The sequence below is a fragment of the Drosophila bipectinata genome, chromosome 4 (genome assembly GCF_030179905.1).
Source record: "Drosophila bipectinata strain 14024-0381.07 chromosome 4, DbipHiC1v2, whole genome shotgun sequence".
Taxonomy (NCBI): domain Eukaryota; kingdom Metazoa; phylum Arthropoda; class Insecta; order Diptera; family Drosophilidae; genus Drosophila; species Drosophila bipectinata.
The window spans coordinates 7432483-7576661 of record NC_091740.1 but is presented as its reverse complement, the minus strand read 5'-3'; the positions used below and the strand labels follow the sequence as shown (position 1 = coordinate 7576661).

Below are 144179 nucleotides of genomic sequence, written 5' to 3'. Positions count from 1 at the left end.
ATACCTTGCAATCTAATAAGTGCCAAAGTAGTCTCGGGCTTAGCATCAGACCACTCGCCTGTTCTATTTACGCTTATTCAAATTCCACAAATATCTGAATGTACAATGAAATTATAAATGTGAGAAATATACTGGACTATGTTTCCCATGGAAGTCCTGCATACTGGCCAACGGACCCACGTAAGCTTCCAGACTGTATTGGCGATAACAAAAAACATACCTTGCAATCTAATAAGTGCCAAAGTAGTCTCGGGCTTAGCATCAGACCACTCGCCTGTTCTATTTACGCTTATTCAATTTCCACAAATATCTGAATACCCTTTCAACTTGACGTTGCCAAGAGCTAACTGGCTTCAATACAAAAAGTACGTAAGTGCACACATTGAACTCGCCCCGGAACTTAATATGCAGTTGGACATCGACTACACTTCGAGCGCCCTTGAAGGAGAATTCGTTACGCTAGCTGAAACCTCTACTCCTCAAGGGAAGGAAGTAGACCCAAACAAGTACTATAAATCCAATCAGCAAAATCAAAAAGCTGGTCAAAAAAAAAGGGCACGCGTCGTGATTGGGAAACCTGCAGATCAACACCTTGAAAGCAACGCCTTAAAGAAGCAACCCGATCACTTGACTTGGCTCTTCACCATCAAGAAGAAAATGCACAGCTGAGGTACAACCAGAATTTTTTGTCAAAAAGTACAAAGTATCCCTTGTGGAGGGCCCACCTAAATTGTAGTGCCCCAACCGAAATGACCACCCTGGTAAGAAACTCCTTAGGATGCTGGGCCCGCAGCGACAAAGAGAAAATTAATATATTCGCCACCCATCTCCAAAGTGTCATCCAGCCAAATCCTGCCTTGAATTCATTTCTTCTACCACTAATTCAGCCAGAAGTAACCCCACTGCCAACTACACGTTCATTCCGGCCGAACGAAATCAAAAAAGTAATAAGAGGTCTAAAATCAAAAAAGGCTCCCGGTGGTGACGTACTGACCCCAAAGATGTTAGTCGAACCTCTGAAATTAGCTATTGAGGTCATCTGTCATATACAATGGGATCATTACTCTTGTCTGTTTCCAAAAGAAAGTTGGAGGAAATCCATTATCCTAATGATACCGAAGCCTGGAAAAGACCACACAATTCCGACTTCATACAGACCAATGAAAAATGCTTGTTAACTCGCATAATCCCATATCTGGAAGCTTGCCCGGCACACCAATTTGCCTTCCGAAGAAACCGTGGAACTATCGAACAAGTGAACAGATTAACATCCGAAATACGCTCAGCCTTCGAACAGCGAGAATACTGCAGCGCTATTTTCCTCGACGTATCTCAAGCTTTCGACCGAGTTGGACTCATCGGACTCATGCACAAAATTAAACGTATTTGCCAACATACACCCACAAGCTACTGGAATCATACCTCTACAATAGGGTATTCTCAGTGAGATGCAACGCAGCTACTTCGGGCGACTACACCATCGAAGCTGGAGTTCCACAAGGAAGCGCACTCGGCCCGTGTCTATATGTTTTGTATACTGCGGATATACCTACGAGCGCACAACTAACAACCTCAACGTTCGCCGACGATACCGCTACCCTTAGTCGCTCCAGATTCCCAACGCAGGCAACAACCCAACTGACTAATCATCTCACAATAGTGGAAAGGTGGCTGTCCGACTGGCGCATTAAAATAAACGAACAAAAGTGTAAACATATAACGTTTACTCTTAATAGACAAACATGGCCTCCGCTTTTACTAAACGATATGCAGATTCCTCAAGCTAACGACGTAACGTACCTTGGCGTTCACCTTGATAGACGACTTACCTGGCGCAAGCACATCGAATGAAAAAAGATGCACCTAAAACTGAAAGCCAGCAGCCTCCACTGGATCATAAACTCACGATCGCCACTGTGCCTTGACTAAAAGTTATTACTGTACAATTCAGTCCTAAAGCCAATCTGGACGTATGGCTCCCAGCTGTGGGGGAACGCGAGCAGCAGCAACATAGACATCATACAGCGCGCACAATCAAAAATATTGAGAACTATCACAGGGGCACCTTGGTATGTTCGCAACGAAAACATCCACCGGGATCTGGGCATCCTCGCAGTGAAAGACGAAATCCAGAAGCAAAAAAAGTCATACAAAGAAAAACTTTCTTCGCACCCAAATTTTCTCGCTCGGGGATTGACTCGGGTTTCTAGCGTATCCCGCCTTAGACGCAACGACCTCCCAACCCAGCAATCGATTTTAAGGGCCGTCTAACTCCGTATCAGTCAATATGACAGTTAGTTAAGTTAAAAATATAAGATTTGAAACACTATTCTTTAACTCCTTGTACACCATCCATCCTATAGTTTCCCGTATGGTTGCCTCCGCATTTTCCACATTTCTTCACGGTACTGTCCTTGTTTGTAGTGCAGTCAGCGTCCCCGCAGACTACACAGACAGCCCGAATTGTGCAGTATGACCTAGTGGGCCCATACTCTTGGCAACTATTGCATTGCACTGGACCGTTGCGTTTATGTGGCTCTTTAACAGTGATGCTCTGATGCAAAAGATATTGCAGCTTATAAATTGGGTGAACTTCATTCCATTTCAGCGACCTACTTTCTGGCTTAAGCACGACCTTGAAGAGGGGTTGTGGGTTTTAGCGTTGTTTAAAATGTTAATAATATTCTTGGCGGCCAAGTCCTTTTCTTTAAGGGCAATTTTTATTCCTCGGCGGTAACATCGGGTTCAATTCCCTTTACTACCACTTGTTGGCGCTTACTGCTTTTCAGCTGCTTTCTTTTTGCTAACTAGTACTTTTTACTACTACTACTACACTAAAACTTCTTTTAAGTAGTTTTCTTTGCATTGTCGAGATTTTTGGCCACGATTCGGAAGTTCTATTTAGTCTTTTGCATCTATAATTTATGTTCCTTTTGATAAGCGGGACAACATAAAAGTTGTAACCGTTCCCCATCAACGCCACAATTCGGTTGACCAGAGCATTTGATGTTTTCTAAAGAAAGAATGATACAGAATGGTGTCTTGCGCTGGTCGGTTTTCAAAAGTAGGGCAAATCTGTTACTACTGGATCTGACTGGTTCTTCGTCGATCTTCTGGACGCGGTTAATTTTTGTTTTATTTCCTGCCAAATAAGTCTGCGGGCTAAGCTTGCGCTTTATTTGAATGAAGCGATATATTCCAGTCTGTGTAGCCGGTCCGCTTTGGCACTTTCCGAAGTTGTTGTTTTTGTACTCGATGTAGCCGTTGACGTCGCGTTATTTTGAATTGCCGTGGTTGACGCCGTGATTGCAGAAATTGTAGCACTGCTTTGTGTTGGTCCAAAATTTTTTTCCGCAATTGGAGGGGGTGTGTTACACTGCGAACTCTATGACGCGGGAGTTAGAGTGAGAAGAGTGGTGTGCAAGACCGTGTCCTTTGGCTTTCAGCGGTCAGTAATGCCAAGTTGCTCTTAATCGCCGATTTTACCAATTCGGTATCGCGGGTTGAAAAGTAGCAGTCGAAGGTGTTTTTTTGGTTCACTGAGCTTCTACGCTTGTTCTTTTAACCGTTGCGCAATGAGCTCATTGCGTGGAATTTATTTATTTAAGACAACTATGCCCTAGTTTTTGTTTTAACATATCACTACTGTTATATAAACCTTGTCTATTTATCTTAATAAATTATGGCTCAGTCCTTTCGTTTGTATTGGCTTACTCCAGGTTTTTAGTTTGGTTAACTGCGATTATTTTGCAGTTTTCCCGGAGCACGTCCGCTCAGTTCGGTTGTTCGATTGAACTTTATTTAAATTTATTTTTGTTTCGATTGAAATATTTTTTTAATTTAAATTAATAATTAAACATTTATTAAAATTAAATATTTAAAACAAAACAAGAAAGCAAAGCTAACTTCGGGCGGAGCCGAAGTTGATATACCCTTGCAGCTAAAACCGGATATATATCGCAAACATCGGATATAGTTGGCCGATCCTTATGGGAATATGAATATATAATCCAATTTATTACTGTCGGGTCAAGCAGCAAGCAACTAATTTAAACACAACAATTAATTAGTAACTGATGTTTTGCTGGTCGCAAGCCGACTCTCTTTCGGCCGCTCTGCTTTGCTACTTCGGCGTTTATAGTTAGCGAGCATCCGCTCAGCATATTCTGCAAGGTTGGCGCCACTCTCGTTCGTCTTCTTACTGCGCTCGCATCCTAAATTGGATTTCAAATATTGTTCATAAATCCTAATTTCATATGCGGCCTGAATAAAGTTTATAACGTTGAAATTAATTAAATTCTGATTTTTTATTTACGGCATCGAAAACTCTCGATGACCAAACATTGGTGAACCCCGACGTGATCGTTAATATATTTCTATATACATAAACAAATTACTAAAACAAAAACAAAACAATTTTGTAAACAGTGTTATGTAAAATTATTATCATCAAATTATCATACGTGTCTAATAAGTTTATTTACAATAATAAACAAATTATAATATATTATTATATTATACATACATACAGGCATAAACATAAACGTTAGTTCACAAGCACACATACATATTTACGATCCACAACGCAAGTGCATTCGCTCGCACATAGCTTCATATATATTTACATTCCACAATTCCGCTACGGTTCTGAGCGCACAGTGGGACAGATCGTGTTCGCCGCGAGCAAATAAAATTTATTTCAGTTGTTCGGAACTCAATATAATAAATCATGAACTCCAGCGGCGCCGTCACAGGAGCACCCACTCCAACCCGGAGTGCAATTTTAAAGTGCAAGGCCCTGGGTATTCTCCAGGACTTACAGAGGATCCAAGGAGCTCTTCAGCCTATTTCCAAGGTGGATGATGCCATGCTACACGTGCGACACGATCAGATAGCCACCATGTTCAGCGACTTCAAGGCCATCCACGGGGAGCTTGAGGATTTGGACATTTTGCAGATCAGCAGTCACCTTCGATGAAGGCGGAAATTGAGCACGAGACGACCCTTCGCTCATCTCGAATTGCTGCCCACTCCACCCTTGCCAACGGAATGTCCACCATGCAGGCTGACCCAGGGTTAGGTCAAAGTTTTCAAGTGCTGCCTCCTTTGCCGCTCCCTACGTTCAGCGGTGAATACTCTGAATGGGCTGAATTTTACTCGATCTTCTCTACCATCGTCGGCAGCAATCCTCGTATTAGTAAGGTGGAAAAGTTGCAAAGGTTGCGATCTTGCCTTCGGGAGTCCGCTTTCGAAGCAGTTCGTTCCTTGGAAGTCTCCGACGAGAACTATGATGTTGCGCTGAATTTATTGGAGAAACGACTTAATAACCGTCGCTTAATATTTCAGGCACACGTGAACGAGATTCTGGGCCTCAGTCTGTTGGAAAGTGGCTCAATAGCAGCTCTTCGAAGTCTTTTGGACAAATTTAATGCCCATATGCGAGCCTTAAAGAATTTGGGTACTTCAGTTCAAATCGCCAGCTGCATCATCGTCCAAGTTCTGCTTCAAAGGTTGGACCCAGCTACCCAGGCCAAGTGGGAGGAGAGTCAAAACTCCTCAAGTTCAGACGCCATCCCTACTTGGGAGTCGATGGCCGAATTTTTGGAGCAGCGGTGTAGGACGCTGGAGGCTATGGACGTGGCCATGGCTGCATACGCCCCGGGCGCTCATGTGGGAAGGCGTCGAGGTGCAAATAACAGTAGATCATCCTTTATTGTTACTAATTCGCTTCCCTCTACCTGTGCTCTATGCGGTGGATGGTCCCATATAATGTCTGCATGCCCCCGATTTCTATCAATGCCCCCTGAGATTCGCCTTGGTGAGGCCAGGCGACTCGGTCTTTGTCGGAAATGAGGTCGCCGAGCCTGCAGCCTCTTCGCCGTCCACTGCTAATGCACTAGTTGCTCAAGGTCACAGCGGCGATATATCGTTGCTTGCTACAGCGAACATTTTTGTTCGTAGTCGCGCTGGATCCCTTGTTCCATGCCGAGCTTTGTTGGATTCTGGATCTCAGGTGCACGTGATCACTTCCCGGCTGGCAAATCAGCTGCAGCTCCGGAGGTACAAGTCATTCATGGCGGTGTCTGGTATTGGAGATACCGGCTTTGCGACAGATGGATTCTCTGTTGATGTTCTCCTACGTTCCCACTGTTCCGAGTACTCGGCCCTGGTTAACGCCGTCATCGCCGCCAATATCACGGACCTGCAGCCCAGCTTCAGTTTGGATGTCTCCAGCAGGAATATTCCTGGCCATCTTTCTTTGGCTGATCCTGAATTTTTCCGCCCACAGCGCATCGACCTTCTTATCGTAGCCAGTCTGTTTTATGAGCTGTTGTGTGTTGGGCAAATTAAGCTCTCAGCCGGCCTGCCATTGCTGCAGAAAACTCAACTTAGATGGGTCGTGTGTGGAGGCGGTTCACATGTCCAGAGAAGATCACTCGTTTCCACTGCCCACAAGGATGTTCCGGAGAGCGCAACAATGCTGGATGATCAGCTGGATTCTTTGCTCCGCCGGTTTTGGGAAATCGAAGACTGCTCCGAGCCTATTGTGAAGCGGACGAAGGAAGAGCTAGATTGCGATGCGCATTTCGTGCAACATGTTGCTCGGCTTGATTCCGGCGCTTACGCTGTGCGGCTTCCGTTAAAATGCGGCTCTAAGCTGCTGGGAGAGTCGTACCCCCAAGCCGTTCGACGATTTCTTTCCCTCGAAAGAAAGCTCTGTCGCCGTCCTCAATTAAAGGAGCAATATGCTGCCTTCATAAAGGAGTATCTGGAGTTGGGTCACATGTCTCTAGTCCCTTCTGATGCGAGCGTCACTGGTCAATACTTCCTTCCACACCATTGTGTTTTAAAGGAGGACAGTTCAACAACCAAGCTCAGGGTTGTCTTTGATGGATCTGCTGTCACAACTTCTGGATATTCATTGAATGACGTGTTGATGTCTGGCCCAGTTATTCAGCCAAAGTTACTGCATATTCTGTTAAGGTTCCGATGCCATCGGGTGGCCATTACTGGAGATATTTGTAAAATGTATCGTTGCGTCAGGGTTTTTCCTGAGGACAGCTATCTTCAGTGTATTCTTTGGCGGGATTCCACCCAGGATGAGTTACAGGTTTTTAAGCTGGACACGGTCACCTACGGAACGAAGCCTGCCTCATTTTTAGCAGTTCGGACAATGCATCAGTTGGCAGATGATGAGCAAATAATGTTTCCAAAGGGGGCCGAAATTCTGCGTCGCGACTTTTATGTGGATGATCTGCTTTCCGGAGGCGACTCTATAGATGAAGCTATTAGCATAATGCAGCAAACATCCGCGATCCTTGCCAAAGGCCATTTTCGGTTAAGGAAGTGGTGCACCAATGTTGCTGACGTTCTGGATAAGGTGCCTGAAGAAGATCGGGAGTCTTTCCTTAAGTTTGATGATGGTAGCAACTTCACAAAGACACTGGGTCTTGCTTGGGATCCTGCAACTGACCGCTTGCTACTTTCTTTTGAAGGGATTTAGTCAATCTCAAAGCCCACTAGGCGCATTGTGATTTCTTCAGTCGCTCGGCTTTATGACCCCTTAGGCCTTGTTGGTCCTGTAATTTCAAAGGCAAAGATCTTTCTCCAGAAGCTGTGCCGTGAGAAGTTGTCCTGGGATGAAAGTCTTCCTCAAGCTCTTCACTGCGACTGGAATATGATTTGTAGCAGCTTTGGTAGTACGCAGCGCGCCGAATTCCCTAGATGGGTGCTAACATCGAAATCCGAGGTGGAGGTCCATGGATTCTGTGATGCCAGCATTGAGGCGTATGGGGCATGCGTTTATGTCGTGTCCAAGGGCGCAGGATCTGCAAGCTATTTACTCTGTTCGAAGTCCCGAGTTGCGCCGTTAAAGACTGTTACGGTGCCTAAGCTGGAGCTATCGGGAGCCGAGTTGTTGGCTCGACTTATGTCGGAAGTAGAGCAGTTGAAGGTCTACGTTGGAAAGTATTTTTGCTGGTGCGATTCTGCTGTGGCTCTGTCTTGGATTCGAGAAGAACCCTCTCGGTTTAATGTTTTCGTCGCCAATCGAGTTTCGACCATTCAAAAGCTAACTAGAGAAATGGAGTGGCGGTATGTTCCCACTTCTTTGAACCCATCAGATATCCTGTCGCGTGGTGCTCTTCCCAATGAATTGGTTGAGAATAAGCTGTGGTCTCATGGTCCTCCGTTTCTCGTTGGATCCCAAGAGAAGTGGCCAACCGCGGTCCCATCTGAGAGATCAACCCTGGAGTTACGTGCAAGGGTCCTGCTCATTCAGTCTCCGTACGTGGATATAATAGCGGTTTCTAAGTACGCTAATTCGTTTCCAGCACTGCAGAGGGTATTCGCTTACGTATACAAGTTTTCTCAACGAATTCACCACAACGGTGTTACGGCTAGCGATATAAAATCTGGAACACAGCTGTTATTGCGGCTAGTGCAACGTGTGCATTTTTGAGAGGAAATAAAGGCTCTTCAAAATGGAAAAGACATAGCGGTATCCAGTGCCCTTGCCTCATCCTCTCCCTTCTTGGACAAATTTGGACTGTTGCGCGTAGACGGTCGGCTAAAAAATTCGTCGTTGGATTTTGATAGTCAGCATCCAATTATACTTCCAAGAAGCCATCCAGTTACGCGGGCTATAATTGTTGACTTCCATGAGCGAAATTTACATACGGGACCTCGCGCACTGTTGGCAATTATTCGGTCCCAATATTGGCCAATTGGGGGGAGAAAAACCGTGACGAAGGCATTACACAAATGCATCCGATGCTTCCGGACTAAGCTTCGGCTGTTGCAGCACATTATGGCTGATCTCCCGGAGGAAAGAGTTAGAGGCTCCCAGGTCTTCGGAGTCACTGGTGTGGATTTTTGTGGACCGTTCTATTATAAGCCGGAAGTGCGTAATAAGGTTTCAGTAAAATGTTACATTAGCATTTTCATTTGTTTTGCTACCAAAGCCGTCCACCTGGAGCTTGTAAGGGATCTGTCCACAATGTCTTTTTTGCAGGCTTTGAAGCGGTTTATATGCACCCGCCGAAGGCCTCAACATATTTGGTCTGACAACGCAACCAACTTTGTTGGAGCCAAAAACGAGCTAAAGGAGCTGCGCCGATTATTTCTAAGCGAAGAGCATCAACGGGCGCTGCTGGAGTTTTGCTCTATGGAGTCCATCGAATGGCATTTTATTCCTCCTCGATCTCCGCATTTCGGTGGTCTGTGGGAAGCGGCTGTTAAAACCGACAAGCACCATTTTTACCGAGCTGTCGGATCTGCAGTTCTGGGATTCGAGGAGCTGCGAACGCTGCTGTGCCATATTGGGGCTGTTATAAATTCACGACCCTTATTGTCTGTTTCAGAAAATCCTGCAGACCTTGATGTTCTGACCCCGGCTCATTTTTTAACTGGTGGTCCGTCAGTCAGCTTTATCGAGCCTGATGTCACAAAGCTGAACTTCAACCGGTTGGACAGCTGGCAGCGCGTGTCTTTCCTGCAGCAGTCTTTCTGGTCCCGATGGAAGGAGGAGTACCTAAGTCTTCTCCAGCAGCGCTCCAAATGGCGCGCCTCCGGTCCTGCCTTGGCCCCGAACGATGTGGTGCTAGTAAAGGACGAGAATCTACCTCCGATGAAATGGCCGCTTGCGAGAATAATGGAGTTAATCCCTGGTCGGGATGGTATCTTTCGAGTGGCGGCGATAAAAACCTCATCTGGAATTACCAAGCGAGCAGTGACTAAGCTGTGCCTTTTGCCCCTTAAGGATGAAGTTGGAGTAGAAGCCCCAACTGGGGGGAGAATGTCGGGTTAAGCAGCAAGCAACTAATTTAAACACAACAATTAATTAGTAACTGATGTTTTGCTGGTCGCAAGTCGGCCGCTCGGCTTTGCTACTTCGGCGTTTATAGTTAGCGAGCATCCGCTCAGCCTATTCTGCAAGGTTGGCGCCACTCTCGTTCGTCTTCTTACTGCGCTCGCATCCTAAATTGGATTTCAAATATTGTTCATAAATCCTAATTTCATACGCGGCCTGAATAAAGTTTATAACGTTGAAATTAATTAAATTCTGATTTTTATTTACGGCATCGAAAACTCTCGATGACCAAACAATTACAATACAAAATCTAAAAAAAGGCTCAAGCTTCTATCTTAAAAAATACCAAAGTTGGTATTTCTACCAAAAACCATTTCCGATTGTACAGTTATATGTCAGCTATAAGATATAGTCAACCGATCGTTATGAAATTTGGTAGATCGGATTAACTGACCAAAAATAGAATGTGTACCAAGTGCCAGCTTTCTATCATAAAAACACGAAAGTTGGTTCATTTCCGATCGTTCAGTTATATGGCAGCTATAGGATATAGTCGGCCGATCCTTATGAAATTTGGCATGTCGTAATATTTTGCCAAAAATAGCTCTCATGTCAAATTTGATATCTCTCTAACTCGAAAAACACCAAAGTTATACCATTTCCGATCAATCAGTTATATGGCAGCTATAGGATATAGTCGGCCGATCCAGGCCGTTCCGACTTAAATACTGCGTGCAAAAAAAGAAGGGTGTGTGGAAAGTTTCAAGATGATAGCTTTAAAACTGAGAGACTAGTTCGCGTAGAAACAGACAGACAGACAGACGTACAGACGGACAGAAGGACATGCTCATATCAACTCAGGAGGTGATCCTGATCAAGAATATATATACTTTATAGGGTCGGAGATGTCTCCTTATAATACCCTCTGCAAGGGTATAAAAATCCATTTTAGCGTTTACTAAATTCACGTTCATTCAAAGCCTACAAAAATAATGTTGACCTTAGGAGTCTGATTTAATTTGATTTTTAAAATTGGTGCAAAAATAATACTTATATACGAGCCAATATTATAAATATTTCAATAACGTAGAATTATTTAGTGGAAAAAAAAATTTCAAGCTGATATCTGTATTGAAAGTATTTTTGGCCTCATTCTACCTACAAGAAAAGATAAGAAAAGTCACGATAAAAAGAAAAGATAAATAACGCCTTGAATTATTACAAGACACTGAAACTGAATTATTACAAGACACTTTCGACTTTCTTAAATATTTTCCGTCAACCATTCGCGGTCTCGGTCAAAAAAGGACTCACTTCATAATTCTAAATCTTATCCAATGAACCTTATCCAAAGAACCTCGGCCACGAGTCTTGTTTAGATTAAAGGCTGAAAAAAGGATGGATGAAACTGTCGCATCTCATTGTGAAATTCGATTAAGCTGATCGATGCAATTTGGTGGGTACTTGAAACGCAAAAGGCGCAATTGATTGGTCTTCGGAGGAAAGTTGATGTTTACTTTTATTTTTGATTTTTTTATGGGGAACCGAGATCGGACCTCAGAGCCAAAGACAAAGCTTAAGGCAAATGCAGAGTTTGAAAGTACTGTTTATAAAATCCATAAGTGGAAAGCCATAAGTGGCCTGTATTTACGGGTTGGATAACTCTCACCCTTCTAAAATGGATCGTCCCGATTCAATATGAAATTCGTTGAAATGATCTCTTAATTCTGTTTAAAAATTTTCTTGATTAATAGATTTTTCTAGTTTAAGCCGATGTTTTTTGGTTACAAATAATATGGCACTTTTTTATTTTATATTAAGTGAAAAAATCAAATATATAATGATTAAAATGAATAATATAAAGTTTAATGATATTTTTGTATTCTTAATTTGTTATTAAAAACGAATCGTTTAGATGGAAGTTGTTAACAACATTGTTCCCTTTTATAAGAATGGCACCATCTTGTATGATGTCTATTTTTATACCCTTACAGAGGGTATTATAATTTTGGTCAAAAGTGGAAGAAGGAGACATCATCGACCCTCTAAAGTATATATCTTCTTGATCACGATCACCTCCTGAATTGATATCACGATCGGCTGCCATACAACCGAACGATCGGAAATGGTTTTTGGTAGAAATACCAACTTTGGTGCTTTTTGAGACTTTTTTTTAAATATTTAAAAAAAAAGGTTTTATTATTAATTGGTAATTAATTGGTTTTATTATGATATTCTCATAAAGATCGGCCAACTATATCCTATGTTTGCGATTTATATCCGGTTTTAACTGAAAGGGTATATCAACTTCGGCTCCGCCCGAAGTTAGCTTTTCTTCTTGTTTTTTATATTTTTCTCTTATTTTTTTACAAGTTGATTTCTCACCATTCAATAAAATTCAATAATTATTTAAAAGTTCGTTCTTAAAATTAGACATTTCATAAAACATATTTTCCCATTTTGCGACTTGATTGCTCAATACTAGTTTTCCATCGATTTGGGAAACCGCTCTAGCGTGATATATTTCACATCTGCTTTACATTATTTATTGAACAATTTTGCCAACGGATAAATCCTTACACGGCTACATAATAACAACTTACAAACTAATAAATAATACTACAATATTAATAAAAACTTAATAAGTGACTGATTAACATGCGTTTAAACACAACCTTATCAGAGCCCCACTCAATACGGAGGCTAGGCGGCAAAGAATTAAAACAAGAAAGAGCCCGCTCAATCGGCTCATTTAAAAGATAATTGGCCCTATGACACTTGATCCGAAAAGGGGCAAAGGTACGAAGATCCCTTAGAGGAACACTAAAATTAATTAGCCCCAATAAAAAAGGACAATCAATGTTATCAACGACTACATTATTTAAAAAAGTTAAAGCTGCCAGTTTACGCCGATCCTCCAACGTGCAAGCATTGAGAAGAAGGCAGCGGCTCTGGTATGAAGGTAGAGGATCCTGAAACCTTAGAGGCAGAAGAGCAAATTATAAATATTTTTTTTTTGGAGTCGCTCAATTCTGTTGGATCGAACTTTACAATCCGGATTCCAAATGATTGAGGCATATTCCAGCCTCGACCAAAAAAATGCAGCGTAGACGCTGAGGCTCGAGTATGGACTTTTAAATTGGTTCACGTGCCTCTTACCAAAGCATACGCTTTATGCAGAATATAGTCTAAGTGACCAGAAAATTTAAATTTGCTGTCGAATAAGACACCAAGGTCTAACACCACCTCTTTAGCTGCCAAATTATAATTACTGATGGAATAACCCGTGCAGATTTCAAGAGACTGCTTAATGTAACGGGTAAACATACACTTAGATAAGTTTAATGGAAGAAGAATACGGGAGCACCATGAGTAAACTCTGGATATATCCTCCTGTAACAAGTAACTGTCACTAATGCAGCAAATTCCTTTATAGATTTTAAGGTCATCCACATACATTAAGAAAAAGGAATGATGAAAGCATGACGAGATGTCATTAATGAAAATAATAAATAGAAGGGGTCCAAGAAAGCTGCCTTGAGGAAGACCAGAGGAGGTAACCAATGGAATGGAGATAGCGTCGCCAATAGAAAAGTGGCAAGGTCGGTCAGCCAGATAAGACTCGAACCAACTTAGTAGGCAGGAATGAATACCTAATTTATATAATTTGGCCAGAAGGGCAACATGACACACTTTTTCGAAGGCTTTGGAGAAGTCAGTGTAAATCGCATCAACCTGAAATCGATTTTCAAAAGCTTCAAAGCAGTGCTTAGAAAAGACCGCTAAATTAGTTGTAGTGGACCTACCAGGCAAAAAACCATGCTGGTTGTGGAATATATAAATAACAAGCCAGAAAAGTCAATTTTTTAGTTACTATCCGCTCCAGTATCTTAGCGACGTTGCAAATTTTGGCTATAGGTCGATAGTTGGTAACATCAGACCTATTGCCACCATTGTGGGAATCTACCAGATGAGAGCGACAGGGAGAACAGCAGTTGAAGGGGAGTAGAAAGGGAAGCGATATTCCTCTTAAGAAAAAATGGGGAGATACCATCCACGTCAGGTGTGAGCGACTCGGTAAAATGTCCTGTGGCTTCAACTAGGTCACAGTCCAATTCGTCCATGTTACTCACATTGAGAAAAGGCTCAATGCTAAGAAGAGTTCATTATCAATCCAAGAAACCTTCGGCTCCAAGATAGAGGAAAAGTATTTTGCAAAAAGATCAGAAACGCCCTGATCCGAATCGGCTGCTAAGTTACCATAACATATGGATGAAGGTCCGATTTTGGCTTTTTGCTGTTAAAAAACCGCCAAAAAGCTTTAGGATTGAATCGAAGGCTAGCTTCGACATCGGATATATACTGATTATAAAGGAACTGCTAGAGACTCACCTGTCATTATAAATCGTAATGCTTATCCCTTCTATTCTTTAAGTTTTTTAAACCTTTTGAATACCAGGGAAGCCTATAGGATCTTCGTACCCTCACAGGGGCAAAGGTATTAATAATTTTAAAAAGGGCAACCAAAAATTTAGTATAACAATCATCGATTGAGCCATCCGAAAAAAGGGAAACCCAATCAAAGGCTGATATATAGGCATTAATAAGTGACAAGTTAGTATAATTCAGATGATAATATGGAATGGGTGAAGCAGTAGGCAAAAAACTATAAAACTCAATATGAATTACTAACGCCTGGTGGTTCATATCACATGGACTTAATGGTACATTGCATAATTCTACTTTACTATTAACCACATTACTTAAAAATATAAGATCAAGAATTTTGGATAAATCATTAAAAATATTATTTACTTGGGAGAGGCTCAGACTAAAAATATCATCTAAAACTACAATTTTATGACTTTAGTGGACGTTGCTAGGGAGATGCAGGGAGATTCCGGGTCCCAAGACCAGACAATGGAGCTTAAGTTAAAATTGCCAGCTACCATCAAAGCGGTAGTGATGTTTTCCATATGCGCATGATATAAACTAAATGCGCTATTCGGAGGGATGTATGATGCAATGATGACGAACGGGCCATGGACGCCCTGGATTGAAACCGCAAGCTGATCCAGTAGAGGGTCAGCCACCGAAAGGCGCAGTGGTGTAGCCCGAAGAGATCGACGGATAGCGATGATCACACCACCACCTCGCCCACACTAAGTACTGAATGCATCTGGGTCTTTTAAAAATATATGGTACAAATTAGGGTCGAAGAACTCAGAGGAGCTGAATTTGTCATTGAGCCACGATTCCACAAGGATGATTACATCAAAATCGCAGGCAGAAGAATTGAGAAATACCATCCGGGTCTTGGTTCTCATTCCCGATATATTTTGGAATAGAACTTTTAGGCTTTTATTGGGGTCCGAGGACGACGAGTAGCTACAGTCCAAACTGGGAATTGGACGGTAAGGCGGTGATGATGAAAGTGCACTCCTGGTACTGGTGCATGTGGAGGCATATCCAATACGCATAGCTTGCAAAATAGCCGACAAGGACACATAGAAATTTCCATTAGACTCATCAGTAGACCTGCGAGAGTCCAGTTGCACGGCAGATCCAGTGCCAGGTGAAAACATTGAGCGTTCATAGTCAGGCACATCCAAACGCAGCAAAGATCCACCCACACGTCCAAAACGTAAATAAACATCTTCTATCGGCGAAAAGAAAGCACCAGCGAGTGGCCCAGCGATGCGCTGCCAACGTCTCGATTACCATCGTCTTGTTGTTGCTGGGCATCCACAAGTGAAGATAAGAAATAAACAACTCGCCTTGAAAAAAGTTGTTGTTGTTGAAGAATATCGATCAGCAAACGAAGCCAATTATTGGAGGAATTGAAGACAGCGTCAACCGTTACCATGAACGCCCACGCCGATTGTTGTTCGTAACGCAGCAGAGAGCAAACGGGGTGACGAACTGCAGCTTGAGAAGAATAAGAGGTAACGGCGCCAGCGGCGCCGCCTACTGGGGGTTTTTTGAAGATTGCGAATGCGGTAAAGGTAGAATCGCCGGGAGGTCAATAACCTTAGCAGGCTCTCTATGAACAAACCGGCTGACTTTTACCGACATAGGCTAAAAATCATCATTGAAGACTGTAGGGAAATTTTGCTCCGGAACTCCCAATTTATTGACGAATTGGTATTATTGACGAAAATTGACGAACTTGAGGGCGTTGATATCAGCATCCTTTTTGATCAGCCTAGCACAGGCTAAATCACTGGGCTCCACGTTCAGCTTATCTGCGACAAACTTGCACAGTGCATGTGGTTCGGTAGACGTCGCGAATTTACCAACATGAAGGTATTTCAAGGTGGGAAGCACTTGAAGTTGAGCGCAACTGGGTGCTTGTCCCACAATGCGCCTATTAGGGTTGATCCGCTTCTTCTTCGGGACAACCGTTGGGGCCTGCACCAGAGTAGCCTTTATGCTCCCAGTGCTGGTGGGCATAGCAGGGGGAGCAACAACATGCACCTCAGCCGAAGAGGCGCGTCCAGCGGGCACAGCCGCTCCATTTACCAGGGCAAGGTCAACTTTGGCATTAAGACTTTCGAAGCGGGACTCCAGATCTAGAACTTTATGATTTAGCTCATCAATTTTGGAATGCAAATCATTTCCAATGACGCAGCTATCACATTGCCACATTAAGTTCGGAATGTCAATAAGTAGTTTTATAGCCTCCGAGGGCAAATCAACAAAAGCGGTGTGATAGGCACGCCGGCAGATCGACGCGCACCGAACGGCCTCACATCCACGAAGTTGGGTAGCAGTAACTTCTGCACTGCACTCGGTGCAAACGAGAGGCGACATGAGCGAAAAAGTAGACGTCCGACCTCAAAGAAAGCTAGATGAAGACTAACGACCTACCAAGTTCATCCAACCTACCAAATTTCATAAGGATCGGCCAACTATATATATATCCGGCAGAAGAAACCTTAGAGGCAGAAGAGCAAATTATAAATATTTTTTTTTTGGAGTCGCTCAATTCTGTTGGATCGAACTTTACAATCCGGATTCCAAATGATTGAGGCATATTCCAGCCTCGACCGAAAAAATGCAGCGTAGACGCTGAGGCTCGAGTATGGACTTTTAAATTGGTTCACGTGCCTCTTACCAAAGCATACGCTTTATGCAGAATATAGTCTAAGTGACCAGAAAATTTAAATTTGCTGTCGAATAAGACACCAAGGTCTAACACCACCTCTTTAGCTGCCAAATTATAATTACTGATGGAATAACCCGTGCAGATTTCAAGAGACTGCTTAATGTAACGGGTAAAGATACACTTAGATAAGTTTAATGGAAGAAGATTACGGGAGCACCATGAGTAAACTCTGGATATATCCTCCTGTAACAAGTAACTGTCACTAATGCAGCAAATTCCTTTATAGATTTTAAGGTCATCCACATACATTAAGAAAAAGGAATGATGAAAGCATGACGAGATGTCATTAATGAAAATAATAAATAGAAGGGGTCCAAGAAAGCTGCCTTGAGGAAGACCAGAGGAGGTAACCAATGGAATGGAGATAGCGTCGCCAATAGAAAAGTGGCAAGGTCGGTCAGCCAGATAAGACTCGAACCAACTTAATAGGCAGGAATGAATACCTAATTTATATAATTTGGCCAGAAGGGCAACATGACACACTTTTTCGAAGGCTTTAGAGAAGTCAGTGTAAATCGCATCAACCTGAAATCGATTTTCAAAAGCTTCAAAGCAGTGCTTAGAAAAGACCGCTAAATTAGTTGTAGTGGACCTACCAGGCAAAAAACCATGCTGGTTGTGGAATATATAAATAACAAGCCAGAAAAGTCAATTTTTTAGTTACTATCCGCTCCAGTATCTTAGCGACGTTGCAAATTTTGGCTATAGGTCGATAGTTGGTAACATCAGACCTATTGCCACCATTGTGGGAATCTACCAGATGAGAGCGACAGGGAGAACAGCAGTTGAAGGGGAGTAGAAAGGGAAGCGATATTCCTCTTAAGAAAGAATGGGGAGATACCATCCACGTCAGGTGTGAGCGACTCGGTAAAATGTCCTGTGGCTTCAACTAGGTCACAGTCCAATTCGTCCATGTTACTCACATTGAGAAAAGGCTCAATGCTAAGAAGAGTTCATTATCAATCCAAGAAACCTTCGGCTCCAAGATAGAGGAAAAGTATTTTGGAAAAAGATCAGAAACGCCCTGATCCGAATCGGCTGCTAAATTACCATAACATATGGATGAAGGTCCGATTTTGGCTTTTTGCTGTTAAAAAACCGCCAAAAAGCTTTAGGATTGAATCGAAGGCTAGCTTCGACATCGGATATATACTGATTATAAAGGAACTGCTAGAGACTCACCTGTCATTATAAATCGTAATGCTTATCCCTTCTATTCTTTAAGTTTTTTAAACCTTTTGTATACCAGGGAAGCCTATAGGATCTTCGTACCCTCACAGGGGCATAAGTATCAATAATATTAAAAAGGGCAACCAAAAATGTAGTGTAACAATCATCGATTGAGCCATCCGAAAAAAGGGAAACCCAATCAAAGGCTGATATATAGTTAGTATCATTCAGATGATAATATGGAATGGGTGAAGCAGTAGGCAAAAAACTATAAAACTCAATATGAATTACTAACGCCTGGTGGTTCATATCACATGGACTTAATGGTACATTGCATAATTCTACTTTACTATTAACCACATTACTTAAAAATATAAGATCAAGAATTTTGGATAAATCATTAAAAATATTATTTACTTGGGAGAGGCTCAGACTAAAAATATCATCTAAAACTATAATTTTATGACTTTGGTGAACGTTGCTAGGGAGATGCAGGGAGATTCCGGGTCCCAAGATCAGACAATGGAGCTTAAGTTAAAATTGCCAGCTACCATAAAAGCGGTAGTGATGTTTTCCATATGCGCATGATATATACTAAATGCGCTATTCGGAGGGATGTATGATGCAATGATGACGAACGGGCCATGGACGCCCTGGATTGAAACCGCAAGCTGATCCAGTAGAGGGTCGGCCACCGAAAGGCGCAGTGGTGTAGCCCGAAGAGATCGACGGATAGCGATGATCACACCACCACCTCGCCCACACTAAGTACTGAATGCATCTGGGTCTTTTAAAAATATATGGTACAAATTAGGGTCGAAGAACTCAGAGGAGCTGAATTTGTCATTGAGCCACGTTTCCACAAGGATGATTACATCAAAATCGCAGGCAGAAGAATTGAGAAATACCATCCGGGTCTTGGTTCTCATTCCCGATATATTTTGGAATAGAACTTTTAGGCTTTTATTGGGGTCCGAGGACGACGAGTAGCTACAGTCCAAACTGGGAATTGGACGGTAAGGCGGTGATGATGAAAGTGCTCTCCTGGTACTGGTGCATGTGGAGGCCTATCCAATACGCATAGCTTGCAAAATATCCGACAAGGACACATAGAAATTTCCATTAGACTCATCAGTAGACCTGCGAGAGTCCAGTTGCACGGCAGATCCAGTGCCAGGTGAAAACATTGAGCGTTCATAGTCAGGCACATCCAAACGCAGCAAAGATCCACCCACACGTCCAAAACGTAAATAAACATCTTCCATCGGCGAAAAGAAAGCACCAGCGAGTGGCCCAGCGATGCGCTGCCAACGTCTCGATTACCATCGTCTTGTTGTTGCTGGGCATCCACAAGTGAAGATAAGAAATAAACAACTCGCCTTGAAAAAAGTTGTTGTTGTTGAAGAATATCGATCAGCAAACGAAGCCAATTATTGGAGGAATTGAAGACAGCGTCAACCGTTACCATGAACGCCCACGCCGATTGTTGTTCGTAACGCAGCAGAGAGCAAACGGGGTGACGAACTGCAGCTTGAGAAGAATAAGAGGTAACGGCGCCAGCGGCGCCGCCTACTGGGGGTTTTTTGAAGATTGCGAATGCGGTAAAGGTAGAATCGCCGGGAGGTCAATAACCTTAGCAGGCTCTCTATGAACAAACCGGCTGACTTTTACCGACATAGGCTAAAAATCATCATTGAAGACTGTAGGGAAATTTTGCTCCGGAACTCCCAATTTATTGACGAATTGGTATTATTGACGAAAATTGACGAACTTGAGGGCGTTGATATCAGCATCCTTTTTGATCAGCCTAGCACAGGCTAAATCACTGGGCTCCACGTTCAGCTTATCTGCGACAAACTTGCACAGTGCATGTGGTTCGGTAGACGTCGCGAATTTACCAACATGAAGGTATTTCAAGGTGGGAAGCACTTGAAGTTGAGCGCAACTGGGTGCTTGTCCCACAATGCGCCTATTAGGGTTGATCCGCTTCTTCTTCGGGACAACCGTTGGGGCCTGCACCAGAGTAGCCTTTATGCTCCCAGTGCTGGTGGGCATAGCAGGGGGAGCAACAACATGCACCTCAGCCGAAGAGGCGCGTCCAGCGGGCACAGGCGCTCCATTTACCAGGGCAAGGTCAACTTTGGCATTAAGGCTTTCGAAGCGGGACTCCAGATCTAGAACTTTATGATTTAGCTCATCAATTTTGGAATGCGAATCATTTCCAATGACGCAGCTATCACATTGCCACATTAAGTTCGGAATGTCAATAAGTAGTTTTATAGCCTCCGAGGGCAAATCAACAAAAGCGGTGTGATAGGCACGCCGGCAGATCGACGCGCACCGAACGGCCTCACATCCACGAAGTTGGGTAGCAGTAACTTCTGCACTGCACTCGGTGCGAACGAGAGGCGACATGAGCGAAAAAGTAGACGTCCGAACTCAAAGAAAGCTAGATGAAGACTAACGACCTACCAAGTTCATCCAACCTACCAAATTTCATAAGGATCGGCCAACTATATATATATCCGGCAGAAGAAACCTTAGAGGCAGAAGAGCAAATTATAAATATTTTTTTTTTGGAGTCGCTCAATTCTGTTGGATCGAACTTTACAATCCGGATTCCAAATGATTGAGGCATATTCCAGCCTCGACCGAAAAAATGCAGCGTAGACGCTGAGGCTCGAGTATGGACTTTTAAATTGGTTCACGTGCCTCTTACCAAAGCATACGCTTTATGCAGAATATAGTCTAAGTGACCAGAAAATTTAAATTTGCTGTCGAATAAGACACCAAGGTCTAACACCACCTCTTTAGCTGCCAAATTATAATTACTGATGGAATAACCCGTGCAGATTTCAAGAGACTGCTTAATGTAACGGGTAAAGATACACTTAGATAAGTTTAATGGAAGAAGATTACGGGAGCACCATGAGTAAACTCTGGATGTATCCTCCTGTAACAAGTAACTGTCACTAATGCAGCAAATTCCTTTATAGATTTTAAGGTCATCCACATACATTAAGAAAAAGGAATGATGAAAGCATGACGAGATGTCATTAATGAAAATAATAAATAGAAGGGGTCCAAGAAAGCTGCCTTGAGGAAGACCAGAGGAGGTAACCAATGGAATGGAGATAGCGTCGCCAATAGAAAAGTGGCAAGGTCGGTCAGCCAGATAAGACTCGAACCAACTTAATAGGCAGGAATGAATACCTAATTTATATAATTTGGCCAGAAGGGCAACATGACACACTTTTTCGAAGGCTTTGGAGAAGTCAGTGTAAATCGCATCAACCTGAAATCGATTTTCAAAAGCTTCAAAGCAGTGCTTAGAAAAGACCGCTAAATTAGTTGTAGTGGACCTACCAGGCAAAAAACCATGCTGGTTGGGGAATATATAAATAACAAGCCAGAAAAGTCAATTTTTTAGTTACTATCCGCTCCAGTATCTTAGCGACGTTGCAAATTTTGGCTATAGGTCGATAGTTGGTAACATCAGACCTATTGCCACCATTGTGGAAATCTACCAGATGAGAGCGACAGGGAGAACAGCAGTTGAAGGGGAGTAGAAAGGGAAGCGATATTCCTCTTAAGAAAGAATGGGGAGATACCATCCACGTCAGGTGTGAGCGACTCGGTAAAATGTCCTGTGGCTTCAACTAGGTCACAGTCCAATTCGTCCATGTTACTCACATTGAGAAAAGGCTCAATGCTAAGAAGAGTTCATTATCAATCCAAGAAACCTTCGGCTCCAAGATAGAGGAAAAGTATTTTGCAAAAAGATCAGAAACGCCCTGATCCGAATCGGCTGCTAAATTACCATAACCATTTTGGCTTTTTGCTGTTAAAAAACCGCCAAAAAGCTTTAGGATTGAATCGAAGGCTAGCTTCGACATCGGATATATACTGATTATAAAGGAACTGCTAGAGACTCACCTGTCATTATAAATCGTAATGCTTATCCCTTCTATTCTTTAAGTTTTGTAAACCTTTTGTATACCAGGGAAGCCTATAGGATCTTCGTACCCTCACAGGGGCATAAGTATTAATAATTGTAAAAAGGGCAACCAAAAATTTAGTATAACAATCATCGATTGAGCCATCCGAAAAAAGGGAAACCCAATCAAAGGCTGATATATAGGCATTAATAAGTGACAAGTTAGTATAATTCAGATGATAATATGGAATGGGTGAAGCAGTAGGCAAAAACTATAAAACTCAATATGAATTACTAACGCCTGGTAGTTCATATCACATGCATAATTCTACTTTACTATTAACCACATTACTTAAAAATATTAAATAAATAAATTCTACTTTACTATTAACCACATTACTTAAAAATATAAGATCAAGAATTTTGGATAAATCATTAAAAATATGATTTACTTGGGAGAGGCCCAGACTAAAAATATCATCTAAAACTACAATTTTATGACTTTGGTGAACAAAGTTCACCTCCCTTTGCTAGGGAGATGCAGGGAGATTCCGGGTCCCAAGATCAGACAATGGAGCTTAAGTTAAAATTGCCAGCTACCATCAAAGCGGTAGTGATGTTTTCCATATGCGCATGATATATACTAAATGCGCTATTCGGAGGGATGTATGATGCAATGATGACGAACGGGCCATGGACGCCCTGGATTGAAACCGCAAGCTGATCCAGTAGAGGGTCGGCCACCGAAAGGCGCAGTGGTGTAGCCCAAAGAGATCGACGGATAGCGATGATCACACCACCACCTCGCCCACACTAAGTACTGAATGCATCTGGGTCTTTTAAAAATATATGGTACAAATTAGGCTCGAAGAACTCAGAGGAGCTGAATTTGACATTGAGCCACGTTTCCACAAGGATGATTACATCAAAATCGCAGGCAGAAGAATTGAGGAATACCATCCGGGTCTTGGTTCACATTCCCGATATATTTTGGAATAGAACTTTTAGGCTTTTATTGGGGTCCGAGGACGACGAGTAGCTACAGTCCAAACTGGGAATTGGACGGTAAGGCGGTGATGATGAAAGTGCACTCCTGGTACTGGTGCATGTGGAGGCATATCCAATACGCATAGCTTGCAAAATAGCTGACAAGGACACATAGAAATTTCCATTAGACTCATCAGTAGACCTGCGAGAGTCCAGTTGCACGGCAGATCCAGTGCCAGGTGAAAACATTGAGCGTTCATAGTCAGGCACATCCAAACGCAGCAAAGATCCACCCACACGTCCAAAACGTAAATAAACATCTTCCATCGGCGAAAAGAAAGCACCAGCGAGTGGCCCAGCGATGCGCTGCCAACGTCTCGATTACCATCGTCTTGTTGTTGCTGGGCATCCACAAGTGAAGATAAGAAATAAACAACTAACAACGCCAGCGGCGCCGCTTACTGGGGGTTTTTTGAAGATTGCGAATGCGGTAAAGGTAGAATCGCCGGGAGGTCAATAACCTTAGCAGGCTCTCTATGAACAAACCGGCTGACTTTTACCGACATAGGCTAAAAATCATCATTGAAGACTGTAGGGAAATTTTGCTCCGGAACTCCCAATTTATTGACGAATTGGTATTATTGACGAAAATTGACGAACTTGAGGGCGTTGATGTCAGCATCCTTTTTGATCAGCCTAGCACAGGCTAAATCACTGGGCTCCACGTTCAGCTTATCTGCGACAAACTTGCACAGTGCACAATGCAACTTTGGCATTAAGGCTTTCGAAGCGGGACTCCAGATCTAGAACTTTATGATTTAGCTCATCAATTTTGGAATGCGAATCATTTCCAATGACGCAGCTATCACATTGCCACATTAAGTTCGGAATGTCAATAAGTAGTTTTATAGCCTCCGAGGGCAAATCAACAAAAGCGGTGTGATAGGCACGCCGGCAGATCGACGCGCACCGAACGGCCTCACATCCACGAAGTTGGGTAGCAGTAACTTCTGCACTGCACTCGGTGCAAACGAGAGGCGACATGAGCGAAAAAGTAGACGTCCGAACTCAAAGAAAGCTAGATGAAGACTAACGACCTACCAAGTTCATCCAACCTACCAAATTTCATAAGGATCGGCCAACTATATATATATCCGGCAGAAGAAACCTTAGAGGCAGAAGAGCAAATTATAAATATTTTTTTTTTGGAGTCGCTCAATTCTGTTGGATCGAACTTTACAATCCGGATTCCAAATGATTGAGGCATATTCCAGCCTCGACCGAAAAAATGCAGCGTAGACGCTGAGGCTCGAGTATGGACTTTTAAATTGGTTCACGTGCCTCTTACCAAAGCATACGCTTTATGCAGAATATAGTCTAAGTGACCAGAAAATTTAAATTTGCTGTCGAATAAGACACCAAGGTCTAACACCACCTCTTTAGCTGCCAAATTATAATTACTGATGGAATAACCCGTGCAGATTTCAAGAGACTGCTTAATGTAACGGGTAAAGATACACTTAGATAAGTTTAATGGAAGAAGATTACGGGAGCACCATGAGTAAACTCTGGATGTATCCTCCTGTAACAAGTAACTGTCACTAATGCAGCAAATTCCTTTATAGATTTTAAGGTCATCCACATACATTAAGAAAAAGGAATGATGAAAGCATGACGAGATGTCATTAATGAAAATAATAAATAGAAGGGGTCCAAGAAAGCTGCCTTGAGGAAGACCAGAGGAGGTAACCAATGGAATGGAGATCCATTGTCGCCAATAGAAAAGTGGCAAGGTCGGTCAGCCAGATAAGACTCGAACCAACTTAATAGGCAGGAATGAATACCTAATTTATATAATTTGGCCAGAAGGGCAACATGACACACTTTTTCGAAGGCTTTGGAGAAGTCAGTGTAAATCGCATCAACCTGAAATCGATTTTCAAAAGCTTCAAAGCAGTGCTTAGAAAAGACCGCTAAATTAGTTGTAGTGGACCTACCAGGCAAAAAACCATGCTGGTTGGGGAACATATAATTACAAAACAAAAAAATCAATTTTTTAGTTACTATCCGCTCCAGTATCTTAGCGACGTTGCAAATTTTGGCTATAGGTCGATAGTTGGTAACATCAGACCTATTGCCACCATTGTGGGAATCTACCAGATGAGAGCGACAGGGAGAACAGCAGTTGAAGGGGAGTAGAAAGGGAAGCGATATTCCTCTTAAGAAAGAATGGGGAGATACCATCCACGTCAGGTTTGAGCGACTCGGTAAAATGTCCTGTGGCTTCAACTAGGTCACAGTCCAATTCGTCCATGTTACTCACATTGAGAAAAGGCTCAATGCTAAGAAGAGTTCATTATCAATCCAAGAAACCTTCGGCTCCAAGATAGAGGAAAAGTATTTTGCAAAAAGATCAGAAACGCCCTGATCCGAATCGGCTGCTAAATTACCATAACATATGGATGAAGGTCCGATTTTGGCTTTTTGCTGTTAAAAAACCGCCAAAAAGCTTTAGGATTGAATCGAAGGCTAGCTTCGACATCGGATATATACTGATTATAAAGGAACTGCTAGAGACTCACCTGTCATTATAAATCGTAATGCTTATCCCTTCTATTCTTTAAGTTTTGTAAACCTTTTGTATACCGGGAGCCTATAGGATCTTCGTACCCTCACAGGGGCATAAGTATTAATAATTGTAAAAAGGGCAACCAAAAATGTAGTATAACAATCATCGATTGAGCCATCCGAAAAAAGGGAAACCCAATCAAAGGCTGATATATAGTTAGTATCATTCAGATGATAATATGGAATGGGTGAAGCAGTAGGCAAAAAACTATAAAACTCAATATGAATTACTAACGCCTGGTGGTTCATATCACATGGACTTAATGGTACATTGCATAATTCTACTTTACTATTAACCACATTACTTAAAAATATAAGATCAAGAATTTTGGATAAATCATTAAAAATATTATTTACTTGGGAGAGGCCCAGACTAAAAATATCATCTAAAACTACAATTTTATGACTTTGGTGAACGTTGCTAGGGAGATGCAGGGAGATTCCGGGTCCCAAGATCAGACAATGGAGCTTAAGTTAAAATTGCCAGCTACCATCAAAGCGGTAGTGATGTTTTCCATATGCGCATGATATATACTAAATGCGCTATTCGGAGGGATGTATGATGCAATGATGACGAAAGGGCCATGGACGCCCTGGATTGAAACCGCAAGCGGATCCAGTAGAGGGTCGGCCACCGAAAGGCGCAGTGGTGTAGCCCAAAGAGATCGACGGATAGCGATGATCACACCACCACCTCGCCCACACTAAGTACTGAATGCATCTGGGTCTTTTAAAAATATATGGTACAAATTAGGGTCGAAGAACTCAGAGGAGCTGAATTTGTCATTGAGCCACGTTTCCACAAGGATGATTACATCAAAATCGCAGGCAGAAGAATTGAGGAATACCATCCGGGTCTTGGTTCTCATTCCCGATATATTTTGGAATAGAACTTTTAGGCTTTTATTGGGGTCCGAGGACGACGAGTAGCTACAGTCCAAACTGGGAATTGGACGGTAAGGCGGTGATGATGAAAGTGCACTCCTGGTACTGGTGCATGTGGAGGCATATCCAATACGCATAGCTTGCAAAATAGCCGACAAGGACACATAGAAATTTCCATTAGACTCATCAGTAGACCTGCGAGAGTCCAGTTGCACGGCAGATCCAGTGCCAGGTGAAAACATTGAGCGTTCATAGTCAGGCACATCCAAACGCAGCAAAGATCCACCCACACGTCCAAAACGTAAATAAACATCTTCCATCGGCGAAAAGAAAGCACCAGCGAGTGGCCCAGCGATGCGCTGCCAACGTCTCGATTACCATCGTCTTGTTGTTGCTGGGCATCCACAAGTGAAGATAAGAAATAAACAACTCCCCTTGAAAAAAGTTGTTGTTCTTGAAGAATATCGATCAGCAAACGAAGCCAATTATTGGAGGAATTGAAGACAGCGTCAACCGTTACCATGAACGCCCACGCCGATTGTTGTTCGTAACGCAGCAGAGAGCAAACGGGGTGACGAACTGCAGCTTGAGAAGAATAAGAGGTAACGGCGCCAGCGGCGCCGCTTACTGGGGGTTTTTTGAAGATTGCGAATGCGGTAAAGGTAGAATCGCCGGGAGGTCAATAACCTTAGCAGGCTCTCTATGAACAAACCGGCTGACTTTTACCGACATAGGCTAAAAATCATCATTGAAGACTGTAGGGAAATTTTGCTCCGGAACTCCCAATTTATTGATGAATTGGTATTATTGACGAAAATTGACGAACTTGAGGGCGTTGATGTCAGCATCCTTTTTGATCAGCCTAGCACAGGCTAAATCACTGGGCTCCACGTTCAGCTTATCTGCGACAAACTTGCACAGTGCATGTGGCTCGGTAGACGTCGCGAATTTACCAACATGAAGGTATTTCAAGGTGGGAAGCACTTGAAGCATAGCAGGGGGAGCAACAACATGCACCTCAGCCGAAGAGGCGCGTCCAGCGGGCACAGGCGCTCCATTTACCAGGGCAAGGTCAACTTTGGCATTAAGACTTTCGAAGCGGGACTCCAGATCTAGAACTTTATGATTTAGCTCATCAATTTTGGAATGCGAATCATTTCCAATGACGCAGCTATCACATTGCCACATTAAGTTCGGAATGTTAATAAGTAGTTGTATAGCCTCCGAGGGCAAATCAACAAAAGCGGTGTGATAGGCACGCCGGCAGATCGACGCGCACCGAACGGCCTCACATCCACGAAGTTGGGTAGCAGTAACTTCTGCACTGCACTCGGTGCAAACGAGAGGCGACATGAGCGAAAAAGTAGACGGCCGAACTAAAAGAAGGCTAGATGAAGACTAACGACCTACCAAGTTCATCCAACCTACCAAATTTCATAAGGATCGGCCAACTATATATATATCCGGCGATATATATCCGGTTTTAACTGAAAGAGTATATCCTTTCTTGTTTTTTTGTATATTTGTATTGGTTTTTTTTTGTGCCCTATACTTTCTTACTTTAATTATTATTATTATTTTTTTTAGATATATTTTTTTCCTTCCTTTTATTTTCTTTTTTATATATTTGTTTGTGTGCTTTTTTTCCTTATGGCCTTTCTGCGTCCTCATCCTTCCGGCCCTTCAACTGGCTAATATGCGCCCTCTTCTCTCTTTCACCTCTTTCAGCTTAATCGCGTTCTTCGATGGCGTGCCTTGTCCAGCTCCTGTTCCTAAGACATTTTCGTCGAACAGAGCTCGCGGCATTTTTGGCCTGTCTAAGAAAACACGGCGAATATCCCGTGGACTCCGATACTCTTACCAGCATCAACTTTAGTCAGTGCTCGTCCCACGTTCTTTGGTCCTTTCCAGCGAACTGGGCGATCATCGCCCTCGCCCTAGTGACGCTCGCCGAGCTCCTCGAGAAACTTTTTGAAGCTTTGGCTGGTGAACTGCACGCCGTTGTCAGTCACCAATACCTTTGGCACTCCATATCGAGCGCCAATTCTTTTCCGGATCGCTCTATGTAGCTCCTCGGTCATTGCCTTTCGAAGTAGCACCAATAATCATGACCAATAACATCGTGTTTCCATGTTTAGATCTGCCTATGGCTTTTCCGGGACCTGTATCAGCATCTTTCCCGCCGCTTGCATCTGTCTCGGCTTGCGCCTCATGCACGTTTCACACCTCCTGACATATTTTCGGATGTCTCTCTGCTTCTCTGGCTAAAAGTATCTGGCGGCCACTTTGGCGATTATCTTTCTCAGGCCTGAAGCGTCTTGTCCGCAGGCACGCCGGATAATCCGGATACTTCGGCCGGCTCATCTTCATTTTGTCCTTCAGCGCGCTTATCCACACGCATTCTTCGACTCCTACTGCCGTGGCGGTAAAGTGCGTCTAAAGAGGTATAGCAGCGCCTGCCTGAAGAAATGACACTTTTCCGCATTTATTCTTAGGTTTTCTACCTTTAACCTCCAGAGCTCCTTCTTTAGGTTTTCCATGTATTTCTCCCTGGTGCGTCCGACCACGATGATATCGCCCTGATATGCGAATAATGTGTGGAGCTTCCCTTCTTTCTGGATTTCCTGACTTGCTGTCGACAGCTTTTTCTCCAGACAGATCTCTCCCTTTTGGTGGCGCATGTTACGGTTGTGCCAAACCAGACTGCCCTCCATGCCTGACATCCTAAATTGCCTAAATTTTATTTCTTAATTATACAACTTGGTGCTAAACCTTTATTTATTAAACGTAATTATTAAATATTTTTTGTCAACCGTTCGCGGTCTCGGTCAAAAAGAGACTGGCTTCTTAATTCTAAATCTGATCCAAAGAACCCCGGCCATCAGTTGTGTTTAGATTAGAGGCTTAAGATAAAACTGTCGCATCTTATTGTGGGGAACCGAGATCGGACCTCAGAGCCAAAGGCAAAGCCGAAAGCAAATGCAGAGTTTGAAAATATTGTTTATAAAATTTATAAGTGGAAAGCCATAAGTGGCCTGGATTGTGGCAGAGATTGAAAATATCGTTTGTAAAAGCCATAAGTGGCCTGTATTTACGGGTTGGATAACCTTCCCCCTTCTAAAATGGATCGTCCCGATTCAATATGAAATTCGTTTAAATGATCTCTTAATTCTGTTAAAAAATTTTCTTGGTTAATAGACTTTTCTGGTTCAGGCCTATGTTTTTTGGTTACAAATAATATAGCATTTTTGTATTTTATAATAAGTGAAAGAATCAAATATATAATGATTAAAATTAATAATATAAAGGTAAGTGATATTTTAGTATTCTTAATTTTAACGAAAGGGTTTAAAATGTTTATATTATCTAAAGAAAGATCAGAGTTATTTGATAATATGTAATCGGATATTTCATAATTTTTAAAGTGGTTCGTAGTTACGTATTCAAGAATTTTATTTTCCAAATTGGTATATGAGATATTATTAATTTTAGTTGTACCATTAAATGTTATTAAAAACGAACCGTTTAAATGGGAGTTGTTAACAATATTGTTTTCACTTATAAAAATGGCACCATCTTGTATGATGTCTATTTTTTTATTTTTTTCTCTTATTTTTTTATAGGTTGATTTCTCTCCATTTAATAATCGAGTAAAACACGTTTTTTTGTTACTTAAAGTGCAATAATTATTAAAAAGTTCGTTCTTAAAATTAGACATTTCATAAAACATATTTTCCCATTTTGCGACTTGATTGCTTAATACTAGTTTTCCATCGATTTGGGAAATCGCTCTAGCGTGATATATTTCACATCTGTTTTTTAATATTGGGTATATATACTATTATATAAATTATGAAAAGTTCTTTATGCAATGCGATTTTAAAAGAAGAGATGTCCATTAAATCAGTTATAATTACTGGTTTTTGTTCATGTTTTAATATTTCCAATATGTCATCATTGTTTAAAATTTTGGTATTAAAAACGTCTATTTTTGCTAGAGTGATTGTGTCAATTAAATTTTGCAGATCAAATGTTAATAATCGCAAGCGATGTTTTCGAAGTGGAAGATCTTGATCAATAAATACTTTTTTAAAATCATCGGAAAGAGATTCTATTTCTTTGAATAATCGGGAATTGATAATAGACTGCTTATTATTGTTTTCAATTAATTCAATAATTTTATTCTGAACTGTAATAAAATCATCTTGGTCCGGAGTTCCAGCTAACCATTTCCACACGGTGCCTAACTCATTTATATCTCTTTTTGATCTAGTTGATATTAATTGTGATAAAATTAGTTCTATTACTTTTATGTCATACTAGCGACCCCGGCAAACGTTGTTTTGGCCTTTTTTGTTTTCTATAAGGGCTAGCTGTTTTTTCTTCATTTATTTTGGTTAACAAATGTTTTTCAGTATTTCAAGTACATCCAGTATTTTCACGTACAACAAAATTCCCCTCGCCAATATCTAACAGTTGTTTAGAGAAAGGATGGATCCTGAAGCATTTGATCGCGCATATTCTTGGTCAGTTCTTTTTCAACATTACGCCACAGTTGCGATGATTTTTAGCAAGCATTGAATTCATCAGCGTACGTTAACCGTGAACACCTGAAAGGAGTAACAAAGGGCCGTAAAATAGTTTATCATTGTTCCTTATATCCCTTAATGACCAATCCAATTCCCCAAGCGAATTTTTACGTCCTATAGTGCATTCATACAAAATATGGGCACTATGCCCATAGACGATTGTTTTTATGTTGCACACTGCATCTGAATTATTTTGAATGTTCAATGACAGATTAAGTGCTGAATGAGCTGTTATGCCTCCATCTAATAAGGTTGCTGCAACGCCAGAAGATGCAATGGCCAATGCGTTGCCATTTTTTTTAATCGTAACTCGGAAGGAAGAAGCGAAATAAGGAATGTTCACTTTGGAACTTTCACTTTGAATGTTCACAATAATATTTTTGGAATAAGCAGAATTTTCAACATCAGGCTCTTACTGGAATGCTAGTCGAAGAAATTGCCCAGATGTGAATCCTTGATAAATTTGTTGCCGTTGTTAGTTAATTCTTCTAACTATTAATCTTTGCGCTTCTCTTCTTTAAAAAGTGGTCTTTGTTGATTATGTTCATCTCGTGCATCTTTCGATTGTGATTCACGTAACTGCGCCATGCTTACACGCGCCTTTTCATTACCTTTATAAATTTGTTCTCCTGATCTCGTATTCTTCTATCTCGCGCAGCTCTAGAATTGACTGTTTGATGACTAAAATTGGCCCAATTGCGTTTTCTTGGCATTGGTGACTGTAGATAAGTAATCGGCGGACCCCTATTTCAGGGGCATATGACACACACATAAATGTACAATACGTTACGCTCACAGCCTACTTATTGTTATTCATTACTATAAAAGTAGCCATTTCGGAGGAGTATAATTCGCGTTGTCGAACGGGATGAAAAGTATCCTATGTCCGTCTCCTGGCTCTAAGCTACCTCCCTACCAATTTTCAGCCAAATCTGTTCTGCCGTTCTTGAGTTATAAGTGGTGTAACTAACACGACTTTCTTTTATATATATAGAAGATAGATTTAATTTCTCATTGTGACCTTTTATTAGTATCCCTTTTAATATTATCTGATTCCAACTTTATTATTACTTTATAGAAGCTTAAGTTAGTTATGTGGAATAAATCTGCGTATGAATCGTACATCAATACGTCTTTATTGTCCTTAAATAAAAGATATTCGTGACTTGTATAGTCAATTATTTCTGATTTTGTTAATAAAATAAGGTGTAGTATGAGCACCTGATAAAACATTTTCTGGGAAAAAAAGGAAAAAAAAGGATGATATATAAATACTTAGAATTTTATATTATCTTTGTGAATAATTCTATTTCTATAGTTGATTATTATTTTGTTGGGTTAATTTTCTTAAACTATTTGTTTTTTATATCTGGTTTTAAGTTTATTTCTTTCCCCGTGTTTCTTTTCATAGACTACGTGTCCTACATCCTTTTTCTTTTCTGTTTTCGTTATGTGTTTCCAACATTTTCTCTTGAGTATTTTTCAAAAGTTGAGAAATGTTATCGTGCTCTATTTTATTATATAGTACGTCAAAGGTTTTTGGTTCGTTGTAGAATGAATGCTCTGATTATATTCTTGAGCGGCTCTTATTACTATTTCGGAAAAGTCAGTTAAATTAAATTCTTCTTTAATGCATCGAGCTAATTCTGTTAATGTAGAATGTGCCCTTTCAACTTGTCCGTTTGACGTGCTATGCCTCGGGTCTGCGAGGTTAAATTGTAAAGTTAAAGTGTAAAGTTGTAAATGTAAAGTTAAATTGCACCTTTGTGCGAAAGATTTAAATTGGGCCGAGGTAAAGCTCGGTTCATTATCGGTCATTATTACTTTGGCTTGTGGTAAATGTAAAGAAGTTCCATTACTTTATTTTCGATATTTAATTTATTTTGGATTTCTTTTACTACTGGAAATTTTGAGTAAGCGTTAATACAAGTTATGAAAGTAAGACCTTGCGCGTAATATATGTCAATGTGTAAATTTTCTCCTTCTTTACTTGGAATTGGGGTTTCCCCAATTGGAATTTTTAACGGGTATTTTCGTTACAAATCACACAATTTTTAATATATTCTTTTAATTTTTTAAAACAGTTTGGCCAATAATATAATTTACTGATCTGTTTGTAATTCTCTTCTAGCCCCCTAAGAGCACGGCTGTGTATTTCTTCTATTATTATAGCTTTATCTTCCTCGTTTTCCACGCCTTGTAAAAAGATTCTTGTAAAAAGGAATGTGTTTGTGAAATTGTTTTTTAATGGTAATTGAATTTGATATAAGTCCTCTAAGGTACAATGAATTCCTACCGTAATGTTAGGTGGAAAATACTCTCTTAATATAGTTATTACATTTTCTGGTCGTGTCCTGTCAAAGATTTTCAGTGACTCATGTATTGTATAACTCCCCGTTGTTAACAACAGTTGTTGTTTAAATTGATATAACGGTTTACGGGTCTCTTGTATTACATTTTCAAAGCTACTTTCAGCTGAATGCTGTGTGTTCTGATCTGAGTCTGACTGGTCTGTTTGTTCTATATCGCTGTTAGTAATATTATTTATCTGAATTCGAGATAATGCATCTGCAACTACATTTGTTGTACCAGGCTTATACCCTAAAGAGTACCCTCCTTTCATATCTACATTGGGATTTTTATCCGAAATTGTGTAAGATAAAGATTGATGGTCGGTTTGAATTTCAATTCCAATAACTCCGTATAAGTAATTTCTTAGATTTTTAAGAGCCCATACTATCGCTAAAAGTTCCTTCTTATTAGTAGCATAAGCTTGTTCTGTTTTAGACAAGGTTTTTGAAATAAAAGTAATTGGTTTTCCTTCTTGAGATACAACTGCACCAATTGCGACGTCTGAAGCGTCGGTGGTCAAGGTAAATTTTTTATTATAGTCCGGTTGAAATAGTTCTACTTGAGCAATGAGAGTTTCTTTCAGCTCGTTAAAAGCTTTAATTGCTGGTTCATCCGGCTGAATTAACATTTTTGTTGACATTCTTTTTGAGATTTTGCCATTATGACCTCCAAGATATTTGTGTGTGTGTGTGCGAATACATATTTTCGGGTATTTCACCAGAGTGATAATATGGCATCAACCTCTTGCGCTGTGAGTGTGTGGTTTCCAGGCAACCGTTGGCAGGCAACCGTTGCTTGGATGTTGTCGCTTTAAAAAGTATCGTTGTAGCGAGGCGACAGAATTGTGTCGCTGTCGCCGATCGAGGTTCGGTAGTATGCACAGTAGGTAGAGAATTAGACGCAGGCAGTTGCGTACCAGAACTTGAAGTGTGTACAAGGCTGAAACTCGTTGCGCCACAATGGAAGACAACAACAACAACAACGATCATAATTCGACATCAGAAGTGGGATCTGGCCACCAGCCTTCAACACTAGATGGACCATGGAGTACCCTGATGGAATTGCAAAATAAAAATTTAATTGAACTAGGGAGAGCCATAAAAACAACTGTACCTGATGCAGTGCAGAACAAAACTGTGCAACTACCCAAATTCAACCCAGACAAACCAGGCGCCAACGCATCATCGTGGTGCACAACGGAGGAAATAATTTTACAAGAAAACACATTGAGAAGCAGTGCATTGGTTATGGCTTTGAGTTCGGCTTTAGAAGGAAGTGCTTCGCAATGGCTTTCGCAAGTGTGCTATGCTGAAATTACTTGGCCTGAGTTTAAAGAATTGTTTATACAACGCTTCGACACTACAGAAACACCAGCCGCTATATTTCTTAATATGCTATCAAATCGACCGACTGATGGCGAGAGTCTGGCTGTTCATGCAAGTCGCATGGTTACCGAACTAACGACGAAATGGCGCCAAATGGATAACGAAGAGATTGCTGTGTCTGTGACCCTTGCGCTGCTGGCAAGCTTCGATCACCGATTGCAGCGTTTAAGTTTCACATCAAATGTTCCAACCAGAGGCGATCTACAGTCCGAATTAAAAGCATTCACTTTTGTTAAAAGGAAAAGCGGCGCTATGGAGCATCAGTCTGAAACTTATTCTAAACGGCAAAAACAATCACCGATAGAGTGCCATTTCTGCGGAAAAGTTGGCCATAAAATGTCTGAATGCAGATTCGGGAAACAACAGAATTAATTCGCGACTGATAAAACCCAACATGGCAGGCATGATGTTCATCACCGTGGAAAATCAAATTTAACTTGCTACAAGTGCGGAGAATTGGGTCACATATCCACCCAATGTACAAAGAAGGAAGCTGATAGGAACAAGACATTCAATCGGGAGAAGCGAGTGGAACAGTGCAGCGTTGCAGTACCAAAGGGATGCCTGAACCATAGAGGCCAAATTTTCGAAATCACCTTCGATTCGGGATCGGAATGCAAATTGGCAAAATACGGACAGCACAAAAAAATTTTGGGTTGAAGTCAATTTCTATAATGATTTTGGACGCAAAAACACATTTGCAGAGTTGGCCTACGTTGCCATTAATATTTTATCGTTGCCTTGGTCCAACGCCGAAGTGGAACGTATATTTAGCCAAGTCAACCTTGTCAAGTCTAAACTCCGAAATAGACTACATTTAAGTACACTTAACAGTATACTTCACGGAAGGTAATTGGTTTAATTGTTTCCTATTATAATGAAAATAAATTATATTCTAAATTATGCATTTACAGATATGGCTTGCGCAGACTTAACAAGTGTTATACGTATAAGCTGTCTAATAAATTCTTAAAAATGTAAGGAACACCATTAACGTATATGAATATAAATGAAGAGAATGAGGACTGTATTGATGAAATTTTGAAAATATTGTAAAATTCAGAGCAGCTGCTGTTTAAATTCTACATGTTTAAAATGTTTTCATATAACTGATTTCGTGTGCTCAACCTGTGCCTACCAGAGAAATATAAGGAATATTATGATTTGAAAAACCAGCTTTTTTTATAACTTTTTTTTTCTAATTTTTCAGCTTTTTTGCTGAAACATTCTTCCCGACAAAAACTTGTTTTTCTCGACAAACTTTGGCAACACTGTCTGGCGTAAGCACATCGAATGCAAAAAGATGCACCTAAAACTGAAAGCCAGCCGGCTCCACTGGATCATAAACTTACGATAGACACTGTAACTACAAGTTACTACTCTACCATTAATTCCTAAAGCCAATCTGGACGTATGGCTGGCAGCTGCGGCGGAACGAGAGCAGCAGCAACATACACATTATACAACGCCGGGATAGACATAGACATCAACATCCACCGGGATCTGGGCATCCTCGCAGTAAAAGACAAAATCCAGGAGCAAAAAGAGTTCTAACATAAAAAGAAAAACTGTTTTCACTCCCCAATTTTCTCGCTCGGTCTGACTCGGGTTTCTAGCGTATCCCGCCTGCGACACAACGACATCCCAACCCAGCAATAGATTTTTCAAACTCTGTATCAGTCAATAGGACTGTTAGTTAAGTTTAAAATATAAGATTTGATTCACCTCTTGTTAGTCTCGCAAAGAGACTGTCATTGGTCGGCACCCAATACATTGATATGGTTTCAACGCATTAGTATTAGTATAGCAAAAAGCAGAAAGTTGGCTCTGAGCATGACGCGTCATGACGTTTCACACACTTATACTGTGTGTGTGACAGAGCACGGGCAAATAAATGCAGACTGATCTATATTATATTTTATACATAAAGTTTTAACATGTTAAATACAAAAAATCATGTCAAGAAATAATGTAACGATATTTGAACTATCAAATATAGCACAAACAACGGAGTCTTCCTTCTCTAAGATGTTGACATTACAAATTTATCAAAAAGTTTATTTAACAAGTGCTGAAGGATTCCTTGCTGAAAAAGATAAACTGAGAAGCCTTTTCTTTTTTTTTTGTTTTTCGCTGGTAAGTTACTAAAAAAGAAACTAATTTAATAAGTAATTTAATTTAATTACTAATTTAATTAAACTAGAGCTAATTGTGGAAGTGCACGATAGATCTTAACATCGGCAAAAAGCTAGAAGAACTGTTGTATAGGGCAAAATTTATAATTTGAAAGCTAACAAGAAAAAGTTATCAACTGGTAAATTCAGGTAACTGAGGTTTCACAAATACATTTTCAGGTAATATGGCTGATGTTCAATAGTGAAGAGGTGAAGCCTAGCCTTGTGAAAAGGTCAAAGCAAAATTGGATCTTACTTTTGAGTGGCGCAAAAGTTTCTTTTTCTCAGACGATACAAGTGTAGCTACACTAAGCTTATCGAGGAATTGCCCATTCTTAAGCAGAATTGTGAACACAAATTGGTAATATTTTTTATACATTTATTTTGTTTTATTTAATGCATTTATTAAATAAATTCTTAGATTGTGGCAATTTTTTCTCTCATTTCTTTAAAAGGAAGTCCAGAGTTTTATCTTGCTAAAAACATTCCCTCTACAAAGCGAAGGTAAAAAGGCAATAAAGGTGATTTTCCACAGATAAAGAGGACGCACATGATTCACGCTATTCTAACCCCCACCAAAAGGGGAAAACGTGGTGCTACTGGAAATTTAAAAGTCAAGTATACAATTAAAGATTCGAGGGTCAAATTTATTATATACCATAAATAAAGTCTTATGTGAAAGTAAGAACTGAAGAGAGCTATCAAATGAAACAAATGTAAATGTAAAAAAAAATAATGTACAAATATGTAAATGTAAGATGTAATCACTTCCCTCTCTTTCTTTCAAGCGAGCGGTCGTGTTTTTTTTGTGCGCACTGCGTTTTATTAAAAAAATTGGTAAACCGGTGTTTACATACTTGTGAATTAAATCTTGTGAATCTTAACAATCTTAAAGCCTAAACCGTATCGCTTCGCGAGTGCTGTGGTATATTTGGAGTCGAATTAATAATTTGCCTAAATTCTATTCCAAGCATAGCTCAGCTCTGCTTCTTCCCCGGCTTATCTATATTTCTGCATTTCTCTTTTGCACTCTTTCAAAGCTCCCGCTTCGGCTTCTTGTTTGGCACAGTGGTTCAAGGTATTGAGTTTTTTAACTTTTTAAATATTAATTTTTGTTTTATTAAATAAAAAATAAAAATAAATAAATAAAATGGAATTTAAACTGGTCTGTGCCATTAAGTCTTGTAACAAGACAATTTCCACATCCCAGCCTAGCATCCATTGCTGGTTATGTGAAAACGTCGTGCACGCCAAGTGTGCCGGTTTCACTGCATCAGTTTCGGATGCCATTTCCCGTAGGTCTGGGATACATTATTGTTGTGAGAATTGTCGTGCTGTGCAAGGCGAAATGAGGTCGTTCATGAGACAGACCAAAAATAGATTTAAAGAGCTGATCACTGGTTTTCGTAAAATCAATTAACAGCTCTGTGCGCTGGACACTCAGTTTAGTGGCCTTCAGCTGCTAAATGAGTCCCCTAAGCGTAAGAAATCCGCTGTTTTTGATCCGCCTCAGCCTGCTCAGCCGACATTAATGCAGCCGCTTATATCTCTGGCCACCCCAAGGGCTAGAACTGAGAAAAATTCGTCCGAATTTCTCAGGGATAATGAGCAATTGTCCGATATGTCCGCCATGGCATCCCTTCAAGTGATGCCACAGGTCCTAGGGAACGAAACCCCCATTAGAGTCACCCAAAAGGGTATTCCACAGTCCGGACCACCGGCACCGACTGATGCTGCAGTTCTCGTACCTGCGACACCAAAACCCTTACAGGTGATTCCTCCATCGAAACATATATTTGTTTCTCGGCTTGCCCATGATACTTCAGAGATTCATATCTCGGCTTATATCAAAGCCAAAACAAAAGCCGATATAAAGGTGGAGGACATAACTAAATTTAAATATAATTATACACGGCGCACGTCTTCTTTCAAGATTCGTGTCCCCGCGCTGATGTTCAAGACGATTTGTTCTCCCAGTTTTTGGCCAGAGAATCTTTTCGTCCAAGAACATCAGCCTAGTTCCGAGAAGAAAAAAGCCAGTGGGAGTGAGACTTCCCAATATTGGAACCACTGACCAACCCTCCACCTCTTCTTTGGCTATTAACCCAAAAAACTAGTTTCCTCATTAACTCTTACCTATCAGAATACTAGGGGGCTACGTAGCAAACTTCCAAATCTATATTCTCGTAGCAAACTTCCAAATCTATATTCTGATAGTTCTTTCTTTGCATCCCATATAATAGCATTTACAGAAACTTGGTTAAATCCGGAGATCTTTAGCTCCGAAGTTTTTCCAAGTAAGTACACCACTTTTAGACGGGATCGATCTCAGCGAAGAGGAGGTGGAGTCCTCATTTCGGTAGACTCTACTCTTGCTTCTGAAGAGGTGAAATCCCATGAGTTTGGTGACATAGAATTTATTTGCGTTAAAATCACTATGTCCGTTAAAGCTTTATACATTACATGTTCATATATACCTCCTATGTCTGAACCGCCTACATATTGGCAGCATTTGTCCGCCATTCGATACGTCTCTAATCTTATGACGGATCGTGACCAACTCGTAGCGGTGGGCGACTTTAATATCCCAGAATTAAAGTGGTCCAACGTCGATAACTCACCATCTTTGTCACTTATAACTTACCATGACTTCACCGCGGGCATGTTTGACATGTCCCTAGGTCAGATCAATCATGTTAGAAATTCGCTAGGTCGGCTTTTAGACTTATGTTTTGTATCTGATCCTGATGGTACTGCTCTCTCCAGAGCTTTTCCCCTTTCATCCCCAGAGGATCCATATCACCCCACACTGGAGGTCTCAATCGAAACCACTCCTGGTATCGATCAGATGTCTCGGAGCGTGGTAAATAAGATTCGCTGTTTCCGTAAAGCTGATTTTCAGAAACTTAATAGCCTTATCGATACATTTGACTGGTCTGATATTCTGGCGTGCACTAATCTTAATGTCACTATAGAAAAATTTTATTTTACTTTAAATAAATTTTTTGACTCATGTGTGCCTTGGAAATATCCGTCCGCTTCAACAAATCCTCCTTGGTTTACAAGTTGCCTTACTAACTTAAAAAATAAAAAAAATAAGCTTTTACTTAAATATAAAAAAACCTGCAGTAGTGTTGATTTCTCAAGATACCTACTAGCTCGGTCGAATTTTACCGTGCATAACGCTGAATGTTATAGGAATTATATTGACCGCTGTCGGATTCAATTTACTCAGGATCCAAAGCAGTTTTATAATTTTGTAAACACTAAGCGTAAACACGTATCTTTTTCACCTCTGCTTACGTTTGAAAATTCCTCTGCGACTTCGGATCAGGCCATTGCCGATCTATTCGCAAAATTTTTTCAAACAACTTATTCTCCTCCTAAATTGACTGATCAGCCTTACGCATATAACATTCAAGCAGCAAATCTTATTTTCTGTCCGTCTTTTTCTGAGAACAACTTATTATCTGGTCTTTTAAGGGTAAAACCCATTTATTCGCAAGGCCCCGACGGAGTACCAGGCTGTGTGCTAAAATACTGCGCCAGGGCTCTGTGCAAACCTCTTCTAAGACTTTTCAACTTAACTTTGGAAACCTCGATTTTTCCCCTTAAGTGGATGGAATCATTTATAATTCCCCTACATAAAAAGGGGAAAAAGTCCGAGGCTGCCAACTACAGAGGCATCTCTAAGTTGTCGGCAATTCCAAAGTTATTTGAAAAATTAATTACCCCTCATTTGCAACACCTTTGCTCTTCGATCATCACTCCTTGTCAGCATGGCTTTATTAAGCGTCGCTCAACCACCACAAACTTATTGGAGTTGACATCCTTTGTCATAGATGGCTTTTGTAAGGGATATCAAACCGATGTAATTTACACAGACTTCAGCAAAGCATTTGATTCAGTTAATCACTCACTCTTGTTGAGTAAACTGAATATGCTGGGTTTTCCTAAAGACCTCTTAACGTGAATCTCCAGCTACCTAGATGGAAGGACACAAAGAGTTTTATTTAAAAAGTTTAAAAGGAAGTCATCTTGGCCCATTATTATTTACGCTTTTTATAAACGACTTACCCCCTGCTTTAACGAACTCTCTAGTTCTTATGTATGCAGATGATGTAAAGCTTTGTCTTCAGTACAAATCCATCTCTGCCCAATGCAGTCTTCAGTCTGACCTTGATAACTTTCAAAAATGGTGTTTGGCTAATGATCTAATTCTTAAAGGATCTAAATGCAAACATATGTCTTTTTATCGTTCTTGCCCTCTGCAAGCTACTTATTCTATTAATGGGATTGCCTTAGAAAAATTAACCCAGGTTAATGATCTCGGCATCCTATTAGACATCAAACTTAAATTTGCCGACCATATTTCCTTAATGGTTAATAAGGCTAAAGGAGTCCTTGGTTTTATCAAAAGGTGGTCAAAAGAATTTAATGACCCCTATATAACCAAAACACTATTCATTTCTTTGGTCCGTCCTATACTGGAGTACGGTTCATGTGTCTGGAGTCCCCAATATGGAGTACATCAGGACCGCATAGAATCCGTACAAAAGAATTTCCTAACTTTTTCACTTAGAGGTCTAAACTGGGATGCAAATCTTCAACTTCCATCTTATAGTAGTAGACTCTTACTCATAAACTTAGCTAGCTTAACAAATCGTAGGACAATGCTCGGTGTAGTTTTTCTGCATAACCTTATTAACGGGGATGTAGATAGCCAGCATTTACTAACACGCTTAAATTTTAACATTCCTAATAGAAGGACTCGAAACTTTAGTCCTCTGTTCCTTAGCCGTTGTAGTTCGACATATGCACTGCATGACCCTTTTAGGGTATTATGTTCGAACTACAATGGTCTCTACTCTATTACATCTCTTTCCTGTCCCTCTAACTTAAAATATAGAATTGTAAATTTCCTTACTAACTCCTCTTAGCTTAATAATTAACAAATAACTTAATATATTCTAACAAATCGTTTCTTGAGCGCCCCTCGGTCGTCTGGGCCTCTAAGCTTTATGATGAATACAGGAATGCTAGCTGATGCTCTTATTGATGCACAAGCCATTTCCAAATTCTGAAAGACCGGTTAAAAAAAAAAAATAAATAAAAAAAAAAAGTATGTAATGTAAAATGTAGAAATAAAATTTCTAGAATTTAGAAAAGGTCACCTTTAATTTAAGAAATATTTGTATATATTGTAGAAAGGGTTTTCTTAATTTTAGGGCGCCTTGCCTTGGGGCTTAGAAAAAAATCGCCATGAAATCAAGAAATTTTTTTCTTAGTTTTAGAAAAGTAATTTCTAAAACCTAGAAAAACAAACCCTAAATTTAAAAAAAATTTTCTTTGTTTTAGAAATTGTTTTCTTATTTTTAGGGCACTTTGCCCTAGGTTTTAGAAAGAAAACGCCATTAATTTTTGAAAAATACAACCTAAATTTTATGGTGCGTTGCCGTTAAAGACTAGGGCGAACTTCTCAATCTTAGGGTTAATTTTATTTTGAGTGTAGAAATAACAGATCATTGTTAATAATAATAATAACTCCCGCTGGTTTTAACACTATTTTCTTCACGGAACTAGGCTGATGTTCTTGGACGAAAATATTCTCTGGCTAAAAACAGCGTGAAGAAATCGTCTTAAACATCAGCGCGGGCACACGAATGTTGAAAGAAGACGTGCGTCTTTCATAATTATATTTAAATTTGGCAATGTCCTGCACCTTTATATTGGCTTTGATATAAGCCATGATATCAATCTCTGAAGTGTCAGGGCAAGCCGAAAAACAAATATATGTTTCGATGGAGGAATCACCTGTAAGGGTTTTGGTGTCACAGATACGAGAACTGCAGTATCAATCGTGGCCGGTCGTCCGTACTGTTGAATACCCTTTTGGGTGAGTCTAACTGGGGTTTCATTTACTAGTACCTGTGGTATCACTAAAAGGGATACCATGGAAGATATATCAGGAAGACAATTGCTAATTTTCCTTGGAAAATTCGGACGGTAAATTATTCTCAGTTTTAGCCCTTGAGGTGGCCGAGATATGAGCGGCTGCGTTAATGTCGGCTGAGGTGCATCACAAACAGCGGATATCTTTCGCTTAGGGGACTCATTTAGCAGCTGAAGGCCGCTAAACTGAGCGCACATGGCTAGTCATTGATTTTACGAAAACCAGTGATCAACTCTTTAAATCCATTCTTAGTCTTTCTCATGAACGACTTCATTTCGTCTTGAACAGCACGACAATTATCCCTACAATAATGTAAACCAGACCTACGGAAAATGGCATCCGAAATTGATGCAGTGAATCCGGCACACTTGGCGTGTACGGCGTTTTCACAAAGCCAGCAAGGGATGGTAGTCTGGGATGAGGAGATTATCTTGTTGCAAGACTTCATCGAACAGACCAGTTTAAATTCCATATTAATAATTAACAATAAAAAAATAATGTATAAAAAGTTAAACAACACTAAAATAAGTTCTTGATTCGCCTTCTTGATTCGCCACAGCATACGCGAAGCGATAGGGTTGAGGATAAACTAAAATTTCTCAAAGTTCTATTCTCAAGTTAGTACAGCAAGTTAGTCAAATTAAACGCAGTGCGCACAAAAATAACACGACCGTTTGCTTTAGAGGCAAAGATCACCGTCTGGGTGTAAGCTCCAACTGTACACACGTACGATCGCAAGCGCGTCTGTGAAACTTTTTTTTTCGCTCATTAGTCTCCTCAATCTTAATCATGATCGAAGCCGAAGCCGCTATGTCGCCGCGACCAAAGAAAAAAATGCAAGTAACGAAGTCAGGGCAGCTCCCCAACAACAGCAACTATTACTCGCCGCTCCAAACTGTTAAAGATAGAGAAGATGATAAGGAAGACAATTGTACGGAACACATTGTTGAAAAACCAAAAAATTATGTACCTCGAATAACGGTGCTTAAATGCTCTATAGAGCAATTCAAATTATTTTTAAAACATTATTTATGGAAGACTATTCAATTAAAAAAATTCCGCTTGGAATCAAACTTTACTGTGATGAGCGATGAGTGACTACATGAAAGCCTGCAAAATATGAATTCTTTTCCTATGCAATTTAAAATGAAAAACCGTATAAAGCTATTCTTATGGATCTTGATAGTGACCATCCAGAGCACGTCAAACAGAAACTAGTTGGCATGGGTCTCCAATGCACAGATGTGAAGCTCGTTCGTAGAAAAAGGGCAAACGATACCACCTTTACCTTCTTCTTAGTTTATTTCGTCAACAAGTCCATAACACACAGCCATCTCAAGAATACTCATTCCGTCATCGACTATGTTCGCGTCAAGCGGGATTACCTTACGCCTTTGAAGCAACAAGATAACATAGTGCTACAACTGCCAAATGTGCGGGCATGGATCAAATCAATGTGCTGTTAAGGCGAACTGTGCTGTATGCGCTGGAAATCATAAAACTACCCACTGCAACCAAAACTCATGTGTTAAGTGTGCCAACTGTCATGGAAATCACAATTGTCCTCGCTCGAGTGTCCTTCTCGAAAGAACTACATCCAGCTAAGATCGAGGGGCTATCCAATACTACCCAGAAGTAACCCAGTTTAATCTCCTTCTCTGCCGACATAAAACTACCGACTGCAACGACAACTCATGTGTAAAGTGTGCCAACTGTCATGGAAATCACAATCGTCCTCGCTCGAGTGTCCTTCTCAAGACAATTACAACCCAGAAGTAACCTAGTTAAATCTCCTTCTCTGCGTTTCCCAGTTGCTTTTCCAAAGCTGCCTAATCATAATCCACCCCCAGTAAAGCCGTATTGGCCTAATAGCCAACACCGAAAGAGCGATGAGCTACTTTCTTTAGAAGAAATACAAATCTCACTTTTGAATTTACTAAACAGCTTAGAAACTGTAATTCTAAAACCGATCAACTAGAGGTAATTACTTCTCTTGCATTCAAATTCAGGTTAAAGTGTATTCATGATATATTTATGCTAATACCAACTCTCCTGCTAGAATACTTTTCCAGGCGAACATTCGCAATCTAACTAATTTAAACGGTCACTTCATACTAGGCTGCGACTTTAATTGCAGGCACGGTGCGTGGGGCTACTAGGGGGCAAACAAATGGGGAAATCTAGCTCAAACTAGACTTACAGAACTTCTATATAATCCACTCGGCGGACCACACCTACATCCCAGAAAAAGCTTAAGGCCTCTCTTCAACATTAGATCAATTCATCACTAATGGCCCGAAACGCTTTTCACATCCGCGAGCAATAAACGATCTGGGATCTGATCACCTAGCAGTCCAAATTACTTAATTCCCCGGCAATAGTAGAGTATACTACTACTATTACTTCGATACTAAAAACGCAACTCGGGTATAATATATGCGCCTTATCAAATCACAGCTACCAACAATAAGCCCCAGCTCAATCTGTGTTCCTCAAGAAATAAGTGTTGGAACACACTATCATCCTTAGACAAGGGCTCTTCTCCCTTTTGGAAACTAACAAAAGTGATTAAGATGAAACGCATAGAAACGTATTCTCTATCTTAGAGAAATCTCTAAATCTTACAAACATTCCACTGGTGTGGAATAGACAACCTATGTCTTAGGCACCTACCTCGCAAAGGTATAAGCTTTCTTACAGTACTGTTTAACAAATATCTTCAACTCTGCTACTTTCCTACTTTCCAATGGCATGGAAGAAGTTGGAGGAAGTGTCCATTGCCAAACAAAACAAACCGATAGATTTACCTTCTTCGTATAGGCCAATTAGTCTCCTTTCCTCAGTAAGCAAACTGTTACAGAAAATAATTTAAGAGCGGCTTATCCAGTCTCTTTTTAAAGAGACGTTTGGCGTTTCCGGTAGTTTTAATTACTTTCAGGCACAATGTGCATTTTGCTGAAGTAGCTTTCACCTCCGTGTAAAACTCTTTTTCCGAACTCATTTTTACTACTTGTTTTCTCACTTTCTGGCTTAAGAGTGACCAAACATAAAATATCGGAAATATGAGTTGATATTATATCAACTCAAAATATCAATAAAAGCTTAATTTTTTAAAATTTTCACAACAGGCCTCAGAATGCTAATGATATTTTCCTAGAGAGGTAAAAATTCAAAGATGTGGATTTCCCGAGAATTTTATTTTTTTAGAACTGTAGACAATTACACTAGAATCGAAACAAAAATTGTATATTAAGCTATCGCTAATTGGTGTTACTATTATAACAAAACAGCTAATAACAAAAAATTAATAGTTTTTTAAACAAGAAAGGAAAGCTAACTTTGGGCAGTCCCAAAGTTGATATACCCTTGCAGTTAAAACCGGATATACATATTTCGCAAACATCGGGTATAATTGTCCGATCCTTATGAGAATATCATAATAAAACCAATAAATTACAATAAAACATCTAAAAAAAAAAGTCCCAAGCTTCTATCTTCACAAATACCAAAGTTGGTATTTCTACCAAAAACCTTTTGTGGCAGCTATGTGGCAGCTATATTTACAGTCGGCCGATCGTTATGAAATTTGGTAGGTCGGATTAACTGACCAAAAATATAGTCTGAACTAAGTTCCAGCTTTCTATCTTCAAAACCACAAATTTTGGGTCATTTCCAATCCTTCAGTTATATGGCAGCTATAGGATATAGTCGGCCGATCCTTATGAAATTTGGCCGGTCGTATTATCTTGCTCTCATGTAAAATTTGAATTTTTCTAACTCTAAAATCACCAAAGTTATACCATTTCCGATCGTTCAGTTACATGGCAGCTATAGGATATAGGATCGGATCGACTATCCTTATGAAATTTTGTAGGTTGTATTATTTTGACAAACATAGCACTTATAGCCCTCATAAACATAGTCGGCCGGCCGGTGAATTAAAATTTAACAAGCTTATTATTATGTTTCATTCATATTTTCAGAATATTTCATTGATTATTTTTAAAATCCTATCAATGATACATGCCAGACTACATATGGTCCCAATTCAAGAGGAGGCAGGATACGTCCCTTTACATATTCATTCCACTGAAATTGTGAATAAAACTTTTATAATTTTACACATTATTGAAACTAATCAGATCACCATAATTAGCAATCAAATAGAGGATAATATAAAATATATTGGCATAGAAAACCAAGAATTGATCACTAATCAGAGCCAAAATCTAATCAATTACTTCAACCACAAGAACAGGACTTATTAATGGTGCTTTACAAATGGCTTTTTGGAATAATGGACAATGAAAATGGGGAAGACATATTAAATTAGAACACTTTAATATTATAGACCAGAATGACGAAAATAAAATTACAAATTTGAACAAACAAATTTACAATAACACACATTTTAACGACACGAATTCGTCAAGATAGATTATCTTGATACTTCTAGATTATACGCCTTTTATCAGAAAAAATAAATGGACAAAGCAAGGACACAATAAAGAAAATCTTACTTAATGACCAAGGGATGACCCCAACGCCGGCAAGGCAAACAGATGCACCATCAATGTGCCACACATGCTAAAATATTTAGCACAAAAGAAGACATTTGGGCTATGACAAAAAATTGCGAACGTGATAAAATGAAAACCGAGGAAATAACCGAAGTAATTCCAGAAATGACCAACACCAAAACAATAACGTGAGACACGCCCAGAGCACGTCGGAACACCAACAAGGCCCGACAGCTGCTCAAAACCAATAGATACAAATGTAGTTCGACAAGTCAATCTCAACTTGAACATATTCATAAAATTAAGAAATGAATTCACAAATAAACCACTTACGTTCCTTGTGGACACTGGTGCAGACAGATCCATTATTAAAGAAAATTCAGATAATTTTTCCGATATTGATCAAAATACCATAACTCATATTACCGGAGTGGGAAAAGAGTAACAAATTCATTACGATTACAACTAATCGAGCTAAGAACAACAGAATTCATAATACCACATAAATTTTACGTAGTATCAGAAAACTTTCCAATACCAGGTGATGGACTTATTGGAATAGATTTTTTTAAAAGATTCAATTGTCAACTTGATTTTACACCAGAAGCAGATTCATTTATTTTGAGACCAAATAATATAAATTATCTGATAAATATACCGATTGCTCATAGTGATGAAAGCAATAAGATGGTCGAACCGTCTCGATCCGAAGTGATAAGAAAAGCCACAATAGACAAAAATAGCGAACTGATTTTGATTCCAAATCAATAAATTGAACATGGAGTTTTTGTTGGGAATAATATTTCCGACTCGAGAGACACATTCATAAGAATCCTCAACACAACAGATTCAACAAAGATTTTAAATTTTAATAAGCTTTAGTTCGCGCCGTTGAGTGATTATAAAATAGTTGGAAGTGATGATTTGCCAAGAGCTATCTTGTCTACATTTCATGACGACCCAATTCAAGGAGGTCATACTGGTATTTGAAAAACTCTGGCCAAAGTTAAAAGACACTACTACTGGTGTTCAAGCATTGAACACTGTTTTTTATAGAAATTCCTAAGTTAGAGTTTCAAGGTGGTCCTATCAAAATTAAAGAAAAATTTTCCCCCACTTTTCAATGAGGTACTAACAAGATTGTGTACCAAATACACAGATGTTTTCGGATTGGAAACTGAACCAATCACAAAAAATAATTTCTATAAACAAAAGCTGAGATTAGGAGACGATGAACCGGTATACATAAAAAATTACAGAAACCCACATAGCCACAGGGAAGAAATAGTAAAACAGGTAGATAAACTAATTGAAGACAATGTGGTGGAACCGTCTGTGTCTTAATATAATAGCCCCTTGCTACTGGTTCCGAAAAAATTCCTACCGAATTCTAACACAAAGAGGTGACTCCGGTGATTGATTATCGCCAGATCAATAAGAAATTGTTAGCAGATAAATTCCCTTTACCAAGAATTGACGACATCCTGGACCAATTGAGTCGAGCAAGGTATTTTTCATGCCTAGATTTGATGACGGGATTTTACCAAATAGAATTGGATGAAAACTCAAGAAACATAACTTCATTTTCAACGAGCCATGGCTCTTATCGTTTTACACGATTACCATACGGCTTAAAAATAGCACCAAGTTCGTTTCAACGAATGATGAAAATAGCATTTTCCGGGCTGGGATTAATTTCGCGGATTACTCCCGCTATATAACAAGGTTATGTAAAAAGAGCGTACAATTCGAATAAACACAACAATGTCAACAAGCCTTTGATTATCTAAAATCAAAACTAATGAGTCCAACATTACTTCAATATCCCAATTTTACGAAGGAATTCTGTATAACAACGGATGCAAGCAAACAGTCTTGTGGTCCTGTGTTATCGCAGGAGAAAAATGGTCAACAACTACCGGTCGCATACGCGTCCAGATCATTTACGAAAGGAGAATCAAACAAAAACACTACGGAGCAAGAATTGACTGCGATACATTGGGCGATAAATCACTTCAGACCATACGTATACGGAAGACATTTTCTAGTTAAAACAGACCACAGACCACTTACATTTTTATTTTTAATGATAAACCCAAAATTAACCAGAATGCGATTAGATTTGGAAGTGTACGAATTAACAGTGGAGTATCTGAAGGGCAAAGACAACCACGTAGCCGATGCGTTATCAAGAATAACCATCGAGGAACTAAAATCAATAAACAAACACATACTAAAAGTCAGTACAAGACAAGAAAGTAGACAGAAAAAATCCTGCGCAGGAAAAGATCATAAAACGGAATTGCATGAGCAACCGAAATCTTCTAACCCAATATATACAATTTTCTTCGAAATATTTTTTTTTTTTTGTAATAGCAGGATAACGCGTATTTAAAACTGTCCTTTAGAGACAACTATTATATGTTATCACATAAACTTCACTTATAGATAATTTTACATATTAATATGGTAGAAATAAATTAGAGTAGTAATGGGAGGTCCAGCGGGTGTGTCCTTTTTAGTCTTCTGGGCTGCTCGCTGTTGTCCAGCATGGAGCTGGCCAACAGGTTCGGGTGATTATGAAGCCTCTGCATGTAACGGGCGCTGCTTCTTTGGATCTCGTCCTTGACCCAAGGAAAATTGAGAACCTCGTGGGTGGCAATTCGAAGGGCTCTATTTTCGAATGTTTGTATGGTTCGGACAGTGCCCCAGAGCTGTATGCCGTAGGTCCGGATGGGGCGTATTATGGCCTTGTAAATGAGAAGTTTTGTGGACGTTCTCAGCTTCGATCTCCTACTCATGAGCCAGTAGAAGAATCGAAGTCTAGACAGGAGGTGAGGGTGGATCCCAGGAACTTGGGATTGTCGAATGTTCTTCGAAATGAAGACGTTAAAAAAGTAGTGACCTTGCACCTTACCCCGACCAAATGTTTTTTTTACACATGGAAGGAAGGTAATTGCAAGAATAAAAACTTAACAGTAGCGCTACTCCATCCGGTGACCACAATCATTAATGATAAAAAGAAAGAAGATATCTTGTCTACATTTCATGACGACCCAATTCAAGGAGGTCATACTGGTATTTGAAAAACTCTGGCCAAAGTTAAAAGACACTACTACTGGTGTTCAAGCATTGAACACTATTTTTTATAGAAATTCCTAAGTTAGAGTTTCAAGGGATCAGACCCATGGAAATATGAGTCAAACAGCATAATCTAAAACCGATCCCCTGCAGCCTAACATAAATAACACAAACATAAGCATCATAAATAACACAAACATAAGCGCATCCGCACTTGAGAAAGGGTCGCATAGCATGTCAACGTGCACTGCGTTGATAAGTAGTTTTAAACACATAGGTTTAAGATTCTCATGTATCGTACTTATAAGAGAACTTCACCGAATAAAATCAGTTTCCATAAGGAGCTCATTGGAGTAAGACCTATTTATTTAGGGCTCCTCTTAACAACTGGAAAAATATGACTCGTGATATCAAGTACGTACGTAGCTGTCAGAAATGCCAAAGAACAAAAACACTGACCCATACAAAAACACCAATGACATTGACAGAAAAACCAGCTAAGGCATTCGATAGGGTACTGATTGACACAATAGGACCTTTGCCTAGATCTGAGAATGGAAACGAATACGCCGTCACATTAATATGTGACCTCACCAAATTCCTAATAGCCATCCCTATAGCAAATAAAAGCTCAAAAACTGTTGCTAAAGCTATATTTGAATCATTTATTCTAAAGTACGGTCCGCTGAAGACGTTCATTACGGACATGGGAACAGAATATACAAATTCTATAGGAACCGATCTTTGTAAATTCATGAAAATAGATTATATTACATCGACAGCTTACCATCACCAAACACTTGGAACTGTCGAGAGAAGCCACAGAACATTCAATGAATACGTACGATTTTACATATCTGTAGATAAAACGGATTGGGACGTATGGCTACAAAACTTTGTCTATTGTTTCAAGACGACACCATCAATGGCGCATAACTATTGCCCATATGAACTTGTCTATGGACGTAACCTAAACCTGATTGAACAATTTAACACAGAAACAGATAGAATAGATCCCATTTATAATTTTGACGATTATGCTAAGGAATTTAAATTTATGATAGAATTAGCCTACCTAGAACGAGAAATATGCTCGATAGGGAAAAAGAAAAGCAAAAAACACTATTTGATAAGAACATTAAAGATATCAAAATAGAAATAGGTGACGCCGTTTTATTAATAAATGAGACAGGTCACACGTTAGAACACAAGTATAAGGGACACTATAGAGCAGGGATCGGCACCCCAATACATTGATATGATTTTACCGCATTAGTGTTAGTAACGAATAGCAGAAAGTAGGCTGTGTGCATGACGTTTCACACATGTATACTGTGTGTGTGTGGCAGAGCTCGGGCAGAGAAATTTCCTATGCCCCCGAGATAGGGCCGTGCCGACCTCTGCTATAGAGTAATTACTATCAATGAAAATTACAACAAAGGAATCAAAATAGACAGAAAGAACTTAATAGTTTATAAAAATAGATTAAAAATTTATAATAAATAATATTAAAACAAATCAAAAAATTTTTTTTCAAACATAATGATTAAAACGTTTAAGATTTTTACTAATTTACACATCATACAATCCCAAATCATAGGCCTTTTCATTAAAACCCCAAAAATTTTATAACACCAACTATTTCAATAACTCCATATATTACGTTATTCTTTTTAAGAAGGGAGGTGTAGCGAGCATGAGTACATATATAATACATATACTTGCATATAGTATAAACATATGCAAAGTAACTACAAAGTGTATACAAACTGTATGTACATAATATTTCATTTACATAAAAAACCAATTGTATAAGCGCTGCGCAGGCATTCCATTCCCGTGGAACTGTCTGCGCGCGTAACTTAAAACCCCACGCTGACCACTTAGGCAGCGCAGCTGCGCGTGTGCCGCGTAAGCATAATCCATGCTCACTGCTCTCTCTCTCTCTCTGCTGACTTATGTCTTGGCAGAATTATTCTAAGTAGCTTAAGAAACATTTTTGAAATAAACGAAGAGTCCCACTTTGGGTGCAAAACCAAAAAGACCTATTCTTCTTCTATACACGGGTAAAGTTGGCATTGCAATTTTAAAGCAGATATCAAATTAATCACCCCAATACCAAATGTTAAACATATTGAAATTTATCAAGAAAATGTACTTAGATAGGTTAGGTTGAGGCGGTGAATCGGGGCCAGTCACCAACACCCCCATCCACTTGAGCTGCTAGGGCTCCTTGTGGTACCGCGCAGGAAGAGGTTCTACCATAGGATCTCCCCCTCCTATCTGCTAATGTGCCTGTGGCAGCTCGAGGTCCCATCCGGATCTAAGAATGAAGGCTACGAGTCTGCGTGGAGCGATCTCCGCGTGGTCGGTTAGGTCCGTGAATGTTGCTGCGCCCAAGAATTTGTGTCGGCTGCGCCCCAGCGCAGGGCATTGACACAAGAGGTGTGCGACTGTCTTTTCCTTTTCTTTCCTTTTTCTAATGTGGCACCGCTAATCTAGCCGCGTGTGCTCCTATTAACCAGTGTGCCGTGATGGCCTTGACTGCAGTCCTGCCTATTGAGGGCGATAAGCATCATTGATCTTTTCCTTGAGCGGATAGGCCATATCATAGCCTACACGTAGTTGAGGGGACTGAAGGACTCATTTAGACACAGCCGTTCGCAATGGAAATCCCCTCCCACCTGGCCATTCAATTTTGAACACTCTGTGTAAATATGTAAATATGTAAATATGTAGGGAACCGGCTGGTCCCGGGATTTGTATGGTCCATTCCTCCCTTGTTGGAATGGATACCATAAGAAAATGTACTTACTACACAAATGAATAATAAAACTTTTAAATAAAAAGAAAAGTATTTTTAAAAGAACTAAAGTTAAGTTAAAGCTTTATCCTTTTTAATAGTTGCAGATTTATATTTAATAACAAACCCAGCGTAGAACAAAGAGATGAAGAAACATTAGTCGTAAGGAACGCAAAAAACGAAAAACTATAACAAAATTGCGACCAAAGAGAAAGAAAACATAATGGAAATTACCTAATACAATTTATAAATTGCCAAATTCAAATTTCATCAGAAACCTTTTCAAATGAACAGATAGATTTTTCTATACTACAAACAGTAATATATACTACAGTATACTACAGTAATAATTTATTTATACATAAAATTAAGAAAAAAACAAGAAAGGAAAACTAACTTCGGGCGGAGCCGAAGTTTATATACCCTTGCAGTTAAAACCGGATATATATCGCAAACATCGGATATAGTTGGCCGATCCTTATCTGAATAGGAATATATAATCCAATTTATTACAATACAAAATCTAAAAAAAGTCCCAAACTTCTATCTTCGAAAATACGAAAGTTGATATTTCTACCAAATACCATTTCCGATCGTTCAGTTATATGGCAGCTATGAGATATAGTCGGCCGATCCTAATGAAATTTGGTAGGTTGGATTAACTGACCAAAAATAGAATCTCTATTAAATTCCAGCTTTCTATCTTCAAAAACACGAAAGTTGGGTCATTTCCGATCGTTCAGTTATATGGCAGCTATAGGATATAGTCGGCCGATCCTTATGAAATTTGGCATGACGTAATGTTTTGCCAAAAATAGCTCTCATGTCAAATTTGCACTCTCTAACTCTAAAAACACAAAAGTTATACCATTTCCGATCAATCAGTTATATGGCAGCTATAAGATATAGTCGGCCGATCCGGGCCGTTCCGACTTATATACTGCGTGCAAAGGAAAGAAGGGTGTGTGCAAAGTTTCAAGACGATAGCTTTAAAACTGAGAGACTAGTTCGCGTAGAAACAGACAGACGGACAGACAGACGGACAGACAGACGGACAGACAGACGGACAGACGGACAGACGGACATGCTCATATCAACTCAGGAGGTGATCCTGATCAAGAATATATATACTTTATAGGGTCGGAGATGTCTCCTTCACTGCGTTGCACACTTTTGACCAAAATTATAATACCCTCTGCAAGGGTATAAATATTAGAATTAATGTGAATAGAATTCAGAATTCAAATTCTAGCGGTGGAGGAGTTATACAATTGTCACCCCCTCTCTATGCACTTCTAATAAGGACAACGTTGCAATCCAAATTATTGTAAACAAAAGCGGACTTAATAAAATTAAAAAATATAGAAACCAAATTACGAATATGCAGAGTCAATCCGAAGATTTAAACATAAACAAGAAACCACTTTACCACATGAATCACACTCTCCAGTTAGAACCCAAAACCAGACTCTGCACTCTGAAATTAGATCAGACTTAGCACTTAGATCTTCAACCCAAACAGAAATACGATACATAAGACACCGATTGTATAGTTTTAAGTTCAGTTTAATTGGAAAATAAATGATTACTATCACCCGCGGACTAACACGTCAGTGTCATCAAAATTAAGTTACCGAGCGTTTTCTATAACTGCGAAATAAGTCCAAAAGATAGATCAAACAAGGCGGATTTATATAGGGTCTCCAAAAATAATGGCTGTATAAGATGGCTGTATACAGCAGTCATTGAACCTATCCTCTTAATGGGGTAGTGGTCTTGTGGCAAACTTCATATGTAGGGAAAGGTTGAAGAAAACGCAAAAGATGGCGGAGATTTGCATTACAAGCAGTCTCCGTACCACACCACTAACGCCTTATACTCGTTCTTTTGACTTTAAAGTTATTGGGAGTCAAAATAGCCACGCTATCGGCAATCAGGCTATGCGGACTTTCCAGTCCTTTTCCATAGTAATGGACCACCATGTAGGATTTAAGCCGTTTCACGCCTATGGAGGCTACAGACTACTGTAGACCCGTCGATCATTCCACTTTAAACTATAAGGAGTCCATTCCTTCGAATGAGGAATGCGCTACACAAATCCCGGGAAAAAGCAGGTTCCCCTTATATATAAAATAATATAAATTGGTTTGTGTAATTATGTTGTTGTTGGTTATCCCTCGCTGCAGTCGGTGATGCCGTAGATGCTGGAGATATGTCGTGAGGTAATTACCCCTGGCGGTTGCCGGGGGGTGTTGCTACTCCTTGTAGGTAGTGGTTGAGATCCCTGGCGGTTGCCGAGGGGAGATCCGTTCTCCGTTCTGTGACGGGAGCACTTGCCCCGTTGTCACGGCCCTTGAGGCGCGGTGACCAATTCAACAAATGAATTTACAAGTTAACGGCAGTGCCAGAGATTGGTTTTATGGTGCTCTTTATTGTATGAGACTCTGACACAAACTAAAACTTAAAGCTAACAAAAAGTATTTCATAGCGGCCACGCAAATGTGCAGTGCTTGCCGCTATGCATGGGCTTCCGGCCAGACGCTATGTCAGCAGTTTGGCCAGAGCGAGCTCTTAAATAATCGGACGTTGCCGCTACTTGGTTAACTTCAGTTAACTTATACACAGATGATTCAAAGATGAATGGCCAGGTGGGAGGCGGTTTTCACTGCGAGCGGCTGTGTCTTAATGAGTCCTTCAGACTCCCCGACCACTGTAGTGTGTTTCAAGCGAACTGCTATCAGGGAAGCACTTAGATCCCCAGTTGACAATAAAGAAACTATTTTGTATCTTCAGTCACACACCTCCTGTGCCACTGGCCTTGCGCCTAATCGACTTAAACTCTTAGGTGCAGCAACACTTACGGACCTAGCAGACCGCACGAAGATCACTACACGTGATTTAGAAACATAAAATGATAAAATTGCATTAGATTGATCATATCCACTGGGTTACTAGGTAACCCCAAAGCAGTGATTGCATCACAGAATTGGGATTGCATGTGCTGTACATTTTGGAATTTAATCGACTCAAACTCTTAGGTGCAGCAACACTTACGGACCAAACAGACCGCACGAAGATCGCTACACGTGATTTAGAAACATCAAATGATGATAATTGCATTAGATTGATCATATCCACTGGGTTAATAGGTAACCCCGAAGCAGTGATTGCAGCACCTAATTGGGATTGCATATGCTGTAAATTTGGTAGCCCTGAAGTAAATTAAATTTTTTTAAATTAAATTTCCGGTTTTTTATACATTTAAAACTACCTGCAAGTGTTAAGATAATTCTACCGTTGATAGAGGCAAAGTTTCGGGATTTCCGGTTTTTTATACATTTAAAACTACCTGCAAGTGTTAAGATAATTCTACCGTTGATAGAGGCAAAGTTTCGGGATGAAGACCAATAGAATCTGAGTTAATGAACTGTTGCTGCTTAAGCAAAGATGTCAATGTAGCAAAGTGCTGCTGCTGCGACTTAGTTTCCAGAGTACTTGGACTAGATGGTAAAGGCGTCGATTCCTTACTAATGGAGTGAGCTTGTTCCATGGGCTTCTGCAACGCCTGTGTACTACGAAAGCTCCTTTGACAAACTGAACACTTTCTCGTATGATTGTATGATGTAGCATGTAACCAGTAAGCTTATCCTGAGTTTTGAGAGCTAGCAAACATTGTTTGCAATGATATTTATATTTATTCTAAACTAACTAAGCTTATATGGGAGTCTTGATGGCTTATCATAGACTAAAAAAATTCAAAACCTCATTTGACAAGGTCGGCTGATGTGGTTCGCTGCAAGGCTAGAGTACTCTCCATTTTGCAAAGAAAAATTCTGATTCTGTTGAGCATGTTGAAGCAACTGTTCTTCGTGTGCTTCGTGCTTAATTTTGGCTTCGCAATGCTGACATGAAAGACATTTAATTCCGGGCGGCTTACTAATCATGACTTTGTAACTCACTCGACTGTAGTCACTCGAATTTGCCCATGCACCTTGGTCTACTAGGAGTAGAAGCCGAGAGAGACCATCTTTGGTAAAGAGAGAGACCATCTCTGTTAATATTCGTCAAATGGCTTTCTAGGGACGTTTTTCGCAAAAACGTTTCTCCAACAAATGGGACATTATACGGGTGCATGTCATAACGCCTATGACACAAACAATTGTCACAGCGCCCGTGGGCCTTATGACATTTTCAACCTGTGTCATAACGCCTTTAATTTCTTAAAACTTGCAAAGTTTAACAAGAATCAATGAAAGTACCGTACAGTTAATTTAATAATACAGTTTAATGTGTTATCTCAATCGTTTGCAATCGCAAAAAAATGATTTGATTAGGTGGGACACCACATTTGAAGAGCAGTCATGCTCAGATAATACTGAAGATAAAGATAAGGACAATACTTTACACTTCAGTCAAATGGTTGAAGTTCTTAAATGTATAATTTGTCTTGACACTCCGCGTGATATGATACTATTACCTTGTAGACACTTCAAAATATGTTTTGAATGCTACAAAGTGATGAAAATGAAAGCGTCGAAGTTTGCTATTGCTCTGCCCATATTGCAGGCAAATAGTAGACAGCCAAATCAAAGTTTATCAATAATGTTTAAATGAAATAAATGACATGCTAACACAATTTTGTATTTAAATTTACTTTATTAAAAGTGCAAGTAAAAATTGTTGCCTGCGGTGTTTCTTACGCTATTGAGCACTCGATTCTCACGATAAGTTATGCTGGGCGGCTTTTTATACCAGGTATTTCATTACTATTAGGTTCGGGCTGCTCCCTCCTGAGTCGATTGACTCTTTACTCGGCTCTTAAATCTCTGAGTTGCAGAGGTTAACGTTAGAGGTTTGAGAGAGAGAGATGGGCACTACGATTGTTGTGCGTGTATGCTTGAGCCACTGCGAGAGACAGAGATACAATATGTTCGTTGTAGCTTTTCTGGGCAACATTTTCGGTAAGCTAGAATTGCTGGAGGAGTCTTAAGTTGTCAGTGGCACGATCAAGTCTATTCGCCGTATAAAATCTGTTAAAAATATGGAAAATCATAACAATAACCCTACATCAGGAGTGGGATCAGTGCCAACTCCTGTATGTTCTGAAGATCAGTGACGTACTATTATGGAACTATTAAATCGCAATTTCGTCGAAATGTATAAAGCTATGCAAGCGTCTGTGCGTCCACAAAATCGGGTGGATTTTCCAAAATTTAACACAGATGTAACTGGAGTGGATACGACTCAATGGTATGCAACGGCAAGCAATATTATGGACGAACAGCAGATTGATGGCAACGCACTTATTATGATGTTCAGTAGTCGCATGCAGGGCAGTGCTTTATCGTGGCTGCACAGATCTGCTATCCCGGCATTTATTGGGAGCAGTTTAAAGAACTATTTATACAGCACTTCGAGATTAAGGAAACGCCGGCAGCTATGTTCCTGAATCTGCTGAACAGCCGTCCAGCCCACAATGAGTGCCCTGCAGTGTACGCAAGCCGTATGGTGACGTCATTGACCACAAAAAGGCGCAATATGAATGCCGAGGAAATAGCTGTATCCACTATACTTGCGCATATGGCCAATTTTGACAACCGTTTGCAGCGTATGGTGTTTTCGTCAAATGTACAAGCTAGAAGTCAACTCCAGATGAAACTGAAAGCATTTACATTTGACAAAAAGCGAAGTGCTGGAACTACTGATGGTAATAGCGGTGACTCCAAGCCAGCCAAAATTGTGTGTCACTTCGGAGAACGTCTGGATTGGAGAATAAATAGCATCGCGACTTACAGAATGTGACCTGTTAGCGGTGTGGACAACTGGAACAATGCAGCTAAATCTGGAGCAGTTACTGAGAAGAAATTTAATCAATGTTTTGTGGGCGAGCCAAAAGAAGTTTTGACACACCAGGGTGAGATCTTTCCTATTTGTTTTGACTCTGGAGCAGAATGTTCGCTTATTCGAAGTAGTGTTGCCGAAAAATTTGATGGCAGACTTATTAATAATATTGTCATAATACGAGGTGTTGGCGATGCTGGCATTTCCAGTAAGCTACAAAAAATATCTAAATGTATTATTGATGGGAATATTGTAGAAATACTGTTTCACATCATAGCAGATAAGAATCTCACAAATGATATTGTTATTGGTAGGGAAATCCTTAGTCCAGGATGCGAAATCATCTTGACACCTGATAAATTTCAATTGGTTAAGTCTAAATCTGTAAACGTCTCTAAAGAATCTGAGCATTGTTACTTAATGTTGATACTGAAATGATTGGTAATGACAAAGAAAACCTTATTACTTCAAAACTATTCAGCTGCATTTATTGATGGAATCCCTTGCACAAAGGTTAATACGGGTGAAATGACTATTAGATTAATTAATCCAAACAAAACTGTGCAGCGGCGTCCATATCGTTTGAGTCCAAATGAAAAAGAAATTGTACGTGAAAGGATAACCGAGTTGTTAAACTGTAAAATTATTCGACCTAGTTGTTCTCCCTATGCTAGTCCTATACTCTTGATTAAAAAGAAGAACGGATCCGATCGACTCTGTGTTGATTATCGTGAACTAAACAGCAATACTGTTTCTGACAGATATCCCTTACCACTAATCAACGATCAGATTGCTAGACTTGCGGGTGCAAAATATTTTACTTGTCTGGATATGGCTAGTGGATACCATCAGATACCCATTCATCCCGATTCTGTTGAATGTACTGCGTTTGTTACACCTGATGGCAACTATGAGTATCTGACAATGCCATTTGGCCTCAAGAACGCCCCGTCTGTTTTCCAGCGAGCCATTATAAACGCGTTGGAAAATCTTGCATATTCTTATGTAATAGTCTATATGGACGATAATGGTGGTGTCATCTACCATACAATCAGGTATAGAAAGATTGAGGATTGTTTTGGATGTATTGACTGCAGCGGGATTCTCTTTTAACATAGCAAAATGTGGATTTTTAAAAACTACTTTACAATACTGTGGGTATGAGGTACGAGCTGGAGAGTTAAGGCCTAATCCGCGAAAAATTATTGCGTTAAATTTCTTGCCACCACCGCAAACAGTTCGTAGCGTAAGACAGTTTATTGGATTGGCGTCTTATTTTCGAAAATTCGTGCCTCGGTTCTCACAGATTATGAAACCCATATATTCCCTAACTTCGAGTAAAAGTGTGTTTAATTGGAATAACGAGTTGGAAAGTATTAGAAAAGATATTATTGCTATTCTTGTAAATGAGCCTGTACTTGTTATTTTTGATCCACAACATCCAATAGAGTTACACACAGATGCAAGCTCTTACGGTTATGGAGCAATATTAATGCATAGAATCAATGGTAGTCCCCATGTAATAGTGTATTTTAGTAAAACTACTTCCCCTGCAGAGTATAGATACCATTCATACGAATTAGAAACCTTGGCAGTGGTAGAATCCTTTAAACAGTTCCGTCATTATTTAGTTGCTCGTACGTTTGTAGTGTATACTGATTGCAATTCTCTTAAATCATCGCAGACAAAGATTGATCTAACACCATGAGTGCATCGTTGGTGGGCGTATTTGCAGCCATTTGAATTTAAAATAGAATATAAAGAAAGAAAGCGCATGGCGCATGTGGATTTTTTATCGAGAAATCATATTCAAGAAGCCAGCAAAGTTGAAAAGTCTTTAGTCCCTGAAAAGCGTGTAAACTTGGCAGAAATCTCATGTGACTGACTTGCTGCTGAACAGCGCCAGGATTCTGAAATTACTGATATCATTAACAAACTTAACTTTAAAAAGTTGACAGATGATGTTTCACAGACCTATAAGTTGAGAAAAGGTGTCTTGTTTCGTAAAGTTCTGAGAAATGGAAGAGCCCGTTATTTGCCAGTAGTACCCCATGCATTTCGTTGGTCAATAATAAATCAAGTGCACGAGTCCATCATGCATTTGGGATGGAAAAAGACTCTTGACAAGACTTACCAATACTATTGGTTTGCTTAGATGAATAAATATGTTAGGAAGTTTGTCGATAGTTGCATTACATGTAAAACTGTTAAGGGTTCATCTGGGAAGATACAAGCCGAGTTACATCCAATTCCAAAAGTGAATGTGCCAAGGCACACGGTGCATATCGATATAACTGGAAAATTAAGTGGAAAGAATGATATTAAAGAGCACGTAATAGTACTAATTGATGCCTTAACAAAATTTTTTTATTTGTTCCATACTTTAAGACTAGATTCTAACAAGTATTCAAGCAGTGAAATCATCTATTTCTTTGTTCGGAATACCGCAGCGTATAATCGATGAACAGGGTAGATATTTTACTAGTGGGAAATTTTTAGAATTTTGTACATCACAGAAGATTAAGCTTTATCTTATACCTACAGGAGGAAGCCGTGCAAACGGTCAAGTTGAACGTGTGATGAGTACACTTCAGAATCTACTGTCAGCGGTTGAATCGAGTCACCGATCTTGGCAGGATGATTTAGGTGAGATACTACTTTCCTTGCATTGCACAGTTAGTAATGCAACCAAAGCAAGTCCCCTAGAGATACTTGTCGGCAAGGAGGCTCGTCCTTTGGGTTTGATTCCACCGTATGATAGAGAGATGGAGGTAGATAAAGTTAATGCTAGAGATAGGACAATTGAAAATATGAAACATCAAGCTGGTTACGACAAAATAGGGTTCGATAAAAATAAAGCAGCAGTTGAACGACATAAAATTGGAGATTTTGTGTTACTTAAAAATGAAGAACGACATCAAACTAAATTGGATGTAAAGTTTAAAGGGCCATTTTTGGTTAGTGAAGTTCTAGAAGGAGATAGATATATCCTGGAGTCATTGCATAATAAGAGAACTTATAAATATTGTCATGAAGATTTGAGAAAGATGCCAGATAGTGAATTGGAGTGCCCGCCTGAGCCTTGTTGAAATGGTTATGATATATCCGTTAACCAAATGTCCATATAGAGTATGGAATGATTGAAATGAAGTTTCAATAGACTTCAATAAGAAATGCTTGTGTATGGCGGATGTGTTTGAGAATTCGAATGGAAATAACCTGGCTGATGTAAAGTTTATGCATGGTTTATGAACCAGGTTAATATTTGATTGAAATGTTTTGTTAAAGATATGGTTTTGGTATTTTAGCTATCTGAGTCATTGGGCAAGAACAAGTGAAAGACGAAAGTTGAAACATGGCGTGTGGCGCTCTTGCCGGGACTATGCTCTTAATCAAGAGGACAATAACTAGAGTCGAATTTTGAATTGCTGAGAAGCAAATGGATTAAATTAAACGTTCAAATGAATTTAATTATGTAATGAGAATAAGAATTGAAATTTGTTTATAATGTTGTGTAGAATGTAAAATAATGAAAGATTATGAAGTAAGTGCAAATGTTTAGCATAAAAGAATATATTGAAAAAAATGGTATTTGAAATTGATGAGTAAAAGAAAACACAAGCTATAATCACGGATTTATGTCATATTTGTAATATTAAGATTACAGTACACGAGGACGTGTAAATTGTCAGATTGGCCGTGTCGGATCTTAAATTATGGTTATAAGTAAACTATAAGTAAATATATAAGTAAAATTATAAGTAACAATTCTCGTCTCTGCAATTGTTGTTTGTTAGTACACTTTGTTGCATCTATTCGCTAGATGGTCAAGATAGATCGATGCGAATAAGGGAGAGAGATGTTGCATGAGGTTAGAAGTTTGAGAGAGAAATAGGCACTACGATTGTTGCTTGAGCTTGAGCTTGTGCTTGATGCTTGAGCCACTGTGAGAGGCAGAAATACAAGTGTGTTCGTTTTAGCCTTTCTGGGAAACATTTTCGGTAAGCTAGAATTGCTGGAGGAGTTGGCAAAAATATGGAAAATCATAAGCATAACCCGACATATATATAAAAAAATACATTTTTTCAGGTGGCCCACTTGACATAGCGTAACCCTATACCAATCAAAAGATATTGCGTAATTAGATAATTTTTGTCAGAGGTAAAAATAAGGGGATTGTGATTTACTAAATTTTGGCTATGGGGGCATTAGAGTGTTCAGACAAACGAAATTTGATTTTTCTTCTTCTCAAAAGAAAACAAAACAAGAAAAAAAAGCTAACTTCGGGCGGAGCCGAAGTTTATATACCCTTGCAGTTAAAACCGGATATATATCGCAAACATCGGATATAGTTGGCCGATCCTTATGGGAATATGAATATATAATCCAATTTATTACAATACAAAATCTAAAAAAAAGTCCCAAACTTCTATCTTCAAAAATACGAAAGTTGATATTTCTACCAAATACCATTTCCGATCGTTCAGTTATATGGCAGCTATAGGATATAGTCGGCCGATCCTAATGAAATTTGGTAGATCGGATCAACTGACCAAATATATAATCTGTATCAAGTTCCAGCTTTCTATCTTCAAAAACACGAAAGTTGGGTCATTTCCGATCGTTCAGTTATATGGCAGCTATAGGATATAGTCGGCCGATCCTTACGAAATTTAGCATGTCGTATTATTTTTCCAAAAATAGCTCTCACCTAAAATTTGAACTCTCTAACTTTAAAAACACCAAAGTTATACCATTTCCGATCAATCAGTTATATGGCAGCTATAAGATATAGTCGGCCGATCCAAGCCGTTCCGACTTATATACTGCGTGCAAAGGAAAGAAGGGTGTGTGCAAAATTTCAAGACGATAGCTTTAAAACTGAGAGACTAGTTTGCGTAGAAACAGACAGACGGACAGACAGACGGACAGACAGACGGACAGACGGACAGACGGACATGCTCATATCAATTCAGGAGGTGATCCTGATCAAGAATATATATACTTTATAGGGTCGGAGATGTCTCCTTCATTGCGTTGCACACTTTTGACCAAAATTATAATACCCTCTGCAGAGGTATAAAAACTGGCTATAGTCGAGTTTCCTAACTATATTATTGTACATCCGATACTCATCTCTTCCCCCCATAATTTAACTAACCTTTAAAGTTAAAACATTCATGTTATGGATTCTCAGCAAAAAATGTTTGTTGCTTACTTTTGCGCGTGGTCAAAAAAACAACATCCGCCCCCCCTAAGGCCATACTACCGATTCAGTAGAGAAGCAGACTAAAAAGTTTATAACGCCTCTAAAAATGATCCGTGTCGGGTCAAGCAGCAGCACGGCGTTTTAATGTTTATGTTTAAATAATGTTTATGTAATGTTTAGTGTAATGATTAGTGAATTGTTTATTTATTAGGCTTAAGTTTGTACAAAAGCTTTGTTGATCGCAAGCCGACTCTCTCTTGGCCGCTCGACTCAACGGGCTTTCTATAGAGAGTTTTAGCTCGGCAATGTCTAGGTCGGGCCGCCCTCTCCACTTTCGAGAGCTTTAGCTCGAGGTGACTTGTCGGGCCGCCCTCTCTCTGTATTTACTTTCGTCCCTACATGCACCATAAGCTGGTCTATCTGCGGATCATCCGGCTTCATCTGCATGCAGGAATAAACATTGTTTATAACGTTCAAATTTAACAAATTCGTCTTTTATTTACGGCATTGAAAACGCTCAATGACCAAACATTGGTGACCCTGACGTGATGTAGTTAATATAATTAACAATTTAAAACACTATTGACCCGCGAAAAAACATTTAAAAACATATATACATACGATCCACTTGCAAGTGCATTGGCCCGCGCATTACGCCTTCATACATATATATGTTCCACAACGCTACTTGCGGTTCTGAGCGCACAGTGGGACAGATCGTATTCGCCGCGAGAAAATATGTTTGAGCTCAAAATATGTTTGATATGTTCAAAATTAACAAATTCGTCTTGTTAATTACGGCATTGAACACGCTCAATGACCAAACAATCCGATTTGACTGCTTTTTAATTTGAAGGTGCCATTGGATTAACCGTTGGAACAGTTTGGTATCAAAACATTACCGAAAAACATTAACGAACTGGCGCTACAACAAGATTTCTTTTTTTGGGGCGGGAGTGGGCATGCCATTTGGACACAAACTTCATCTACACGAATATAATACAAGTCCAAGTTCCCCATCTGATAGTTATATCCCTTATAGTCTTCAAGATCCACGAGTTCAAAAATTTATCCCGTTTGTATGGGGAGTAGGGGTAAAATGTAGGTAATGTAAAATGTATATCCTCTTAAAACCGGATGAAATTTCTTTTTCATATATAATCAATCAATTATAGAAATAGTTTGGTATCAAAAGTTTTTCAACTAACCTTTCGTACTGTCGCTACAGAAATTCTTAGTTTGTGGTGGTATTGAAAAGAAACTTTAACTTCGTGTGTATTGAAGGAGTCTCCATGATCCGAATGATTCGAGCTTCTTGATCCTTCTATTCTTTTGCCAATATTTAACGTAAATCTTTATCCTTCTTCGCTGTCATATAAAAATATCTCATATTCTTCTTAGCTAGGTATTGCGTATCTCTTTGTCTCATTTTTCAAGCTTATTTGTCATTTCATTTGATCTCAATTCTTCTCATTCCTATAAATTACCAAAAATAAACCACTTTTATTTGTCAAAATTTCAATATCATGAAGTTCTCAAGGCTCTTTCAACTATAGATTTCTCATTTTCTGCTGTTCCTGAAAATGTCCCTAGTTGTGTTCTTAGGCACTGCTCCAATATCCTTTGCTATCCTCTTACTATCTTATTCAATTTATCCTTGGAGCTCGCAAGTCTTCCCAAGAGATGAAAATCATCATTTATTATTCCATAATAACCGCGGTTTCGGGTGGAAGCATAGAATTTCTAAGCTATCTGCGATTCCCAAACTGCTGGAAAAACTGATTACTTCACAACTGCAACATTTTTGCAAGAACATCATATTCACCTCAAAGTGTAGTTTTATAAATAATCTACTAAATTTATGTATGCTGATGATTTCACGTTATTATTTTTTTTGGGTTCGTAAATTATGACTATGTTTTAAAACCCACTTTTGTGGGTGTACCCATGAAAAGTTGTCGCTAATAGGTAATAGGTGTCGCAGCTGTGCGACCAATAGAAGGGTGGGCAAGCGAGAGTCGCCCATAAACACCTCGGGTCTTAGTCTAACTAGAAGAGGCTAAGAAAAGAAAATCTCTCTCTCATCATATAGGATATCGGGTAGTTCCGTTCCATTCAGGAGAGAGTCATTTCGTAACTACGCAAATATAAAACAGTACATTTATTTTTTTGAGGCAGCTTTGGGTGTCAGCATTTGACACCCCCTTTGCCTACAAGCTGAAGCCGGATATCACAGAGTGTGCTTGATCCCAAAATCAACAACAGCCCTTCCCATATAAATGCTATTTATATAAGTAATATAAAATATATATAAATAGCGTTGTTACGCAACGCATGCGAAAATAATTAATACATAATTAAAAGGGCTCAATTAATTAAAGCATATTGGAAACATTAAAGATTTTGGAAACAACACTGGCGTCCCTTCGAAAGCTTGAAAATAAAAGCTTTAAACACACCGTGTAATTAAGTAAGATGTCAGAGGTATAATCTACTTGGATAATTTCTTATGAATGAAGCCGAAGTAAGATCCAATTTCCATTTTGCCTTAAATCAGTAATATTTTATTTCAAATATATTCAGTTTCCCAACCCTAAGAAGGGAACTGGTTTTAGAAAAGTTTGCAAATGCCATTGTTAAATGTAAAGAGCGCCAATCCACAAATGTAAGCAAAAATATATTTAAGTCTTAAATTTTATTATACATTTCCATAAAGATTTCAGCGTTTCGTGTCAGCTTGATTTACGTGGGAGGCTCAAGGGACCCAGGGGTGTCTCAACATTCTGAAATACTTTACCATCCGAAAAACCACCTGCCAAGAGTGTACGGCTTCTGGAAATCATTTATTTAACTTTACCATGGGTGTGAAAGGAAAGAGGGCGTATTTAGTATACTATATAAGATAATAAGGATTAATAAAGGGGTGGGGGATATGTAGGTGGTGGGATATCAGACAATCAATATACTTAGGTACAAAGATCTTCATAGGATTTTATGTTTTCTGGACTCATATATCCCCCTGTCCCCCCTCCGCGCCTATCTACGCCACTGATTACCAGCCAGTAAAGAATGACGTCAAAAATTGTCAAATGGATAAAAATATAAGAAGCGAATCTAGCGATCAACTTTCCCAAAATGTTGTGGTTGGATTAGGGTCAATAGGAAGCTCAGGGTGTAGTTTCACTGGACCGTTCGCTAGAATTGTTAATGAAACTTTGTCAAGGCAAACAATGATAAACAGTTCGTGTCGCTTGAAAGTACAAGTCGCGCGGGTATGCGCGAACCAAATAAATTACGTTGTGTCTTTACCAAATGATGAAATAGCTAAACAAATAGCTAGATAAATATGAGCGTCACACGAACGCAGGCATCAAAAATGCTCAAAAGGTAACGACTTCTAATATGCAGCAGAGAGCTATGCTAGACTTATACCAAGTGAAGCAACATAAATGGTTTCATTGTGGAATACGGCTATCCAGCCGTCCATCCACAAACCAAAGGCGCGGCTGTATTCATGCTGAATAGTGGTGCGCAGACGGTTCTTCCTCAGAGTGCCCACGAATTCATAAAAAACGACTCAGCCAAATTTAGATACAATGCAATTCAGCAGCATTTTTTGTTGAAGTCTTTTGGCGTCCAAGAATCCAAGAAAAATTAATAGTCGCTAAAAAAAACACGAATGAAAAAACAAAGTACATTCCCACCGAAAGTGGTTGGGAATCCAGTCTGTAGTGGAAATATAAGAATGTAGAATAGCTTGAACCCTTTTATTCCATGGCTCTCAAACGCCTCAAGTGCTAAACAATATCAAGTTGATCCATCCGCGAAGGGTTATCAAATTCCAAACTTTTTAAGGACTTTCTAACTCGCTTAACTATACCTAAGATTCTTCAGAGGTCCGCCAGCAGTACCCCACAAAGCGTCGGGTACTGAGTACAGTAATGTGCATTTTTGATCCTCTCGGACTACTTGGACTCTTTAACATTCGTGCTGAAATAATCCTTCAGAACATATGGAGATCCGGTTTGATCAGGATGACGCAATCAAAGACTCATAAGAATGGCTAGCGGGCATGGCAATCCTCACTGTCCAAACTGTGATTTGCGTATCCCACGATATATGTATTGCTCAAAGAGTGCAGAAAGTGTGCAACTGCATAAATATGCGGGTACTTGCGAGTTGAAGATGGCGGCAAAAGACATGGTCTTTATTCGAGCATGCCAAAAAGAAATGTTTATGATGAAATACGGTTCATAAAGAAGGTTGGTTCTCTATCGAGCCGAAAAAGCAGCATATTGAAATGTTCGTCGTATCTTTACGAGAGTGAATCGTATGCAAGTCCAGAATCTGGTTCTAAACAAGTTCTAATTCTGCAAATGACTTTATATAACGCATTTGTTAAAAATATATTAAATTTATAAATTTTATTCTTTATTTTTGTGTTTCGTGTACAAAGTCAGCTCGATTTAGGTAGGAGGCTCAAGTGAACCGGGAGCGTCCAGGTTAAAGTAAACTTTATAGATTAATTTGTTATCCTGTACAGGGTTGCCCATATTCGACGGACCCATGTTTTTTTTTTTTTAAATCAAAGAAAAAAATAAAAATTTGGCGGTTGGCAATCTTAATCATTTAATTTGTTCCAAGTAGATTTGTTTACATCAATTTTTGAATATGATATCTTTCAAATGGCCGCATCTGGCGTTGATGGCGTATTGTGCCCCTTTTTGCAGCATTTTCCATCGTTTTCGCCAACATTTCGGCCGGAATAGCGGCTATTTCTTCACGAATGTTGTCCTTGAGCTCTTCTAGGGTCCTTGGCTTGTTAACGTAAACCTTTGACTTCAAATATCCCCACAAGAAGAAGTCAGGCGGCGTCAAATCGGGCAAACGCGGTGGCCAGTCCAAATCACCACTTTTCGACATCAAACGGCCCAATGACCGTTTTCGAACTAATGCCGCACCAAACTGTGACTTTTTCGTCGTGAAGAGGCACTTCTTGAATCTTCTCAGGATTTTCAGCAATTTACGGCAATACGGCAATTTTGCTTATTTACGGTCCCATTCAATGTGAAATGGGCTTCATCGGACATGATAATTTTGATAATGCAAAAAGGGCACAATACGCGATCAACGCCAGAGGCGGCCATTTGAAAGATATCATATTCAAAAATTGATGTAAACAAATCTACTTGGAACAAATTAAATGATTAAGATTGCCAACCGCCAAATTTTTATTTTTTTCTTTGATTTAAAAAAAAAAACACGGGTCCGTCGAATATGGGCAACCCTGTACTTATCCATGTACATTTTTTTTTACAAGTGTGTTACGTTCCTACTTTTTTAATCGGTAGATTAGTGAAAGATACACTATATAGCAAGTAAATAAGTCAGCCTAAAATCCTTTAGGATATTAGTATGTATAAGTTAACATTTAAGTTAATTTTTGGTCTTTTTCCTTTACAGAGTGTTGGATAAAAAAATGTAAAACAGTTGGTTGTTTTACGATTAATTAGAAAAGTTGCAAATTAAACACTTGCGAAATTTACTCTGAGAAGATATCAGCCCTATGCAGAGGATTGGTAAAAATTGATAGATTTGTAAAAACCTAACAACTATTAGAAGATCCAGCGGATCCAATTCATATCTTCGGTACCAGGTACTCATTCTTTCCTTGAATGATAACAATAAAATGCATGTTTTTATATATCTTTATTGAGTTATAATTTTATAATATATGCACATTTTTCGCCAATTAGTAAATATATAGGAACTTTATAGTTATGTATTTATGTATATCTTTTTCATTTTTTAATATTTTCAGTAACTCCTCCAGTATTACATCATTTTACTTTACAATTATGTTTAAATGATTTTTTTTTTCATGAACTGCACTGTATTCATTGGATGAGTAACTATACAAACGTATGGAGAAGTATTCATGAAGATTTATATACTAAGAATATAAGAAATTAGGATTGCAATATGAAATAGTTGGGCATTAACGCCTATAAGAATCCCAATGAGACTTTACTTATGAAAGGTTCAAAAAATCGATATACTTTTAAATTATCAATTTTAATTACAGACCAAAATATAAGTATTTTTGTATATTTACCTTATACCCTGATATGTTATATACTCATACATATGTGATTCTATGAACTGAGCAATGAAACAAGTCCACCAATTACTATGCGAGGTCTTGGTTTTCTGTGTATAAGTATGCATGTTTTCAATTTTTTAACTAATATTTTGTGTGCGTAAGCTAATAATTTTTTAAACATTCCTTAAATTTCAATATAAGAAACTAAAATCGATACCGCTTGGAAAGCTTGTATTTCTCTTAAAATGAAATGAAATTTTAAAATTTTTTAAATTAAAAAAAGTCTGTGGAAGATCGTTACAGTGATAATTGAAAAATGATTTATTATGTTAACAAAAACGCTTCCACAATTTTGATTTAAAAAAAAAAAGCCTCCAACATTTAAGAATATGATTAATATATATACCACTTTTCTTATTTAACACTATAGGAACATCATAGTAGTTTTTAATGTATCTCAACACTTTATTTTAAGTTAGTTTGTAAACATTTTTTATGGGAACTAAATGTGTTTACACGAATATTGTGTTATACAAATGTTGTTAAAAAATCAGTCTAATGCAATATCGTTGAAAATTTTTATTCCATTTTACGAAATTAATCATTATTTCGAATAAAGATAACGGTACTATAATAAGCTTAAAAGTTCACAATCATATAAGCTTCTTAGTGAAAAACTTATTAATTTAACGTAGAAAGAATAATATATTTAAAAAAAAAAAAGTAAAGTGTAAATTTTGTAGTAGATCATCCACAAAGCTAATGAATATATAATATAAGATCAAAAGATGGGTGATAGATTGTAACAAACATTTAACAAGAAAACGATAGATAGATTTAACGAAATAAAACATTTTAAATTACTCTTTGCTGTGTTACAAAATTCTTCTCATTGTTGGAAATTGAAACATATTAATTATTAAACTAATTAAGATACGAATTTAAAAGAATTAAATATCCTTTTTTTTATTTTACGCAAAATAAATCATTGGCACGTTTTTTTTCTCATCAATGATGATAGATGATCAAAAATTTTTCTTAGTTCACATATTTTTAAAACTGAATTGAAGTTTCTTAAGATTTTATGGTGGGGTAATAAGTGCCTTTAAAATATGTTTTGAAGAACAGGACATTCGGCAAGCCGAAACAGATCTTAGTATCTTCATTTATTCATTGTACTCTTAAAAATAAAACAAAGGCATAAAGCAATCAAATGCTAGGAACTTAGTTTGCGTTTCATTAAACCTAATACTTTTATTACTTAATTTTATTTTTTTTTTGACATTGCGACATGATTTATGTTTTTTCATTTGTAATTCGCAAAGATGACCACAATTGTGTACATATTATTTTTATTTCTACGTTACATTTAAAATAAATAGGAACACTTCCGTATAATTTAGAGTTTCTTACTAGTGTTATGTTAGGTATTCGTAAGATTTATTTTAGAAATATCTTTATATACGTATGGTATCGTGGAATGCCTATGATTTTGTAATATTTCGATAAAATAGGAACTATCAAGTTTTCGTATTAATATATACGGCTATATATGCTCATCTTTTATGCACATATATATGTGTTTATTTTCCTTATTTCATTTTCGAATGCGTTTTTGAGTCCTGAAATAAGATTCTATTTAGCTCTTCATAAGTATAAAAAGTATAAAACATACCTGTGTATTAGTCCATTGTTTGTTGCGAAACTCACAATCCATTTCACTTTCCACCTATAACTAATAAAATAATAGTTACTATTTATGTTATGTCCCTGTTAATATTCAATATCCTAATAAAACTGAAAAATACTTATTTTATTTTGTAAAATTATTTTCTAGAAAAACAAATTAAGAAAACGCAGAAACGAAAAAACTTATTTTTTATAAAATAAATGTTTATTTTTTTGTTGTACATATTGTCAGCATTCTAATATAATTCAATTTTATTCATTTTTATATATAAATTAAAATTACGAATTTTCAATAAAATTATTTTTAGCACCAATAAATGGAATTTATACAGACGAGTATTAAAGCAAACTTATATATTGATTTTGTGGAAGTGGGGCTGTTTGGAATGGAGCAAGTACACCCAAGTACCATGTACTTCTCAGTTCATATAAAATAACACTAAGTGTTTCTATATATGTATTTATTTTAGTTCTCATTATAGTTTTAGGTATCCTATCCCATATGCGGGGGTCTATTAATTACATAGGTTCACGAATTCGAACAAATTTTACAATTTTCCCACTGAAGAGTTTTTTCTTAAAGATTTTAGTTTTCAAATCATTGCCTTAGAATTTGTTCACCAGGGTTTCAAAATATTTCTTAAGAAATATTTTTTTGACAAAACTCTTTAAATACAGTCCAATTGGTGGAATTCACATACTTCGGCCGTAGCTGAAGTTTACATAATCTTGCAGCTAAGATTTGATACACATATATCGCAAATATCGGATATAGTTGGCCTATCCCTTATTAAACCAATTTCTTATAATACCAAAAAAATAACAAATAAAACATATATTTTCAAAAATACCAAAGTTGGGTATTTTCCGATCGTTCAGTAATACGGCAGCTAGAGAATAGTCGGCGGATCCCATCCATTCCAACATATATAATAAAGGTAATTGCAAATAGCGATAATTGTCGATAGCTGTAAAACTGAGAGATTTGTTCGAGAAGAAACAGCCAGACAGACGTCCTTGCTTATATAAACTCAAAAGGTGGTTTCAAATATATATACTTTATAGGGTCGGAGATGTCTCCTTCACTGCGCTGCACACTTTTGATCAAACACTTTTGGCTGATCCGAAGTTGATATACCCTTCCATTAAAATAACAGTTCATATTATATCCATATCGAATCGGATATTTATCGATGTGCGGAATTGACAGCTTAGACAAGTTATTTCTCAAGAAAAATCGAAGATATCGACAAATATTCAATTGTTTATAAGTGTAAACTTTTTAATAAAATTAAAAATACCTTTTTTTTTACATAAAATAAAAGTTACTTATTTGTAAAATTTACATTCATTTAATACCCAATGCCACAGAGTGGTGCACTACCATATATCGTGGACGCCTTAGAAATCAAGTATTGCTGCCTGGCTGTAATGCTGGATGTCAAACAAGCCTTCGACCGGGTCTGGCACTCCGGTTTCCTGCTTAAATTGAAGAATACCCAAAAGACTGGCCAGACCTTACTACCTCTTCCTGGAACTTGCGGTCAGATACGGAGAGGCCACTTCCGGACTCAGGGAGGTCCGCGCCGAAGTCCCCCAAGGCGTGCTGGACCCTTTATTATACAATGTCTACACGGCCGACCTCACAGTCTTGCAGAGCCCCAACATAATGGCAGCCACCTATGCGGACGATACCGCCTTCCTGACCGCTGCTGACAACGCTACAGAGGCAGCTGCTGTCATGCAGGAGCAATCTTCTCGGCAATTGGCACATAAGGTGGAAGGTGGATAAATCCACCGCCACCACATTTTCTCTACGTCCAGGAAATTTCCCACCGGTCCACCTCAACAGCTCCGCAGGTAGAAAACCCAAGAAACCTGGGCTTTACGCTATACAGAAGTCTTACTAAAAAGCCTTACCTAGACAAAAAGCGAAAGCAGTATGAAGTAAGATTAAAGGCTTACTATTAGGTGATGGATAGGAGGTCGAAGCTGAGGACTTCTTCAAAAATCCTAATCTAAAAAGGCGATTATTCGGCCAATTTGGACATATGGGATCCAACTTTAGGCCACGGCCAGCAAGACTAATATTCGGACTATCCAGACATTTGAAAACATAGCCCTCCGTATCGCCATGGGGGTACACGTCTACCACGACAACCAGAATAATTTCTGGTTAGAAGCCAACTAGAACTAGAAGCCAAGTTTTCTATCACAATATTTAATGGTATAATTAATTTAAGGGTATAATTGTGAATATACAAATGTTGCATTAGAAGGCAGATTCCGGTGTTTACTTTTTGAAGTAAATTACTTTTTTTGGCAAAAAGTAAAAGTAACGTTCCCGTGTTCAATTTTATATTTCCTCTTTTCTTTTCAAAACGACAGGTTTCGTTCAAGTAAAATGAAAAGTATGTGACTTTTTCACCCCCAAATCGACATCAATCCTTGACAAGGGCATTATAATTTTGCTCAAAAGTGTGCAACGCTTCTCTGAATGGCCGGAATATATCCGTCAATGGCCAACTTATTCTAAAACTGCCATCTAACTGGTTGACCAAAAGGGATATATCTGTGGTTTTTTTTTTGAAGAAAGAAGCTTGGGACATTTCTTTAACTTTTGTATTTAAATAAATTGGTTTTATTATGGATAAGGATCGGGCAACTATATTCGATATTTTCTATATTTGTTCAATCTTAACGGCAAGGGTATGTCAAGATTCTGTCCGCCCAAATTTAGTTTTATATTCTTGTTATACTCTTGGAGAGGGAATTTTAATTATAAAATTGGTCAAAAGTTTGCAACGTAGAGGAGTGTAATACGTATAAGTTATCCATCTTGGTTTCCGTCTATTGGTCTGTTTTTCCGTGTGTCTGTTTCTTCACGAGCTAGTCTCTCAGTTTTTGGAGGAGAGGTGGAGTTTTTGTTATTGAGTCGACCTAATAATTTTATATGGATCAGCCGACTATATCTATAGTCGCCATATAACTGAACGATCGAAATTAACACAACTTTGATATTTTTTAAGAAGTATCGGCCGACTATATTTGACATTTACAATACATGTCTCATCTTATTTTTAAATTTGTGTTTTAACGGCAAGGATGAGTCTGAAGTTCAAGACTTCAAAAAGTGGGTTTTTGGCTTTTAGCCCCCTGGGAAGGCCATATCTTGGCCAATTCTCATCCGATTCTTGCAAGGAGTATCTTAATCGATTTGTGCATAGATTTCCCATCATTCTGCATCCAAACCTTTAGAAAGATTTTAAGCACTTTTCTTTAATATATCATTTATAGATCTTGAAATATTTTAATGAAAAGACGTATACACTAGGTATAAATTAGCAAGTTTGAATAAAAAAATTTTTCATTGTCAGAATTTTCAAAAGGATGACTATGTATTTATATAAAACAATAAATAAACCCGAAAATATATTCTAAAAGTTTCAAAGTTTCTGATCATCTGGTCAATACCAGCTGGTCGCTCGAAAACGACCTTTTTTTACATATTCGGCAATGTTGACCAATTGAGCGAAAACTATTGATTGATTGACGTGATTGAAGCGGTGATTATAATCATAATCATAAAAAAAATACGTCAATTGGAAAATGAAATTTTTGTTGACCTGTGTTATTATATTTTTTGTAATTGCGAGGCATTAAATCTACATGCTTATTTTTATTAGTCATTTTTAGTTAAAATTTTAAATTAAAGAAATAGTGAAATGTATGTAAACCATAAAAAAAACTGATATATTTTGATTTATGTTATACTAAAAAGAGTCACATGTAAGAATAGCTTTTAGAAATATGATAATGAAAAAAAAACTAAATGTTGACTACACATGTTGGCAACAGGCAGTTATCAAATGAAATACATTTTCTTATGCACCGGAAAGAATAAAAATGTACACCAAATAGAGGTGGGATCATTCTAGAAATCTCTGTCTTTTAATGTCAGCGAGCAAACAATTTAATTTATATTTGAAATACATTAGTTAAATTGAATTATTACACCAACTAGAGGAAAACAAAACATAAGTATTTTTTCAACTTATACATGAGTGTAATGGTAAAAAAAAAAGATTCGATCAATAGATTCGACCAAAGAGGTCAAGTTCGCCGACACTCTTACCGGTGATATGATTTCGGTTGAATAGTTGTTGAATAAGATCCTGGTTACCAGCTACGTTTTTTTCGTTTTCAGACTCAACTTGGACTGTGGAGCCTTTATTGCAGGTAGTAGTGTCACAATTTAACATGATGTTGTCTTCATGCAGCCTCTTTGTATCTGCCCCGGTTCCTGATATATGAGTCGAAGCAATGCTTGTTGCATTTGAAACAACATGCTGTAACAGAAAAGCCTTTGATAAATTGTAAAAGCGTTTTTCTCTATCTGAGTCATTGTCATCGCTGCCGCTGCCATTGCTGTTGGAGTAAAGCTCGGTGGTTTGTTTAAAAAGCTTTTTCATCTTGCAAATATGTTCATCACTAAAAGCGTGTTTTTGAATGTTGACTTGGGTGACTTGGCACAACTCACAGTCTTGCAAATTTCTATCAGAATCCAGTTTCTTAGAAGCGTAGTTACTTTTGAGGTCGTTGGCTACTTCCTTGCCACTTGAACCATCATAACTATTGTCATCTGATATATGTGCGTAATGGCGCTGATTACGGGTTTTTTTATCTTTGGCTCGAGAGTTTTGAAACCAGACCTAAAAATGAAAAAAAAAATCAAAAAAAATTGGAACTTAGTCAAATAAGAACATTTGAAAAATTATAACACAGATTACCTTTATAAATATTTACATTATGCAATCTTGAAAATTGGGAACAAATAAAAGCAGTCGTTTTCCAATAACTATTTAGAGTGTATTTTTGTCGTAAAATTTCAATTCATTACAAATAAAAGCAGTCGGTTTCCAATAACTATTTAAAGTATGTTTTTGTTTCGTAACATTTCAATTCCTTACGGCTTCTTCACTAAAATAAATTATAAAAGCAATAAAATTATAAATAATTGATTATGAAAAAGTTTTTTAAGAATTAATAAATAAAGATGTGTTCAATTAATATAAATAAATAAATTATAATGCACATATGTAAATAAAAAAAGGCTTCAGTTTCGTTATAATTCGGAATTATTAATATGTTATTATAATTTTGTTTTAAAGCAGACCACTGCAGTGGTCGGAACGGCCCTATCCCGCGAGCACAGGAAATTTCTCTGTCCGAGCTCTACCACCCACACAGTATAAGTGTGTGAAACGTCATGCTCACAGCCTACCCAGCAGTTCGGCTGGTGGCAATAGTTCTTTTTGGGTATGGATTTGGGTACTCTTTTGTGGGTACCCATATCGCTTACTATTGGTATAGCGGCTTGGGTACTCTCTGCTTCATGTCTTTTTTGTATAACGCTGCGGTCGCACCACAACAAAGCGCAAACGAAAATTAGCATTTAAAGGAAATGACCGCTTAGAAAGTGGACTTGCAGTTAATTGTTTGTTTTTGTTGCTAGAAGCAGTTAAACAGATGCGAGTATATACTTTGGACTCCTTTTGGGTACGACGGTCGGACCACCACAAAGCACAAACGAAAATTTTCGCTGCTTTTTGGTGCCATAAACAGATAAACAGTAGCAAGCAGATTCAGAAAAACTGTTTTTTGTTATTTTGTTTCTTATTCTTCTCTTTTTTTGATTTTTGCTTCACTATAACTTGAGCATATTTTGTGACGCGTCGTGAAAGCGTGAAAGTGTGGTAAATATTAAATAAATAATAAATACACAATAAAAACTATATTAAAATAATAAAAATAAATATTTAAAACAGTGACAGTGAATCAGTGAATCAGTGATAAACAAAGGATTAAAAAGGTAATAATTATAATTATGGTTGGCAAAAGGCAACTAGGTAGACTCAAAAAACAAGAAAAAGACAAATATGTAGGGCGACTTAGGCAAATTGCCCAACGAAGACGAGGACAAATTAATGAAGAAAATAGAGAAGAAATAGACGAAATTAATCTGACAATAAACAATGACAATGACAATTTAGTTAATATTGAAATGGGTGAAGAATTAAACTGGCAGACTGACGAACCCAATGACATTTTAAACCAAAATTTAAAAAAGTGGTTTATTAAGCATAAGCCTAAGCGTGACTGTGTGTTAGATTTAATTAAAGTTCTTAAGACAAGTAACATCAATGTTGACGGCTTTTACAAATTTAATTGTAGTTCAAAGCCAGAAATACACCGAATTAGTGGTGGTAATTATTTAAATGTTGGTGTTGCTCGTCAAATAAAAAAAGTTCTTAGTGTTGTTGATTGTCCAAGTGATTTAAGTGTTGATTTCAATATTGATGGGTTGCCTTTATTTAAAAGCTCAAGCACTCAACTTTGGCCTATTTTGTGTAAAATTAATAACTTAAAAAATTCACCTGTTTTGCCAGTAGGAGTGTTTTTAGGAGAAAAAAAGCCAGAAAGTTTGGATGAATTTTTAGGATTTCTAGTAGATGAATTGGACAATATTTTAAAAAATGGAATAGAGCATAATGGTAAACATGTTAACATACAAATTCGGGGATTTATTTGTGATGCACCTGCGAGAGCCTTCATTAGCGGTGCTCCTGGACACACTGCTTCTGATGGCTGCGCAAAATGTACGCAAAAAGCGAGAAAAATTGACCATGTCTTAACATACAGTACAGTAGCGGAAGACATTATTACCGATGCGGATTTTTCGAACAGAAAATATCCCTTTCATCACACTCCTCAATTTCAGAATAAAAAAACTCCATTAGAGCGCATCAATCTACAGATGGTATCGCAAATACCTCTAGATTGTATGCATCTAATGGATTTAGGAGTTGTGAGAAAATTTTTGATTCGTTTAATGCGAAATAAAATGCGTGTAAAAATTAATAACGAACAGAAGAAAAATATATCAAAATCCTTGGTTTCTCTGAGAAAATATGTTCCAAAAGAGTTCCAGAGAAAACCAAGAGAATTGTCTGAAATTTCATATTGGAAAGCAACTGAATTTCGTCAATTTGTTTTGTATACTGGTGTATTTGTTTTAAAAACCGAAATTCCGTCTGATCATTATTATGTCTTCTTGTTACTTCATTGTGCGTATAGATTGTTATGTTCCGCAAAGTATAGTCCGTCCAACTTAGGTATGTGTCAAAATATGCTCGAGCTCTTTGTCCAAAATTTCCCAGCCATTTTTGGAGACAACAGTGTAAGCTATAATGTGCACAGCTTGCTTCACATTAAAGACACTTTTGATCTGGTGGGAGATCCCGTAGAAGGCTCAGCGTATAAGTTTGAAAACTATTTACAAACGTTGAAACGTTGCATACGCAAGCCTACAAAGATTCTACAACAAATCCACAGAAAAATTGAGGAAGACTCAATTGAGTCTTTCACTGAGGATTATGGGGCCAAAATAAAAAAGAATTACATTTTATTTAAGGGGTGTACAATAACAAACACATCACCAAACAATTATTGTTACATAAAAGACAATACACCAGTTATTGTTACAAAAATTTCAACTGAGAATGGGGGAGGTTTTACTGGACGAAAATTGCAAAACATTCGAAGCTTCTATGACGAACCCATAAATTCAATAGATATAGGCGTATATTTAGTTGACGTAGCTACGACTGAAAATGACGAAAATTTTATTTTGGAAGACCTTACATGTAAGGCTTTTGCCATCCCCCATGAAAATAGTATTTTGTTGTTGCCTTTGCTCCATAATTATACCCTTGCAGAGGGTATTATAATTTTGGTCAAAAGTGTGCAACGCAGTGAAGGAGACATCTCCGACCCTATAAAGTATATATATTCTTGATCAGGATCACCTCCTGAGTTGATATGAGCATGTCCGTCTGTCCGTCTGTCCGTCTGTCTGTCCGTCTGTCTGTCTGTTTCTACGCAAACTAGTCTCTCAGTTTTAAAGCTATCGTCTTGAAACTTTGCACACACCCTTCTTTCCTTTGCACGCAGTATATAAGTCGGAACGGCCCGGATCGGCCGACTATATCCTATAGCTGCCATATAACTGATTGATCGGAAATGGTATAACTTTGGTGTTTTTAAAGTTAGAGAGTTCAAATTTTAGGTGAGAGCTATTTTTGGCAAAATAATACGACATGCTAAATTTCGTAAGGATCGGCCGACTATATCCTATAGCTGCCATACAACTGAACGATCGGAAATGACCCAACTTTAACCCAACTCGTGTTTTTGAAGATAGAAAGCTGGAACTTGGTACAGATTATATATTTGGTCAGTTGATCCGACCTACCAAATTTCATTAGGATCGGCCGACTATATCCTATAGCTGCCATATAACTGAACGATCGGAAATGGTACTTGGTAGAAATATCAACTTTCGTATTTTTGAAGATAGAAGTTTGGGACTTTTTTTAGATTTTGTATTGTAAAAAATTGGATTACATATTCCTATTGCCATAAGGATCGGCCAACTATATCCGATGTTTGCGATATATATCCGGTTTTAACTGCAAGGGTATATAAACTTCGGCTCCGCCCGAAGTTAGCTTTCCTGTCTTGTTTTTAATTAATATCCTTTAATGTATCCTGAAATTTATCTAAGATGTCCGAAAGCCTTCGTAAAATTCAGCGTCTTGCTTTCAACAATATCCGTAAGTTTTTAATGATTAATTTTAAGTGTTTAAACTAATGTTTAAAAAATTCATATTCTAGAACCACAATCAAAATGCAATTGTCTGGCGAACTTGGAGAGAAAATTAGATCTTCTCATCGATAAAGTTGAAAAATTGGAAGGAAAGTATTAATTTTATTTATATTGTATTCACATTTACTAATTAAAATTTTTATTACTTTTAGTGGAACACAGTATAACCCACGACCAAATACAAATAGTTGTGGAAGCGCTAGCCGAGCAAAAAACCGATATCAGATTACTTCAGCAAGGTCACATAAATGTGAACGAACTGCGAAGCCAGTTCCCAATTAAAAACGGAGAGGATCTCAATATTCTTAATTCTAAAATAAACGAGAACAACAAAAATAACTATGTAAGTATCATCAGAAAGCTGCCTTGAATTATTAATAAATGAAAATTTATTACAGGTGTCAATTGTAAGGCATTTGTTGCAGCCTGGTGGAGTTGCTAAAAACTTAAAAAATATTTTAAGCGATTCATTGATGATGCATTATAACGTCGATGGAGTGCAGGGGAAATCCTCATTGAAAACAGCGCAAAATGTATTTTCTGTACTAATTGGTAAGAATTTAAAAACAATATTGGTTTTAATTTTAATAATGATTTTTTTTATAATATTAGATGCAATTACTGCTGATGGCGGCAATGGAACCGCAGACAGTCAACTTCGCCGGGCAATTCAATTGCAAAAAAAAAGGCAATTAAAAAAAAAATATGCCTCAAGCAACAACAACAACGACAACAACAACAACACATAATTTTTTCACAAATAACATAAGTATTTTTAAGCCAAATGAAATAAAATGGAAATAATTTTATAAATTTGGAAACATGAATTAAATGTATTTTTATTATATTAAACAATTTTATGAATTTTGAAACATGAATTAAATGTATTTATATTATATTAAATAATTTTATATATAATAAAAAACAAAAATTTATAAGAAAAAAAAAATCTTTTTCTGGGTATGTAAATCGCTGTCCCTTGGTAGATACCCAAGTGGCTATACTGTATAGAGTATGTAAATCGCTGTCCCTTGGTAGATACCCAAGTGGCTATACTGTATAGAGTACCCAATTCCGTACCTAAATCGATGTCCCTTAGTAGTATGTATTTGGGTACTCCTTTTGGGTACCCCAATTCGATACTCATTGGTATACGAAGAGGTGACGATTGTACACCGCCTATGACATGCCTTAGTTAAATTCGCCTCTGAAATACATGTCTTAGGTATTGACTGGTGGGTACTCGTCTACCCCAGGGGCATAGTGAATTCGACACCCATGCACTAGTTTTTTGTTACTAATACTAATGCGTTAAAATCATATCAATGTATTGAGTGCTGATCGCTGTTTTAAAGTAAGCTAAGCATTAAAATAAACATATTCAACACTCAAATCAAAAAAGGCTCGTTGTTATAACTGTTAGCATAAAGGTTGTTATTTTGTTGTGACGGTTGTAACGCATTAATGGAATAATCTTCAGCCCAATAATATATGTATACATACATATGGGCATTTTCTTTCGGTTTTTTATTAGCTCTATGCGTAATGAAAATAATGGGATTCATCATGTTTAAGTTTTCACAATAAATATTTTGAAAGAGGATACATATAGCACACCGTAAAAAAAATAATAGGATTCATCATGTTTCAGTTTTCACAATAAATTTTTTTAAAATGGATACATATAGCACACCGTAGAGTGTTTAAATAAGAAAATTCACATCTTCACTTTTCTTTTATTTACTATTATATATTATTTATTCTTTTTATACCCTTGCAGAGGGTATTATAATTTTGGTCAAAAGTGTGCAACGCAGTGAAGGAGACATCTCCGACCCTATAAAGTGTATATATTCTTGATCAGGATCACCTCCTGAGTTGATATGAGCATGTCCGTCTGTCCGTCTGTCCGTCTGTCTGTCCGTCTGTCTGTCCGTCTGTCTGTCCGTCTGTCTGTCCGTCTGTCTGTCCGTCTGTCTGTTTCTACGCAAACTAGTCTCTCAGTTTTAAAGCTATCGTCTTGAAACTTTGCACACATCCTTCTTTCCTTTGCACGCAGTATATAAGTCGGAACGGCCCGGATCGGCCGACTATATCCTATAGCTGCCATATAACTGATTGATCGGAAATGGTATAACTTTGGTGTTTTTAAAGTTAGAGAGTTCAAATTTTAGGTTAGAGCTTTTTTTGGCAACATTATACGACATGCCAAATTTCATAAGAATCGGCCGACTATATCCTATAGCTGCCATATAACTGAACGATCGGAAATGACCCAACTTTCGTGTTTTTGATGATAGAAAGCTGGCACTTGGTACACATTCTATTTTTGGTCAGTTGATCCGATCTACCAAATTTCATAACGATCGGCCGACTATATCTTATAGCTGACATATAACTGTAAGATCGGAAATGGTTTTTGGTAGAAATACCAACCTTGGTATTTTTGAAGATAGAAGCTTGAGACTTTTTTTAGATTTTGTATTGTAATAAATTGGATTATATATTCATATTCCCATAAGGATCGGCCAACTATATCCGATGTTTGCGATATATATCCGGTTTTAGCTGCAAGGGTATATCAACTTCGGCTCCGCCCGAAGTTAGCTTTGCTTTCTTGTTTTTTATTTACATTTCGGTACAGAACGTACGGGTAGAGCATGTGTATGTGTTTTTTAAAACATAGATAAAAGGTAAAATTTAAATAACCCGTTAAATAACCAATTTTTCATTTTTTTATGCGTTTTTCTTCTCTTGTAAGGGAAGTATAAAGATATTTGACATAAAGACTGCAAACACATAAATAGTATAAATAGTAGCTAAGGAAAATTATAGTAGCTAAGGAAAATTATTAAATTAAACATAAATTTTAGTACACTGCAAATACCAATATAAACACAAAAAGCTCTATAAAGAATATAAAAGGAGCATAGATTTTTTATAGAAAACTAAAAACTTATTTTCTTTATATTTTAATATTTATAAAAACAAGAAAGGAAAGCTAACTTCGGGCGGAGCCGAAGTTGATATGCAGTTAAAACCGGATATATATCGCAAACATCGGATATAGTTGGCCGATCCTTATGATTCCATCATAATAAAACCAATTAATGAATACTAATGAAATTTAGTAGGTTGGATCAACTGGCCAAAAATAGAATCTGTACTAAGTTTCAGCTTTCTATCTTCAAAAACACGAAAGTTGGGTCATTTTCGATCGTTCAGTTATATGGCAGCTACAAGATATAGTCTTCCGATCCTTATGAAATTTGGCATGTCATAATGTTTTACCAAAAATAGTTCTCGTGTCAAATTCGAACTCTCTAACTCTAAAAACACGAAAGTTGGGTCATTTCCGATCAATCAGTTATATGGCAGCTATAGGATATAGTCGGCCGATCCGGGCCGTTCCGACTTATATACTGCGTGCAAAGGAAAAAAGGGTTTGTGAAAGGTTTCAAGACGATAGCTTTAAAACTAAGAGACTAGTTCGCGTAGAAACAGACAGACAGACGGACATGCTCATATCAACTCAGGAGGTGATCCTGATCAAGAATATATATATTTTATAGGGTCGGAGATGTCTCCTTCACTGCGTTGCACACTTTTGGACAAATTAATAATACCCTCTGCAAGGGTATAAAAAATTGTATACCCTTGCAGAGGGTATTATAATTTTGGTCAAAAGTGAGAAACGAATTGAAGGAGAAGTCTCCGACCCTATAAAGTATATATATATACATATATATATATATATATATATATACCATTTCCGATCAATCAGTTATATGGCAGCTATAGAATATAGTGGTCCGATACTGCGTGAGATGTCGGAGATGTCTCCTTCACTGCGTTGCACACATTTGGAACCTCTTTTGGAACCCTCTGATAGGGTATAAAAATTGAAAAGAAAATGAAACCTTAACACATGTTCTACTGTTTAGTCCACTTGACTACAGAGTAGAGTAAAGAGAGTAGAGCTGAGTTAACTCCTATAGCCTGCTAGCCTACCAAAAATATTTAATATTACGAACGAATTTTAGAACATACATTAAATAAAGAATGTAAAACATATTACATTTGGCCGGACCCGAAGCCTCTATACCCTTGCAGTTAAGATCTGATATAAATCGAACATATCGGAAGTAGGCGGCCGGTCGTTATTTGTAGTCCTTTATAAAATCAATTTCTCTTAACACAAATTTTGAAAAATGCTCCACATTTCTATCTTCAAAACACATAAGATAGGTCATTTACGATAGTTCAATTATATTGCAGCTATAAGATTTAGTCAGCCAATCCTTAAGAATTTTGGCAGGTAATGACATTTCCGATTAATCAGTTATTTGGCAGCTATATAGTCGGCCGGTTTTGTCCGTACCAACTGGTATAATGCGTGGAAAGGAAACAAAGATGTGTTCAATGTTTCAAGTCGATAGCTTTAAAGCTAAGAGACTAGCTTCCGTAGAAAGAGAAAGACAGACGGATATGCTTATACTTAGGACTTAGTTAATGCTGATAAAGAATATATATACTTTATAGGGTGGGAGAAGTCTCCTTCAATTCGTTGCTCACTTTTGACCAAAATTATAATACCCTCTGCAAGGGTATACAATTTTTTATACCCTTGCAGAGGGTATTATTATTTTGGTCAAAAGTGTGCAACGCTGTGAAGGAGACATCTCCGACCCTATAAAGTATATATGTTCTTGATCAGGATCACCTCCTGAAGGAGATGTCTCCTTCACTGCGTTGCACACTTTTGACCAAAATTATAATACCCTCTGTAAGAATATAAAAATACGTCACAATAGCGTAAAAATAATGTTTGAAGTCAAAATTTACAAACAATTATTAAGTATACTTACTTGTACAACACGTTTCTTAAGATTTACTTTTTTAGATATCTCTTCAAGCATTTTCCGGCTTGGGTTTGATTCGGATTGATAACATTCGTATAAGAAATTTAATTGTTCTGGAAGAATGGTAGTCCGAAGGCGTTTGTTTTGTTTTGATGAGACATTGATAGGGGAATCAGAAGACTGTTTTTCCATTTCGTTAGTTTTCGGTGCAACAGATATACTCGTTTCATCCTTTTTACTTTCATCCTCATTTTCCAGAAACGTTAAGGTCTGAGAATGGTTCTCTATCATTGTTGCATCCAAAAATTCTTCAAGATTATTTAAATATTGGGTGTTGCTCTGGATATTGTTATTGCCTTCATTACTCGGTTCTTTCAAGGTAACATTTTCTGTATTTCCAATGAGTACGTTTTTGATTCCATCATTTAGATCTGATGTGGTTAAAAAAATATTATTAGTTTCGTCTTTGTCCTTCATCATATATGTGTTCTTTTTGAACGATTTCTCTGTAAGCTGTTGGTCTTCTACAGATTCTTGCTCCAAAATAAAGTTACTGATAACGGTTAAAGGCTCATCAGTAGTTAATTTAGGTATCTGCATTGATTGTGTACTACCTACGCCCTCCGAAATTGCTCGTGGCGAGGCAACTAAGTGAAAAAACTTTTTTGATTCATTTAATTTATAATATTGAAGTAAAAACTCAATAGAGGGTTTTTGGCTCGAACTAAAAGAATGTTCCTGCTGTTTTGGCTTCATTTTTAAATTTGATTCTTCCTGCTTTCGGTAGTACTCTAGCAAAAAATCATAATTGCTAACTTTCTTTAATTCCATTTTTTGATAGAAGTTAGTAAGAAATTCCAATTGTAAGTCGAGCTCATGTCCTTGTTCTTGTGGCTGAAGATGACTTGGATGTTGCGATTGTGTTAAAAATTGCTGTTTAAGTTCTGAATTTGATTCATGCTGCATAAAATATTTATGAAGAAATTCAAACTTTTTATTCCGGTCTTCACGTTCGTTAATTAAAGAATTATCTTCGGCATTTGATGAGCTATCAGAGTATTTTCGCCTTTTTGTTGGGGGAGATTCAGGTTGTGTTTGATTTTTTGCCGCTGCGTGGTGTAAACTTTGCAGTATACTGCCAAATTGACCAAATTGTGATTCAATGCTCGAACTATGAACTGTAGAGGCGAATAGTGTTGCTGGGTTCATAAGATGCATTAATTGATGCTCTCTTAGTTGCTCTAAGTGGTTAAACTGCGATTCACATTTCTCACATTCATATTTTGCAGACCTGTTTGTGTGGTCTAAACTATTGCTACGCTCCCGTTGAGGGGGTGTGGGAGTTGTAGAAGGGCTAAAATCAGTAAGCGAAGTAGACTTAGCAAACACATTTTGTGGGGAAGGCGATGCACTAAATGACTGCGTTCCAATCGTGGACGTACCGGTGGTAGCGGGTTGCTGGATAGCTGTTGATCCTGACTGAAAAATACCTACGTGGTGAACGTCCAAGGACGAGTTTGAGTCTTCTGAGCTTAAATTTTGAGCAATTTGAGCGGCAGCGATTTGTGCTTTAGCTGACTTTTTATTGTTCTCTTCTTTAAAACAATGGTTCTTCTGATGACGTATTAGCTCATAGTATCGTTGAAATACTAAGCTACACTTTTTGCAAGCATAATTTATATTCTGCTTCTTGGACTCCTCGTTGTCAAACAATGAATTGTTTGGTTGATTTTCATAAATTTTTCGTTGCTTCTGGCGTGCATTTTGAAACCAAACGACTATAACCCGAGGAGACAACAACAAAAGTTTGCTTAAGTATTCAAGGTCACTGTCTTTTGGATATGAATTGTTTTCAAAAAATTCTTGCAAAACTTTTATTTGATAATCTGTGAAACGTGTTCGATTCGCTCTTTTACCACCTGAAGACGACGAAGATGAGCTTGGGCTATTGTCATACTGTTGGCATGAAGTGGAAGGCAAAACGGGCGTCGACATTTTTTCAAATGTTTTTCCCGCAATCTGCAGTTTTTTGGGTGGTCCCATATTGCTGCCCAAGTTATCTAAATGTTGATTCATTAGGTCGTTTACGTTTCCATATATATTGCCTGCAGCTACACTATTAGGAGTAGGCGGGCGTGAAATTACATCGGAACTTCCGCTTTCTGATTTTGTTTCAAATGTCTGCTGTAAACTATGGCTGGTATGTGAATCCATTTCTGAATTTGGTGTAGACTTATCTGAATGATCAATTTGAAGTTGTTGTTTGACCAGGTTTTGTTTTTGCTGTTTATTATTAAACGTGAATTCAACCGAGTTGATCCCGCAATCTTGTTGCTCTGGTTTTATTTGAGTTTCTTCAGGGCATAGCAATTCTTGGACTTTACCTCCCTGTTGTCCTAATATCAAATTATTACTTAAAAAATCGGATATGTTCCCACTTGAGTTTGCCGATCCTGGGCGGGATAATGGTGTTAAATTCTCTGTTAAAAGCACGGGTAATGATGTAGGTATGTTACTAGAATTTTCTGACGAAGCATTTTTTTCATTTGTGTTTGCAGTATTGTGTTCAGTAAATGCTGAAGACATCGTAAGTGTCTTTGTAATTAATGTAGGTGTCCCAATATCGCTAAGGTTCGTAACTTTAGCATGACCAGTACGTTCATATTCCTCCAAATTTAGAGTCGTCGACGGCGGATTATTAAAATTATATGGCGAGTCTTTGTTACGTTGACGTTCTTTAAATAAAGTATTTCTAAACCAGTGTTTGACAACCTGAAATTATATACATTTGTTTTTCATGCTTTTTCTACACAAAATAATTCTCACCTTCATTGGTAGATTGGACTTTTGTGACATTTCCACAATGCTCTCCTCGCTCGGCGAATTGTTTATATCGAAATGTGCTCGTAATATCTTTAACTGATCATCTGTTATACGTGTTCGCGCCCTTTTTTGATTGCTGGCCAGCTGGAATGAAAATAAATAGGGGAAAACAATAAAGGACGGCTATAGTCGAGTTTTCCGACTGTATTATACCTGGTACTTATCTCTTCCACCCACAATTTAAATAACATTTAATGTTTAAGCTTAAAAGGAGTGGTGGACAAGAGAAAACTTGTTCCATCTTGTTCCAATTTCGGAAAAAATGTTACGCAGTAAAATCTCTTTTTTTTTTTTTAAGTTTGGGCTGTCTAGTGAGGCAAAATAAGAGTAAATGAGAATAAACTAAAAAAAAAAAAATTAGGTCCAGAATTTCCGACCCTATGTACATGATATGGTAAATAAGAGTTTGCGCACCACTGCTTTAAATGTATGGATTCTCCGCAACCATTTTTTGTTGCTTACTTTTGCGCTTGGGCAAAACAACAACTTCAGACCCCCTAAGGCCATACTTCCGGGAAGCAGTCTAAAAAGTCTATAACTCCTCTCAAAATTATCCGATTTGGCTGATTTTTAGGTGTAGATTAGCCATTGGAACATTTTGGCATCAAAACACAAAAAAAATAACGAACTGAAGCTACAATGAGATTTCTGTTTTGGGGGCAGGAGTGAGCGTGGATAAATTTTGACAGAAACTTGAACTGTGTAGGTATTGAAGGAGTCTCCATACCAAATGCTATAGCTATATCTCATAAAGTCTCTGAGTTTCATGCGCTCATACGGACGGATGGACAGACAAACATGGCTATATCGACTCGGCTGTTGATGCTGATCAATAATATATATACTTTATGGGGTCCAAGATGATTTTCTCTATATGGGCATTTCCACAGAAAGGTCCACCGCGGCCAAAAAATTAAAAGTTCTTGAAAATGATTTTTTTCAACATGGTTACATAAGGAAATGTTCAAGTTTATTAAACTTGAAAGAATTTTGCATTCATCTTTTACAGATTTCAAAATATTCGAATGCAAAGTCGCGCAAACGCAGCTGTTGTCCGTATTTTGTTTTTATAACAACTTCTAAAATAAATGCATATATATGTTATATATATATGTTATATATATATGTTACATATATATATGTTATATATATATATGTTATATATAACATATATGTTATACACATTCACACGGCTACGATATACCCTTGTATTCTACGAGCACCGGATATAATAAGTGAATAAGGGTTTTACATAATCTTTTATATTTTCCTCGGGCCTGTAGGAGTGGTCGGCACCCACTTCATTCATATAATTTTAATCCATTAGTGTTAGTAACGAATAGCAGAAAGAAGAAAAACAATTCCCCTTCAGAAACAAATTTTCGGCGAAACCGTTCCGATCAGGAATACATCGCAAATATCGAAATATCTATTTATCTTTATGTTAATCTTTTACAAATACATTAAATATTTGATTTTAATAATCATAAAAAAAAATTTTTGACAGCTTTATCCTCAAAAACAGTAAAGTCGAGTCGTTTTCGATTGTTCATATATAGGATAGGATAGGATATTTTGTAGGATATATAGAATCTTTAGGATATATTCGCATATATGATAAAATGTTGTAAAACAACTTAATTAACCCAAAAGTAATATCAACAAAATTGGGCTTCATTTTTTTTTAAATTACCAATTATAACCCACCACGGTGAAATACAGACAAACAGATATCGTATATATATTGATATGTATTAGGAGTCCTATGTATTTTTTACCCAAAGACCAGGTGAATACAGTTTTGGATGGGGGCTTTCTTTGCCCTCAATGTTTCTTTTGCTATGCATAGCTTAAATATATATACTTTTTTAATTCTTTTCTTTGGTATTCCTTATTAAATAAGAAATTTGTAAGCAAACCTGAGAGTTAACTTGTTGAGTTTGAGTTCTCGTCGGCATTGGGTTTATGTTAACTGAGTCTCCAATTAAGGCGTTTGATGGGATGGGATTTTGTAACTCTGTCATTCCCATACTATTTGAGCTGGAAGTCATGTTACTGTTTTGAGCGGATGTAGCATTGTTGCCAGCCGAGATTCCCCCAAACACCAATGGTGGGGCCAAGTTCATAAAATTTAGAGACATCAAATGATGAAATTGCATTAGATTGATCATATCCACTGGGTTAATAGGTAACCCCGAAGCAGTGGTTGCATCACCTAATTGGGATTGCATATGCTGCAAATTTTGTAGGCCCTGAAGTAAAATTTGTTTAAATTAAATTTCCGGTTTTTTAAACATTTAAAACTACCTGCAAGTGTTGGGATAATTCTACCGTTGAAAGAGGCAAAGTTTCAGGATGAAGACCAATAGATTCTGAGTTAATAAACTGTTGCTGCTTAAGCAAAGATGTCAATGTAGCAAAGTGCTGCTGCTGCGACTTGGTTTCCAGAGTACTTGGACTAGATTGTAAAGGCGTCGATTCCTTACTAATTTGTGACTCTGACTGCAGCGGAGAAAGAGAAGGTCCCGCGATATCAGCAGACTTACATTCTGTAAATAAAGAAGTTCCTTATTTTATTTTTATATTTTCTTAATAGAAAGAATAGTTTAATATAACCTTTTTCAATATTAATGGCCTCTCCTGAAGAATGTTTGTCTATTTCGTCTGTGTTAGGTGTCAGGGGACGAGGACTTCTAGCAATGACATCCACGGAGTGAGCTTGTTCCATGTGCTTCTGCAACGCCTGTGTACTACGAAAGCTCCTTTGACAAACTGAACACTTTGTAGCATCTCGCATTGTATGATATAGCATGTGACCAGTAAGCTTTTCCTGAGTTTTGAAAGCTAGCGAACATTGTTTGCAACGATATTTATAAACGTGCCGTTCTGAGATTACTAAGCTTATATGGGAGTCTTGATAATGGCTTATCATAGACGAAAGAATTCTAAACCTCATTTGGCAAGGTCGGCTGATGTGGTTCGCCGCAAGGCAAGAGTACTCTCCATTTTGTAAAGAAAAATGCTGATTCTGTTGAGCATGCTGAAGCAACTGTTCTTCGTGCTTAAAGTTGGCTTCGCAATGCTGACATGAAAGACATTTAATTCCGGTCGGCTTACTAATTATGGTTTCAGAATTGATTTTTATATTTTCTAAAACATTGGTGTTGTCTGAGGTCGTCATTCCGGTAAGGCTCCTAGCACCGGCTGGTACTGTCTCACTTGACTTTGGCCATGCAGTTTGGTCTACTAGGAGTAGAAGCCGAGAAAGACCATCTTTGGTAACGCTGTGAATATTCGTCAAATGGCTTTCTAGGGACGTTTTTTCGCAAAAACGGTTCTCCAAACAAAGCGGACATTGAGCCGCGTATAGCGTATTCGGTTGAGGTGATAAATTTTCAGCTGCGGATGGTATCGTTTGTGCGGTAAAATTATCTAAAGTCTTATTATTCTCGATGTTAGATATTTTATCATCATCCTCTTCAAATCGCTCAGGACATTTATTCCTATTAATTTCCTGGTCCGACACTAAAGGACCTTGGTTAATTGAGTTGCATTGTTGCTGAACAACTGCTATAGCAGCTGCGGCTACAGCAGTTTGGAAAGCTTGAAGTGCAGCTGTGTTTGTTGGTATACTTATAAAATCATCATTGTCTGCACTGGGGTGCAAAGTTTCAATGTGTGCTGCCATGTCTGTTTTTGATTGTACGAAATATTCGCATATATTACATTTGAATACTGTGGTAGGAACGCTCACAGATGAATCTATTCCATAAATGTTAGCATTTTGAGACTTTCCTTTATCATCTGATATAGAAGGTGATGGCGGACCGAAGAAGCTTCCATCTGCAGTGGTGGTTGGCGTTGTTGCAGATCCTGATGCCACGGGACTGACCGCTACTATTGATTCGTTAGTTGCGGTTCTAGCCAAGTCTAATCCAGCTTCAAAATTATTATCTAGAACCATACAAAAATAAATTTATTAATTATAATAACATGAACAAATATTTTATATGAGACCTTTACCTCTGTATATTTACGTTTAAAATTTTTTTTAATAGGTATCTTCATGTAGAGCACCACTTTTCGGTCGAAAAAATGGATAACTTTTTTTTATCAATAAGCATAATAATAAATATCAATAAATATATTTATATACATATATTTTTTACCCTTGCAATGGGTATTATAATTTTGGTCAAATGTGTTAAACGTAGTTAAGGAGCTTTATAGTTATAAAGAGACATCATAGAAAACATAAAGTTATAGTATTTCCAAATAGGATATAGTGGCATATAGGATATAGTCGGTCGATCTCATCCGTTCCGGCTTACGAGGTGTGGACGAGGTGGAGAAGGAGGCGATCCTGATCAAGAATATATATACTTCATAGGGACGGAGTTGTCTCCTTTACTGCGTTGTACACTTTTGAACAAATTTATTATACCTTCCGCAAGGGTATAAAAAAAATATATATCTACATAAATATATTTGTTGAGGCACCAAATTTTGATTATCGATAAAAAAACAACATCGGTTTTTTCGAACCAAAATTTCTTTTGGTTTTACTTTAAGATGCTATTAAAAAAACTTTGAAACGTATATATAAAACAAGAAAGCAAAGCTAATTTCGGGCGAAGCCGAAGTTGATATAACCTAGCAGTTAAAACCGGAATATAGAATAGAATCTGTACCAAGTTCCAGCTTTCTATCTTCAAAAACACGAAAGTTGGGTCATTTCCGATCGTTCAGTTATATGGCAGCTATAGGATATAGTGGGCCGATCCTTATGAAATTTGGCATGTCGTAATGTTTTGCCAAAAATAGCACTCGTGTCAAATTTGAACTCTCTAACTCTAAAAACACCAAAGTTATACCATTTCCGATCAATCAGTTATATGGCAGCTATAGGATATAGTTGGCCGATCCCGGTCGTTCCGACTTATATACTGCGTGCAAAGGAAAGAAGGGTGTGTGCAAAGTTTCAAGTCGATAGCTTTAAAACTGAGAGACTAGTTCGTAGAAACGGACAGACAGACAGACGGACAGACAGACGGACATGCTCATATCAACTCATGAGGTGATCCTGATCAAGAATATATATACTTTATAGGGTCGGAGATGTCTCCTTTACTGCGTTGCACACTTTTGGACAAAATTATAATACCCTCTGCAAGGGTATAAAAATACATTTTATTATAGCAATCATAAATAGGCCCTATATTTTTCACAACAGTTTATTATTATACTATGCCAATAAATGCCTAACTTTTTACTTTAAAAATGTTCTGCAAAGAAGAAATTCATCGCTTCAAGTCGACCATTTTGGCTGAAAGAAAAGCAAGAATGAATTTCTTGCAGGGATAAGTTTTCGGCAATCCAACAACAAAATGCGTTCGGATTAGCACGATTGAGGAGAATAGGGAAAACACGAAAAAATTTTTTTGTATTTGGGCTTTGCCTATGCTGGGAGGAACACACGTATATGAAATTTCGTTTCTCATATGAAAGAGCAATTCCAACAACAAAGGAGCACCGAGAGCAATGGGACTGGACACCCGTGGTGTAGAGTCTACACTGTAGACTAGCCATTGAAACAGTTTGGCATAAATACATTTTCCAGAAATATTAACAAACTGGCACAAACACCAGAATTTTATTTTGGGGAAAACTTCAACGATAAAAACTCCATACGATCCCAAATGCCAAGGCTTTTATAATCTGTGAGATCTTGGCATTTAAAATTGGCCGATTTGGATGCAATGTGTTTTTTCAGATATACATATATTAATCATAGAAATATTATGGCATCCAAAGTTTTTCAAAAAACCTTCCTAAACTGGCGCTACAGAAATTGCAATTTATGCCATTTTTGTAGGCGGGAGGGGGCGCGGCAAAATTTTGACACAAACTTGAACTGCGTGGGTATTGTAGAAGGCTCTATGGCCAAATCCTATCCAGTCTCTGAGATCCACGCGTTCTTACGGCCGGGCGGAAAGACAGACATGGCTTTATCGACTCGTCTGTTGATGCTAATCAAGAATATATATACATATGTTATGTTAATTTACTTCTCCATGTTACATACATTCACACGACTACAATATACCCTGTACTCTACAAGTACCGGGTAAAAAACAAGAAAGAAAAGGTAACTTCGGGCAGAGCCCAAGTTGATATAGTTATGATCGGATATACTTCGTTATCAGAATTCTATTTAAAAAGGAAGGATTTGTGTAAAGTTTCAAGTCGATAGCTTTAAAACTAAGAGACGAGTTCGCGTAGAAGCGGACGAACAGGTAAACTGACATGCTTATATAAAATCCGGAGGTGGTCCTAATCTCCAATATAAATAAGCGGAAACCAAAATACTCTTTTTATGAATGCTATTTTTGGGAAAATAATACGACCTACCAAATAAGGATCGGCCAACTATAGCTGCCATATATGTAAATGAAATGACCCAACTTTCGTGTTTTTGAAAATAGAAAGTTGGAACTTCGTACAGATTCTATTTTTGGTATATTTGGAGATAGAAGCTTGGGACTTTTTTTTAGATTTTGTATTTTAATAAATTGGTTTTATTATGATATTCTCATAAGAATCGGCCAACTATATCCGATGTTTGCGATATATATCCTATTTCAACTGCAAGAGTATATCAACTTCGGCTCCGCCCGAAGTTAGCATTACTTTCTTTTTATGTTCTCATTGTGTACCTTTGCAAGCATTTTATGTTTCACGCTTTTATAACTCAAAGTCAGATCAAAATTTTAATAAGCTCTGCAACGTTATAAAAAATAGCCTTGCTAAAAATTTTGGTTTGCTTTTATTATTTTTCTTTTGTATCGAATCAAATCATTATCAAATGAATTAAATTTTAAGATTAACGATCTATGTATACACAAACAAAGCTGATATATTATACAAAAACAAAAAATAATAATAAAACGAAAAAGAATAGTTCTAACCCTTAATTAAGTACATTTATGTAACAAAAAAAAGCAATATAGGTATATAACACTAAACCTTATAATAAAACTCACCAAGCAACAACTTTTGATCCTTTATAAGGACATAGGACAATATTGGCAAAACTCACCAAGCAACAACTTTTGATCCTTTATAAGGACATAGGACAATATTGGCAATATCCTTAAAGGATCAAAAGTTGTTGCTTGGAGAGTTTTATTTTGAGCAAAAAAAATAAAAATCACGAATAATCATTATTTTTGAGTTTTATTTTTTTTGCTCAAGCTTAATGATTATTTGTGATTTTTATTTTTTTTCTCAAAAATAATTATTAGTCTTGATTTAAAAAATTAAAAATCGATAAGTAATCATTACAAAGTAATTTTTAAAATATTACCCTGATATGTACATTATATTTAAAAAATATTTTCAGCAATTTAAATTGTATAGGTTAGCAATTTTAAAATACATATATATACAACTAGCAAATATAAAAACAAAATTAATTTACCTAGACATAGTTTTAGCATCTTCTTAAATGCTCATGCATAACGACTTTAAAGATTCCTTTGATAGGTCAATGAAAAGAATGCTAAAGGAAATTTGAGCGGGCAAGACGAAGAATATGTTTATGTTCTCATTGTCTGCCTTTGCAAGCATTTTATGTTTTGCATATAAGCCCGAAACACCCTGAATTTGTGCGGAGAAGCATACGCAATTATCAACTTCTAAAGACGAGTGGGCGAGGGTATGAGTGGGGGTGAGAGTTGTTGGTGGAATGGTATAAAGGATGGGGTGATAAGGGTGTGCAGCAATCCGGTCTGCCTTCAGATTGATGTGGCGTTGGAATGAGCAAGTTTGTTGGTGCGGTGCTGTATGAAACAACGGCGGTGTACCAACTGTTTGTTGTGTCTCTGCGCGTTTCTTGCTTGCTCGATGCTTTGTGGTTAGGTGCTATACCTGCGGTGCAGTCCGGCATGGTGCTGAGTATCTGATAGGGGAATCTTACTGGAGTGTATGTGTTTCTTTCTCTGAATGTAGGCATCGAACCCAAGAAAAGAAAGACTACCCTGAATCTGCCCACGATTCATCGTCTGAACTGGAGGCTAAGGTTAAAGCTGGCTTGAAGTAAAGTGTGCACGTCACTAATTGCAAATTCGATGGATACACATAATCGTTTTTGCATTCTTAAGTAATTTGTAATAATTTCCTTGAGGGTCAGCGTCAGCGTATAAATCGCACAACGCATATAAGTTGCTACAAAAAAAAAGAGGGAAAAGGAAAAGAAGAATTTACTTGAGGATGGGTAAGGGGAAGACTCAGGGGCAAAGACGATTATTATCGAAGAGTGAAGCAAAGAAATTGAACCGAAATCAGTGCTTAATGATGAGTTACGAAAGAACGAGCTGTGTTATACAATGTGTTGTAGTTATATTGTGCGTGTGTATCATGGTTTTTGAAGATCATTTGCAGGATATTTCTGTATGAATGTGTGAATATTGGTATACATATTTTTTAATTTATATTCTACCTTACATATGAAATGAATCGAAATAAAAGCATCATAATACATTTTTACTTTTTAAAATGTATGAAAAAAAAATCACAAACTTTTCAATATACGCTATGCGTAAATTAAAAAATTTTTTTTTTATGTTTGACTTTTATTGTTAACATATCACAAAAAAAGCTTCCCGGTCCAAAGAACCGAAAAAATTAACTCCACACATAATTAAACGCATTCTATAACCACTATGCTGTCCTGCAGAGGATATTATAATTTTGGTCAAAAGTGTGCAACGCAGTTAAAGAGACAACTCCGACCCTTTCAACGCGTGGGTCCCGAAGAGTATCAAGTTTGTGTGTTAGTGCCAACACAAAACCAGTGTTAGTGCCAGTTCGTTAATGTTTTGATAGAAAACTGTTCCAATGGCCAAACTACACCTACAAATCAAAAAGCAGCCAAATCGGATAACTTTTGGAGGAGTTATACATAGACTTTTTAGTCCGCTTCTCTCCTGAACCGGTAGTATGGCAAAAGTAATGAAACAAAAATTGCAAACAGCAAAAGTATGCAACAAAAATTTGTATCAGGTATAATATAGTCGGGAAACTGGTTTTATGACTTATTTTCAGTCATTTATATCTCGAACTCCCCTTGAATCCCTGCCAAACCTTGGCTCTGTAAAGCTTTGCCAATATTTTAGGAAGCCATAACATAAAAAATCAAGAAAGGAAAGTTTGATTCGGGTGGAGCCGAAGTTGATATACCCTTGCAGTTTAAACGAAAGTTTGAATTTTTACCAAATATCATGTACCATTTCGGATCGTTCAGTAATATAGTAGCTATAAGACCTACAAAATTATCTAGCAAAATATATACAAAATATACAAAATACATTATATAAAAGTATGTAGCATTTCCGTTTAATCAGTTATATGGCATATAATCAGTTATATGCATGCAAAAAAAAGAAGGGTGTGTGCTAAGATTCAAGTCGATAGCTTTAAAGATAAGAGACTAGTTCGCGTAGAAACAGACAGACAGACGGACAGACGGACAGACGGACATGCTCATATCAACTCAGGAGGTGATCCTGATCAAGAATATATATACTTTATAGGGTCGGAGATGTCTCCTTCACTGCGTTGCACACTTTTGACCAAAATTATAATACCCTCTGCAAGGGTATAAAAACACCAAAGTTATACCATTTCCGATCAATCAGTTATATGGCAGCTATAGGATATAGTCGGCCGATCCCGGCCGTTCCGACTTATATACTGCGTGCAAAGGAAAGAAGGGTGTGTGCAAAGATTCAAGTCGATAGCTTTAAAGATAAGAGACTAGTTCGCGTAGAAACAGACAGACAGACGGACAGACGGACAGACGGACATGCTCATATCAACTCAGGAGGTGATCCTGATCAAGAATATATATACTTTATAGGGTCGGAGATGTCTCCTTCACTGCGTTGCACACTTTTGACCAAAATTATAATACCCTCTGCAAAGGTATAAAAACACCAAAGTTATACCATTTCCGATCAATCAGTTATATGGCAGCTATAGGATATAGTCGGCCGATCCCGGCCGTTCCGACTTATATACTGCGTGCAAAGGAAAGAAGGGTGTGTGCAAAGTTTTAAGACGATAGCTTTAAAACTGAGAGACTAGTTCGCGTAGAAACGGACACACAGACGGACAGACGGACATGCTCATATCAACTCAGGAGGTGATCCTGATCAAGAATATATATACTTTATAGGGTCGGAGATGTCTCCTTCACTGCGTTGCACACTTTTGACCAAAATTTTAGTACCCTTTGCAAGGGTATAATGAAATTAATAATAACAATTTTTTCGAACTAGCGCTACAACACAGTTAAGATGGGGGGCGAGAGAAGGAGTACCTTAAGAGCCTAAGGTAAAAATGGGATATTTCTATCTTTTTTAGTCTGTATGGATACGGATATATCGACACGGCTGTTGATGTTGATCAAGAATATATAAACTCAGAGGGCTGAACATTTCGGTCAGAAGTGCCCAGGGCTGTGAAGGAGACACCTCCTACTTTATAAAGTATATATTATTATTATTATTATATTATATAATTTCATAAGGATAAGCCGACTGAATCATATAGCTTTAAGAACACTGAAATAAGTGTTTTTGAAGATAAGCATCTGGGTATATATTTTCGATTTATATATATCAATATTTTCCATTTATGTATATCGATATTTTTCATTTAAGTATAGGTGCGATCTTAACTTTAAAAATTAACTCTTTAAAAATTTTTAAAACTGCAGCGCAACAATAAGTTTATCTTTTGTTAAGTTTATCTTAACTATTAAGTTTATTTAAAGATTTTTGTATCCTACCTTCAGTATTACGAGTCCATTCGGTCACTTTGAATACTTCGCTTAATCCAGGTATCTCTTGGTTTTCACTACGTCGTTGAAAGCACATGAACTGTTCTACTTGCATATGCCTTATCCCCTTAACATGCTGTATCATCGCATGGAGATTCTTAGCTGAAAAATTGCAGAGCTGACAGAGAAGAAGTTTCTCAGTTTCTTGCAGAGGCGGATGATCTTCATTCGGACTGGGACATTGTCGAACATCTGCTCCAGGCTCAAAAGAATCTTTAAGCATTTGACTCTGTTGGGCTACATAAAGAAGATGCTGGAATATCATTCGCATCGTTTCATGGCGCATCTGTTGGGTATGAAGAGATAGTTTCTGAATGGAATTTGTGTGGAAATCACAGCAGTTGCATTTAATTTGGACCACATTTGCTACATGTTGCTGATACTGAAGTTTTATTTCATTCCTAGGTCCGCCTTCCCTTATATGGTTAATAAAGTTAAGCTTTTGCAAATGCTTATCTGTCTTACTGTGAAGTTGGAAATTGGCCTTGAGATTTGTTTTATAATTACACAGACGACAGATATAGTTGTTGTTGTGGATAACCATTATATCAGAAGATGCGCTAGAAGAATGACGAGTTCTATCTACCAACAAATGCTGATTTAGATCTTCCAAGTTATTGGTACTGAAACATTCGCATATTAAACAACTATAGTATGCGGAAGGCCACATCTCAGGTTTTGTCAACGAATTAAAATCACTCGTCGAATCAATGGCTACTTCATTTGCGTGGTTGGTCCCAATTGGTATTCCAAGGCCCATATTCATTGCAGTACCAAAACCCAAGCCCATTTTTATTAACTTCGGTGAAAAAGAAAATGGTTCTGGTGTACTAACTGGAGAGGATCCAGGGGATGGTTTTGGGTTGGAAGTCTGCTGGTTCTGTTGTTGATGTAAAAGCTGAATCATTAGTGCTTGATTATATGCCAAATCAGCTAATGCAACCTCAGGCAAGAAGCTATTTCCCGAATTCGAGCCTGAAGTATTACCACTGGTATTTTGTTGTTGCAAAAAGTTCAATGCTTGAATATGTTTAATGTTATTTTGAAGAACTGCCATGTTGTGCGTATGTTTTTCACTAGTCATATGTATGCGCAAATTACGGGCAACAGATGTTTCATAGCTGCAAATATCGCAACGAAATGATGGTTTTGGCTTGGAATTGACACTGCTTCCTACATTAACACCAGGATTTATTAATCCTGGTCCAGCTACATTGGGATTAATGGAAACGGTGCTTCCTATGTTGCTGCTAGCTCCACTCGAAATTGAGCCACAATGTGTGCTAGCGCTACCCGACCCGCTGGTACTAGAAGTAACAGTACCAGTTGATTGAGACGTTGTGCTAGTTAGCATAAATTTTCCTGTCGCAGATGCCGCAGCGGCAGCAGCCACCATATTTTGCGAACTGTTAAGTTCCTGCATATTGTTTAAATGCTTGTCCGACTGCATATGTATAGATAAATTTCCTTTGGTGGTCGTCGAGTAGTTGCAAATTTCACATCGGTACGGCTTATAGCCACAAGAATACGACTCCCCACGTGCAAGTCGGGGATGCTGCTGTCCTAAAATAAAAATAATGCAAAAAAAATTGACAATAATATAAGAAAAGATTAAATGAAAACAAAAACTTCATACGGTTTTTGAGAACATTTGGATTAACTTCCTAAAAGCTTAAAAGCTTAATTTTTTAAAATTTTCACAACAGGCCTCAGAATGCTAATGATATTTTCCTAGAGAGGTAAAAATTCAAAGATGTGGATTTCCCGAGAATTTTATTTTTTTAGAACTGTAGACAATTACACTAGAATCGAAACAAAAATTGTATATTAAGCTATCGCTAATTGGTGTTACTATTATAACAAAACAGCTAATAACAAAAAATTTATAGTTTTTCAACCAAGAAAGGAAAGCTAACTTCGGGCAGAGCCGAAGTTGATATACCCTTGCAGTTAAAACCGGTTTTATATCACAAAGTCGGATATAGTTGGCCGACCATTATGAGAATATCGTAAAATAACCAATTAATTACAATAAAAAAAATTAAAGAAGTCCCAATCTTCTACTTCAAAAAAACTTCTATCTTCAAAAGTTGGTATTTTTACAAAAGGTTCAGAACAAAATGAATACCCTCTGGTATAATTAAAATATCTGCAAGGGCAGACAAAATCTTGCAAGGGCCGATCCTTATGAGAATATCATAATAAAACAACTAATTTGTATATAAAAAAAAAGTTCCAAGCTTCTATCTTCAAAAATACCAAAGTTGGTATTTCTACCAAAAACCATTTCCGATCGTTCAGTTATATGGCAGCTATAAGATATAGTCGGCCGATCGTTATGAAATTCGGCACGTCGTAATACTTTGCCAAAAATAGCTCGCATGTATTGAACTCTTTAACTCTAAAAACACCAAAGTTATACCATTTCCGATCAATCAGTTATATGGCAGCTATAGGATATAGACGTTCCGGATTATATACTGCGTGCAAAGGAATTAAGGTGTGTGCAAAGTTTTAAGTCAATAGCTTTAAAACTGAGAGACTAGTTCGCGTAGAAACAGACAGACAGACGTACAGACAGACATGCTCATATCAACTCAGGAGGTGATCCTGATCCAGAATTTATATACTTTATAGGGTCGGAGATGTCTCCTTTACTGCGTTGCACAGTTTTGGACAAAATTATAATACCCTCTGCAAGGGTATAAAAAATTAAAATATTCAAAAACAAAATTTTGATATATGTAATTATCATTAGAATCATTAGAACTAGAATCCGACCCAAAAATTTTGGATCAAAACGGTTAAATTACTCGTTGAACACTAATGGGACTCAGATTCGGAGGTGCAAATACCATTCTGACATATTTGAAAGTTCTCATACTTTGATTATACTTTTACACACCAACGGAATTTAAAATAATTAAATTAAAATATTTACCTGCTAGACAATATCCGCAAGCGCTCTCCCCGTCGGGATGTTTTTCTCTCATATGAATCTCTAGTGTCTCCTGATATTTGTAGTGCCAATTACACTGAGGGCATTTAAGAGTCTTGCATGAATTACGCGTAGACATTTGAACGCTGCTATTTAAGCGAGCTGAATTAAGGAGCATTTCGCAGCTGTAATAAAAAATATATTGCAATATTTAGCGGTATTAAATATTTGTTTCCTGTAAAAAACGGTACAAAAATAAAGTAGTGCTAAATTGATATCATTGACTTTGCAATATAGTTATCTCATCATTATTTTAGTACCGGCATACAAATAAGTGCCAGAAATACTAATGATCCTAATCTAATAGGGGAATCTGTTCTCTGAATAAAAGACCCAACCGTCATCATCAAATTGTGACAATTGAGGACGGTCAGCTGAGAGTAAAATTTATTAAAAGAAATCAGCACAATTGATTTAATTTTTGTTAGTTAAGCCACTTTTTTTCCTGTCCCGAACAGAAATTCCGAATCAGTCTATAAAATGTAAAACCTCACTGATTTCCTAGATTAATGAAAAACTAGAAAGGAAAGCTAACTTTGGGCGGAGCCGAAGTTTATATACCCTTGCAGGTAAAACCGGATATATATCGCAAAAATCGGACGTAATGGGCCGATCATTATAAGAATATCATAATGTAACCAATTTATTACAATAAAAAATCTTAAAAAAAAGACTCAAACTTCTATTTGTAATATACAAAAGTTGGTATTTTTACCAGGTTTGGTAGGTCGGATCAACTGACCAAAAATAGAATCTGTACGAAATTCCAACTTTTTATAACACGAAAGTTACGTCAATTCCGATCGTTCAGTTATATGGCAGCTATAGGATATAGTTGGCCGATCCTTATGAAATTTGCTGGGTCGTATATGTTAAAAATAGCATTCGTACGAAATACGAACTCTTTAACTCTAAAAACACCGGAGTTATAGAATGGGAGGGGCTATGGGAGGGGCCCCATAGCCTAGTGGGTAGTGTAGCTGCACGCTAAGCGTGGGGTCGTGGGTTCGAACCCCACTCATGTCAATCATGACCTCCAAAGTTTTTCGCCATCATTATGCTTAGTGGACTCTTTTCCGATGCTACTAAACATGTGATGTCGAAAAACGGTACTCCCACAGATCGACAGGTGGCAGCCCCACCTCTGGGATTGGTCGCACCTGGCTAATCACCGGATCGACTGAAAAACAATTGATTAACGAAACCAATACAAGAGAAGTAACCAACCTCCCCCCCAATCCGTGGACGGACCGGACCATTCGCACATCGAAACGGACACAAATTGGACAATGGAACGTGAAGACTTTAATGGAATCAACCAGACTGGCGCAGTTTGAAGGAGAAATGAAGAAAATGCAGTGATTGGGTCGCCCAAAAAGATGACCTGGCGCCGTACAGCACTCCTAGAAGCAGCCCGGGAAATACATCAGCTGGGACACGATAAAAACAGACAGCGCCAAATAAAGTTAGGTGGAGAACCCTTGTAGAGGCCTTAAGCTCCCAAGAAAAGTAATAAGGGGGGGGGAAAAAAAAACAAGAAAGGAAACAAATATAATTAAATATTTATATTTTTTGATAATAATTTCTCGTAAATGAATTAAAAAAAAAGGTTTTTTTTCGGAAAAAAATGTTTTTTTTCTTTTAAGTTTGAAGTGGTTACCGATAACACAGTGCGACAAAAAACAAGAAAGGAAAGCTAACTTCGGGCAGAGCCGAAGTTGATATACCCTTGCAGTTAAAACCGGATATATATCGCAAACATCGAATATAGTTGGCCGATCCTTATGAGAATATGATAATATAACCCAATTTATTATAATACAAAAACCGAACCTAATAATGTCCCAAACTTCTATCTTCAAAAACACAAAAGTTGGGTCATTTCCGATCGTTCAGTTATATGGCAGCTATAGGATATAGTCGGCCGATCCTAATGAAATTTGGTAGGTTGGATCAACTGGCCAAAATATATACTGCGTGCAAAGGAAAGAAGGGTGTGTGCAAAGTTTCAAGACGATAGCTTCAAAACTGAGAGACTAGTTCGCGTAGATACGGACAGACAGACAGACAGAAGGACAGACGGACATGCTCATATCAACTCAGGAGGCGATCTTGATCAAGAATATATATACTTTATAGGGTCGGAGATGTCTCCTTCACTGCGTTGCACACTTTTTGACAAAATTATAATACCCTCTGCAAGGGTATAAAAATAGAATTTCCGATCAATCAGTTATATGGCAGCTATAGGATATAATCGGTCCGGGCCGTTCCGACTTACATTCTGCGTGCAAAGGAAAGTAGGGTGTGTGCAAGGTTTTAAGACGATAGCTTTAAAACTGAGAGACTAGTTTGCGTAGAAACATACAGACAGACAGACGGACAGACGGACATGCTCATATCAACTCAGGAGGTGATCCTGATCAAGAATATATATACTTTATAGGGTCTGAGATGTCTCCTTCACTGCGTTGCACACTTTTGACCAAAATTAGAATACCCTCTGCAAGGGTATAATAAAACAACAAGAAAGTAAAGCCAACTTCTCATAAGCTTACTCGCGTATAAACAGACAGACGGACATGGTTATATCAACTCAGGAGGTTATCCTGATCAATAATATACATACTTTATAGGGTCGGGGACCCTATATGTCTCCTTCACTGCGTTGCGCACTTTTGACCAAAATTATAATACCCCCGCAAGAGTATAAAAAATTTCAAGCTTCCAAAGTTGGTGTTTTACCAAATACCATTCCCGATCGTTCAGTTATATGTTTGCTTAAGATATAGTCAGCCGAGCGTTATAAAATTTGGTAGGTCGGATTAACTGACCAAAAATATAATCTGTACAAAGTTCCAGCTTTCTATCTTCAAAAACACGAAAGTTGGGTCATTTCCGATCGTTCAGTTATATGGCAGCTATAGGATATAGTCGGCTGATCCTTATTAAATTTTTCATGTCGTAATGTTTTGCCAAAAATAGCTCTCATGTCAAATTTGAACTCTCTTACTTTTAAAACTGCGTGCTTATGCTGCGACTTATATACTGCATGCAAAGGAAAAAAGGGTGTGTGCAAAGTTTCAAGTCGATAGCTTTAATACTGAGAGACTAGTTTGCGTAGAAACAGACAGACGGACATGCTCATATCAACTCAGGAGGAGATCCTGATCAAGAATATATATACTTTATAGGGTCGTAGATGTCTCCTTCACTGCGTTGCACACTTTTGGACAAAATTATAATACCCTCAGGTATAAAAAGGTTTAGAAATAAGAAAAAAATAATTTGTTATTTTTGATTGTTTAATGGTAGCTTACGACCCAATAAAACTTTGGTTTTAAATGTGAACTCAATCCGATAAATAAATTAAATAGAATAAATTTTCGAAGCTATACATTAATTTGTATACTCATGTCAGAGTGACGTAATACATATTAGCCGGATAACTTTGCAATGCGTTTTTCTAAAATCAGTGTTCCTAAAGTAGGTGATGTCAATTTCTCGCAAATTGATTAACTGATTGTTCCGAAATCATTTTTATATGTTTTCATTCCCCTAGTCATATATCCAATTTTCTTGAAAGCGAACACAGGAGTTCATTTTCAAAAACTTATTCATATTCATATTCATATTCGATCAAATTCATATTTCATATTCACTTGAAACTGCTTTTGTCCCGCTTTTAATTTTTGCGTTTTTTATACCCTTGCAGATGGTATTATAACCTATGTTGTAATTATTTTAGTGTTGGCTTTCGATGGATAGGACTGTCGTGTTTTTGGAGATGGAAGGTTTAAACTTTCTACAGATTATATTTTTTGCCAATTGATCCGACCTAACAAATTTAATTAAGATCGGCTGTCTATATCCTATAGCTTCCATATAATTATACGATCGGAACTGGTATTTGGTAAAAATACCAACTTTGGTATTTTTTTTGGATAGATGCTTGGGTTTTTTATACGCGGTACTCTTAGAGTATGTATGTAACATAAGGAAGGAATCATCTCCGACCCCATAAAGTACATAAATTCTTGCCCAGAACAAACAGCAGATCCGTCCGTGGATCTCAGAAACTGTAAGAGATACCGCTCTGCTCCACAATACCCTCTTGCATATCAATATCCATATTGTTATGATTATTAACAGGATGATTAGGTTTTTTAAAGAATGTAGGGTCTGGAGTAATTGATGAGATCCGTTATTGGATTAAGGATTGGTCATTAAGACTCCTACAGTAACTAGCAGCTCAAGTTTGTGTAAAATTTTTCCAGGCCCACTCCCGCCTCAAAACAGAAATCATTGTAGCGCCAGTTTGTTAAAGTTTTTATACCCTTGCAGAGGGTATTATAATTTTGGTCAAAAGTGTGCAACGCAGTGAGGAGACATCTCCGACCCTATAAAGTATATATATTCTTGATCAGGATCACCTCATGAGTTGATATGAGCATATCCGATTGTCCGTCGGTCTGTCTGTTTCTACGCAAACTAGTCTCTCAGTTTTAAGGCTATGGACTTGAAACTTTGCAAAACCTCTTTTCCTTTGCACGCAGTATTTGTTTGTGTTAGGAAAATCTTATAAGGATTGGCCAACGATAATCGATATATATCCGATCTTAACTGCAGGGGTATATCAACTACGGCTCCGCCCTAAGTTAGTTTTTCTTTCTTGTTTCTTTTTTATCGCGTACCATATCGCGTTATTTTCTAAAATTGTTGTAGCCCGGGCAGAGGGTATTTTAATTTTTGTCAAAAATCCGTCTGTTTCAACGCAAACTAGTCTCTCATTTTTAAAACTATCGCTTTGAATTTTTCACACACCCTTTTCACCTTTTCACGCAGTATATTTTGCCCGCCGAGATCGGCGGACTATATCCTGTAACTGCCATACAACTGATTGATCGGAAAGGCTATTCCTTTGGTGTTTTTATACCCTGTACTCGTAAAGTATAAGGGTATATTGTATTCGTGTGCATGTGTGCTGCGATCTGTAAGGCAGGAGTGTACACGAAGAGAGTAAAACAAAAATAAAAAGGGTATTGGTAAGAGATGCGCAGTTCTGCACTGAGCCGACACAGGCCGACAATTTCCACTTATCCATAACCTTTAGACTTCCGTAAGCCAAAGTTCAAAACTAACATCACCCACAGTTTTCGCGGTACACCTAGGGTGACCAGATAGCTGAAATGAAAAATACGGACGAAAAGTGTCCGTGAAAAAAAAAAAGTGAAAAAACGCGTTCGCAATTCGCGTTTGCGTTCAGAACATGATTCAAGACAACTGTTAGCAGAAAGAAAATCACAGACTTTTTCATTGCAACTTTTTTTGAAAAAATCATCTCTTGCTTCCTTTTGCTGCTTTTCTTTTTCATTCAAAAATTTTTTCAAATGAACATACTGGTCGAACAATTTTGAATCATCAATTTGAATATTTTTGAATGCGAGAAATGTAACAGATTTTTCAACAGATTCCTACCTTTCAAATCTTTTCCTGGCTTGAAATTTAACCATTCGAAGTCTTTCAAGCGCGGGCTTTCGAATGTTTAAGTCTAGAAACTCATTTCGGAAAAATTGCAGGTGCAACCTGTTTTTTCGTCAAAAACTTGAAAAATACGGACATTTTACAAAAAATACGGACTAACGGACATAGAGCTGAACATACGGACATGTCCGTACTAATACGGACGCCTGGTCACCCTAGGTACACCTAAGAGAAGAAATTAATCAAATTTTGTCATATAATGAATTACGAAGGCCATGTAATGAACCATAGATCAATGAACTAAGCTTGGTATTTTTTTTTTAAGGTAATAAATTATTTATAATTTATGTTATATGTATACCAGTGGGTGGCAAACTCTTTTTCCTTAGCACGCGTGCATAGGGTCGGAAATTCTGCCGCAGCGCTTAGAGATACTGACAGTGTGAGCTCTCTAAAATTTTTTTTGGAATCTCGCTCATTTGCTCCCATTTTGCCTCATTTAACAGGCCAATCTTAAAAAAACTTTTTTCACTGAGAAAAATTTTCTCAAAAATAGGGCTGGAACAAGTTTTCTCCATAGAAAATATAGATAGGGAAGCGTAGTCTTTCCTTTGTTTAAGAACTGTTGCTAGCAAAGCTTTTTTAAAATAAAATAAACTATTTTAGCGCCCATTTAAAAATGAAACCTTTTTTTCGTTCAGTAAATGCTCATTGTTTTTTACTGCGACGCATTTACTCAAATTTTAAACATGTGTGCGTTTTGCCGCCCACTGTTATATTTCAACTTTGGCTCCGCCTGTCGCTTGCTTTCTTTTCCTTTCATAAAATATATTTTGTAATAGATTTTTTAAACACATCCGTAGCTTTAAAATTTGCTTCATTACTTTAGTAAAAAAAGCGAAAAAATTTCCGTTAGATATTTGGTTAAGGAAAAAATTTGGGTCCACTTGATGCTAGCACTCCTTTCTAAATTATTAATGCAAACTAGATCCAGCGGTTCTTCAGAGTTGGATGAGTTCTTATATTATTTGAGTTTTATGCAATCAATAAGGTGAATATCAAAAATGTTTCGATTCAAATCCCAAAGTTCATTTATGTGTAAATCAGTGGGGGGCAAACTCTCATAGCTATAGAAAACCATAGCATCCATAGGGTAGGAAATTTAACCGCAGCGCTGCCGGCACAATGACAGTGTGAGCACTTTCAAATTTTTTTAGAAGCTCTCTCATTTGCTCTCATTTTGACTCATTTCATGTTTCTACTGAAAAAAATTTTCTCAGAAATCGGGTTGGAAAAAGTTTTTCCCATAGAAAATATAGATGGGGAATCGTAGTTTTATATTTGTCAAAGAACTTTTGCTAGCACAGCTTTAAAATAAAATACACTATTTTAGTACTGATTCCAACTTTTGAATTAACGAAAAATTAAATAAAAAACTACGTTTTTCGCTCAGTGAATGCTCTGCTCTTATTGTTTTTGTCTGCTACGCATAGTTACACTCAAATTTTAAACATGTGTGCGTTTTGCTCCCCACTGGTATAAATGAACAAGCCTAAGTTGGAAAATCCAAGGGCATGTTTCACAGCTATGACAATTACTGCTTATTGGCCTAATGACGTATTGTTGAACAGCAATGCAATACCAGTCAGAAGTTCAAACAGTGACTATAATTACGCATATTAAAGTATTGAGGAAAGAGAATATTTTCAACCCCTTCTGTCAGTCAACTTTCTGCCTTCACAGTCATATGTGACCAACCCTTTATTAATGAAGCGCTAAGGGCTATGATGCTGCCTGACCATAACAAAATGGTCCCCCCATTTCCCCAGAAAAAACGTATCGAAAATATCTTACCGAGCGCAGTCTACTCCTTGGGGCCGACCATTTATGTGTTCGGAGCAAGCACCGATCGTAAAGCAGGATGTAGTGTTTGACGCATTTCCCACACTATTTGCCGATGAAGTACTGGGAGAATTAGGTAGACCACCACTGTTGCTGCCAGGAGAACGGTTGGGAATTTGTGGTGTCTGAATTTGGACCTGATGTTGAGGCAAAGATTGAGCTATATGCTGATGGGAGGATGGTGATGAAATGGAAAACTGGTTAACTTCCAGAAGTTCGCAGCTTTTACAATCGATGCCCTTTGTATCCGGATGATCGGGACATATGCTAGTAAATAATAAAGATTGTTTCTGGTGTTGCACCTGTTGCTGGATAAATTCTGTTAATAGTTTTACTCGGTTTCCATTAGACTCTTTAGCAGCCAAAGCTGCCAAGGAAGAGTGAAATGAACTGATTTGAGAAGGAAACGTGGTAGATGTTGGTGTTCCTATTGACTGTTGTAAAAATTCAGAGCTGGTGGCATCTAACTCATTTAGATGAGATGATGGACTTATAGATCCTCCGAACAGTGGGCATTTTATTTCAAGTCCTGCCGGTGATGATAGCTCCATTTCATGGGTATATTTGGGTGACTTATTATTACTTATATTATCAGTACTGTGTAATGAGACCTCTCCGGTGGCTGATATTAATGAGGGTGCAGGTGAGTTTGTTAAGGATACTATCAATAGGTTAGTCTTAGCTGTTTCTGAATTTAAGGAACCAAGTTTTGCAGATGTTTTTACTCCTACTTTAGGTGATGATATTGGTATCTTTGCACTAGGTGCGACCATACATCCACTACTACCGTCAAGTTTTGGCTGAAGATCTGATTCATGCAATTGATCCATGTTTGAGTACATTTCAGACCTGCATTCATTGTCTTTTTCATTAGTCTGTGTTTCTTTCTTTTCTGGCTCCGAATCATTTGGAAACTCTGATTGTGGTGACACCGACAGGAGACCTTTTCTATCTTCTCTGGATAACTGCAGTTTTTCGGTTTCATCACTGGAACTAATATCCAGAGGCTGCAAAAAAGATATCTGTGGCTTTTCATCCATGTTACGTTGTATAATGGCACTGGAGTACTCTCGATTAAGCAGCTGCTGCTCTAGCTCCTTCAAATTAAGCCTGTGATCTGTGTTTGCATGCAAGCCAAAAGTTTTAACGTTACCAAAAGACAATTTGCAAATAAAGCACATTAAAATGGGTTTTTCGATTTTGAATGCTTGTCTTGGACAATTAGAGTTTGCATCTTGCGCAGACACAACCCGGAAGGAATGTATTTTTGGGCTGGATCTATAGGTACCGCCGGATCCTGCTAGTAATTTTCTACCAAGATCAGAAACTTCGTCAATTTGATCAGGCTCATCTTTAGTCTGTTTATATGACTGAATATTCTGGTATCCTTTTTTTTTTTCCTGGCCGCTTATGGAAAGTTTTGTTACTGAAATCGAAGTTGAGGCTTCAACATTTTGAATATACTCCAATCCACTTCCATTTGCATGGTCTGCGTCAATAATATAAGCACTGCCATCGAGATTGTAAACTATTTTGCCTTCAAAAGTTTCCACATCAGATTTGGACATTGGAGAGCCGTCGTCATTACCATTATTAGAGCTGAAAAAAGTGAAAACGTTTTAAATGTTGGTACTCTTTTAATTTACATATTATTTTAATTTTTACACCCTTGCAGAGGGTATTTTAATTTTGTCCAAAAGTGTGCAACGAAGTGAAGGAGACATCTTCGACCCTATAAAATATATATATTCTTGATCAGGATCACCTCCTGAGTTAATATGAGCATATCCGGTTGTCCGTCGGTCTGTCTGTTTCTACGCAAACTAGTCTCTCAGTTTTAAAGCTATGGACTTGAAACTTTGCACACACCCTTCTTTCCTTTGCACGCAGTATATAAGTCGTATATCCTATAGCTTTCATATAACTGAATGATCGGAAATGGTATAACTTTGGTGTTTTTAAAGATAAAAAGCTGGAACTTAGTACAGATTCTATTTTTGGGCAGTTGAACCTACCAAATTTTATAAGAATCGGCTGACTATATCTTATGGCTGCCATATAACTGAACGATCGGAAATGGCATTTGGTAGAAATATCAACTTTCGTATTTTTGAAGATAGAAGCTTGGGACTTGTTTTAAATTTTTTTATCGTAACTGGTTTTATTATGATATTATAAGGATCGGCCAACTATATCCGATGTTTACGATATATATCTGGTTTTAACTGCAGGGGTATATCAACTTCGTCTCCGCCCGAAGTTAGCTTTCATTTCTTGTTTTTAAATGTAATAGTGAGAAACGACACATAAAGTATACTTTTGATTATAATCAGAATTCTGAGACCAGGTCAGATCGAAAGATGTCTATTTGCACATACCGTTTGAAATTTTTATTGTGTTCCCCTTTTGAACCGCTGCACTATGGTCCAAAAGCCCAAATTTTTGCACAAATGATGTTTTTTTTTTCTGAAATAATTTAATTTTGTTTAGTGCATAGTGCGCTAATCCATACCATTGGACGAGAAAAGAAAGGTGCATCATAAGATAAAAAAACATGACTATACCCCTTTCAATTTTTTATGCTTCCATTGCAGATGGTATTGTAATTTTTGTAAAAAGAGTTTTTGACACTTTTGTATATATGCACAAAATACAAAATCTATGCGATTGCTATGAATTTTAAAAATCTAAAGGACTGCTATAGTCGACTGTTTTTCGTCTATATTATACCCGGTTTTCATATCTTCCATTCCACATTAACTAACGTTTAAGTTTTAAAGTTCTCAATTATACAAGAGTTCTACAAAAAATACTTCCACTCAAATGTCGCTTCAATTTTACTTTGTGGTGCCACACATGACTCTTTTGGGTGTTTTAAAAAATACCGACAATCTTGCTAGTTTTTTTCTAAAATCAGAAATGAACTTGAGTTTAAAAACAATGAAGAAAGGCTAACTAATAAAGAAATGCCTAAGAAAGGCAAAACAACAAAAACAAACCTACGGCTTACTACCGATTCAGCAAGAAAGCAGACTAAAAAGTCTATAACTCCTCTAAAAATTATCCGATTTGGTTGATTTGTAGGTTTAGACTAGCCATTAGAACAGTTTGGCATAAAAACAATTTTTTTTAAAAACATTAACAAACTGGCGCTACAATGAGTATCAGAAGTGGGCGGGAGTGGGACAAACTTGAACTTGCGTAGGTATTGTAGGAGTCTTCATGCCAAATTCTATAGCTCAGATAAATGCAGATCAAGAATATATTCTTTATGAGGTCGGAGATGATTGCTTCTCTATTTTACGTAGATTACACGACTACAATATACCCTTGTACTCTACGAATACTGGGTATAACAATTATTAACAAATTATTACAACAAAGAATATATGTATATAAAAGGGTATATATATAATATATATAGGGTAAAACAATGAAAACAAAATATAAAAAATATTCCAAGCTTGTATCTGGAAAAGTACCAAAGTTGGTATTTCTACCGTATATAATACTATAATAGTACAGTCGTAGTATTTTGCCAAAAAAAAATTCATCGGAAATCTCAACTCTCTAAATCTAAAAACACCAAAGATTGGCTCCGTTTTTTAAAAAACCCAAAACAGGCATGTGTGGTACCCAAAAGTGAAGTTGAAGTGAAATTTGAGTCGAATTGTTTTTTGTAGCACCCAATTTTCAATAGATAGCACAGTGCAACATTGATTTGGAACTTTTAAAGAGACATAGTAGGAATTGTTTATCAGGTCGAATATAGCACATAACCGTGTTTGAAATATTTGTACCACCCTTAACATCTTTATTTATTCAGAAAAAACCGTTTTTCCGCACTTTTTTGCGCTTAAAAATTCCTAAACGCGTAATTTTAAATTTAATTTAAAATTTTCACACAATGTTTTTCAATAGTTTAATGTTGTTGCTTTTAAAAAAAGATACATCTTAAATTTTTTTAAACAAAAAGGATAAACTTATTAACACAAGAAAATGACATTTTTGCATTTTTGCCGTGTTTTTCGAACTTTGACTTTCGTTACAACCTACAAGAAAAATGTATCAAATATTCTTATAATTCTTGAATAAAACGAGACCAATTTCAATAAGAATTTATGAAAATTGTTGAATCTATAACGTTTTTCCCAAAACAAGCCAGTTTAATCTTGCTAGCGTTCCATCAAGCTTCACAGCTGTACACAGTTGGCCAAACAACATTGGTAACTCCACTTATGAATATAACTATATCTTGATAGCTGACTGGTACTGGTAATGGGAATGTCGATCACTGATTTACATAAAAATACAGAACTTAAAGATTTAAAAAACGTATAATACAAAAAGCAAATAATATACATATTTTTTATCAGAATTATAAATATATTTAAAGTCTAAGAATAATAATTTGAATAATTTTTCAATAGCATTTTGCACTACTTTACTAAAAGTCGCGGGAAGATTTAATATAAAAACTTAGGAAGTTTTGGTGGCGGCAGATATACCGCAAAATTTGCGAGTGGGAGTACTGACTATATAAACCAAAAACAAGAAAGGAAAGCTAACTTCGGGCGGAGCCGAAGTTGATATACCCTTGCAGTTAAAACCAGATATATATCGCAAACATCGGATATAGTTGGCCGCTCCTTATGGGAATATGATAATATAACCCAATTTATTATAATATAAAATCTAAAAAAAGTCCCAAACTTCTATCTTCAAAAATACCAAAGTAAGACTAAAACAAGAAAGGAAAGCTAACTTCGGGCGGAGCCGAAGTTGATATACCCTTGCAGCTAAAACCGGATATATATCGCAAACATCGGATATAGTTGGCCGATCCTTATGGGAATATGAATATATAATCCAATTTATTACAATACAAAATCTAAAAAAAGTCCCAAACTCCTATCTTCAAAAATACCAAAGTTGGTATTTCTACCAAAAAACCTTTCTGATCGTTCAGTTATATGGCAGCTATAAGATATAGTCGGTCTATCGTTATGAATTTTTGTAGGTCGGATCAACTGACCAAAAATAGAATCTGTACTAAGTTTCTATCTTCAAAAACACGAAAGTTGGGTCATTTCCGATCGTTCAGTTATATAGAAACTCTCTAACTCTAAAAACACCGAAGTTATACCATTTCCGATCAATCAGTTATATAGCAGCTATAGTATAGTCGATCCAAGCCGTTCCGACTTATATACTGCGTACAAAGGAAAGAAGGGTGTGTGCAAAGTTTCAAGTCGATAGCTTTAAAACTGAGAGACTAGTTTGCGTAGAAACAGACAGACGGACAGACAGACAGACGTACAGACGGACATGCTCATATCAACTCAGGAGGTGATCCTGATCAAGAATATATATACTTTATAGGGTCGGAGATGTCTCCTTCACTGCGTTGCACACTTTTGACCAAAATTATAATACCCTCTGCAAGGGTATAAAAAGATGCCTCGGTAAAACCAGTTAAGAGATATGAAAACTAAAACAAGAAAGGAAAGTTAACTTTGGGCAGAACCAAAGTAGATATACTCTTGTTTATGTCAAATTATGTTGTTTATGGTACTTATGGTTTATAATTTATACTGATGACTATAAAATGATAACATAAAAAACTATGACTATAAAATTATTAAAAATCATTTAAAACTCAGAAACTTGAAATACGGAATATTGCTTAAAACTAAAACAAAAGAAAAAGGCAAACTGGCAGACAGTCATATGGACATATATGGTGACGATATATAAACTTAGGTGATGATGTTATAGAATATATATACATACTTCATAAGGCTTAAAATGTTTCCTTCACTGCGTTGCACACATTTTACATACATTTTACCTTTACAATACTATATTTAAATTCTCTCTATAAGAGCATTTAAACCTATGGCTTAAAAAAAAGGTCCAATAAAAAAAAATAAAAACCAATAAAAAAAAAAGTAAAAACCACGGAAATGGAAACCATTAAAAATATAACTTTTTGCATCATAAACAAAATTTTAGTAAACTGGTGAACTTTCTGATGCAATTGAACAAAAAATAGGTAACCAATCGTAATTTGGTTTATAGACAGATACATTCATACACATTTTTTTTTTAAGTATACATTTTTATAAGTATATATTTTACACACATACATTGAAGTGCGGTGGTTTTTATAAAAAACGAGAAAGAAAAGCTAACTTGGGCGGAGCCGAAGTTGATAAGCCCTTGCAGTTAAAACCCGATATATGTACATATATCGCAAACATCGGATATAATTGTCCGATCCTTATGAGAGTATCAAAATAAAACCAATTAATTACAATAAAATATCTAAAAAAAAAAGTCCCAAGCTTCTATCTTCAAAAATACCAAAGCTGGTATTTTTACCAAAAACCATTTCCGATCGTTCAGTTATATGGCAGCTATACCAGCGATATGTATATATGCAAGGGTATATCAACTTCGGCTCCGCCCGAAGTTAGCATTCCTTTCTTGTTCTATATAAAAAGGGGAAAAAAACTTTAGAAAACTCTCTGAAATTTACGTACGTCTGAAGTTTACTTATCCTACTTGTTGGTGATTAAAAAGTATTAACGATCGCCGATCCAGTGACCATAATAATGGTAAAGTATTATATACAAGCATGTACATACATACATAAATATGTACATATTTAGTGACAAGGGGTGGAGTAGGTACAATAGCCAAGTACAATACACAATCGGTATGCCTGTGATTGTGTTCAAGTTTTTTTTTACTAAGAAATTGCCTTTTGTTCTCAGACATGCAGCATAAAAAGTAGCGAATATAAAACAAAAGTGTCACTTGCCCAGAGACTGGGGATGCCAGACGAAGTTCAGCTTGCATTGTTATTCTTCTTTGTTAGCTTGGCTTGTGTTCGTATTAAAAGTATGTATTTATGTATGTGCATACAAATGTACATATGCCAGAATATGTGCCCGTTTGATTTTTTACTTTTGGTTCTACCAAGGCCCCAAAATCATTCTTTTCGGTAAGATCAATGATTCGATACGATGTGCTTTGCCACGTACAGTAGAAAGCCAAGAGGTATACGTTTTCGAGATGGGATCGACAAGGCTCAGTTGATGAACTGTTCTTAAAGCTATCAAAGAAAGAAACAATAAATTTAATTCGATAAGATTTCGATGATTTTTGAAGATGCGACACATAAATACATATGTTAATTAGTATTTTTTTAGCTTTGCAAAGGGTATTATAGGGGTTTTTTTTTTAATTTTTAACTTTTGGTACTAAACAATATCTATGTATGTATACTCACCATGTCGCACGTGGCCAACTTTAATTCTCAGTATAAATTTGTAAGATTAAGAAAACGTACCGTTTCTATTAGACTGTTTTAGTCAATCTACAAATTTTTGTATTGAAAATGTATTCCTATGATAATTTTATTATAAAAACCTTTTCTTTGAATACCAATTTAAAAAAAAAGACCAAGATATTATTCATATCCTATACCTTGCAGAGGGAGTTATGATTTTGGTCAAGAGTGTGCAACGCAGTAAAGAAGACATTTCCGAACCCGTAAAGTACATATGTATATATATTCTTGATTTCGTCGACCTCCTGTTCAAACAATATCCTCTTACTTAACTGTTCAACGTTCAATCGCAGTGTGCCTCACATCGTCTCGTACTACTTGGAAATAACGTCCTAGACAGTGTTTCATTAGTTAACGATCTTGGAGTCCTTTTTGACCATAAGCTGTCGTTTAATGAACATATATCATTGACAGTTAATAAAGCCAAAGGTTGTTAACTTTTATCAAACGTTGGTCAAAACAATTATGTTCCTTTCACCGCTAAGGTACTTTGACTGAACAGGTATGTTTTACCTTGGAATATTTTTCGTGCGTTAGGAATCCGCAATATATTTGGTTCATCAAAAAAGTATTGAATCTGTCCAAAAGGAGTTTCTGGTTTTGCATTAAAAAATTTTAATTGCGATACTTGCCTTCCGGCGTCAGTTCCGAATATGGTAACTATGCATTTTCGACCCTTTTAGTTACCAATTGGTAGATCTAATTTTGCCGAAAACGATCCATATTGTAAATTATGTTTCACTACGTTATTTGTAAAAGTTACAACTTATTTTCCTATTTACTATCCCTGAACTATAGGGCAGTGGTTGGCACTCAGTACATGTGCTTGAGAATATGAACAATTAATTGGATGGCTTTGAAAGTGCGAAATTCAAATATGAAAAATATTGACTTTTCAGAGACTTTAAAAAATATATAATATATCGTTGTTTAGGTGTACTTCAGAGTTTATGTCGTAGCATGTCTTATTCTGCACTTATCCGATGCAACCAGGGACCGTAAATAATGATTATGAGTTTAAAAAAATTGAAGCCCAAAACAGTCTCCAAAAAAATTGAAAAAAATTGTCATAAGTTAAATTTTCATGGCAAATTCAAAAACAAGATAAATTTTTTTTTTCAATTTTTATGAAAAAAATTGATTTTTAATAATTAAAATTAATTTTAATAATAAAAAATTAGTAATAATTATTAAGTATCAATTTTTATATAAAAATTACGCAATAACTTTTATTTTGTAATTTTTATTATATAAATTGGAAAATAAAAATTATTCGATAACTTTTATTTTAAAAATTGAAAATAAAGATTGAATCTATATATCTTTTAATCCGTTGAAGCCAGATTCAATATATATGTATATATATGATTTACACATCAATACCTTTCAGATGGTATATAATAAGTATGTATATATGTTTATCCGCTTATGTGCCTGTGCAGTATTGGCAGTATTCATAAATAACTATTTATAATAACTGTACTATAATAACTAACCCAACTATTGTTGCGGCGGCTGAGAAAGAGTAGTTCATTAAATTATTAATCAAGATTAAATTACAAAAATTTATTAGTTTTTAATATATAAATGGCTAATTATTTAATTTCAAGAACATTAACTTTTGCACGGAGTCTTCGGCAAGGTTGCATCTAAGATCAGTAATTACTAATTTAAGGGCCGAAAATGCCCTTTCAACCTATATAAACATATATACATACTTATTATATACCATCTGAAAGGTATTGATGTGTAGATCATATATATACATATATATTGGATCTGGCTTCAACGGATCAAAAGATATATAGATTCAATCTTTATTTTCAATTTTTAAAATAAAAGTTATCGAATAATTTTTATTTTCCAATTTATATAATAAAAATTGAAAATAAAAGTTATTGCGTAATTTTTATATAAAAATTGATACTTAATAATTATTACTAATTTTTTATTATTAAAATTAATTTTAATTATTAAAAATCAATTTTTTTCATAAAAATTAAGAAATAACTTTTATTTTGTAATTTTTTGCTTTTTTAATTATAACCGTTACAGTCCCTGGATGCAACCTCCAAGTTTTCAAAGTAGAAAAACATCTGCTACAATCGCCTCTGTTAACGCCCTAAAAACTCTTTCTTTAATAACTTCAATTTTTTTTATCCAATCGGTACAAAATAAAAAATATATATATAAAATATAGCTAATATATTTATATTATTTATATTAAAAGGTTTATATTATTGGTATTATTGGTTGGTACGCCCACTTTTTTAAAACAGGTTCTTAGGGCGTCAATCAATACAACAAAAGAAAAACAATAAAATATTTTCATGGTTTATTTTAACATTAAATAAGAAAAAATATGCACAACATATTTTTTTACAATTAAAAAATATTAGTTTTTTAAATTAATTACTTAAAATTTATATGCATATTATAAGCTATATTAGCCAAAATTAACAAAAATTAAATATTTGCTCGATATATTCATCAAAATCTTTTTATCAAAATTTTGAACAATTTATTTTTTAATATTTAAGTTTGTAATTTTTTTTAAATAGATATCTTAATGCAGAGCACTCACACAACTTGGTGTTGTCAAATACACCACCGATGATTTTTCATCGATGTTCAGTATTCAGTAACTCAATATATATACATAATTCAATATTTCTATTTTTTATGTAATTTATATTAATATCACTTCAACATCATCAGTCTGCGAGACGAAAATATATTCTAAAATTTTCTGTCTATTTATTAAAAATGTTTAAAACTTATAAAAAAATGTTTGGGTGTGATAATAAACTGGGACCTTTTTAAGATTTTTTAAATTTAAGCCCACAATAATAAATAACACAGTACGACAATGGTTTGGAACTTTTGAGAAGACTTAGTTGAAATTGTTTATTAGTTCGAATATACATATTACAAAACCTAGTATAGTTTGAAATATTTCTAACACCCTCAAAATCTTAACTTATTTGGGAAAAACGGATTTTTGGGACTTTTTTGCTCTTAAAAAATTGCTCTTAAATTTAAACGCGTTAAATTTATAAATTTCCGACGTTTTTTAATAGTGAAATGTTGTAGCTTTTGAAAAAAAATGTCTTACATTTGGGAATGAATGACTTGTTTTGGGAAAAGCGTTTTAACTTCAAACATTTTCATAATTTCCTAATGCAATTGGTCTTGTTTTATTCAGGATTAATGATACAATATTGATATTTCATTTCTTGGAAGTTGTACCGAAAAAATGGCGTTAAAGTCCGAAAAACACAACAAAAATTCAAAAATGTCAGTTTCTTGTGTAAAAATGTTAAGCTTTTTGTTTTAATTAATTTAAGATCTATTTTTTTTCAAAAGCTACAACATTTAACAATTAAAAAAGTCAGAAATTTTAAAATGCGTTTAAAATTACGCGTTGAGGAATTTTTAAAAACAAAGAAGTCCTGAAAAAACGTTTTTTCTAAATAAATCAAGATTTTGAGGGTGTTAGAAATATTTCAAACACGGTTTTGTACTATGTTCGACCTAATAAACAATTCCTTCTAGGTCTCTTCAAAATTTCCTTCAATTTTTATACCCTTGCAGAGGGTATTATAATTTTGTCCAAAAGTGTGCAACGCAGTGAAGGAGACATCTCCGACCCTATAAAGTATATATATTCTTGATCAGGGTCCCCTCCTGAGTTGATATGAGCATGCCCGTCTGTCCGTCTGTCTGTCCGTTTCTACGCGAACTAGTCTCTCAGTTTTAATGCTATTGTCTTGAAACTTTCCACACACCCTTCTTTTTTTGCACGCAGTATTTAAGTCGGAACGGCCCGGATCGGCCGACTATATCCTATAGCTGCCATATAGCTGATTGATCGGAAATGGTATAACTTTGGTGTTTTTAAAGTTAGAGAGTTCAAATTTTACACAAAAGCTATTTTTGGCAAAACATTACGACATGTTAAATTTCATAAGGATCGGCCGACCATATCTTATAGCTGCCATATAACTGAACGATCGAAAATGACCCAACTTTCGTGTTTTTAAAGATAGAAAGCTGAAACTTAATACAGATTCCAGTTAATCCAACCTACCAAATTTCATTAGGATCGGCCGACTATATCCTATAGCTGCCATATAACTGAACGATCGGAAATGGTTTTTGGTAGAAATGTCAACTTTCGTATTTTTTAAGATAGAAGTTTGGGACTTTTTTTAGATTATTTATTTTAGTTAATTGGTTTTATTATGATGCAATCATAAGGATCGGCCAACTATATCCGATGTTTGCGATATATATTCGGTTTTAACTGCAAGGTTATATCAACTTCGGCTCCGCCCGAAGTTAGCTTTCCTTTCTTGTTTTTTGTCGCACTGTGTTATCGATAACCACTTCAAACTTAAAAGAAAAAAAAATTTTTTTTTTTAATTCATTTACGAGAAATTATTATAAAAAAATATAAATATTTAAAATAAATAAATCGGTTTATTTTAAATTTATTAAAATAAATAAATCAATTTTATCATTGATAAAAAAAAAGTCATCGATTTTTTCCAAATAAAAGTTGTGCTCTACATAAATTTTCCTGTTAAAAAAATTTGAAACGTAAAAATTAAAAAATTTCAATGTGGCCAACTTGGTATGTCACGACCCCATAGAGAATAGAATAAGTACCAAAAAGGTTACAGAGATTAGGTTTTAAAAAGACTGCATCGCTGGAAGAGCTTAAGGCTATACCAAAAAGTGTTTATGGGAAGTGCTTTGAGGGTTGGAAAAACCGTTGGCATTAGTGTATTGTATCTGAGGGGGATTAATTTGAAGGAGACAACATAAATATTGATAAATAAATTAATAGTTTTTCTTGAAAATACAAAGTCACCTTACTTTTTGAACACATCTCGCATACCTGTGAGGCATCGCTGCAGAATGGAAAATTTTGACACAGACACTTTTGCCGGGCTCTATAAATGAGTCTGTTATTTTTATAAAAGGGTATGTTATTTTTAAGACACTACAGAATTTTTGAAGCAAATTTTCGATTTTTTAAAAATGTTACTCAGATGTCCCCCCTTAAATTATCCCAATATAGCATAATGTTTTTTGCTATCATAATGCCTTTGATCGACAACTTTAAAGTAACCATAGCTTAAACGAAAAATTGAACATTGATCTATTGTAAATAATTTTCATCTTAAATTATTTTAATAAAAAATGGTTTTTGCCAGAAGAAGTGGTCAACTTTCCTATTTTGCAAAAATATTGTACACCGCTCGTAAACGAACTAAATTGTGATATAAATCTGCGAGCAATGACAAAAATCTTGCAAAATGTTCGGAAACGGACTCGGATCGTTTATTTTCACTTACATTTTTAACTTTATATATCCGGGTTTCACAGTATATATGTTTCGGACGTTTTACGAAATTTTTTTTTGATTTTTGCTCGATGATTTTTATATTTCAAATATTTATATTTCCAATATATTTCTATTTTATTACCATATCATTATATAAATAAATGTACCAAATTGATAACGCAGCAAAAAAAAAACTTTAAGCGACACGGAGCAATAACTGAACTTTAGAAAATTTACGTGCGACATGGTCTCAGGAATAGCTAAGCGGTAGAGTTTTCGGTTGATATAACTCCTTTTTAATTGTATTAAATTATTCCTGTTGTTAATTATATTAAGTTATTCCTTTTTGTTTTAAAAAATTTTTTTTATACTTAATATTTATACTCCGATTAAGACCATAAAAGCGAAAAACGACGCCACAGTACCCCCATGTATAATTTAATGGGCTGAATGGACGTAGGTGTCTCAGACCAAAAATAAATTATCATTATTAAATTTTAAGATAAGGAACGAAATTTTAATATAATTTGTTAAACTAAAAACAGTTTGTCACCTATGTGACCTGTCGTCGTTCTTCACCCCATAATCCAAGCCTAGTGTACTTAGATTGACAAAAACTGTTTTTCAGGTTTGGGAATGAGCGGGAGTCAAAAAGGTAAAAAACCGTTTTTGATCTGCAAGGTTTTATCTGCAAGGGTATATCAACTTGTTTCTCTTGTCTTTCTTGTTTAATAATAATTTTGTATTTCTAGTAATATAACTTTTAAGTTTTTATGATTTTAAAATCGTTTCGCTAAAAATATCATAAAAGTCTCGCAAACGGACCCGTTTTCGAGCTATCGAACACGAAACTATTACTGCCACGAACTTAGCGACCGAGATTCGTTTTTTTACCGTTTCGCCTACCTCTCGTTTTCGATATTTTTTACAAAGCTTTGGCCAACTAGGCTGGTGTAAACTAATTTTCATAATTTTCAAATAGGTAATTTATTTTGACTTATTAACTTATTATCAAATTTTCAAAAGGGGACTTAGGTTAATCAATCCAACTTGTTAATCAAAATTCAAGCATACCTGTGCTCTGTATTTTGTTTTGCGCAGCTTTTTCTCTGAAGGAGGGTCTTATCTCTATTTTTGACACGTTGGTGGCAAATTAGTATGAATAACAAATAGCAGAATGGTGATGTTTCGTTTATACATATACTCTAAAAGAGAGTATTATAAATTTGGTCAATGGTGTGCAACCCAGTCATTTTAGACCGTAAGACTGTATATGTACATATACACTGTGTTATGTCCGTCTGTCTTTTTCTTTGTACACATTCTTCTTTCTTTTGCACTGAATGCAATGTCGGAATAAAAATTTTAAAAGAATCTGTCAACTTCTACTTAACTTTCTATTTAAATTTGTTTTGTCAAAAACTTAGTTTGAACTTTTGTGAGCAGCGGAAATGGTATATTTTTATCGTTTTATTAATTTTAATAATCTGTTGCATTATTGAATATACTTAGTTGAAGCGGCATCGGCTTCAGTCGATTGCGCATCTATCTGCTTAGTTTTATCTGTCCGAACCGTTATCGCGGTATGTAATGTCTTCTCTTGAGCTTTGCTCATGTGCGCCCGACCATAGCACGCCCAGGCGTTCTTTGTACATACATATATGCGACATAAGCTCCCTGTCCCTATTTTGTTCTTTCGCCCATAGTGAGCGATGCCTCTATTAGAATGAATTTGATCGCTAAGCTCCAGGAAGCTGCACTTTTCCTAAGCTCATCGCGCCGCTCCAACCACTGCCGTTGACCTCCGCTTCGCTCTCTATATTACCGCAATAAAGGGCATTTAATTGAAAGCGGTGATTATTTATTGGGAACTGGGAAAACTACCGGTACCAAAGACGCTCGGTAATGCAGCAAACTTTTTTGAACATATTTGCCATATACCCGATATTTTTATACCGTTGCAGAGGGTATTATAATTTTGTCCAAAAGTGTGCAACGCAGTGAAGGAGACATCTCCGACCCCTTAAAGTATATATATTCTTGATCAGGATCACCTCCTGAGTTGATATGAGCATGTCCGTCTGTCCGTCTGTCTGTTTCTACGCAAACTAGTCTCTCAGTTTTAAAGCTATCGACTTGAAACTTTGCACACACCCTTCTTTCCTTTGCACGCAGTATATAAGTCGGAACGGCCGGGATCGGCCGACTATATCCTATAGCTGCCATATAACTGATTGATCGGAAATGGTATAACTTTGGTGTTTTTAGAGTTAGAGAGTTCAAAATTGACATGACAGCTATTTTTGGCAAAATAATACGACATGCCAAATTTCATAAGGATCGGCCGACTATATCTTATAGCTGCCATATAACTGAACGATCGGAAATGACCCAACTTTCGTGTTTTTGATGATAGAAAGCTTGAACTTTGTACAGATTCTAGTTTTGGTCAGTTAATCCGACCTATAAAATTTCATTAGGATCGGCCAACTATATCTTATAGCTGCCATATAACTGAACGATCGGAAATGACCCAACTTTCGTGTTTTTGAAGATAGAAAGCTGGAACTTGGTACAGATTATATTTTTTGTCAGTTAATCCGATCTACCAAATTTCATAACGATCGGTTGACTATATCATATAGCTGTCATTTAACTGAACGATCGGAAATGGTATTTGGTAGAAATATCAACTTTCGTATTTTTGAAGATAGAAGCTTGGGACTTTTTTTTTTAATTTTTTTATTGTAATTAATTAGTTCTATTATGATGTAATCATAAGGATCGGCCAACTATATCCGATGTTTTGCGATATATATCCGGTTTTAGCTGCAAGGGTATATCAACTTCGGCTCCGCCCGAAGTTAGCTTTGCCTTCTTGTTATTTATCCCGATGTATAAAATCTTACCAGACAAACCGACACTTAACTGTAAGGCTTTATCAACACCGGCTCTGCGAGAAGTTAGCTTATACTTTTGTTTTATGCAGTGTGTTACCATTATTAAGGCCAGATATTTTGGGCGTTGGCACGTTTAGCCCTAAACTTTTTAAGTCGACAAGGTTTTTTTGGAAAAAGTGACAATTTAAAGAATTTGTTATAAAAATACTGATAGCGAAAATTAATTAACATCTTTAAATTTTATGGAACAAACATTCATGAACGTTAAAAAAAATCAAAGAATATTTTGAACAATTTTAGAATAGTTAGAAATGTTAAAACTACAACCACGGAAATAAATAATTTTTCTCCCTCGTTTCAGATTTTGTGTGAGAGCGCCCTTTCGGATTCACGGTTTCTGAAATTGCCATTCACCATAATTCATATATTGTAATTTATAGGGTCCGAGATGTCTCCTTCACTACGTTGCACATTTTGGGACAAAATTATAATACCCTCTGGAAGGGTATACAAAGTCTATCCATATTTGATGATTTTATAATTACTTGTGATTCATGTTTACCAACCTGAACAAAAAATCATGCTACTGCTTTTAATTTCATAATTTAATTGAAGGGCAAAACTGTGTTTTGGTCAACGGAAACGCATACGATAATGGGAAAATTACCAGTCGAAAAGACCCAGACTGACAAGCTCTAATTTGTTGTCATTAAATTTTTCAACGAATTTCGTATTTATTGTACCCTTAATTAAATTATCTTTATAATTATTAGAGAAATTGTTATTAAATTGGCGAATCATTATCATCTTCCCTTATGTGGTAATGTGTACGTTTCACAAAAATTTTCGAAATGTTGAGGAAATAAAGGGTCTGAATGCTTGAATGCGATTATTAAGCCCTAAAAGTCGTTGGTTCTATATTTTAACACCAATTTTTACACTAGGATATATTAATTTCCTAGCAATGGAATATATGAATTCCAAATATGGAAATAATTCTGCTTAATATACGGTACACGACGTGTACTACACGTAGAGTACAAGGGTACATTTTATTCGTGTGACGAATATTCGTATGTAACATAGTGTAGGAACATATAACATATACATACATAAGTATCTCCGACGCCACATACATAGCACTATGGAATTCGACCAGTTTTTGTGACAAAAACCCATTTTCTGAAAGTCGGAAAATTAAAATAAGTTTCAGTGTAACGCATTCCAAATTCACCAATTCAATTCACCAGTGGTGCATGACAGAAATTTTTAAATCAGCTAACAAAGACAGCAGTGGCAAATCAAAGGCGACTGAAATATTAAGTTTTGTTTACAAAGTTTGAGCGGGCAGAAGTAAATAGCTAAACAACATTTATTGAAATTAATTAATTCTAATCTTTGTGTACTATGCATAGTATACAGCCCCGCACTAAAGTGATAGCACACTTTTTACTTTTTCCTAACGCTATTAAATTTAATTTTAAATGAAAAGGAAAACAAATTGTACATATGTATACAATGTATGGGCAAAAGTTCGTTGTATGGAAATTAAAAAAAAATCCATTTCGTTGTATGGAATGGTACCAATGGTATCATTGGTCAAATGAAGTGACTGGTTGAGCAAAAGAGCTAAAACTTTAATTTTTTTAGAGTTAGAGAGTTCGGATTTTGTATAAATGCTATTTTTGGCAAAATAATACGACATACCAAGTTTCACAAGGATATAACCATATAGCCATATAACTGAACAGTCGGAAATGGTATTTTGGAAAAATACCAACTTTGGAATTTTTGAAGTGATGTTCGTGTACACATGTACATATGTACATACATACATATACTTCTTCGATTAGACATTTTTGTGACATTTTTTTTAGACATTGAATTTGAATATTGTGCTTAATCGTTTCTTAAAAGGTAAATCTTCAAATTCTTACTGAAGTCCTTTTTTAAAAAAAATGAATAAGCCAATCCCGCAATACATACATATTTAATTCATAATAAAATAAATAGAAGACAATAGAAGACGAAGGCACGTGTCGTGAAAAAAATTTTTGCATGTATTATTTTGAATACATACAACGTATAATCATTATAATGGCATTAGTATTACCATTATAAATACCATTTATCCCTAATATTTTAACTCGTCTTTAGGTATTTTTATTTGATTACTTCAGGGGAATACGGTTAATTCGGAAAAAGTGACAAATTTTGAAGAATTTGTTTTGAAAATACTAATAGCGGAACTTAATTTATTATCTTTACATTTTATCTTACATTGTTTACCTTTAAAAAAAAAAAACAAGAAAGGAAAGCTAACTTCGGTCGGAGCCAAAGTTGATATACCCTTGCAGTTAAAACCGGATATATATCGCAAAACATCGGATATAGTTGGCCGATCCTAATGAAATGTGGTAGGTGAGATGAACTGACCAAAACTAGAATCTGTACCAAGTTCCAGCTTTCTATCTTCAAAAACGCAAAAGTTGGGTCATTTCCGATTGTTCAGTTATATGGCAGCTATAGGATATAGTCGGCTGATCCTTATGAAATTTGGCACTTTGTAATGTTTTGCCAAAGATAGCTTTCATGTCAAATTTGAACTCTCTAACTCTAAAAACACCAAAATTATACTATTTCCGATCAATCAGTTTAATGGCAGCTATAGGATATAGTCGACCGATCCCGACCTATATACTGCGTGCAAAGAAAAGAAGGGTGTGTGCAAAGTTTCAAGTCGATAGCTTTAAAACTGAGAGACTAGTTCGCGTAGAAACAGACAGAAAGACGGACAGACGGACAGAAGGACATACGGACAGACGGACATGCTCATATCAACTCAGGAGGTGATCCTGATCAGGAATATATATACTTTATAGGGTCGGAGATGTCTCCTTCACTGCGTTGCACCTTTTGGACAAAATTATAATACCCTCTGCAAGGGTATAAAAAATGAGGTCGATATTTTCCTTTGCAGTTAAGATCGGATAAATATCAAAAATATCGGGTATACATAGTTTCTTATTGCAAAGCCTTAAGAAAATTTTATTATAAAACGATAATTCTTAGAATACAAAATTTAAATAAAATTCCAAGCGTCTATCATCAAACTACCAAAGTTACATTAATTTCGAACGTTTAGTGATATGCGAGCAGACAGATTGGCAGATTCCGGTCTTTCCAACTTACATACATACATATGTACAATATGTTTATACATTTATATACTTTATTTACATACTGCGTGCAAAGAAAAGAACTGTGTGTCCAAAGTTTCAGACGTTAGCAGGAGGTCATCCTGATCATATTTACTCTATAGTAGGGATGTCGGAAATATATCAAAATATCGATATATCGATATATTTTCTCTTAAAAAATATTATTATCGTGATATTTTTTGGGCAAAAATAGTCGATAATAATATTTTTGAGTTGGTGTTCTCCGATATTAGTTGCAAAAGAAAGGAAATATAGGTTTACTTGAGTATGCCATTTTGTATTTGGGAGACAAATCCGTTGGAATTCTGGAACTCACAAATTTCAACGATGCCGATGCTAGCGAAGGTTGCTTTAAGTTTTCTTATCACGCCTGGAAGTTCGGTTCCATCTGAACGGTTGGCTTCTGCCATTAAATGTGTTGTCTGTAGTCGAATGACATACCAGCATATAACCGAAAGAGTTTTTTTTAAATCATTGAAGAAAGATTTATTTTGTAATTAAGAGCATTAAATAAGAGAATTAAGTAATTAGCATTATTAAGTACATATTCCATGAATTCATGAATTCATAAGTACATTCCATATTCCTTTTTTTTTTGTATTAAGTTTTTTTTAATCTTTTTAAAATAAATTTGAATACAATGTCCTTAATAATTTTGTTATTTTTTATTTCAAAGAACTTAAAAAAAAGTTGCTTGAGAGTGGGTATAAATATTTGTTGTTTTTTCAATTCACTTTTTAAATAAAAAATATGTCTTGTTTGCAGTTCATGGCGGATGACAACACATATTAAAACCTTTTTTTAAATTTAAAAATAACCTTTTTTCAGTTTTAGCTGACTATAGAAAATATCGAAAATACTCGATATGTCGATTTTTTTTGGTGATGTTTCTGAATATTATCGATTGATATTTTTTTCACAGCAAATATCATCAATACGATATTTTTTCAAAAACCAACAACCCTACTCTATAGGGTCGGAGATGTCTCCTTCACTGCGTTGACCGAACTTCTGACCCTCTGCATGGGTATAAAAGCAAGGTCTTTTTTTATAGAAACAAATTTTAACTCCTCTAAAAAATGACAGATTGGGATGAATTTTCATTAGTACTTTTTTCATACTTTAGTAAATCGGTAAAATGTCAATAACTCCTCTAAAAATTTGGCGATTTGATTTCCTTATATGTTTGTATGAATGTACGTATATGTATGTATATGCATCAAGTGATTTTCAAAATATCTAGCGCAACATCACGATTTAAGTTTTAGGGGGAAGTTGGCTTGGTAAACATAGTTTTATCTCTTTTTGTCTTCGAGATCTCTATATCTGCCCTAATAATTTACCGATTTGGCTTGAATTTTTTTTAAGATATTGTATATTATATATATTAATATTTATATATAAAAAAAATTACCGATTTGGCTTAAATTGGTTTCAACGTATATATTATCTATATATATAGATATATATACATAAACTATGCAAATAGTTTGGCAACATGTCTTAAGATAGATCTTTAGTGGCTAACGGACAAGGCTTTTCGACTCTGATGTGGATGCTGATCAATAACACACATACATATGTATATATGTACTTTATGGGGTCTGAGTAGATTTCTTCTCTATGTTACACTACAAAATACACGACTACACGACTACAAAATACCCTTAGAGTACAATACGAGTACTGGGTTTAAAAATTAAAAATATCTTTTTTCAATAAAAAAATTAAAATAAGTATTCAATTGGTCAGAAAAATTGAAATATCTTTAAATAATCAGTTTTTTTCAAGTTTTTATATTAGCGCAGTGATATATAAATGAAATGTAAATACAGATTACCCTCAAGCATCTTCAAAGTGACAAGTGCTGACCAATTAGAATCTCGTGTCGAAGCTTACATACATATGTATATAATTAAGTACAGAATCTAATTAATGAAGCCGCCCACGACAGAGCAAGAAGGCATTATGTGACAAGGGGGAAAGGCGGGAGCACTCAGCGCACACTTAAACGACCAATCAGAAGATGTTATGCGGTAGCCCATACCGCATCAGTGTGCGAAATGCTTAGCTTACACATATACATATGCACACTGCCTCTGGGTGAGTGCGATTTATGTGCCACTAACTGTGAGAGCCAAAAGTTGGAATGGGTGGAGTGTGGGTACACATATGTATGTATCTTATTTATGTATAAATATGTACATATATTCAAATTGATAAAATTTCGCATGTGCGTGTATTAGCATATAAGGAACATAAGATATGAGATTAATCCAACATCCTCCAAATGTGCTGTAGAATCGTTATATGTATGTTTTTACGTATGTACATCATTTAAATTATTTACTGTAGACATGCGCTGGAAGCGTTATTAATGGCTCACATATGTACATATGCTATGCAGATTTGTATCGTTCGATTTTTCAACCGAATTCAAAGTTTGAGCCATGAAATCGTTATTGTGCCACGCCTATTAACGCCCACGCACATAAGTGAGAAAAAATGATAAAGAGAAGAATAGAATAAAAACTTTTCAAAAAGGAAACGGAAACTCAAGCTCTCAGTCTCAGCTCTCGTCCCCATCCAATTCCAACTTATTCCCATCCGTTCACAAAAAACAATGAGAACGACTAAATCATTACCACCCATTTTCTCTCTCGCTTACACTTGTGGCGTTTCCAGAATCTTGTATACATACATATATTCATATATGTAAGAGAAGGAAATACTCTCAAGCGACATGGAGAGCAGAGAACTTGTTTGGATAGACAGAATAATGCCTTGGAGTAGAGAGAGAATTCAGAAGAGAAACTTCCTAATTTAATTAGTATTGACAAACAGAGAGAGCGTCAGTGTGAGAGGAAAAGAACAGAACTTCATTATTGTGAATACGAACACATTGCACGCCACCACCCCCCACACAACCATCACCAAAAATCATTTTTACCATCAGAGAAATTCACGCTGACAACCAGCATAAAAAAGAAAACAGGTTTTACGAACAAAAAATCTCTCAGACCTTGGCAATTGTTTCGAATTCTGGTAAGGTTCAGAACGTAGAGTTCGGCTTCGCCTTCGTACTTGGCTTCCTTGCTAATTTCCATTTTCTTGCTTGAAATTTGGTTCTTTTTTCATTTTTGTTCATTTTATTTTTTTCTATACGTGAGCCTAGTATACATAAGTAAATTCGGCTCCCAATAGGGTATGCAAAAGCACAGGAGTAAAAAAGCATACAGTCTTGGATGAGACACAGTGGCGGCTCGTTGTTCGTTTCGTGCCACTCATTGGAGAAGTATACCTACATACATTTGTATGTATATGTATATACACCCCAACCCCTTTGAACCAAACCAAACAGTGCTCGAGCTCAAATAAATGTGAATGTAAATAAATAATTTCTACATAATGCGCTGGCTGCGCTTCTCTTTGCTATAGAAAAGATTCAGAAATTCCTTTGAAACCAATGTTGATTGTGTCTCTTTTCTGCATATTTTGAGGCTTTTCTAACTGGGACCGTCCCTTACGTTTTTTTATATCGTTTTCGGAGTAACTTAGGGCAACATAATAGAAAATGTACATACATATATGTGTAAATAAATATATGCGTGGGGATATAGAGAATATATTCTTGAAGAGATATTATAATTTTGGACAAAGGTGTGCATGCAACGCAGTGAAGGAGATATCTCTGACCCTATAAAGCATATAAATATATTTTTGTTCAGGATCATCTCCAGAGTTGATATAAACATGTCCGCCTGTCTGTCTGTTTCTACGCAAACTAGTCTCTCAGTTTAACGTTTTTGTATTGTTTTAGTTTTAGGTTTTAGTTTTTGTATTGTAATAAACTGGTTATATTATGATATTTTCATAAGGATCGGCCTACTATATCCAATGTTCGCGATATATGTATGTACATATATATATACATATATATATATATGCATATATCCGCTTTGAACTTCAAGGGTATATGAACTCCGGCTCCGCCCGAAGTTACCTTTCCTTTCTTGTTATTAACTTTAAACTGTTTTATTTTTTATTATAAGCTTTAGTAGAAGCTATTTTTAACGTCCTCGAAAAAAAGGTGCTTTGGGATTGTCTTCGTCGGTTTGGAACATTCAAATCCAAAAATTTTTAAAATGTTCTTTCCAAGAATTGAACAACAATTTTTACCTAAAATATATATTATAATAAAACAAGAAAGTAAAGCCTAATTCGGGCGGAGCCGAAGCTGATACACAGTTGATATTGGACGATCCCCTTGAGAATTTCATTATAAAACCAATTTAGTTGGATAAAAAATTTAAAAAAAAAGAGTTTCAAGCTTCTAAACTGAAAAATATCATAAAAAATACCAAAGTATGATTATTTCCGATTGTTCGGCTATATGGAGCTATATGATATAGTCAATAGATCTTTATAAAATTTTGTAGATTGAATCAATTGACCGAAAATAGAATCCGTATCTCCCAATTTTTAGACTCCAAAAATACCAAAGTTTTGGCATTTCCGATCGATCAATCAATATGGCAGCAATATGATATGTGTACTGGGCCTCTCGCGGCCGTTTCTTACATGGTTCGCGTAGAAACAGACAAACGGACAAGCTTATATTAAATTAGGAGGTCATCCTGATCATATATCATATGATCATCCTGATAATATATACATGTACCTTATAGGGTGGGAAATGTACTTCACTGCGTTGCACATTTTTGACAAAAATTATAATACGCTCTTCAAGGGTTTTTTTTGAAAATTTTTTGAAAATCCTAACTGCGTATAACTCACCAAGTTTATTTGAAGACCAAGAATTTTTAATGTCTACGATTTTTGATGAATTTTCAATCCTGCGATTGACGAACTATAATTGTTTACTATTTTTATTTTAATTCAGCCTGCCATGGTCAAAAAGTAACTAATAAACAAAAAACAAACGAGGGAGCTGTAGAACATGAGAATTGTCGTTTGTTCTGCTGTCCTCATACTCAAAAATTATTACTACTTCTATGGCCACGGGAAGCAGAGTAGTAGGCACGGAAAAAGCTCGGAGCAGAGCAGAGCTTACATATATTTTTATAAATCTGTCTGCAATATAGTAGTAAATCCAAGCTCTGGTGTTGATTAACAGATATGTTTGTTCTTCATGCTTAAACGATGGGTAGGGTTTAATGTCGCCTCTTATACTGACAATTTCTCTATAATTTTTTGCAATATATTTCCATAATTTGATTTTTAATTATTTTGAATTCGAATATATTCGATGTTTTAGTTTTGGTACAAACAATGTTAAATAGAAAATAAATCCCTTTTTTTTTTTATAAATTTTGGTCTTCATCTGAATTTTTATTTTAATCTATGGTGTATCTAAGCTGGGCTTTCTATCTCCACTAGAATTTATGAATTTAATGTCTCAAATGAATCTGCAATAAAAACTGGAAGAAAGTCTTTTTTTCTTCTCTCAGGGTTAAACACATATGTATGTATATTAAACAAAAAGGGACGGCTGTAGTAAAGTTCCCGTCTATATTATACCGACTCTATTATAGAGATTTGGGCGAAATATATGTATCTACCAAATACCATTTCCGATCGTTACATCTATAAGATATAGACGGCCGATCACAATGAAATTTTGTAGATCAATTAAATCGCCAACAAATAGAATCTGTAGAAAGCTCAAACGTTTTATGTTTAAAAACACGAAAGTTGGGTTATTCCCAATATTTCAGTTATATGGCAGCTATATGATAAGCCGGCCGTTCCGAATTATATACTGCGTGCAAATAAGAGAAGGGTGAGTGCAAAGTGGTAAATGTATAGCTTCAAACCTGAAAGATAGTTTGCGTACAAACAGACAGACGGAAATGCTTATATAAACTCAGGAGGTGAACCTTATCATGAATACATATACTTAATAGGTTCAGAAATGTCTCCTTCACTGCGTTACACACTTTTGACCAAAATTATTATAGCTCTGCAAGGATATAAAAAGGCGGATATAGTCGAGTTTCCCGATTACATGCTACCCGGGAATTCATCTCTTCCACCAACAATTAAAATTTTTTTAGCATGCTTTTCTGTTTTGAAGTAGCATAAGATAAAAAAAAAGTATATTACTCCTTTACAATTGTCCGATTTCTATTAATTTTGTATATATGAACATATATATTTTCTTCACAGTATAGATTATCCATTAAAATAGTTTGCCATCAAAACTTTTTAAAAACAAGAAAGGAAAGCTAAGTTGAACAACCTTTGCAGGTAAAACCGGTTTTATATCACAAAGTCGGATATAGTTGGCCAATCCTTATGAGAATATCATAATATAACCCAATTTATTAGAATACAAAATCTAAAATAAGTCCTAAACATCTATCTTCAAAAATACCAAAGTTGGTATTTCTACCAAAAACCATTTCCGATCGTTCAGTTATATGGCAGCTATAAGATATAAGCCGATCGTTATGAAATTTGGTAGGTGGGATCAACTAAATTAAATCCGAACTCTCTTACTCCGAAGATATAGCCGGAGTTATAGCATTTCCGATCAATCAGTTATATGGCATACTATAGTTATACTATAGGATATAGTCGGCCGATCCCAGTCGTGCCGGCTTATATACTGCGTGCAAAGGAAACAAGAGTGTGTGTTAAGTTTCAAGTCGATAGCTTTAACTAGTTTGCGTAAAAACAGACAGACGGACATGCTCAAATCAACTCAGGAGGTGATCTTGATTAAGAATATACATACATATGTACGTATATACCTTTTAGGGTCGGAGGTCGGAGATGTCTCCTTTACTGCGTTGCACACTTTTAACCAAAATGATTATAAAGGGTATAAAAGGGTAATCTTAACGGGTATAAAAATCTTGAAAAATTCGAAACATACTGGAACTGTGTGGGTTATGAGTATAGAGACAATTTCTTTTTTATTTTGTACACATTAACACATGTACATTTGTACTCTCCCAGTACCGGGTATAAAAAGCCACTTGAGTTCTTGGGTATTTAACTTTAGTCGCTAAATTATAATTTATCGAACCCCTTCCATATATTCGCTCTTATACAACTGAAAATTAAAACGTAGACAACCACCTTTCACATATGTATAAAAGTATATTCACATTTGTGTTCTCACTTAAACGCACAATACCTTCTCTTATAACTAATATACATACATATGTACGTATATGTACATACAGAAGCACCGTAAGTTGGCGTTTGTAATAGTTTGGTCAATAGACGGTCAAAATACATTAATGTTATTTTTATTTTAAATTATTTTAAACATGCAAAAATACATACACAAGTTCATCGAAATATGTATAAATATATATGTACACCAAAAAATTTTAATAATTAAGATTTCTTGTTACTTTTTTATTTTAATTTCCCTACCATATACCTAACGTGAAATAAAATATTTCATTGGTTTACAATTATCGATTTTTGTATTTTTCATCGAAATTTGCGACATTATTCAAATAAAACTGGTATTGTACTGTTTGCGAAAGCTAACAAAAATTTGACCTAAAATCATAAACAATTAGTTTTAAGCTTGCGAATATGGGAAATGCGATTGGCTAACGTATTCCTTTAATTATTTAATTTTTCGGCAAATCAGCTACATAGACCTTGTTCCTTTAACATACCTTAAACATAAGAGGGTGTGGAACTTCATCTGACATTGGCAACGAATCCAAGATCCCAGCCAGTAACAACATAAACATATAGTGTGTGCTTGAAGTCAGCAATTATGTGTACTCAACAAACCCAACCACCCACGCAAGAAAGAATGTACATAATGCAAGTCCAAGCGACACCAAAGAGGAGGTAGCAGGTGCGGCATAGTATCGGTGCAGAGGAAAAACGAAGCAAAAAAAAATGAGAAGATGAGGACTCCAACAAGCGACAACCGACCAATCAAGACGCGTTTTGGTGGTTGACGTTCGCTAGTGCTTTGCTCTTCTGTTTCTGTTTCCGCTGTTTCACCTTCTCGCTTTTGCGTCGCAACAGTCTGAGATTTATCAGAGAATATGCGGGGCAATAGCTCTCTTTAGATGCCTTCGTTACTATCATCATTGTTTTTGGCCCTGCTTAATTATTCGGTCAACTTCGGGTATCAGCTTAATGTTTGCTCTTTTCCTCTCGGTTCGGTTAATTTCGGAAAAGCTCGTTTCGTTCATCGTTCTAGCTGCCCCAACCCAATACGATACCACACTACCACTCATTCAAACTGGAAACTCAGTCATTGGCTAATTAGACTCAGCTTTTAATTAACTAGAGTCTAAAGGGTGATTCGCTACTGAGTACCGGGAAATTTAATTGGTGCGTCTCTTTTGACTTTTCCTATCTACATACAAAAAACTCAACTCTGTCCAGTGGAATAGAAATTTTTGTACACGAATAATAACATTCATATGAATAAACATGTTTATATGTAAAGTATTTCTGGATGTAAACAATAACATACAAACAAAATAATTAAATCAAACAAATTCGTTTTATTTTGACGTGCAGGATTCATCTTTTAAAATACTCACCTGAAGTTTTTAGTAGCCGTCGATTCCGAAGTCAGCTGCTTGATAAGTTGGTCCTTTTTACAATTGTAAATTTTAATTATGATTTTTTTATTTTTCCGTGGGCATTGATTTGCTTACTATTACTAAGCAATGATGATTTTGTACTATTGTATGCTTTAGACTTAAATATTATAGGAACTTTTCATTCGAGCGATCGTAGTCGTGAGTGAGTTTTTACAATAGCCTGCAAAAACTAAATTTTTTTTTTCATTGAGAAAATAAGTGAACAAAATTAAAGGAAAGATAAAATAATTATAGTTTGATCAATGACAACTGAACGGAATAAAACACAAAAAAAATCGGTAAAATAATGAAAAATAGAGTTCCATTCTGTATTATTGATTTTTTTTTTATTGTACATACAGCTTTTTATTTTATAATATATATTCATTATATATATTAAATATATATACTGTATATATTAACAGAGACAGGTGATAATAACTGGTGATACTGATATTGAACAGGATGTAAAAACAGCATATGTGTATTAGGTCATGGGTTCCAAAGAAAAAGCAAAAAAATAGGGTGTATTATATGTGTACATATGTATGTAAGAGACAGGTGGCCAATGACCAGTTGATTGACCGTATCGGAAAATGTATTGTTTGCAAAAAACAAAAAAGGTTCTTAAAAACGTTGAAAATATACATTTTTAAGTCACAAATTTACATAAATTCATAACAGATAAATGACGTATTTAAAGTAAACTTCTTGTGTTCTTATACACAGTGAACTCATCTGCATGTGCGTACGTATGTATGTACATGAACCATTGCCCTGAAAAACCGAATCCGAATTTGCCCGTTAGGTATGGTGCGTATATGTGGGTAGGTTAGTGCATACTCGCATGATACGCCCAGCGATTTAATTTGCCAACTTTTTCTTCTTTATTTTGCATTTTTAATATCAACACTTTTTCTATTTGACTGCTTATATCGAAAGCGAGACAGTTGTCTCTTTTTTATACATACATTTGCACACACGCACATTTAGACATACATGAATGGTAACTCCTAATTTTAATATCCCCCAATAAAAAGCGGCAGAGAGAGATTTGCTAGCAAGAACGATAAAGACAGAAACAGAATTGAGAAAGAGAAAGACTTTTTTTGCATACACTTCTCTCGTGGACCACTAACTCATTAAGTATTCGCGAACGTGAAATATAGAGAATTCATCTACCCTTTCACCCTTTCACTGCACGCTCTTTTTAATTTTTTTTTTTTTTTTTTATTTTAATCGCGCACTCTTTGCACTTGGTGTGCTTAGGGAGATTTTGGTTGAGTTTTTTGATTGTTTTTAATACAATTTATGATGAAAAACATTAAACCGTCCAAACCTGATTTTTTTGTTATATATACGCATATGTAATTTCACTTGGTTTTATCATTATAATATAATATGTAATATAATAAGTATATAGAGTTTATGTCTGAAATACGAATAGTTCTGTTGCTAAGCAAAATCAGGGTTAGGCTTAGCTTTTATTGTCACCAATAAAACAATAATAAATGTGGATACAAGCACATTGTTACATTTTTACAATTTTTATTCGAATAGTTTGCAGTTTCAAAAAATGACTTTGGGAAGTCTGTTTTATTGTCTTTGTAGCTGAGACGTAGTTAACGAGTATTATTATTATGTTATTTTCTCCGCTTTCATTCATCACTGGGTACATTGTTCATTGTCAACCTCAGGTAGACGCGAAGCAACGAGCACTCAGATATAAAATTCTTTGCGTTATTCGGCGAATGAAATAGCACTATCCATGCAATAAAATCTGTATTTAACCGATTTACGTTACCGTTCATGTACGTAGACCGGTAATTATATATGTGGGGCATCTATTTTATTTAATCGCATAATTACGTGGGTTTATATAAAACTTCGAATCAGGCTAGGTAGATCACAATAACAGACGCGACAAAATAATTAGCGTGAACATCCCCACATGAAAAACACTGTGTATTAGAACTCAGAACTCACCATCCGACCCGCATCTGACTCATTCAACGGCTTTTTTCGACTGACTTGAGACACAGATACAGATATTTTTGCCAACCTTGTTTCACATTTTACTCGATATTTTTAAAGTGTTTCATAGCTCGTTTCTTTGCTTCGTGCCTTCGCTCCGAACATACTCGGCCTATCGAACAAGGTTCGTTTCAGTTGCGGCCGAGTAGCCGAAATAGATCCGCTATTTACCTCTCCCTCGCACGCAACGAGAAATTCGAATCCATCCCTGTTCTATCATACTGTACTATACGCAACATGTCGTGTCGAGCGATTGTCGAGCGAGTGTTACATGTTTATTTACCTCTAACGGTCATGTTACTCTCCCTCTCTTTCTGTCTTTCCTGCGCTCTCGCACATAAAAGATGCCTTCCTTACCCCTCAAAACGAACCACACAAAAAGGGGGGATATCATACATACATAGCGAGATTTTGAATTCAGAGAGTTTTTGCGAGGTAATCTAATGGGGTAATTATTTCCACGCAGAGTGGTAATTACGAAAGAGGGAGACGGAAACTGATTTGAAAAACAATGTACCAATGCGCTTTACTCTCATCAAAGAAGCTCTTTTTTTCCTTCGTAACCCCTAAGTACATAAAGTGTTCATATGTGGGTGCAGCATGAAAATCAGCATTTATAACTTGGGTATCATTGCCGTCGGGATTTGAAGAGTCGAAATTGTAGAGTTTTCGTAGGTTAAAAAGTCAGACAATGTAATATAATATATGTAGCCTATACAATGTAAAGTAGCCTGTAAAGTAATTTGAAGGGAGGCCCTTTATAAGGAGGAGAAGTTAAAGATAATCCACGATTCAATTTTTAATATTTGAACGCTTTCAGGTTTCAACACGAACTAGTGACTTAGTTTTAAAGCTATTGACTTGAAACTTTGCCCATATAATTTCTGTAAACTTTGATCTTGGCCGACTAACAAAACCTTTTAAGTATCGCCTAACTATATCCTGTAGCTTCCAGTTAACTGAAGGACCAGTTGACTGATGGTGTTAGGATTTGTATGATTTCTATTTTTGGCAAAATAACACGACATACCAAATTTCATAAGGATACTACTATCCCATAGCTCAAAACCACGAAAATTGGGTCATTTCCGATTGTTCAGTTATATAGCAGCTAAAGGATATAGTCGGCCGATATTTATGAAATTTGATATGTGGTATTATTTTGCCAAAAATCAAGCTCAAGAATATATATACTTTATAGGGTCGGAGATGTCGCCTTCACCGCGTTGCACACTTTTGACCAAAATTATAATACCCATTCCTCATAATAAGGGGTGGATATGGTAACAACTGAAGCAGTTTCTTAGGGAAACAGAATAAAATTGATAAATAGTTTGGCAGATTTTCCAAAAACTTTTTTAATCTGTCGCTTCTACAATATATATACAACAATACGCGAAAATTTTAAAACGCTATTATGGGAATATACTGAAATATAAATGTCCATAACTCCTATTAAAATAGGCCGATTTGGCAGAAGTTTGTTTTTTATCAAAATGTAAATTAGGCCACTATTTTCTGTAGTGGCACTAAAGAAAATTAAATTGGTATGCTTGGCACAAGTATATAAAATATATACATTCCATAATAAAAGTTTTTATGCAAAATCTTATACCTCTATGTCTTATACCATAGTCCTAGACGAACAGGTAGGGAACAAGTCTAAATCGACTTTTGAATATATCTATGGAGTGAGAGATGATTGTTTATGTTACATTATTAGGACATTAATAGGCCACTGAAAATGATAATATCAATTTTCTTAGAAAAAGTTGCATGCGTTTTTTTTTAATTGTTTGATCACCTGTATTTATTTAAAATATCTTACACAAAAACCTTAGCGCTCTTCATTTAAGTGTTTATTTTTAAGTACACACACGGTAATTGTAAATACATATTTGATAAGCACGAAATGTTTGGGTACTCTAAAAACAAATAAACATTTTACTGCTATTTAGTTTCTGATCACTCCCTTCTCATATATGTATCATGTGCTTTGCTAGTCTTTTCCTTTTCTAGACTTTCTTACCAAGGTGTTGTTACCCTCATGTGAACATAATTTTTTTTTTTTTTTGCGTTCCAAAAAAAGTGGAACTTAAATTGCCTGTGTATCAATTTAAGTAGCTTAAAAGCAATATACTTACTTTGAAAGTCGCTTTTATGCCTAATATTTAATGCTAAAAAAAATCCGTAATAATAATTATTCCCGATTTTTATTGTAAAAATCAAAAACAAAAATAAGTACTATCCCCTACGTTATAACGGCCACTATGAGGCCAACGACCACTTTTTGTGGCTCAATCTCATTTTTTAAAAGTCCTTAAAGTAAGGATCCAATCACGTCATTACCTTAAGATAACATCAAGCTTCAATGGTTCATATTAAAAAAAGTTAACAGACAAAGCCACTGCTAAGATATAAATTGTTAAATGTCACTGTTCTTACCGGAGAATAACACATGGTTTGACGAGCAAACTACTGGCGTTTTTTTAATTTATTTAAATGTGAACTAAAAGGATTTAAATTTGAAATATTTTAAATACAGTCAATTCAGTGGTACTTGAAGAAATTTTTTTTTTTAAGGAATTGATCGGTTTGTTATTGGATGTATATGGGTACCCCTTTCTTAATGGGACAATGTAAAACATGTAAATGGGTAATCTAAACATCTAATAGAGAAACAAAACAATTACACCTAATATTCACCCTAACAACCCTAATATTTATACTGTGTTTTAGTTGGGTACCCCTAGGGTAATTTAGTAGGGTAGCAGACCAAAAATTTATAAAACTCCTCTACAAATTTTTGAATATTAATTTGTAGGTGTAGATTACCCATTGGAAAAGTTTGGCATCAACACATTTTCAAAAAACATTAATGAACTGCCGTTATAACGAGACAGCTCTATCTATTAGATGTCTGCATGAATAGCTAAAAAACGACATTCAAATGCACAACATTGAAAATGAATTGAGTGAGGATGTAAACCGAATTGAATGAGTTAGAGTTACAGTTCGCATTCGATTTGTTTTGAATGCATTCTAGAATGTACGTAAAAGCAAGACATTGTTTTTTTAAATATTCATTATTACGTTGTACATATTTTACATATATTTTACTTATACGAATGTAAAAATATGTTCAATATTTATTAATAAATAATTTTCCAACATAATTTTTCCGCTAAAAATTTTTTTAAAATAGTTTAATTTGGAAAAACTCACAAGAAAACTAAACAAAAAACACAAAGAAAATAATAATAACAGTTAAAACCATAAGTGTAAAAGAATTAATTATACATTCGCTAAAAAAAAATTGTATTATAGTTTACCTCTCGGTAACTCTCTCATTATAAAAGAAGTATTAAATGAAGCGTTTTGCTCAACAGAAGACAATAAATGAATGCATAGAGTGTGTTAAAAACCATTCAAGACATTCGGCTGCATTCCTCATTCCAAAAGCACTCTTCTTACTTCCCACCCCAACTCACTCGGTTTCAAAGCTAGAGAATGTCCATGAGGAGAGAGCATTCTTCTTACTCTCTCACTCAATTCGTTGTGTCTCTTGCACTCATTCATTCTATTCCATTCGGATGTATTCTATGGCTGAGGCAATAAGAATGTGTTCCTGCAGACCTCTACTATACATTACAGTTTTTGAGATCCAACCGTTCATATGGACAGACGGATGGTCTAACTGTATATTCTATATATACCTTTAATTTGGAATATGATACGTATATAAAATGGCATGTGCATACTCTATATGGGTTTCGTAACAATTAAAATTTAATTTTTTACCTATGGCAAAAGCCAAGACGACCGATAAATGCAAGTACAAAAACATATGCAAGTACAAAATGTATTAAAACATAGAGATAGAACCAGGGACAACTACAATTTTTATACCCTTGCAGAGGGTATTATAATTTTTGTCAAAAGTGTGGAACGCAGTGAAGGAGACATCTCCGACCATAGGGTACTTTATATACTTTATAGAACTTTATAGAAGTATACTTTATAGAACTTTATAGAAGAAGTATATACATATACTTTATAGAAGTATATACATATATTCTTGATCAGGATCACCTCTTGAGTTGATATTAGCATGTCCGCCTGTCTGTCCGTCTGTTTGTTTCTACGCAAACTAGTCTCTCAGTTTTCAAGCTATCGTCTTGAAACTTTGCACACACCCTTCTTTCCTTTGCACGCAGTATATAAGTCGGAACGGGATCGGACGACTATATTTTATAGCTATATATACTATATATTCTATATTCTATATATAACTATATTCTATAAAGCTGGAATATAACTGAACGATCGAATGTGGTATTTAGTAAAAATAGTCTTGAAGATAGAAGTTTTGGACATTTTTTAGATTTTGTATTGTAATAAATTGGTTATATTATAATATTCTCATAAGGATCGGCCGACAATATCCGATTTTAGCGATATATATCCGGTTTTAACTGCAAGGGTATATCAACTTCGGCTCCGTCCGAAGTTTGCTTTCTTTGCTTTTCTTGTTTTTTTAAATTTAAAACAAAAAAAAAAGAAGAAAGATTTTAAATCTTGATTGATATAATTAAAATTGAAAATAAAACTTTTGTTTTATTTAATAAGAGGTAGGTAGTATATTTAATAAGCTTTGAGAGGGTGAGGGGTG

At 36.6% G+C, this 144179-nt stretch overlaps 1 protein-coding gene across 8 annotated transcripts; it reads right to left on the bottom strand.

The window, feature by feature from the left end:
* Positions 1-71160: 71160 nt before the first annotated feature.
* zfh2 (Zn finger homeodomain 2) lies at positions 71161-137571 on the bottom strand. 8 transcript variants are annotated; one of them, XM_043213591.2, is made up of 13 exons: positions 137432-137549; positions 126768-126837; positions 109998-111644; positions 102603-102784; positions 99611-101224; positions 91375-92712; positions 91066-91307; positions 90678-91010; positions 88702-88842; positions 85882-88647; positions 76421-76997; positions 72272-72331; positions 71161-72218 (listed from the first exon to the last, which is right to left on the bottom strand). In XM_043213591.2, the coding sequence occupies exons 2-12, from the start codon at positions 126791-126793 to the stop codon at positions 72315-72317; spliced, it is 8883 nt and encodes a 2960-aa protein (XP_043069526.2). In that variant the 5' UTR covers positions 126794-126837; positions 137432-137549; the 3' UTR covers positions 71161-72218; positions 72272-72314. The 8 variants fall into 8 exon arrangements, 5 of the variants coding, with proteins under 5 accessions (XP_043069526.2, XP_043069527.2, XP_043069528.1 ...); XM_043213592.2 differs by having other exon boundaries at positions 72272-72325; XR_006246430.2 differs by lacking the exon at positions 76421-76997.
* Between the last annotated feature and the right edge of the window lie 6608 nt (positions 137572-144179).

Excerpts from the sequence above, each read along its gene's own strand:
- zfh2 (XM_043213591.2), bottom strand. The coding sequence starts at position 126,793 with ATGTATGTGGCGTCGGAGATACTTAT. Across the intron at positions 91,308-91,374 it reads GGCCATTAATATTGAAAAAG|AATGTAAGTCTGCTGATATC; the intron begins GTTATATTAAAC and ends CTTTATTTACAG. Across the intron at positions 88,843-90,677 it reads CTCAACAAGTTAACTCTCAG|CTGGCCAGCAATCAAAAAAG; the intron begins GTTTGCTTACAA and ends TTTTCATTCCAG.